At 41.4% G+C, this 143,860-nt stretch overlaps 3 protein-coding genes across 21 annotated transcripts; 1 reads left to right on the forward strand and 2 right to left on the reverse strand.

Moving 5' to 3' along the window:
- Positions 1–13,233: 13,233 nt before the first annotated feature.
- On the reverse strand, positions 13,234–21,406 carry ZBTB2 (zinc finger and BTB domain containing 2). Its single transcript, XM_082306132.1, has 3 exons — positions 21,195–21,406; positions 16,990–17,173; positions 13,234–14,965 (listed from the first exon to the last, which is right to left on the reverse strand). The coding sequence occupies exons 2-3, from the start codon at positions 17,160–17,162 to the stop codon at positions 13,603–13,605; spliced, it is 1,536 nt and encodes a 511-aa protein (XP_082162258.1). The 5' UTR covers positions 17,163–17,173; positions 21,195–21,406; the 3' UTR covers positions 13,234–13,602.
- Positions 21,407–25,710: 4,304 nt separating this feature from the next.
- On the reverse strand, positions 25,711–52,224 carry RMND1 (required for meiotic nuclear division 1 homolog). 9 transcript variants are annotated; one of them, XM_082307014.1, is made up of 13 exons: positions 52,102–52,166; positions 49,649–49,826; positions 48,690–49,207; positions 44,004–44,112; positions 40,971–41,046; positions 40,570–40,609; positions 36,970–37,070; positions 36,165–36,271; positions 33,997–34,061; positions 33,136–33,212; positions 31,879–31,999; positions 30,980–31,096; positions 25,711–30,726 (listed from the first exon to the last, which is right to left on the reverse strand). In XM_082307014.1, the coding sequence occupies exons 3-13, from the start codon at positions 49,191–49,193 to the stop codon at positions 30,694–30,696; spliced, it is 1,350 nt and encodes a 449-aa protein (XP_082163140.1). In that variant the 5' UTR covers positions 49,194–49,207; positions 49,649–49,826; positions 52,102–52,166; the 3' UTR covers positions 25,711–30,693. The 9 variants fall into 9 exon arrangements, 8 of the variants coding, with proteins under 8 accessions (XP_082163140.1, XP_082163141.1, XP_082163139.1 ...); XM_082307015.1 differs by lacking the exon at positions 52,102–52,166 and adding an exon at positions 50,638–51,193; XM_082307013.1 differs by lacking the exon at positions 52,102–52,166 and adding an exon at positions 50,619–51,193.
- Positions 52,225–52,279: 55 nt separating this feature from the next.
- On the forward strand, positions 52,280–113,048 carry LOC309588056 (damage-control phosphatase ARMT1-like). Of its 11 annotated transcripts, none has more exons than XM_082306820.1 (17): positions 52,280–52,359; positions 53,309–53,414; positions 53,961–54,202; positions 55,679–55,844; positions 56,831–57,553; positions 71,882–71,955; positions 74,135–74,162; positions 77,520–77,651; positions 80,913–81,169; positions 85,572–85,716; positions 88,093–88,278; positions 95,403–95,750; positions 102,314–102,514; positions 104,289–104,462; positions 105,679–105,921; positions 106,804–107,040; positions 112,840–113,048. In XM_082306820.1, the coding sequence occupies exons 1-17, from the start codon at positions 52,310–52,312 to the stop codon at positions 113,038–113,040; spliced, it is 3,513 nt and encodes a 1,170-aa protein (XP_082162946.1). In that variant the 5' UTR covers positions 52,280–52,309; the 3' UTR covers positions 113,041–113,048. The 11 variants fall into 11 exon arrangements, with proteins under 11 accessions (XP_082162946.1, XP_082162949.1, XP_082162953.1 ...); XM_082306823.1 differs by having other exon boundaries at positions 95,403–95,720; XM_082306827.1 differs by having other exon boundaries at positions 56,831–57,049.
- Positions 113,049–143,860: the final 30,812 nt, after the last annotated feature.

Consider the following 143,860-nt stretch of genomic DNA (forward strand, 5'->3'; position numbering starts at 1 on the left):
CTGCCTCCAGTGTCTCTTCTGCAGGAGCTGGATGCTGACACCCAGAGAAAGGCTTCTCTTTCTCCACAGAGGCAAAAATTTCAAGGATAATGATGCATCCTGCAGTTTAGGAAACTGTCTGGCCCTGTTTCTCACCCTTCAGGACATCTATTCCCATATATATTCCTATCTATCTATCATACCTCAAAGTGCTTACAGTGGGAAAGACAGATACTCATCCAAGGCCCTCCCACAGGCCTTCCCATAGCGCAGAGCGTCCTCGCCAAGATGCTGAGGACAAGGGCAGGTTGGTGGCAGTGAAAGTGTCATCTCCTGCCTTCTGAATGGTTGAGTGACACCAAGGCACCAGCCTGGTCCCGGTCAGCACTGCATGGCACGCGTGACTATGAGGGAATTTTTTTCTCATCAGTGAAGATGCGAAAACATCCTCCCTTGTGTACCTGCCGCTGCAAGCCTCGGGGCTTTGTGCTTTTGAGTGCTCTGCAGCCCCTCGTGCAAAGGGCTCTGCTCTCTCTGCTGCAAGGCAGGACTGCAAGAGTCCTTTCTGCCCCCTTTGGCTTTCCAGCGCAGCCCCTCGGGAGGGGAAGGCTGCTACGGCAGCGCTGCGCGGGGTGCGCAGCGCCCGCCCCTGGGAAGGGCTGCGGGGCAGCGGGCCGGGACGGCGGGGTGGTTGCGCTGGTGTGACTGCACCACCTAGTGCTGTCTGCTGCAAACTCGCCGCTGCTCTTGCAGCCTTCCAGGCGGTGTGAGGTAACGAGCGTGTGAATTGTTGAAGCAACAATTTAGAGAATTGACAATCTAGACGAGGCAAGGATTGGGCCCCTGTTTGATTTTTTACCTAATGAGCTCATGAAATAATCACGGAATATCTCAAGTTGGAAGGGACCCATAAGGATCCAAAAAGGCTTGATTCACAGCGTACGTTCCCCTGTGAATTTGAGACACCCAATCAAACTGTGATGTTTTATTGGTGTCAGAAGTTGGATCTCTCCCTGACATGCGTTGCAGGCACAAACTGCTTCATCATGCCAGCTGCAATGTGTGAGTCTAGAGAGTAGATGCGTGTGTGTCATGATGATGAATGAAAAACTAAATAGTGAGTGGCAACAAAACCCACCTGTAATAACTACTAGATGCCAGCCTTATTGCCTGCCACGGCAGCCCGTGTGCAGACTGCCTTGCTGGAAATCCCTGGTTCAGCTGATTTGGGAGAAGCAGCTCCCGTAGTCCCAGCTGCCAGACAAACCCCCTCCCGCAGAGCCAAATCACGGGGCAGTTATGCATGAGCAGGGACAATCTTGGACAAGTCTCCTCCCCCTACAAGTCTCCTATATGGCCTCGAAAGAAGCCTAATGGCAAGTGGCGACTAACAGCGGATTATGAAGGCTTAACTCTCGCTGCCAAACCGCTCACTGTGGCTGTTGCCAGTATAGCTGATATAGTCAATCCTCTTAATGATGGGTGGCAACTATCGATGATGAGGTTTGCTTTCACCTGGGAGGGACTCCAGTATACATTTACTCGCCTATCGCAAGGCTTAAACCATAGTCCCACTATACGTGTAGCTCAGGCTACGTTGGCTAAAGAGCTGGAAATGTTAAAATTTCCACAAGAGGTCACTGTGGGGCAGCGCATCGGTGATATCTTCAGAGCTGGCCACTTCGCAGAACCTGTAAACAGGCTATGGGCGCTTGCTACAACACACCCACAGTCAACTGGGGTAGAGATACCGGAACAACAGCAACAAGGGCCCAGTCAGGAATTCATCTTTTGGGGCTTCAGATGGATAAGTGGGAGAAAAACAGCCCCCGATGAGGTGCTACAAGAAATCCAATGGCTACCCCTGCTCCAGAATAAGAAAGGCGTCATGTGCCGTGCTACGGACTTCAGGATGTCAGAGGGCACATATTCCAGGTTTTAGTACGATAGCCTAACCACTCCATAACTTACTGCAGAAAAATGCAATCTGGGAATGGACCCCACAACATAACGAGGCCCCCAGAGCTGTTAAAGAAAACCATAAATTTGTATCAGTCGCTGGGACTCATCCACCCTACGTGGCCCCTCTCACTACACGCCCAGGTGGGAGAGAAGGGATATTGGTGGGGACTAGAGCAACAGGGGCTGCCCGGATCCACGCAACACCCCATCACTTTGGGCTCCAAATCACAGCAGAATTTTGTGTAAGAATGCAGTCATATGTAACTATAAGACTACTGTTAAACACTTACAAAAAGAAAACCTATTTTTGAATAGGAAACCAGAGGTTATGTCTTTGCAGGAAGAGCGTGAAACTGGGCAGTGGGGTCATCATGAAGGTGAATACATTTCCCCTCTAGTAAAGCTTTTTGAAAATCCAAAAGAGCATGAGTGTTTCTTTCCATGGCAAGTATGGAGTGCCTCACTCCCAAAGCTTTTTGCATTTCAGTGAAATCTGAATCAGAAAAGATGACAGGTAGAGTCTCTCCCTAGACTATTTACTGCAGTTGCCTAACTGAGACCTTCATTATCTCCATCTCTGAGAACTGCTTGGGAAAATAAGATGGTCTTGAGGAAGTAAGTTGTCATTAATAAAGCTTTTTTAATTGTCGTCTTTCTGTCAGACGCGCTAAGCATTCATGTGCCATTTGGAGAGATGCCAGTCTTAGAGAACAACTGGCAAGGCTGTGGCAGAGCCAGAAGCTTTATCCATGAGGATTAATTCAGGGATGCTAACAGTTGCTCTTTTGAAGGCTCCACCTTTTTGTCATGGTCATTAAAAACCAATGCCTTTAATGCTCAGTATAGCCACACGTGTGCTCCATGCAAAGGTTTGCACAGCTGCCCCAAGATCCCGGCAGATATCTCAACCCACTCCCCTCACGGGGGGCAGCAAGGACTCCCCCGCCTCCTTCTCCTCTTTCCTGTGAGGAGACAGGGACAGAAACAGGGCCGTCTCCTGCACATGCTCTCAGGTGGAAGGGAAAACTGAAGCTGAAATTAGGGAAGGAAAGAGAGAGAAAGAAGGGGAGAAAAACACATTCAGTGCTGCAACGTTTGAAATACTCGTTTGGTGTCATTCCAGCTGAGCTGGCAGCGTCCTGTGCCTGCACTCTCCACCAGTTGTTACGCAGACTTTTTGCAGCCTCCCCCTTCCTTCGGCAGCTCCTTTGCAGCCCCACTCCAGTGAGAGGTTCCCCACTCTGTTTCTCTCCCTATCCTAACCCTAATCCTAAACCTAAACCCTCATTGCGAGTTGAGCCTTGTCTGAAACCCCCAGCCCTGGCGCAAGGTGAAAAACTCTTTGGGAGGGCAGACTGTGGCCCCTCAGTCACATTTAGATGACTTCTTCCAGGTCGTGGCTTTTCTGCAACAAAACTGCAGCCTAAGAGAGCGCTGGGGTTGTGGCCTTCTTGACAGGTCCAGGGTGGCTGGCGGCAGTGTAAGCCTTCGCCACGAACACCCCTGTCAGCTGGAGCGGCAGTGTCCTTCCCAGACGTACCTGTCTCTTCAGCGGGAGTTTGACTTGCTCAGGTTATACCCTGGAGCTTCTCTTGGGTTGCTGAGCAGCCGGAGCAACTCGCCTGTGTAATCTTAATACATTTCTTACCGCAGGATGATACCAAGAAATGCACCCTCTTGGTCCTATCAGACATTGAAGAAGGATTTTGCCACTCACCTGGTAGGTTTTAAAGACAAACTGAGGAACTGTCCTCTTCTATAGTGCTTGCAAGCTGGCGCGTCTGCAAAACCGCCTGCTTCAGTCAGAGCAATCCAACCCTATCCAGGAGACAGCTTAAAGCCTGGAGTGTTACTTTTTTGCAAATGACCCTTACGGTCAGTGGCAGAGACATCAGTGCTTAGTGCCAGTGGTGTTGTATCCCTATTTCTTGGTCCACAGAGCCATGTTTAATCGCGTTCCTGGACAGCAACAGGAAATAAATGTGCTCATCTCTCATGTAAGAGTCACCGCTGAGGTGTGGCGCCGCACGTGAGTACCGCTACCAGCAGCTACGTGCCAGAGCAAATAAATCCTCTTGGCAGCAGCAGCTGCACTTGTTTCCTCTCAGGATGCAAAACCTCTGCTCCGGTAAGCCCTCTGGAGAAGACCATCAGCAGGGCGTGCCCAGATGCAGAGTAAGCCATCACCTCACCCTCCCTTGCAGGAGTATCAGAAGAGGGAAATGTTTTCTAGGACATTGCAACAGTAGGTGACTTTCTCATGGGTCTACCAAGGACTTGTGCTGAGACACAAATACAGGTCTTGAGAACTTCTAATTTCTGTAGGACAACTTTTTGGAGCAGAAAGCAACTCCTTTAGGAGCAAGAGGATCCATCTCACAGTTTCTGAAGGGGAAAAAAGCATCAATACACCCATCATCTCCAAACTCCTAGTATGCTCTTCTCTTTAAGACACAGATACAAATCCGAGGCTAAGAGATTTCTGACCCTTGAGCTAATGAGAACTGAAGGTGGTGCTCCCATTCTTTGGGGCAAGTATACTGCATTTGCTAGCACCTTTTCTTGCCCAGCTGGCAGGGGCAAGGGGAAAGCACCAGCCCCAAGAGGAGCACTGTCAGCGGAGCACTGCCACCCCTATGTTGGCGGAGCAGAAGCCACGTGTTCTCAGTTTCATCTGTGAAAGACATTCAAAGGCAGAAGCCCCTGCTTCCACTCTCGCTCTAAGATGGGGGGATGGTCTGGCTGCACAGCGAAAACCCTTGTCATTGCAAGCTGCCCAAGCGACCCATCTGCCTTGCAAAGCGTTCGCAGAAACCTCTGCCGTGTCAAAATCCTCTATAAACGTAAAATACCTCAGTGTTACTTCTGTGCCTTGTATGTTCCCACTGTCGCGAGGGGAAACAGTTAATAGAGTAAAAAAAAAAAAAAAAAAACAAACCAGAAGAAAAAACCAAACCCCACCCCGAAACAGGAAAGGTGGTGTCCCTGTTAGAGGCAGGGTTGCAGTTTAGGTGGCTGCTTCCTAACTGCTTCATTGTCTTTCCTTTAGTTTTATTTATTTGTATTTTATTTATATTTATTATGATATTTATTATGATATTTATTTCTATTATATTTATTAGTTTTCAGTTATTTTCCCTGTTTAGTTTGAGCTGCTGTTCCGCCCCACGCCAGCTGTCCGCTCTGGGTGGCACGGCTCTGCGCCCAGCGGAAAGCCGATTCCAGGTTTCGGCCGATGCCTTCGGCTGATTTTTGCTTTTGTTGCCCTTGCCGCAGACGGAGCTCAGGGAAGGGGGGTGACATGGCGGCCCTTTGCTCTGAGACACACCTGCACCCACGGGGACTCCCCGGAGCCGCTCGACGGGGGCCTCAGAACGCTCCGGCCTGGGGGATCTATTGCCCCAGTCAGCCCAGTTTTAAGTAAAATTGTGGCGTTCCTAAACCGCCCGGAAGGACTCAGTTTCTGCTGCCCGCGCCGGCAGCCGGTGCCGGGCGGGGCAAGCCCACGGAGCCCCTCGGAGCCCCCGCACCGGCGGGACGCGCGCGGGCGCTCGCGCCAGCTGCAGGGGGAAACCGGCCGGGGCGGGGCGCGGGTAACGGCCGCCGCCACCGCCCTCCCGCCCCGCGCACGCGCGGCGCTCCCCCCTCCCCCCTCCCCCCGGCGCTGGCGGCCGTTACCGGTCCCCCGCGGAGCCGCCCGGCTGCTGCGGGCCGGGCCCCCCCCCCGCCCCCCGGCTGCCGCAGCGGCCCCGCGCCCTGCCCGCCCGCTGTACCGAGGGCCGCCGGACGCCGCCGAGCCGTGAGTGCCAGCCTCCCGCCGCTGCCCCGGCTGCCCTGCGGCGGTCCCTCCGGGGGAGCGGGGTCCCCGCCGCCCCGGGTTGGCTTGCCCGTACGTGGGGTGAGCCTGCCCGCTCCCGCCTCTCGGAGCTGAAATTCAGCGGTCCCCGCAACTACCGATGCTTGCGGTCGCGGGGAGGAGGAACGCGGTCCTTGCACAAACCTCCCGGTGACCGGAGAGCGGTGCGCAGCCACACGGGCGCCCTTCAGGTCATACCTGTGGTATCGGGGTTTTTAAAACGCAGATTGTACCGCAGCATTATTGAAAAATAAGAAGTAGGGCAGGAAAACTTTGAACTTGAACTCGTCGAGCAAGGGTGAAGTTTCTCCAAAGGTTCTTCTTTGGTTCTTGTGTGCAAATCAGGACTTGTCCTGGGTCTCTTTACTTTATCGATGTCATCAAATCATGGAATGGTTTGGGCTGGGAGGGACCTTATAGATCATCTGGTTCCAACCCCTGTGCCGTGGGCAGGGACACCTTCCACCAGACCAGGTTGCTCAAAGCCCCATCCAGCCTGGCCTTGAATATTGCCAAAGATGTCTCATGTATGCCTCAGAATGAGATTTTTTAAACAAATTCTGCATAGGAATGCAGTCGTATCAAAGAATAAGATTACTATTGAACAATTATGACTCAGTATTCTGCGTACGTGTCCGGGTGTGGAGGCCTGTGTGCCAGCAACTGGAGTGGTGGTGGTCTGGTGAGGGGACATCACCTTCCTTTCCTCATCGCTGCATGCAAATTGCATGCTTTGAGTGACTATTTGCCTTCATGTCCCCCAAGTACTGCTGTTGGGGCGGAAGGACCTGACCCAGTTGTGTGTGTAGCCCTCCCTGTTTTCCAGGCTTTTCCCTTTTGTAGGGCAGTCAGGCAAGACGCGCTCCTGCTGGGATGGGAAGCTCACACTGGCGGTTTAACGCCAGCACAGAGGCTGTGACCGGTGTCAATGTTCAGGGCTGCCCAAAAGGATGTGCTTGTCCTCATCCAGGGTTGCACTTGCAGGGCTGACTGTGCCGCCACAAAATCGACTCAGTTTGGAGTCAACTCTTTTTGAGGGGAAATGGTCTTGGTCAGACCTGAATGGCAGATGCAATGGTATAATATATATGCGTATATATATCCAAAATACGAAATAAAATTTAATAATATTTAAAATTACATATTTTCTCATCAGTGAAGATGCAAAAAGGTCCTCCCTTGTGTACCTGCCGCTGCAAGCCTCGGGGCTTCGTGCTTTTGAGTGCTCTGCAGCCCCTCGTGCAAAGGGCTCTGCTCTCTCTGCTGCAAGGCAGGACTGCAAGAGTCCTTTCTGCCCCCTTTGGCTTTCCAGCGCAGCCCCTCGGGAGGGGAAGGCTGCTACGGCAGCGCTGCGCGGGGTGCGCAGCGCCCGCCCCTGGGAAGGGCTGCGGGGCAGCGGGCCGGGACGGCGGGGTGGTTGCGCTGGTGTGACTGCACCACCTAGTGCTGTCTGCTGCAAACTCACCGCTGCTCTTGCAGCCAAAAGGAGGCTCAAGTGGTTTCTCCCAAAGCGGCATGGATCGCACCCCCAATGCGCGCAGAACCGTGCTTCCTGTTTCGTAACACCCCAAAAGCTGGAGAAATGGATGTGGCAAAGGCAGCGGCTTTAAAGAAGCTGCTGTCTTCCCTGGTAGGTGAGCTTCCATCCAGCCTGGAGAGCCATTAAAGAGGAAGAAGCATGGCACAGCGCTAACTTGCATCAGTGATGTATGTGCCCAAAACGCACATGTGAAATCCTAAGCTGCTTCAGTGGGCTCTGATGGGAAAATGCAGATTCAGTGCTGGATTGCTGGCTGTATTCAGTGCCAGTCTGAATCAAGTCAGGAAACGATAAGGCGGCAGCAGCAATGAGGCCCAGACCCACAGCGGCTGCGCCCTCGGCTCCTGCTCGGGTGCTGCCCTAAGGCACAGCTCCTGCAAAGGTCTGATGTGTGCGGGGAGCAGCACCAGTCGGCTGCAGAAAGAGCCGCGTGTACGGTGGATGCCGAGGCCAGAAAGAGATAAGGTCTGCTGTCTCTCTCTGCAGCCTTGCAAAAGTGACTGGTAGGTTCTGATAAGCCTGAAAGTCTTCAGACCTGACTGCAACAAGCCCCAGGAACGGTGTAGACCAAACTTCCAAGGTGGAAGGTAGGAATACACCAATTTATCTCAAAAAGCCTTCGGCAGTGGATCCCCCAGCAGCTGGGCTGCTGAGGCTCTCCTGCTTCCTGGGGTGACAGAGGGGACACCTGCAGCGTGACGCAGGAGGAAGGATGAACACCCTCATCCTCAGCCAGGCAACTCTTTTGCTCCTAAGCATGTGAGTTAGTGACTTTGTGAGTTAATGAGCTTGTAAATTGTTGAAGCAACAATTTAGAGAATTGACAATCTAGACTAGTTTGTTGAAAAGAGTTTGAGCCCTTGTTTGATTTTTACCTAATGAGCTCATGAAATAAAGCTTGATTCACAGAATACATTGCCCTGTGAGAGACCCAATCAAACGCAATCAAACTGTGACAATCCACCAGATAATAATTCAGTGCTGGAACTGGACCTACACAATACAGTAGTAACAAAATGGAAAATGCTTTAACCATGTAGTTGAGAGATTAAGGAACAGGACTGAAGGAAACGGATTTATCAGGAAGCTCCCTTAGAAAGCGTAGGGGCTGCTTCAAATCCGGGCCTGACAGAGTCAGCAGACTGGAGACAGGCTGTGGGTCTGCGCTGAGGCACGCTGGAGTGGCGGGCTGCCTCCTCCACACTCTGCACAGCAGTACTGTAAGTGCACATTTGTGTTAACTTGCATTTTGTGGCTCTGCTTCTCTCTTCTCTGAGTGGACTTCCTAAGGTTCCAGGGAAGTTATATTTTTGGCTAAGGCAACAGACACGGACTGAGTATGAGGGTCCTTCTGCTGGCAGCTCCTTTGGCACAAGGGCTGAAAGAGCGGCCCTGCGAGGAGTGGCAACGGTTACTGACAGCTGCGCAGAGACCGTGCTGAGCTCTGCATCTGGGCACGCGTGATCTCTTCGAAAGCATGGGTGCACAGGCAGCACGGCAGCATGGCTGTACTGCGGAGGAAGTGTGTTTCATGGTTTTGGCTAAATCTCATTAAAATATGCCCTTTTTAATGGCAGGCTTGATAGAAGCCCACATTTAAGGACAGTGAGTTTCTCTTAACTTCTAGAGATGATCATGGATTATCTAGCAAATATACATTAATGAGGTGTGCTGCAAAAGACTTCTTGCTTCTTTCTGCATTTTGTTCTGGTTTTGGTGAGTGGGATTTCATTATCCAGTGACAACAGGCATTTTTACAAACAAAAACAAGTGAAAAAAACAAGAGCTGTAGAAATGGAAACATATGGCCTCGGGTAGGACAACAGCTGGGCTTTTTAAAAGGCCAGCCTTTATCACCACTGGTAGTGTATCACCTATATTTCATTACGAAGGTATGGTGCTGTAACTAACAGTGTAATATTTACAGTGTTGAAGTAGGAGTGTTAAATGGAATTTGTTCTCTTTAAGTAGCCTAAATACTCCTAATCATTCATAGCTATGACGTATCTTGCCAAATGGAAACATTTGTTGACTTTTAGGAAGCAATAAACAACAGTCAATGACAGAACTCCAAAATGAACTCTCCCTTAGTTGTGTTTACTTTTTAAGATTAAAAGGTGTGGAAATACAATCAAGGAAAAATACTTTAAGTTGGTTAAGAATGAATCAATTTGGTCTTCAGTTGCTTGGGTTGAAGATAATTAAAGAACTATATTACTCTCCAGAAAGGCAAAGTACCTAAAAAAGGTAATCCTGCTGTTAGGCAGATTGGGAAAAACCCTTGCAAGGGATTGTGATGCCACCGGGCACCACAGAACCTGCTCTTGTCTAACCAGGTTTCCTTTAATTAATGCAAAAAGTGCTTGTAATGTCAAAGAAGTTATTTAAAGCAAACAGAAAGAAATCTACTTTTTTTCTTTTCTTGCAACTGACTACCTTTTGTGACTGAAGCTATTATTTTATGGGGTTTGGAGCCAAAGAGCCAGAAAGCAGATTTTCCAAACATCAAGATGGCAACTTAAGGCCCTGCAGTGTAAACAGGTGCACAGTTTAAACTATTCAATGTTTGTAACACTAGTATCTTCTAATAAATTCTCCCCCAGTAGAAGCAGAACGATTATCAGACCAGTGACCAAGAAGATCCTTGATACAAAGTTGACAAAAAATATTGCTTGTAGAGGACTGCAATCTTCACTTTCAGAAGTGATAATTATCTGTTCTTTCTATTGAGCAGATAGATTTGTAGGTGTTTGGTACTTGTGAAGTCAAGGCAGAGGTGTCTTGTCAAGTGACATGCCCGAGAAATTAACTTTGAAGTTACTCCTTCGGAAATATACTGGGGCTGAAGGTCCAGCCCACAGCCTTGAATGATGGCAGACTTGCACTGGTGTTTCAGTAGTTCCTGCAAAGCTGCTTTCTTTCATTTGGTAGAAAATTCACAACTTCAGCAGGTGAGCAGACTGAATGAGTCCTGAGCAACTCGGTCACAAACGTGAGCCAAAAGTTTAAAGATAAAGTCTGAAGTTATCTCTCTCTAACTGTAATAATAATTCAGATGGGATTTAACAAAGAAGCTTGAACAAAACTGTAGTTGTGCTGTAATTACCCAAATTCTTGATGCAGCTGTTAATAACCAGAATATACTGTTTCTAATTCGTTGTAGAGGAACAAAACTGCAGTGAGAGGCAATGACTTAAACATCACTATGGAGCATCAGACAATACAGGGTATTTAAAATAAACCATTATGATAGCTGGACACATATAAAAATAATCTCTTTATTGTGATTTTTTTTTCTCTTTACCTGACAGTGTTATATATTTAAACAGGTGAAAGTATCTCTGCTGAGCCTGCAATGTCACGTTTCTCGCAGCAGCAGTGCTGTCATAACCAGCGTCTTCCCCGGCTGCTTGTTCCCTGCCCTACACCACCCGTTCCTTCTGGGCCGTACCTCGGCTTGTGAGGCCACACTGCCCGCCAGATGAGGGACCTGTCCGAGTGGGAGTCACCGCTTCCCACCCTCTTCACCCTGGATGTTGCCAGCAGGAACACTGGCTTCAGGAAGCTGCCTCCTCCCTGCTCATTTCTGCCCTTGCACAATCCATGAGTTGTCTGAAACCCTCTGCAGAGCTACAATAGGGAACAGATTTAACAGAAAAATAGCATTTCTTAAGACTGGTTGTTTTTCAGTGGAGTCAGTTCACTTGAGCCCATTCAACGTGTAACTGAGCAAGCACCACGTTCTCCAAACAATGGAGAAGGACAGGTGAGAGCAGGAATAAGGTAAGGGCCTGGCGCTGCCGAACGTCTCACAAAAAAATGGTGTGGCCACGCGTACCCTTCTGACACAACCAGCCACCTGGGGAGTTGAACTGTTGTACTCTGCACTGGAGCAGAGCTGGAGCTCTGAGAAAAAAAGAGCATCTGACTAAGCAGTAACTAATAGCTGAGGTGGCAGCACCTTTAGCAGCTGTAGTCATTTTGGAAATGAACTTGTGACTGTCCCCTAAACCACAGCTGCCTCAAAAGCCGACTTTACCCTGAATTAGGAAAGATTTCTTCTTTTTTTTTTTTTTTTTTCCCCTGCTCTGAGAGCATTTCAGACTAAGTGAGATGAAATAAAAAACACATTTAAAGAAATTACACTGGTAAATGAAGATCCTAAAAAAGTTTTCAAATGGGCCACACTAAAATAATTCTGTAAGATGTTACTTTTTTTACCTCAAAACACTTTTATACTTTGAAGTAAAATCAGTTGATTTTAGATCTATTATTCTAATACAAGAGAGATAATAAACTCAACACCACTTACAGTAAGCTTTACAATAATTGTTATAATAAACTGGAAAAAACGAATACATAGCAACCTTTTGTGCTAAATCCACTGTTTTAAGCTTTAGTAAGCTATTTGTTCATCTGTATGATGGAGGTTTTAGTCTGATACACAGAACACATTGCTTGGCTTTTAAACTGATTCAGTAAGAGCTCTTTCAGGAGGATCGAAACCCATCAACCTTTCACCTTCAACTCAATAAATCATATCCCATTTAATTCAGTTTTTATTCAATGAAATGATGTATAAAAACTTACAAATCTGAGAACTTAACTATACACAAAAAGATGATATTCAGTTTAAACGTATACACAGAGAAGAGCTGTGGTTTGTGACTTGCCCTCTCCCACCCCTCCCCCCAAAACACACACTGTCTCCATTTGCGACGGGGCACTTGTTCTGTCCGCTTACGCCTTCCATTGCCCCAGTAATTGCTCAGTGGGCTTCATTGCTGCTGTCAGTTTAGGTTTTTAGGCTACCAGCAAAAAATCTGGGCATCTATATAAAATAATAAGAATCAGCAACTTGATTTTTAACACAAAGATGCAATGCTACCATCAGCAGTAACTAAAACTACAGAATTCACCCTTTCAGTTTTTGCAGACTTTGTCTTGGCTTTGAAAATAACGGGACTCTCACAGAGCAGAATTTGCCAGCCAGCACTACGGATTCACTTTAGAACAACCATGATCCCCTGTTGCTAGAACGTCTCTGCACCACTTTTTCTTCCTCTTAACTCATGCCATTAGACCAAATGAAATCATGGACATTCCAGCCTCAGTAAGGCAATACAGCTTTTTTTCTCTCCTTTCATCCAGAATGACTCAAACCTATAGCTAACAACAGATGCACGTGCTGCACTAATGGTGGTACCGTGCTCACCAGGATGTCACTTCTCTAGTTTCCTTTGTAGCTTGGGTGACAACACTTACCTATTAGCTTCTCTTCAACAGGCCAATAAAAATGCACACAGCTCGGGAGGTTTTAAATTTGATTAAAAAATAACCTGTGCAATGACTAGTTTTGTCAAACAACTAAAAGACTTTCTGGGCTGAATCTGAGAGTAGACGGCCAGTTACTTAAAAAGGATGTGTGCATTCATTTACCTGTACCAAATATACACACAAACACTTTCTATATATATATATATATAAAAATCTTTATACATATACAGTATTTTTTATATATATATATAAAGATTGCCATCACATTATTATTACAGCTACTTAAGTCAAAATTTGACTAAGTAACTACTTAGCTTGACTCCATTATGTTATCTGAAACAGATACCCAAAGGCATACTTGAAGGAAAACATAAGGCTAAAAGAAAACCAATAGCCTCAGCTCTTTTTACCTCAATGAACAGAGATTTCTGCATTCATTGAGAAAAGTTCTGAGGGTTTTAAGTTATAAACTTAATCAACTTGCATGTGGACTTCTAAAAAGCATGGTGTTTCATTTGCCAGATCTTCTCAAAATGCCTTTCACCAGGGAAACTTTTTTTTATATATATATATATATATATATATATATATTTTCTTTGCTTACCAAACTGATACTCTGTTTCTCATTACGCTCATCATTGTATCTAAATACACTCTTAAGCAATCTAAATTTTGTTTAAAATCTATTAAATTTGGATTAACTAATACTATCAACATAGTTAGCCGGTTTATTTTTTCACACGTTCCTTTGTATTAAAATCAATTATGTTGTGGTTTGATGCAAGAGCTTTTTGTTTGTTTTGGTGGGAGAGGCAAAGTCCAATTCCCTAACGTGCCAGTACAGTTCTGGTTGCTGAAGACAAAGGGTGGGAAGGAGGCTGGTGGAAAAGATGGCAGGGGTAAGTGAGGTAAGAGGTGGGGGGAGGAAAAAATTGATTTAATAAAAAATGAGTAAAGAAACTTTAAAAAATTGATATAGGTTTCACATTCAGTCTAACAACACTGCTTCCTGCTCCTTTTTGATGGAGGCTAACACTGCATTATCAGTCTCTGTGGCTTCTGTGTCCCCACCACCTAGCAGGATGGAGCGATCTTCTTCTAGTGTAAAGACAGAGTTTTGATTTTGGCACGAATGTTTGACTACTTCATTGGGAGTTGAAAACGTTTTGTCACACAAGTTACATTTGTAGGGCTTGTTGGTCTGTACTAGCATGTTGTCCATTTGACTGCCTTCCTCAAAAGTACAGAGTTCCAGAGTCTGTTTGTCCACCATCGTGTACGTGTCCATGCTCTGGTTTAGGCACACGTGTCTGGCAGCCTGGTTAGCCCTACAGAAGCTTTTGTCACAAGTGCTGCACTTGAAGGGCTTGCCAGTGTGTATGTACATGTGCTCCCTCCAGTGGCTTTTCTGAATAAATTTGCGACCACAGATGGAACATTCATATTTCCGTCTTTTTACTTCCCTCTCTTGATCTGCCTGCTCCAAGTTGTCTATGTCTGCAATATCGGAGGGGGGCGGTGTCTCTGACTGCTGCTGCCCGTCAATTATTGGGGAGTCTGAGATCTGCTGCAGCTCGCTGTCGCTAATCATCCCCGCTTCAGGCACTTCCACGGCATCTTTATCAGCTGTGTTGTTACAGAGAGACAAAGAAAGATTACTTTCTCCCTGCTGGCTAGACGTGAAGGGAACTCCTGTGTGGATCTGCAGGTGCTCACGCAAACTACTTCGCAAATTGAACCGGCGACCGCAGAGGTGGCAGGCATAGTATTTTGGGAAGCTTCCGTTCCTTTTCATAATGCTTGGCTTGACATGTGCTATTGTGAGTGAGGCAGGCTGTTCATCTGAAGAAGATGCTTCCATGTTGGCCTCTTCTCCTGCAGGTGAATTATTACCAGCGGCAGATACCAATTCTGGAGATAAAGAAGATGGCAATGGGTCAGAAGTGGACATATTCGTCCGGGCCACTTGTGGCAGAGTTGTAGCTAACTGCGAGAGCTGCGAGCCTTCAGAAACCTGCTCTTGGTTCATCCGTGATGTCTGTGGCCTTGGTTCTCGCCCGAGTTTGTCAGCTGCTGATGGAACCTTAGGGGGATGTCTTATCTGGTGATCTGCAATCTGGATGCCATATAATGAAGATGCTAATGGAAAAACTTGATCCGGGTGAGAAAAAGTTCCCTGACTGGCAAGGCTGGCCTCTTGAATTAGTGGATATGCATGCAGAAACTTTATTCCCTGTTCTAGTCGAACTGGGTCAATGAGTTGCGGTGCCATCTTCCCCGTGTACATCAAATGCAAGAGATAGCTGAAGATATCTGGCTGTATGTCAGTCGCTTTCAAACGGACACATTCACTGAAAGGTGAAACAAAATGATGAATAAGAGATAAGGAAAATCTTTTTTACCAGATCTAGGTTATTCAAGCATTGATAAAAATCAGAGGCATCTACTTAAATTCAAAAGACAGAATCTGCAATAAATATGAACGCTTTAACGTAAAAGAGCTAATCTCATTGGCCCCTTGAAAGATGACATTTTTTTCCTCAGGAAAGTAACTGGCTTGAAAGACGAAGCTGTCCCATGGCAATCTGCACCTTTCTAAATTGCTGTTATGTAATAGATTTGTGGTCACATATTCATATATTTTGTAAACTGCAAAGATATTTTTCCCTTTTTTTTGGTTGGATTCAAACACGTCTGTAGCTAAATTAAAACTTGCCAGCACTGGACTCTAAATTCACAACCCATTCAACTCTTCTCAGTACTTAGCCCTGAAAACACCTAAAATTCAGCTGGCACTTGCCTGTTTGGCTTCTGTGGCTTACTAGTGTTTACAGGTACAGTTCTGCAAAGGTGTGCTATCAGCCTTGTCTCAACTGCATTACGATCCAGAAACCATGCAGGACAGGGTGCGATCTGATGCAACAGCTGTAGCCTGGGCACATCTAACCCGTGGAGGCCAGGCTCCTTACAAAGCAGAACAGGAGCTTCTTTCCTTGAATAGGGAGGAAGAAAGAGTAGCGCCAGCGGTACGCCTGGGCGGCCTAACAGTCCCTCGGTTGGAGCGCTCCGCAAAGAGAGACGCTTTGGCTGTGACGCCCTCTTCAGCCTAACAGGACTGAAAAGAACGCCATCCTCCAGCTGAGAGCATGCCCTGGGCATCACCCTTTAGGGTACTCTGGACTGAAACACCCACCATGCCTCCGGCTGAAGCTGCATCTCTGTGCAGAAAGAGAGGCAAGGTTCACAGAAGAAGAAAGAAAATCAGGAACATCTTGTTAGCCAGTTAGCTAACTAGCTAGTTAGCTAGGCCAGTTAGCTAACAGGAGAGGATCTGGGATTTTAATCGTTTTTCGAAGTTATTTGTAGCTCTTGTATTAAAACAAACATTAAATAAAAGACAGAAATCTAGAAACGGACGTGACTGCGTGCTGTGGTCTGAATGCTCTAACCACAGTAGGTTACCAAGCTGAGGAGGAAATGATAGCCAATTCTTCCATTTCTTGAGGTGCACCCTTCTTGAGCTTTCTCTCCGACTGCTTTTGAATTCTCATGTATTACCCAAAAGTAAACTTTGCAATGCTGTCTTCCAGAGATGACTGTGTGCTCTTGATGGAGCATCAAGACCGATACATCTGCCCGCAGTCCTGTCTCAGAAGTGCAAATGCATTTCTGTCCTTGATGTTGACTTTTGGCTAAGAATTCTTAGCCAAAGAGTTAAGAGTTTCACTCTCCTAACATAAACTTTTTGAGATAGTTCAAATAATTGGAAAAAAGAAAAGACCAAAAAAATCTTTAAACCAGTCTTACACTTTTATTATCTTTTCAATGCCCTCCATGTAAGGCTGCCCGCCAAAAAAAAAAAAGAAAAAAAAAAAAAGAAGAAACACAAACTCCCTTATTTTCTACCACTATGTAGTATTTTATTATTTAACTGACTTTGGTAAACTGTAAAAAAACCGAAACATGTTAACCTCTTCTATAAGTCCATTTCTCAAAATATCCTGGCAAATACTTGTTGGGTTGTATGTAATGTTATGAAAATGTCAAGAATAGCGCCAAGACACAGTAGAGGATAGCGAGTGGGGGAAGGAACGTGCAAGAGTGAAGACGGGATCCTTTAAATATTCAATTCTAGGAATTCTATGCTTTTTTTAAGGATAAAGAACTTGTGCTAAATTGTAACAGTGTTAATGAATCACAGTTCAGCTTTAACGTGTTTTAAACTGAGATTCTAGTTTGCACGTAAGACTGGATCCCATATTCCTTATGTCACAGCAAGAAGCAAAAAGAACATTTTCAGGTTTCAAAATGTTGCTAGACCTCCTTAGCTTAGCTAACTGAACAACGTTGAAACAGTGAACCTTTTTATAGTTACCTGGTTTGATGAACAAACAACATCTTGAAATAGTTGGAGAAAGAAGCAAGGACCGATTTGTGTGCCTTGAAGTAGACATCACCAATGGCAACTGTGCAGTCACACAGGAAACCGAACTCTCTCTGAGCATTTAGTTGCTGCAGCAGAATAAGTCCATGGTTGGCCAAATCCATTTTTTTACACTCTGAAAAGCAAACAACTTCCATGTAAAACTTAACAGTAGGTGTACAGATGCAACAGTAGATGTCTCTTAACAGATATTTTCCTCTAATACCCATATATCATGCTTTAGTAACACCTCTTAATCCCAAGTGCCTGTATAAATGATATCTTACATGTAGGCAAGGATCTCCCTTTCATAAAGGGCAATGTGACTCACAAAGGCGCAAGTGATTTGCTGAGGCTTAAAGAGCAAAGCAGAGCCAGGACTAAAGACTTCTGAAAAGGCATGGGGGGACGACGACTTGGATACAGAAACATAAATAGCTAAAGGAGAGGAAGAAATATTAATAAGTAGTAAACCCATCTATTTGTAATGGGAAGAATGAAGTATTTTGGCTACCACTTGTCTGTTCAAACAGGAAAAATAGATCTCCCTTCTGGTATCAGTCACCTTCACCTAAGTGGGTGGGAGAGGGAAGAGCAGAACCCAATAAAAGACAAGTTAGATAACTGTTACGTAAAAGATATAGAGAGATACTGAAAATTCAGGTTAAAAGTATGCATCCATCCAGCCGAATCCAAACGCAACGTTAAATAATTAAGCATTTCTGATGGTTATGCCCTCTCCCGGGAAATACCAGATACATACCCGAGTCTTCCCAGGCTGAAACAACGAATTCATTCTAGGTATGGGCAAGCCCTCTGGACTATCAGAACAGGAGAGGCCAATCTTTTCACTCAACAACTATCTGTTTATTTACCAAGATAAGCTACAACAGCATTTGCTAAGGAGCCCGCATGACAGAGTGCCTGACGCTCGCCTAGCAAATCAAGAAACCTGAGGGGCGAGAGGTGCGGTTCTGACGACTAACGGTGAAACGTGGCACTAACCTGAGCCCCCCTAAACCAGGGCTTCCACAGCCTCCCACCCTCCCTGCGCTTCTCTGTACCAGCTGCTGGAGGCTGCCCTCAAAGAACTGCCTAAGAGCTACAAGCTTTTTCTCAAGGATTTGGGGGCAGCCTTGGAAGCAAGAATCGGTAACTTTGGGGAAAAAAAGCAGCCAGGGAAACACATCAGGGCAGTTGCACATGGTTGGATGGATGAATGTACAGCTAGTAAGATCAACAAGTGGATATAAACTTAACCACAACAAATAGAGCTTCGGGCAGAAGAAGTGAAAGTATGAAGTAACATAGGTCTGTACGTAGCCACGCAAAACAGCAAGAGAAGTCAACAAAATACCTGGGCACGTTATGCCCAGAACAGTGCAGATGCTCTATGAACAGAAAAGAAAGAGAAGGTGAAACCAGAAGTGGACCAAAAGTGGTAGATTTATAAGAAGTCTTGGGTTTTTTCCCTCCAAATTTAATAGGAAGTTATCGAAATTTTAGGTACAGTACAAACAGCTTGTTTCTTCTATACATTTAAGAATGTGACATTTTGGGAAAGAGAATAAATGTGTATTCCACATATGCCAATATGTTTAGTCATTGGAGAAACAAGTATTTCTACTTGCTGGAGAGTGAAGAATGCCCTTGTATTTAAATCAATAACCAGGCTGACCAAATGCATTCCTTTGCATTCACATGCGATCAGAACCCGTTTGAGTCGGGGGTGTAAGGGCAAAGAAAGAAATACAATTTAAGATACAGTTGATTACTTTCTTACAGTTAATAAGAGAAAAAAAACAGGTTCCAACTCTCTTCAGGTCCATCCTCTCCTCCCTAAATTACTGTTTGGACAATTATGTTTGTACAAAACAACATGCTAAAATCCTCTCCCTCTCTCCAAAAGAGGGGATACTTGCTGTCAGCAGTAACAAAAACCACGGTCGTCGTGATTTAATCCTGCAAAATGCTCCATGCAGGTAGACTTTGTGATGTTACGGAAAACACACTTTTTTTTTTGTAGCTTTAATTTAGATTATTCTATGCGCTACATTCTTTAATTCATCGGTGTTGAGTCTGGTTTGTACTTGGACAGCAAAGCTTCTCAGGCAGAGCAAACCATCGATGTGAGGGAACTCCAAGCCAGAAAGGCATTCTTTCTAGTTATTATCATCCTAAGTTTGTTTAGCTTATAGTTAAGCTTATCCAAACAGCAGTCACTGTGGCAGTTGAGGCTGTTGCCCTTCACTAGAGACCTGAATTAATCTTTTCACAAAATGACACAGTGTTCATCCACGTGCGCAACACTTAAGTTTTTGGGCGTATTTAAAAGATATTTAAATGCTTTGAACTGGAAGCACTGGAAGAATGACACTGCAAGGAAATTACACGGCAGGGGAAAAGAGTAAGGATTTTGTCTCCTTTTTATCTATAGAAGGGTACGTTATAGGTATGCATATGCTCCAGAGTTTCACCCTTAGCTAAATAAAATGATGAACACCAGCAAGGCGGTATTTTAGCATTGACCGGTTCCACAACTGCGCAAAAGACTTCTCGTGCCCCGAAACCCTGCAGGGACAGCCCGTCGCTGGCACGGCTGACAGGCCGGCCTGCCTCAGCTTTATCGCAACTTTCCAAGTCACCTCCTTTGCTCAACGGTGGGTGAAAAACCACGCGAGGTGGACTCCTTTCGGAAAAGGTACGTTTATTCCGGAGACCACGAAGGGAAAAGCAGAGGGCACAAGCCAAGGGGGAGGGCAGGGCACCAGGCAAGAGGAGAAGAACGCTGGGAGGGACGCGGAAGGGGAAGAGCGCGGAGACCGGCAGCGCTCGGGCCGCGCAGGCGGCCGTGTTGACAGGAAACAGCTGCCGGCCCGGCTCAAGCGGAGCCCGCCGCTGCCCTCACACCCCTCAGCGGGCACCGACCCCCCCCACCGCGCCCCAGCCCGCCCAGCGGCGCAGGGCCCCGGCCGGGCCCCGGCCGCTCACACAGGCGCCCCGCCGCCTGCCAGTTCCCGCGCCCGCGGAGCGACGGCGGCCGCGCTGCCCGCGCCCCAAGCCCCGACCGGCGGCGGGCGGCTGCCGGGGGCCCGCGCTGCGCCCGGGCCGGCCCCGCCCGCCACAACGGGCCCGCGCGCGCGCGCGCCGGCAGCGGGAGGGAGGGAGGGAAGGGGCGCGCGCCACCCGGGCCGCTCCCGCCGCCTGCCGGCGCCGTAGCGCGCGGCGGAGGGGGCGTGGCCCGCTGCCCGCCCTCTCCCCGGAGCCACGCTCGGGCTCTGTGGCACAGGTGACGGCGCCCTCCCATTGGCCGCCGGGGCGGAAGGCCGGGAGGCCGCGCGCCGCTCTCACTGGCTGCGCCCCGCCCCTCCTCCCCTCTCTCCGCCCGCCTCCCCCCGCCCACCCCCCCCCCCGCGCACGCCACGCGCGCACGGACGGACGGCGACGGCGCGAGACGCAGCGCGAGCGGAGCCGCCAGGGCGCGCGAGACGGGAACCGCCGCCGCCGCCGGGGCCGCCCAGGCTGCCGGGGAGAGACAGGCGGGGCCGCCCCTCGCTCCGCGCGGCGCCCTCCTCCCCCGCCCTTCCCTGCGCCGGATGCCGCCGCCGGAGGGGGGGCCGCCCCGCTGCGGGCGGCCGGGCGGGCCCCAACCGGCCGGGCCGGGCCGAGCCCGGCGCCGGGCGACGCCGGCCCCCCACCCCTGCCTCCCTCCCCCCTTCCCTCCCTCTCCCCCTCTCTCCCTCCCCCTGCCCCCTCCCTCCCCCGGCGCGGCGCGGCCCACCCCCCCGGCCCGGCCCGGCCCTCCCCTCCCCTCGGCGCGGGCCCATCCCCCCCCGGGCTGTGTCCCGGATGGAGCCGCCCGGCCCGGCCCGGCCCGGCGGGGGTTTGTCAGGAGGCCAGGCAGCCCCAGCGGCGCCAGGCGCGGCCCGCCTCCTCCTCCGCGCCCCCCTCGGCCCGCCGCGGCGCGGCCGGACCCCGCGGCCGGGCGCCCCCCGCACACAATGAGGAGGTAGGGCCGAGCAGGCCCCGCCGCGCCCCCGCGCCCGCCCGCCCGCCGCCGCCGCCTCAGCCCGGGCCGCGGCCGGTGCGGCGGGGCCGGGCGCACGTGCGGGCGGCGCCGGGATCCCCCCGCGGGGCGCGGCGCGGCCGGTGCTCACCTGGGGGGCGCGGGCCGCCGAGGCGCCTGGTGCCGCGCGGGCCGCCGCCGTCTCCGCGCCCAGCAGCAGCAGCAGCAACAACGGAGTCAGCGCGGCGGCGGCGGCGGCGGCGGCTTTTCCTGTCCGGTTACGTTAGGGTCACATGACCGAGAGCGGAGCACAGAGGCTGCAGCGAGGAGCCCCCGCCGGGGGGGAGGGGAGGCGGCGAGCGCTGTGGCGGCAGCAGCAGCAGCAGGAGCCACCCAGCCCCCGCCCGCCCCTCCCTCCCCCGCCCGCCGCGCGCAGCGCGGGCCGCACCGGCGGGACCGGCCCCGCCGCCGCCGCCGCCGCCCTCCTCCTCCCGGGCGCCCCCCGGCAGAAAGCGCTCGCCGCCGGCGGAGCGGGGCGCGGGGCCCGCGGCGGGCGCGCTGCCCCTTTAAAACTCCCGGGGGTGGGGGCCGGCGCCGGGGCAGCCCCCCCACCCCAGCCCGCGCCGCTCGCCGCCGGGCGGGGGCGGCCCCGCCGCTGCCGCCAGCGCCCCTCCGCCGCGCGGGCTGCGGGATAACGGGCCGGGCCGGGACGCTGCCCGCTCCCCGGCGGGGCCGGCTCGGGGCCGCGGCAGCGTGCGGGGACGGGACGGGGCAGGGCGGCGCTGCGCTGCGCTCGCCGCCGCCGCCTTCCCGGCGCCCTGCCGGCCTCGCCGCGGCGGCAGAGGCTGACCGCCGCCGGTGCCGCCGGGGGCGCCCGGCCTCGACGCCGGGGAGCCGCGGGTGGCTCCCGCCGGGCGGCGCTTGGCGGCCGGGCGAGGCAGAAGTGGCGGGCGCAGGTGCATCCCTCCGCTTCCCGCCGAGCCAGCGGGGCTGCGGGAGCGGGGCGGCGGGGTGCCCCGCGTCCCCCGGGGCACGGCCTGCGGGAGCCGTCTCCTGCTCCGCGTCCCGCTGGCTGCTCTCCGGGTGTCGTTTACAGAGGGGTCTGCGTCCGGCGCTCCGGCCGGGGGGGCTGCGGGCCCGGGGCGCCGGGCGCGCCTCGGCGGAGCTGTCAGGCGGGAGGCTACCGGCTCACGTGGGGAAAAGAGCGACTCCCAGTACGCACGTGGGAGGCTTGGTCTGCTGCTTGGCTGTTCGGGTGGACACGTTAGTTGAACCGGGTGTTTTTAACTCGGCTTTTTAAGGGGGGGACAGAGCAGTCTTCCCTAAAAATCAAATCTGCAGCTTTGCGCAACGGCAGGTTCGGTCGCGGTGGAGCGCCGACGGCAGGCGGCTGTAGCCAGGCCTCGTTTTATCCAAATCTAAGGCATGCTATGGCATTCGTGGGTGCTCATACAGCCGCAGAAATAAATGCACCAACGAACGCTGCGATACATGAAAAAATTTTTGGTCTTGCAGAAGTTATTAACTCGGAGTTGTTAGCGTGGAGCAGGGAGGCCGCCTTCGTCCCTGAAGCAATGGAAGGGTGAGCCCTGCGTTGGGCTGGAGCGTGATTTCTCCGCGTCGGAGAATCGGTCTGGGCACGGCCCGGAGCTGCACCTTGTTGTACGGTGACATCCGCTGACTGGAGCAGTGGTGCGGGCAAAACCGTTTTCGGAGAGAAACTTTGTTGTTGTTGAAAACCTTGTAGGAAGATATTTGAGCAGCAGTAGTTAAAGGGGGTTCCTTTGCACCCCCTGCCCCGGCGACCTGAGCCCGCTATCGTTAAGCATGCTTTCTGTTGTTCCTTAGGAACAGCATATACTATAATGTCAACGATTTGAATTAGGCCCAGGTTATTATTACCTTTTTTAAGGTGCTTATCTAAGCGAGCTTGTAGGGGGCTAGCTGTAGCTGGGATGATGTTTCCACACCCATTAAATGAGATGTGCTATGGAAAAAAGACCCAAACACTTTTACTTTAGTGTCTTGACAGCAAGTGTGCTGAGAGAGGGAGGAGGAGTCTTGTATCTTGTCTGGTTTGTAGATCAACAGATGATTGCAGTCATCCCAGGCTATTGTTATTTTTACAGGATCTAAACTGATTAAGGACTAGACCAGTTTTATGTGAGGCTGACTCTGCTGGCTCCCACTGAAGTGAATGGAAGTCTTGACAGACACAGCTTGAGTCCGTTTGCATTGTATAGCTCATGAATATTCATTTATTTATCCAAGTTAAGCTGGATAAGTTGAAAACTAACTGGTTAAGTCTTAAAAAAAAAAACAGCCTCAAAACCCAACAACTTATTTCTAATTTTAGTGGAGCTGAAAGCTGATAGTCTGTATGCTGCTGTTGCAGTATTTTGAATAAAGCAACTGAACAGAACTGCATCTTTAGGACGCACCTCCAGTACCTGTGATGTGCTGAGCTACAAGGGATGCGTTTTTAACAGCTGAGTTCTGCTCTGTGAGCGCATGGCAAAAGTTTATAGACTGTATTTAACCAGTCTACTTGGCAAATTTTTTCCCTGTACATTTCACTTGCGTTTCAGCTCTGCAAACTAAATACAAAGTAGAGACAGTAGATGGACATTTGAACTTAAGTTGCTTAGTAGTGGATGATTTGTCTCATTCTCATGGAAGATGGTGAAAGTGATATAATTTTTAATTAAATTGAGTGGGCTACTTAGGAAAACCAGTGTGTTTCTGGCAGATAGCTGGCAGGCTTTGTGGCCTATTTTTTCTCTTCTTTGTTGCACTTGAGTATTTATGTGTCGGCATTCATGTGGGATTCTCCTCTGTGCTCTCTCTGAAACTGGAGAAAAAATCACTTAGTTACGGGGTTTTTATTAATAGTTGATAATTTGGCTTTAAAGCACCTTTGTTTGGACCACAATACTTTAATTCAGCAGTAATGCAATTCTTAATTTAAAAGTGTCCCGTCTGATTCAAGGTCCATCGAAATCTGTAGAAAGATTTCAGTGTTGAGTTTAATGCTGCCGAACTTCACACCTTCGATGCTTACACCTGAGACATGTCATCTGTGTCGCAGGGAGCAATAAGCAGTTCATCTGTTGCATTTTGGACACTTGACTTAAGATGTGAATCTAAAATTTTACTTCCATCTCATCTTTGGAGTTTTTTGTTTGTTTGTTTGTTTGTTTAAACATAGTTACAATCCATGCAGCTGAAACTGTAATTATCCTTGTCTCATTAAGTGGTATTACTGTGCTTTTAGGTTTATATGCTGATTTCTATCCTCCCCCCCCCCAGTTTCTTGAGGTACTTGTTTAGGACTCCTTTCCTAGTTTTATGACTTTTTGAAAGGACTGTTCAGACTGATTCAGATACTGCTACACACCTGAGAGCATTCTTAGTTGTGTTCCTGTTGATGATAGGATCAGTCCCTAGGTTTTTGGTTTTGCTTTGGTCTGCGTGTACCCAGATTAAAGGCAGAATTTTGTCTGGTAAGATCATATTTTGCATTGTAAATGAGCATACTGCTGATGATTTAAGTGTTAAAAGGATGATGAAGGTGTCTGCTAATCTGAGTAAAAATTCACTTGAGCAGTGGGAGGAACTTGATCCAGACCCAAGTCCTGTAAGTGTGTCTTTTTGGTAGAGTTCAGTTGGAATCTGGAACGGAATAGTAGATTTTATCGTTATAGTCAAAACCTTAACAGCTCTAGCGATGTTAATCAGGCTCAAACTGCTAAGATTTTCAGTGAGTTTTCAAACTTGTCAGCATTCTTGAGAAGTCAGAGAGCAGAGTCCCCGTTCCGAAGAGCTCTTTGCTCGCGGCTCTCTGTGGCCCTGCTGACCGCTCCCGCAGGACCCTTGCTGGCTCTGCCGAAGCTGTGGGGAGCTGGGAGCGTGTGTCCTAGGCAATGGGCGGGAACCCTTCCCTGAAGGTGTGGGGCTCTGCTTCCACACTGGTACTACTGTAGTGAAAAGTGAGTTTATATCAATGCTGTAAATCCATTTTATTAGCATAGCTGCCATTTCTAACACTTCCACTTGTGATTTATGTTGGTGAGAAGGCTCGGTGGGAAGTGCTACAGCTGCAGTAGCTTCTCGCTAGATGAGTAAATATTGTGCCTCTGATAGTCTCCAACCTTTTCATCCAGGGATATCCTCCCTGCCTGTTAGCATTTTTTACACACTCGATCCAAATCTCGCTCGTCTTTCACACAGCACTGGAAGCACAAAGCACATAAAAGTGATCCCCAGGAAAATCCCTGACGTACAGGTACAGCAGCGGTTGTGGAACAGCTCTGCTTTTTCTCGCCTTGGCTTCCTTGCCATGGGGAGGCTGTTGGGGTACATTCGTGATAGGTGAGTGCTCAGCCCCCGCACAGATCTGAGCTTTCACATTTTGGTTGTAAGCAGGACTGGCTGTCCTAGAGGTGAAGGAGAACTGTAGTGTGTAAGCCACTTTTTGTGTATGCTGCATAAGGTGAAAAAATGAAGAATTAGATCTTTGGCATTCTGTAGGCTAAGCTGTTTTTCTGGTATCAATATGTTAATTAGGAATTGTTTCTACACATAGTGAACAAATCTTTATCAATAGCTAGTGAGTAGCTGCAATTTAGACCGGGGGGGGGGGGTGGGGTGGGGTATAATAATAAAATCCTCTTGCTAGTACAACATATGTCATCTAAGGAAATGGTTAACCGCATGTATAGAATTTTCCTTGTTAGGAGTCTCATCTCCATCAGGGGTTGTTGGTGTAACCGAACTGACACAGCTTCTGCAGTGTAGGTTAGCCCTCTGCTTTCTGGCTTTGCCTTAGTCCCAGATTAGCCTGTTACATGGGCCCTGCCCACTTTTAACTGGAAAAGTTCAAACGTGACTATGCATTCTTGGCCGGAGTGACATTTTTAGTGGAGCATGACTATACAGTTACAGTAATATATGTACTTGCATGTTTTGTTTTCCTTAGAAAAAAGGATTCAAACTGCAACTGTAGTGAGTGCATTTCTAAAGCCCGTGCAGCTGAGGTATTCTGTAGAGAAAGATGCTCCAAGTGAAATAGCGTTGACACTACGTTCACATTACTGTGTAATATCATCTAAACGGTGCCTTTAAGCTCATGAGATACTTGAATAAATAGAGAATTCGTCAGCATTGACTCAAGCGTAGTTAGGAAAGTGTTAAAAAGTATTTGGGGGGCAATAGTAATTGGTGGTTACCATCATTTAGTGGTCATATCGCACCAGTGTGGAAAATGTATTTCTTGAATGGCTGGAGCTTGATGATGGATAAAAACGGGCAAATGACTGAGCACTAACAGAGAGAAACAGTGATACCAGCCGTAGCTGCAATGCCTTCAACAGCTCAAAATAGTGAAGGAAAAAAAATGCTTGTCCTTGTTTTAAGTTGGTTTAAAGAGTCAGAAATGGGGAGGGTTGTCTTGCTACATATGTGAGGAGAGGGGACTTTTTGTTCTGCTGCCCCAGTGTGACTTGGTCTGTCCAGCTCTTACTCTGCCAAAAACTTTGGAGGACCCCAAACTGTTGGAATTGCTTAGTTTTCTGAGATTCAGCCACCTGGGTTTTACGTGTAGTACAGAGGTGATGTCAAGAAGTATGTCACGGGCAGGCGCCTGGGGGATCGGGAGAAACAGGCTGCCTTATACAGTGTGTAGCTACGGCAAAATCGTTTTCTAAGGTTAACAAAGACCTTTGCTTTCCTGCTGATTGTAAAGAATTAGAGTCTCTTAAAAATCCTTTTCTCAGCTGGGGCGATACACATTTCAAGACACTTTTCCCCCCTCCTAGATACTTAAGACAGATAGTTAAGCTTGCTTCTCCCCCCTCCCCCAAGATGACAAGTGTTTTGGGCAGTGCTTTTGGTTTTTAAACCCCGTGCGTATCACTTACGGTATCCGAGTACCTCAGATTCTGCGTTTCTTTTTGGTAGTTGTCACACCAGTATCATAAACCGGCCTGTAGACAAGGATAATGAGACTCTTGGCAGATGTTAAATGCCACCCAGTGAAGGAAGGTAGTACATCACAGACCAGTAGTTTCCAGCCTGTAGACCTCCCTTGGACAGTATTTTGATGTGAAAGTGACCGAGAAAAGTAAGCTGGCAAACTCAGTACACCAGTGCCTTTTGCAATTTCTAAATTGGTCTACACGTGAAGGGTCCATAAATTGGAAAAGGTTCACCACAACCATTATCACGACCAAGGGCATTCCTCTGTGTTGCGTCGCCCTGTCTGGCACATTCCTTTTCACGGCAACTTTGTTACTTAGCTATCAGTAAATAAACTCGTTTAGGTGGGCACAAAGTATCAGCCTTTTTCCCCTTTTAGGAAACTTTGAGCTGAAGTTTGTTCAGTTTCTAGGACGAAGGTAGGATGGGGAAGGAGAGACTCTTTCTTACATGTTTTAGCATTCTTGTATTTTTGTATCAGGCAGGCGCTTGAAGTTGGCGAGAATGTCATCCTTCTCATAGAAGCTGGTATCTGCTGGCTGGACTGAATATACCTTATTTTTGCGGAGAGAAATATACGAGATTTTTGCAGGGAGGCGTCATGTGTATGCAGTTGCTCATCCAGGCCGCAGGGCTGATGTGCTGAACAACACAGTTGAGGACAGGGACAGACTCTGCAGCCAGTAGAGCTGTTACCCCACAAAAATGGGACTGGGAGTCAGGAGTCCTGACTCAGCGTTCTTTGCTGTTTTACAAATAGCTAGTCTTATGACAGCTTTCTAGCAGATCTGCCCAAGAAAATAATCTACAAGTTGTCCTTTACCTCATCTGATGGAAAAAAAGCAAAGATGGAAGCAGTCTGCACAGTTGGGATCCTTGTAAAGGATGGTCTAAGGTTCCATATGAACAGAATTTTGCCATTCGGTCTTAATTTTGTTAAAAAGGTTTTAGAATTTTAGAGTTCTGGATACGCCAGGATTCTGCTCTGGTTTTCTTTGTATATGCTGTATTTATTGCTATTGCATCTTTATTTTTTCCTCCAGGTGACCCTACTGGTTAGAATAGACCCATTTTGGTGAAGACTCGAACTGTGCAAACTGCGTCGTGAAGATGGTTCTTTTCAGTCACGCTATGAAGGTGCGTGGCGGAGGAGGCCGGCAAAAGGCGGGCGTGTTCTCACAGCAAAGGCAGTTTTGTGTTGCTTCTGGAACTGGCGTCTCATCTTGCCCCTGCCATAAAGCTTCCTCCGGGTCAGGCCACGCACACACTTGCACAGGGTCCCCGTGAGGTCTCCAGGTTCAAGCAGAAACAAAGATTGCAGGCGGGGAGAGCTTCCCAAGTGCTCTCTGGTCACAGGAGGGCTCTGCTCCCTGCGTATAATCGTGCTGTGAAAGCTCAAGTTGGGATCTTGATGCACTCAACTTCCCAGCGAGGTCTCGGTTCTCTGTGTGTAATATAGTGAGAATATTCTCACTTGGTAAGAGGTTGTATGGTTAGTTGTTAGAACAAAACCCCCCAGCTGCCACTGGGTACATTGTGAAAAATACATGGATACAAAGTGTTAATGTACAGTTAAGGCTTAACTGAAGCTGCCCAAGTGTCAACAGCCGCTCAACACAGTAAATGGGGTTGGCGGGAAGAGAGTTTGATTTTATGGCTATGATTTTATGTGCCGATATAAACTGGTTTAAGGTTTCAAAAGTAACCGTGCTTCTCTTGTTTTGAGGTGTTTGACTTGGTAACTTTTAAATACAGTCCCAAGACAGAACACTTGAGATAATCAAGCCTAGACACTTTATGCTTTTGAAGAGCATCTAGGAGTCCTCAAATGACTATTAAAACCACTTTTCCCGATAGATGCAGTTGGCCTGCAAATTTACATTTTAGCAATTTAGCTGAAATACCGAAACATTAAATGGGAACTTATGTTCTTGAGCACAAGTATTACACTCAAATGGGGGGAAAAAAAAGGCTATTTGTCTGAAGGGGTGAAAAACGTTTGCTAGAAAAATTACAATTAAAATGTTAACCTAATTCTCTGTATTGGAATTAAGTGGTGCTTGGTAAGTTTTTCTACTGCATAAAGGATGTAATGTACTATTTCTGTAATGACACTGTGTAAGTCAGGGGACCGGTGCTGAGGAGCTGCTCCGCCGTGCGTACCGCAAGACTTTGTCACCAAGCTGTTCTGCTGAGCCGTTCACCTCTGTGAGCGCGGCTGACGGTTCAGACCTCCTCAGCCGTTCAGAGCAGTGGTAGCTGAGCTGCTCCAGAACCAAGACCTCCAGGTATGACCTGTTCTGAGGAGAAAGCCTATTCTTAAGAGGAGCTGCTGCTTCTCAAGAGGCTCCCGTGGCACTGGTAACATGATTTATGGGAAAAGGATGGGTTTGTAGTCAGATGTTTCTCCTAGCTCTGCCTGACTCTATTCTCTTCCCCATTTATGCGTTCGATGCATTCAACAGAGGTCTAATATCACACTGGGAAATACTGTTTTCAGGTGAAGAGTGAACAGTAAGCTACTGCAAACGTAATCGCACTTCTAGCCTGACTTTAGTCATTATGGCTTGTTAATGATGCTTCAGGAGGTTCTAACAAAATTTTTAGATTACAATACACTGGAATAACCTGATTTTGAAAAAGGTGATAAAACAGCAGTTGTGTAGTAGTTCCTGAAAACACATTTAGAAAGAGAAGTTGCTGGGGGAAAAAGTCCTTGTCTAAGAGTACATGATAACATTCTGGAGTTAGCCATCTGCAGTCCTGTAGACTAGGAATAGATTAAAAATTATCCTCTAATGTAAAAGTTTTGGTTTCTTTAAGACACCTTACCCTATGCTAATTCACTCCTTGCAACTTGTACTGGTAAGAATCAGGTAATAGGATAAGGTGGACAGTCTAGTAATAGAGAAACCTTGTGAACCTTCCTTTAGTTTCTCATTCTGCTACAGCTTCCTGTGACCTCAGATAAAGTTCAGCTAGTTCCCCTTTCATATAAATACCTTCTAAATAAATGTATTCCCATACAAGTATGTAAATACCTTTTTGTGATGGGGTAGAACATAACATTAAGAATACCTGCCAGGTATATTAAAATCATGCCAGGTAACTTAAGGAGAACAACGAGTAGTGCTGTTTCCAAGCTTGGGACAGTGTCACAGCTATCCAAGAAGGAGCTGGGGAAAATCAGGGAAAATGTCATCATCAGTCAAAAATGCACAAAGTAGCTAAGTCCTCAGCATCTTTCTAACTGTCAAGGGGACAAGGCCGTAGAGTCCTTCACCAAATTAATACAGTCAGCACAGAAGGGGTCCATCCTTCTGTCCTTGCTTATTAAGGAGGCAAAGCTAAATCTCTCCCTGCATCAGTCCTGCATGCATCCACACCTACTCACCAGAAAAGTTCCCCTACAAATGTGTCGTTAGTATCTCGGCTTTATACTAGCTTATCCATAGATTAAGACTTCTCTAACATCACTAGTACAGCAGTTGGGAATAATGTTCACAGACTGAATTATTACTTTTTTTTTTTTTTTTATTTGAGTAGAAGATGCACATGTTTATCAAGAGACAGAATTCCACTATTTTCCAGAAGCGTATGATAGACATGAATTTTCTGGGCTGTATGGTCTTTATGGTTTTGTCAGTTTTCTTCTTCCTGAGTTTATTCTGTTGTCAGAACACTACCCTTGCAAGTTCAAACAGAACCTGTGGAATAGCAAACACATTGATATGAATTTTTATTTGATTTAATAATGCTTAAAAGAGCTTACACTGTAAATGAGATAATCTGAAAAATAACTATAGCCGCAATTCAAAAGTTACTTGCAGAGAACTGAAAACTAATCCCCTTGTACAGTACATTACATTAATAAAATAATCTTGATTCTCAAATTATGAAGTCCAGAAATTGCACTTGTTATTACATTTTCAGTCTGACAGTGGAAAAAAACCCACCAACCTCTATGGTGATGAGTATTACTATCATCCACTCCAGGCGTAGAGCGTGCTTTTCATTCAGGTGATTTCGCATTAGGTCTGTCAGCTCCATGCAGTGCTGAAGCTTTTCATTCATCACCTGCAAGAGATTCCAAATGTATGGCAAATAAGGATTCCGTAAGTGGAATGAGATCACTAAATAAAGGAACACAATCCACAGAAGGGCTCACTGAACAGAACTAGCAAGGTGTTAACACTTCTGTGAAAGAACAGAACAGACAGTCCTGTAAGGCAACATGCACAAGCAACGGACGTTTCAATATAAATGAGTCTGTTATTTCAATAGGTTCACAAAAATAATAGAAATTTAGATATGCATCTGCCGGTATTAAACTGCTTCTGGGTGGTATCTACTCATGAAAACAGGCACAAGCAAAAGAAGATGCAGCTTACTGGAATGCCTTGAAAGTAACTAAGTATCTGAGGTTGCTGTACCACCAGAAGAGGTAGTTTACGTGCTGCTTTTTCTGGTTCAGCAGTAAGCATTATGTTGCCCTTCAATGAACTGACCTGAATGATCATGTCAGTAAGAAGACTGCTTCACATCTCAGTTTTTTAACTTGTTTTCTTGCACACATTTCAGAACAAGAATTAAATCTCCTCTTCTTGTAACTATTTAAAGCCTAATTTAGTGACTCAGGAAATATGCAATCCGTTCCTGTGAGGCAGGGTTGTTAACCTAAACTGGGTAAAAGATGTGAGTGGGTTACGAACACATGGAAAAGGGGACAGTGCATAGGATCCTATTCCTTATTCAGTTTCTACAATTAAAACAGACATTCATGGAGCAGTCTGTAACCCTGCTGAGCCAAGGACGGCTGATGGGGGTGTGGAAAATTCTCGTAACAGTAAGACACCTACCTTAACTCTGCGATTAATGTTGAGAAACTGACAAGTCTTGTCGTAAAGCTCTTCCAGTTTTTCTCTGTCCCAGTAGAAGTCAGGTGTTATTAGCAGGTCTGAACTCAGATTTATGCGGTGTCTAAAAAGAACAGGTACTACAGTAGTTCAAACTTCCTTTTGATGAATATAGGAGCAAATATTTACATAGCAGTTAAACAGGAAAAATTTCCTATAATTTTAAGTAAAACATGAAAAGAATCTCCTTTCATAATAAAAATACAATTGTAGTGATTGTTTAAAATTGGTCACATCTGAAACTTTTCTGAAAATGCTGTAGTGAGTAACAGTTTTGAGCATAAATGACTTTTGCCTTATGTCAACATTGCCTCTTCAACTTGTCACCTTCCTTAACTTCTGGTATCTGCAGAGAAGTCCTTGACTATGCTAGTAGCTTGCTGAAGCACATGAATTAAAGTTACGGGGAGCTCCTTAACAGCTCGTTTGTACCTCAGAACTTGTGTGCCTGGCTGTGTGAGAACAGCGCACCTTTCAGAACCAGGCTATTGTCTCAACATTATAAAGGCTAAAAGTTAAAAGCTCCCACCCTCAGCCTACTGCTTACGTAAATCTTTGGACACTTGGAACATCATTGTTCATTACTGAGTAAGTCCTTCAAGTCAGGATATAAAATCCAATGTTTAAGATAGGAACTGCTTTTTTAATCTACCTCTTTCTTCACTGATTTTTGAGTTTTTTTGTGAAAGAGTGTGTAACACACTATATTCCCGATGGCCAAATTTCACTTCAGAGGGAAAAAAAACCCATTAAATTCTTAGAATGTAGCAGTAGTTTCCGAGTAAGTAAAGGGAAGGACAGAACTCACAGAAAAGTTTTACTAACTCTAGGCCACAGTTAACAGTTCTGCCTACCCCTGTGCGTCCTCCTGGTGTCCTTTGCGTACTCTAGTATCTACTAGAATTACTGGTTATGAGACGTGTTGCTGGACCCAGGGAGGGAAAAGGGTGTGGAATTTGGCCATTTACAATATGCTGCGTAACACCTGTCTACAGCTGAGAGGCCAGGGGTGAGATGGTGAGCCAGTGGGTCCTCTGACTAACGTAACAGCACACGCAGCCTCCAGCCAAAAGGTTGAAGGAATGCCCCCCTACCCCACCCCACTGTGTTTAGTGTGTATTCTGGTCTTTGTATCAGGCATAACTTAATTTTTAAGTTCTGTGTAATACAAATGTCTTGGGTGTAACCAAAAAAATTTACCTTAATGCGAAGAGTTCTCCAATTTTCTGCATTACATCTGCATGAGACAGTTTCACCTTCCTTCGTGACTTCAGTATCTGCAAAGTAACAAGTTTTTCACTGCTTGATCAAGTAGCATGTACTACATGTTAAGAAGTCTGGAGTTCTACAGCCTGAAGTATATGTATACGAGTTAAAATCTGAACGCGTATCATACTTGTTAACATTTGAATTTTGTTTGCTTAGTGCCTTGCTTATCTAGCTTTGTAAGAGTATCACCATGCAACTGTTCATCCAGGTTTTTCAATAAATCACTGAGTGTGTCATCAGTATCAATACAAAATCCTGGAGAGTTTTCTATGAATGATTTCCTGAACACGAGATCATTTGTTTTCTTCTTCCTACTATTGTTATTTTTAAGTCATGACAGTGTTCTTTTACCTTGCCACTACTTAGCCTTTTTATAGACTTTTTCCTTACAACAAATAATGTATTACCATTTATTTCCTTCATTAAAAAAAATTGATTTCTCTTTTGAACCCTATGAATCTCATTTTTATATGCAACATCATATGGACTTTGTACTTTAATTAAGCCTCATGAAAAACTGTGGTTTAAGTAATTCACTCAAACTCTTCATTATATTCAAGTTAAAGCACATTACTTTCAGCCCAAGCTGCCACACACTGTGTTTGGCCAGATTTTTAAATGCTGCTTGTCCTGTTAGGCACACACATTCAGCAGTGGCAGGTGTCAGCTGACGGCTTTACCATCAAACGTGCTAAGCCTTCAATTGCTTTTTCCATATCCTCAGCTGTATCTGGACCGGTCTTTTACAAAGCACAGGAGAAAAGGAGGGGAGAGGTACAAACAAGACCTCACCTCAGGAATGGACTGGATAGATTCCACAAAGTTATCCAATAATGATTCCCAAATAGCCAGCTTTACTGCAACACAGAGGTGACAAAGCAGAACACTGTGAGAGGTGTATATATGTTTTCCAGTAATCATAACTTTAAATCTGCCAACATGCTGCCTCAAGAGAGGTTGACACATACAAACACTATCTGTAGCAAGTTACCGTGAATGTTCTACAACCAATGTTCTTACATCTACAGATGAATCTGGGCTGGGCACTGACACAGCTCTGCATGCAGAACCACCTTCAGCGCAGCTCTCTTCTCCAAACGATCAGTTCAGATCCTGGAGAGTTTTTGCTTCAGCTCAAAAGTTGTGTGTTTAAGTGCTCTACCCAATGTACAAAGCCTTTGCAAACTACATTCCAAGGAGGCTGGAGATAATGAGCCATGCTGGAGTCAGGCTGACTTCATGCGGTGCCACTCAAGAGTCTCCACTGCATTTCCAGTGTCCTGCAGAACTCTCATTCTCCATTTGTCCAGTATTTGATGCAGCATGCTCAAACTGTGGAGAGTTAGCTTGTATAGACACACCACCTGTACTTGTTCAAGCTAAATTCAAACTTAAGCAATCTCCCATTTTGTTTTTAAGTGAATATACTGTTCACTGAAGATAGAACTTCTCTTCTAGGGAAGCTGTTCAGCAGAGGCAACGGCAAAGAGCTATGGCAACAAAATTCTACTACGCCTCAGCTTGAGCCTGGAAAGGTGTTTCTACGGGAAGAGGATGTAACTCAGGCCTTTGTTGTTTAGTCCGCAGATTCCCAGACAAGAATGAAGTACTAACAGATCAAAAATTAATCCTATTCACTCAGAAAAATTAACCAGGGAAGATTTAATTACCAAAATGAACTCTTTGGTGGTAGTAATTGATAGTATCATCTAGTCAGGACACATAGTAAATCCAACACTGAGCATTCTTCACACTCATCTTTTGAATACAGCGGCCTAACCCCAGTCAGTGACTTAAACGACATTTCATTTAGCCCCTGAAAAAAAGACAGTAGGCATTTCAGCTATCACCGATTATTTGACAGAGGATGGTTTCTGCTGTGTCATAAATTTGACTTGGACTAGACTTGCATCCTTTATTTTTATTGAACATTATTGAACTGTTTCCCTTTATGATGTGCATGTCTCACACAAGTATAAATCGGTACCAATTATCTCCTGGGAATAAATCCCTTTCTCCATTATACGTGGCACCGCTCTTCCATGCAGTGGCTTTATGAATAGGAAAACTATAGAGAACTAAATGCTTTTTTTCCTCAATAGCTTTTCCTTCGACAGTCAAGACCCATTTAGTCATGCCGTACTCCTTGATCAAATGGTGTATCACTTCAAAACCACGTGTTCTGTTTCTCGATGTCCCTTCTGTTTAAAGGTGAGCTTCCCCAAATACTACAGGAATCCTGTAATTTACCCTAAAAGCCGTAGGGCTTGACAGACCAGATTTCCTTTAAAGGTCTTTTCGAGGACAGCCTTACTGCTGCTCGCTTCTGCTCCCACTTCCTACCTCATTTGAGGCCTGAAGCAGCAGAGATGTGTATTTCCTCGAGCAGCAGCACCGCTGCTGAGCCTATACTTCTTCCCAGTGCCTCCTGCTGCCTCCTGACAGAAGTCCCACCTATGGCACACAGCCACAGCTAATAAGCCTGGAAAACAGTATCTGTGATTCTGGTCCACACCTTTGGTACTGGTACACCTCCCCAGCTGGGAATCACTTCTTTAGCTGGCATCTAGCTTTTTCTATTAGAGGAAATGATGTCAGGATGAATTACCTAAGATTACTGACAGGTTTCTAATACTGGACTCTACACTCATTGCTATCCTAGAATAGTTCCCAAGGGTGGGGAATAGGATGCTCAGCAGAATGTGTATCTTTTGCAAAGCATGTTTCTTAATGTGCTTTGTTCATCTTTAAGACGATTTACATTGGATAATTCCAGTTTACAGAAAACAAGGTAAAAGCTTTTAAAACGAATCCTCCCACTGAAGCACAATCAATCTTTACACAGTTTGCCTAAACCAGACACCAAGTCTTCTCCAGCCTGTCACTGTACAAGTCCCACTTATAATGACATTTCACAAAATCTGTAGTATAGGCTGATATTACAAAGAATATTAACTCACCAGAAAGACAAAGGGCATTTGAAAAGGCAAATTTCTGCAGAACAACTTCATCACTATCCAGCTCAGAATTTAACAAGATTTGTCCTTTATGAAGCTTTGACTGACCTCTGTTAAAACAGGAGTGAAGCACCTTCAGTGACTAAGCCACTAGGAAAGGCACATTTAAAGACCAATCAACAATGCAAGAAAGGTTGGTTGGTTATTTAAATAAAGCATGCTGTATCTATATGGATATCATCCCCATCCTTGCATTTTACTCATGTTCAACCTGACAATAACCAAAACAAACCACTGAAAATTAATTCCTCAGTCTAAGACTAATATGACGACCAAATTTTCTAGGTTTAAATGAAACTGCAGCAAGCTCTGATGGTAACTACAGCACTACTATATACACACAGATAATCCAGAGCAAGCACAATGCTGGCCTCTCTCCTGCATTATCTTTCTGTTTTCCTTTTCTTCTGTCACTTTTATCAACATCACTCCCTCCCTGCTATGATGTTACTTTCCCTGAAACCTCTATTGCATAGGGGCCAGCAGCAAAGAAAAGGCGGCATGAGCGTCGTTCAATTTATCATGTCAATCTCACTATGAAACTTTGCATAACCAAGTCACAAAGGCCATTACTTGCAAGTGTAGCAGTTCAGCAAAATTTGTCAATTTAGATTTATTGTTTTCTCCTTTCCTTATTTTACTCATTTGAAAAAGAGTAAGGAAAAGTATATTTTTACTAGCTGCTTTTGCTTGAATTTGTTTTAGATGTCTATCAGCTTTTCTATCAAGAGTGCCTGAAGATACTTACTCTCCTATTCTATAGTTCATCTCTTCATTCTCCCAATGGACTAGTGCAACTTCATATGGCTGAATTTCATGCTGTTCTAGCACTCGCATGATATTCTTCATCTAAGAAAAAGACAATCGCACACATAGGAACAGTTACCATGCAGTATACTATCACTCTACAAAGATCTAGCATATAATAGGTTGCTGAATGCAACCTTCATGCTGAAGTTACTTAAATAACAACGAATAGGTGTGCTAAGTAATGAAGCGATTATTAACCCAGTTTACTTCTCAAGCTGTCGGCAGCTGTACGGAAGAAACTGTGGCTATGAACAACAGCAAGGAATCTGTGAAGACTGAAATGTCATTGAATGTCTGCATATATAAAACAGGGTAAGGATTAACCACAGCAGCAGTGAAGACAATGTGGACATATTCAGTATTATAACAATGACCTGTACAAGATTTGGGCAGATGTTCGGGTGTGGGAAAGAATCTTTAGAATAAGTACCTCAGGTGGCTGTTTCTGCCAAAATTACTAGTTGGATGCTAAAATCAATAGTTTTGTTTCAGCTGCCAGCGGTTGGGTTATATTACAGAAATCCTTTACCACTACAGTAATCCGTAAAAATGGTTTCAGCTGCCCCCATTCAACGCTGTAAACAGTTAAATGTGCAATTTTACTTGCAGAAGTAATCTCATTGTCATTTTATTCTCAAGCACACTAAAAACTGATGCGGGAAGAGACAGTCCTTTTCTCTCACAAAACTTTCTCCTCTGACATCTGACTTGGGGTCCCTCATCCTTGTTCCTTTCTATGTGCTACAAGGCTCCTTCGTAAAAATTGTTCTGCAATTAGAACAAATTCTGAACTAAAAAAAGCACTCAGCTACAGGTTTTTAAAAGGCATTTAGCTATACAACAGCCAATTAAAAAAGCCAAAACACCACAATACACTTTTGATGCCTAAATTCTTTAGAGGTGAATCTTCTACTAAGTCATACTTAAAACATTCTCTTCAAAATAATAGATAATAGTTAATCTTTTACTGCAAAACTGTATGCTAGTAAATTGTTCATGAAGCATATTCTCCAGGTTAAGTACTCTAAAAAAATCTGTTGGATCATCTGCAAGAGGGATTTTCTCTGCAGTGCTAGCTTTCTTCATTGCTTTCAAGAATTTTGGTGATACCATCTATGATACATGGTAACATTTTTCACAAAAAAAAACCCAACCCTACAGCTGCAACTGCTTGTTTCATAATCCTGAATTTACTATTAGCATGACTAGTACCTGCCATATATTCTAAGAACTGTGGTAAAAAAGGGTATGAAAAATTATTTTCATTTTTTAAGCAAGGAAGTGCCTGCTGTTAGGCCAGTCAGCTTGGCCAACCAGCTACGCTGTGTCCAGGGACAGTTCAGCAATGCAAATCCCGCTAAAACAATGCCAGTTAATAGCCAATCTGTAATGTAGCATGCCAGACTTCAAGAGTGTGTTCACCTGGATGCAGGTGCTGTAGCTGGCTTTGTGAAATCATTACTAATACAGTAATAATTATGCTATTAATTGACTAACAGTCCCTTCCAGAATGACAACCAGCTCAGGCTTCCCAGGGCCAGTTCAGAGCAAGATTTAACAAAGCTTTACAGACTGTAACCGGTTCTGTGGAATTCGTATGTCTTCTAATATGCATACTTCCAAAGTTCCTCCATTGCTCCGGATAATGAGAAATTGTATTTCAGTGGCAGCTTTCTTCTATCTATTCAGAGTAATACAAAGGCTTCCACTGACTAATGTGAGTTTCTTCTAGGACCAGCCTAATTTTATAGAAGGGACTACCTGTGACACAGTACATTTAAGGAGAAGAGATGTTCTGGATTCACTAAATGCAAACTCTTGCCATTACAGGCAATCACATTGCACAATTTCCTTTTAAAAAAAACAGATGAAACTCCACCTTGAAGCTAGTTTTGCTTTTTGCCCCTGCTATTTTTGGTGGGGAAGCTGTTGCACAATCTCCCTACTCAGATATTTGAAAATGGTATTTTACATTTTAAATTTCTATTCATAATCAGTCTGTAGTTATCACTTCTTCCGTTAAGTGTCCATTAGTTTAAATTAAGTTTTTCTTCGCCTAATAGTTATTCTGAAGTACTTTTAAAAAGCAATTCGTCTATTCACAGTGATTCTCTACTTTCTGTTTTACTGAATTACTTTCAGTTTCTGTTCTACAGGCCAGTTTAGGGGTTTTTTTTGTTTGTTTCAGTTCATTAAGATGCATACATAAAAATACCTCCTCTATTTGAGCAAGTTTTTTGGAAGCTAAAACTTTGACTAGGATTTCAATAAGCACAGAGAGACAGTTTTCCTCTTCTTTTATAAATAAAGCTAGTGAGGGACCAACTGAAGTTACTAGTACTGACGAGAAAAACGTGGTATCAAATGTTCAAAGGTACTTAAGCATGTACAACAAAGCAAGATTTTTCAGAGTACTCCAGTAGGTAGAGGTACCCAACTCATAAAAATGAGCAGGAGTTAGTCAGCTAGTCTTCGGTAATACCTGTGCATCAGTGGCGTAGTTACAGCCGTAACATCCTGAGGGTGCTACAGGCAAGGTTTGAAGGGAGAACTAGTATCTTTTTGTAGGCCAGCTGATATACTGAACCCCCCCCAAAACAGACAGGAGATCAGGAACATTTCAGGTCTGAAACAGAAAAAGTGAACTCGAATCCAGAAATTGTTCATGTCTGGAACCAACGGCTCTGTATTTTCATCTACCTTAATGAAAATCCTCCTGTGAACTTCTGTGCATCTTAGTATCATCTATTTAATACGCCATTTAATGCCACATACTCTGCCTACAGATAAGATCAATACTTTTTCTCTTTGTATCTAGAATCCAGTTTTATTTAGCCACAGTAATAAAAATCAATATATTAAATTTAAAATAACTATAAATACATTCATAAAAATAGATATGCCACAGGCATACCCCTCTTGGTCAGCAAAGAGCACCAAATAATCATAAGGGGTATGTCATTTCAATATCAACATATTTTAACAATTACACCAAACAATAAAAATCTTCCTTCAGGAAAATTGCTAACTGGTAGAAACACAAAACAGTATTAAAAAGTCGCTTATGAATTTTGCCTCTTCCAAAGTTATCCAAAAGTAAGTTTTGAATAGTTCTGACTTAAATGACTCTAGAATGATCCTTTTTTTCTAACACATCTTCTGTTACATTAGTGCCTTTCAAACAACCATTCACAGGTTGATTTTTCTGATCTACTTCTTCATGATGTAAAGCTGCAAGAATTTTCTTTTTGTCAACCTCACTAGACTTTTGTTTCAGATTTTTGGCCTTAAGTAGAAAATGTTATCTACTTTGTATGTTACACATACACTTGCTCGTTTTGTGCAGAAAGTCAAGTTTCAAAGGTGATACATCAGCAACCCACACACTTGAGGGCAACAGCAGGCAAGCACCCGCACTCATTAGGAGAAGAATCACTCCTTTTCCTTCATGGAGAGATCCATGCTCCCGAACAAAGCCCAAGCATGCTGACAGAACATCCACTTATGACGTGTTAACAAACAGTTTTGCTTTACTTACACTTTTCTCTTCCACATTCCAAAACACAACAGCCCCTTCCCTGTGAATTCAAGGAAAAACTGAGGTATAATTATACTGCTTTAAATGTATTTCAATGCAATACTCAAATTGTACAATGGCAATTTTTGTCATTGTGAATCAAGAAACTTAATACTATCTTCACAAAAACTACATAATAGTTGCTTTTTAACCATACTTTATTGAAAAAACATGAGAAGATAAGTTATTTTTTAACTATATAAATAATTCTGATTTCTTTTTTTTTTTTTAATCATTCTGATTGGACAGTTATTCCTTGAGTTTCATGAGGTAATATGATGCAATGATCTAGCAAGTTGCACTACTTCTTTCACACCATTGCCATTAATAACATAATGTTTTGGGCACGATTTATAACTTACCTGAAAAAAAAAATCATGCCAGGATCATCATCTTTTGCAGCTTTCTCAGTACCAATCACCAAAACATTTGCAGCATCTAGTTTGAAATAAACAAAAGAATTGAAGAATTATTCAAACTTCTAAACATGACAGCTATAAGCATATAATTCCAGTTTAACAGTTACATGCTAACGCATCTGTCAGTCCCATATTTTATTTTTCTGATGGAAATGCTTGCCAGGAAACACCTACAATATCAAACTATGCTGCTTCTCTGAATTGTCACACTCTAGACAGACTCAGCCGCTAGGCTGAACTTCACTGGAATCTCTACTTAATGAAATGTAACAGTTTTGAAGAACAAAAGACTTAAGGGAAAACTGACGCAGGGCATAGTAAATAACCAGGAACAGAATACAGAAGCAGATACACAACGTGAGTTAACTACGGAAGTTTGCCCACAGTTGCAGAGAAATTACCATTCAAATCTGCTTGCCCAGAAGATTGTTCTCTTTTCTATACAGCAAGGGACTAATCTGCACTCAAATTTTGCTGACTTTGCTTTGATAGTCAGAAACTTGAAAGAGCACACTCCCAAGACAAGAGAGCACACTCCCAAGACAAGAGAGGGTACATCTGCATTCTCCTTTGGATTAGAAGCGTGCTTTTGAAACAAATCTTCCAGCCACCCTCATTTACCACACTTCTGATGCGCGCTGCAGAACAGTGTCAGAGTACACAAACTGGATTTTTTTTTTGCATTAAATTAAACTGAAAGAGGAGCTCCAAAAATGCACCTGTGATATTCCAACCGCCAATGAGCATTTGTTACAAAGGACCAGACTTGAGCTAGCATAAGTAGAATGCCCCAAACCTTATAAAATGTGGATGCTGGGTTCTCAAAACAGGGTTTTGGATTTTTTTCCCTACAGGTCTGCTCCACTGTACTACTCGCTAATGTAGACAAAGTTTTAGAAGTCCTGATGTGGTTTTGACAAAAAAAGGTTGCTTTCCGGCATGGCTCATCTTGTTGCAGAACTAGTGGAAGCTAGACCAGTAAAACCCCCTACCTCTGTTAAAAAGTGTGACTCCGCAAAGAGGAATTTGCAGGGCCTAACACCTAAGCCTTAAAAAGTTCAACCCCTTTGCAGAAAGATCACAAGTCAAGCAACAAGGCACCAAATTCAGCCTGCATACGAATACCACTCTCTGCTTTACTGCTCAAGCCATAGAGGCCAGGTAGACTAAGACCACAGAGAGAGATGACTATGTGTCGGTTATACTTTTGCTAATACCTGAATTGAGACCACAGAGTTGGTCTGTATGAACTCCTTAAAGACTTTTCTTTCACTTGCTATTCCAGTTCAGAAACACATGATTTGATGAATCACTAGAGCAAGTCTTGGGTGTGAAGTTTGAGTTCACCATGGAAGAAACATTCGTCTGCATTTTCTCATTTGCCTTTTCAAATATCACCCTTATCTTTATTTAGCCACTCCAGCCAAAACATACACAATTGAAGAGAATTTGGTCCATTACAAGTGGAAGTACAGGATCTGCCTCTAAAATGTTTTTCAAGAGGTCAAAAACAAGAATAATGCTTAGGAAGAACACTACAAAGCAACAAATCCACACACTAATTGCTCATTTAGATTTCTATGTGCTAATATTTTTTGATTTTCCAAGACAGAATGTTTGAGTTGGTAACCAGCCACTGCTTACATGCACAAGCCAACCACCACAACACATCAGATCTGCTGGCACAATCCAACATCCTTTCACCATTACTTTCTCCAAACTTTTGATAAACAGAGTATCTATTGTGAGGAGTCAAAAACACACCATGAAGAAATGAAAGAACTGGCAAACCCCACACTCCCAGGGCAAAATACCAGCAACATTCACAGTCAGGCTGGTTATTGTACAAAGTTGCTATCCCGAAGCTGTGAAACCAGCATTGGTTTTAATACAAAGAAACTACATAGGAACATGAAGCCTACACTCTACAGCACCTTGTCTTTCCACGTTCATCTTTCTGAGCAAGACGATCATGAGTAAATCTTGTGTTTAAAAGAAACCCACTAGAGTATTATTGCACTGGGATTATTAAGTGTTTGAGAGGCAGCCAGATATTTGATAACCTCTACTGAAATGCCCATAAACACTATCTGTCATTCTTTTAGCTTCATGTAAGCTGTTCATTCAAAGAAAAAAAAAAAAAGCATTCCACTGCCAACGTATGAAAATCACAGCTGTTCTACGGCATAAGGTTCCTTCAGCTATAAAAAGCTCCACTTGTTTTTCTCTTGTAGTATACTTCAGCTATTTCCAAGCCATACTTTCCCAAGTTTTCAAAGATACTTTGTATGGAAACCAGAACCAATTATTTTGCTGAAGCCTAAATAAGTGAAGCATTCAACAATTGCTAGGATATATTTGGCCCAATAATAATAATAAAAAAGTATCAACTGCATTCTCTTTACTAAAACTAAGCATTTATGGGTATATCTTTTTCATTTCACTGAGTCAGCAAGATTCTCTCTTGAATGCCTTCCTCTCCAACCCTCAGTGATTTACATTAATAGAAGTGTGGGTATGGGAAGAAGATGCAACACTTTAAATTACAAAATTGTTTTGACAGCTGAAGGACTATGGTATCACATTACTGAAAGATGAATTAAAATAAAGAAAACTTTCAGCATTTTTTTTTTTTCAGTTAGTGAATTTCTATAGAAATTCTTTGTATCAGAAAATTTCCAAATTTATTTTTCCTGCATACATCTAATTTTTCAGTACTTTTAGCGTAATTTTAATTTTGGGAAAAATTATCATAGGGTAACAGCAAGGGCTGGTTATATTGCTATTCTGAAAGGTTTAGTTGTGGTTTTTTTTAAGCAAATGGAATTTTTAAGTAAAGCAATACTTTTATAGGCAGTATGATATATTCCAGGGTATTACCAGAACAAGAATACACGAGTTATAAAAGTTATATACCTCACCCATATTTCATTTCCCAAGGTATAACATTACTTTTAATATGTTTCAAAAATCTACCTCTAGGCAAACTTGTTATTTCAACATATCCATGTGAAGTCAGGTCATGACACAGATTACCAAGATGATATTCATCTGCTGTTGCAAAGGCTGTGCACTGCATCAGATTCTGTGCCAAAGGAATAAAGATTTGAGTTAGGGAAAGGCCGAAGCAAGATGTTCATAAGACAACTGTTTGCCTCAAATTGATCATGAGAGTGACATTTTTCATTTATTCACTCTTTTCTATGATATCATTGCCATGCTGTCCACTTGGTGTGCAAATACTCACGAGATTACTTGCTCCCTGTTGAGTAGGAAAGCAAATCACAGACTGACATCAAACCAGGCGACATGAGTAAGTCGCACCAAAAAACTTTGCGGTAGAGCCACAAAGTGAACCCTTCTTCCCTGAATGCCAATCAAATGCTTTAACAGTAGAGCTACATTTGCTACTGCTCACCCATCCTACAGCTTAAGACATACTCAGCTGACCACCGAAATCAGAAGCAAGACACCCCCAATATCAACTTTAAGATCTCTACTTTAAAGATAAATGGAATTCAACTGTCACAGCCTGCTTATCAAACAGAAGCTCCAACCACAAACATCATGTTCTTCCAAGCACAAAGCTCACTGCCCAGGTAACCCCCAGGGTATGAGCCATTGCAGCACCCCAGCACAGAAAGTCACAGATCTTCAGGCCCAGCTGTTGGTGCTGCAGATCTACAGCATCCCCCCTGAGCTGAATCTTGCACTAACAACATGGTCTCAACTGACACCACAGTCGAACAGTATACAACAGCCAGAGTTTGTCTCAATATTCCACAATCGTAAATAACTAAAATGCCATATTGAAACGAATGGCTGGAAAAATGATACAGACTTGCAATGAGACTGACTCATGCATGGCAAAGAAATCAAAGTCATCTGTGTAAAGATTTTCTTGATTAATCAAACAAGTCACAATAAACCAATTTACAAATTCTACCACTCAAGTGGATTTCTTTGTTCTGATACCACGAATGTCCCATGATAATGTTTTTCAGTACAATGTAGTGGAAGATATCCAGAAAGCAATGTGTCTTATTGTGGATCAGTCATTTCCCAGCTTTTTGTAACTAATACAAATGCAGATGTAACTAACAACAAATGAACAAAAGAACTGTACTCATCTGCAAGCATTTATACCCACAATACACTTCAACTTAAAATCCAAATTATATTCTTGCAGCACTCATACACTGTCAAACAGCAAGGCTTAAAACGGTGTTCTACTCCTTGGGCGTCCTGTTACCAGTCATCAGAATCACGGCCACACGTTTAAATCTTCTTTTCTTTTTTAATGTTAATTCTGTTATCATTTCCAAAACTTTGCTTACACATCATCTTAATTCAGTGATCACTAACAGAAAACAAACTTTAAAAGTAATTACAATATTCAGTAAGCAAGTTTGCAGGCATATTTCCATGACTGTGCTACGAGGCTGACTTAACAGTGGAACAGAATTGTGTTTTCAGTTTCCTTGCTGCAGTATCTTTGAAAGTTGCATTATCACAGTTTCATCTGTATAAATCCATTCTCAATCTCTAAACTGCCAAAGCACATATATATTTCAGATTCTTCCAGAAAGCTTTGGTTATTAGAAGTACACATGCTCTGCCATGAAACTCTTGTGTTAAGAGCTAAGGGAGTAAATTTATCTTCTAGCTAATATATAATCTGTAAATCTCTATCCTGCTTTATGCTTCCCATAGGTTATTACTTGTGCTATTGTTCATTTCAAGGCAGATGTACTACAGGACAGACCTTCTGTCTTACTGCTGCAATTTTAGTTTCAACATAAAGACTTTACATTTAGTTAGAACCAGAAGTTTGCTGCTGAGACTACATGCCTGAAATAGCATTTTGGATGTGCACTAGTTTGATCTTTTACAATGCACTGTTCCTCTTAAATTTTTACTAAAATCTTGTCTGATGGGGAACATTTGGATTGGGTGTAATTTGAGATTAAGACACCTAAAATATATGTGTCCACAGGCACTCTTAATGTCTAAGCTCCTGTGATAGCTGGTAGAGACATAGCCAAAAAGCCTATACTCTAATGAGTGATTCAGCTAATCCTAAAATAGCTGTGTTAACTGGCCAGTCAGCCTTAATCCCATGCTTTCTGCTATGTCACTTTCACCTGCAAACTTCAAAACAACAGAATACAAGACCTGTACGGGAGCTAGAAAGACACTCCAGCTATTCACCAGCCTCCCCCTTTCTGCCTACAGCTGGGGCTTCATTGAGATTCTATCCAGGGCACCACAACAGCTATCCGAGTAGCCACCTCAAGTACCTCAACAACTCATTTTCTGTATCATCACACCCCCAACAACTGCACAGACTCATGGAACCATTAATTCTCCTTCACCCATCCCTTCCACTTCAAACATAAAAAAATTTTAAAGAAAGAAAACCTGTAGGATGAACTTAAATCCTCACATCACCATTAGGAATCAGTCTCTATCTTAAGCACAGTAAATACTGCATCTTCACTTGATTTTCAAGCTTTTTCTAGACTACATGGCTATAGTATTAAAAATTATCTCAGAGGCTTTTCATGCCATCAGACCTTAGAGATTAACTAAATTGAGTAATGGTACTACTCACTGGTGGACTGACTAAACCAGTTAACTGCTTTCAAGCAACTCCTCCATCTATCCTGAAAAACTGGTCTTCCGACCAGACCATTTATCATTGCTGGTGCTCAGCACTCTGCCGGTAAATAACAGAAGACCAGCGCTGGGGAGGGGTGGGGAAGACCTCATTCGCAGACTGTTCTGCAAAAGAAAGGTGTCAGCTGTCAGGCCCTCCCAGACAGAAAACACCAGAGATCCTCCCGGTTCACCTAGCTGAGACCCTTAAGAGCGGGCCCAGAGCCAGTGTCCCAAGGGGCAGACCAGGTAGGAGAAGACGCAGCAGCCTGCCCCAGGTAACTGCCCTGGCAATGGGACCTGCATCACTGGAGGGCTCTTGGTTGCCTCCACACAGGCACAGGAAGGCAAGATCAGCCTTTTCATGACACCAGGATTTAGAGAAAACCAACAGCACGCTGAAAAAAACCTCAAGGATTCTCCATTTGCTCTACAACTTGCAGGAATCAGCCACATCTTGAAGTTATTTCTCTATACTACACATCTATAAGAAAATACACAAACAGGTTAAAAAAAAAATGCTTATTCCAAATACGGTCAGCCGGCAGTCAAGGTGACAGCCTGTCTGTACCACTGTAGATGGGGCTATATATTTGACAAAACCACATGGGGCTTATTCAAAAATAGCGAATGTTTTTGTTAGGTCTGAGTTTATGTGATTTCCGGCACAGCATTTTGCCATGTGGAAGCTTCCTCAGAAAGTATATTATTATTTCAGTCTATCAGGCAGGATTTTCTCCATTTCTTCACAATGGAAGACAGTAAAAAAAGCAATGCATATTACTTGCATACATATATATGAAAATGTCAAAACAAAAACTGTTTGCATTCTATGCTGCCATTTAAAAGCCTCAAGAATCTAAGAAAATCGTCACTTCAATTCACCCAACAACAAAAAGAAGCAACCTCTGAATGTAATGTCATAGCATGAGTAACAAGTTTGAAACATTACAGGGTGTTTCAGGACTAATATTCAATTTCTTTTTTCAAAGCAACAGGAAAATACAAGTGGGAACCAAATTGTCTGTAATGGAGTCTTCATGTTACATTAAAGCATACTTCTACTTATCATACAAAATATTAAACAGAAGCTTAGCTGATGAGAATGCAAGCATTAAAACTTGACATATTTTGCAATGTGGAAGCTATTTCTAAAAGCACAATACTTGTTTCAGTCTCATCTATAATACTATTTTATTAAGAATACCCTGGAACTCAGCTGTTGCTGTAGCTTGAGGAGAACAGTAACAGTTCTGACACCAGGATTTTCCTTGGAGATATTATATTCAAGTATGCTTAAGGTCTGCCCTGGCTAGTATCGGGGCTTGCAAACAACTATCTCAAGGAGAAACAGCCACAAGTGTGCACTGTTCCACTTAATCGTATCTCATTTTATCCAAAACAGTTTGTTGCTGCAGTTACTCTGTAGCCCTAAAAGTCTGGAGATTAAGGTGCTATTTCTACACATGGAATAATCTTCCTCAAGTAACACAGGCTACATCTGCACCTCCGTTTCCCATCTGAAACTTAATCTGAATATAAACTTTATACTATCTACTTTCCTCTTGATTTCCGTTTGAGTGGAGGCTTAAAACTGGGTAGAACTGGACAAGCAAGGATACCTAGGTAAAGTTAAACTATTCTGAAAGCTAGACTTTGTTTCTCAATATTAAATGTGATTTGAGAGCACTGGTTAAAATTATTTTTAATGGATTTCGTCTTTCCACTTTAATAACCACTTATCTTCCCTCCACTTTTGTTTACATATTGCTAGTAAATCTCTATTTCATCTTCAAAATGCCAGGCACACTCGCTTCTATCAAGCTTATTTCTGTTCGCAGAGTTCCAACTTCTTTGCAGCTACACGAGGGTAAATAATGAAACCCCCCTCACCAAATAAACATGTTAATTTCATTAAAATGTTAATCTAACCCCAAATCTGAATCTAAATTAAATTGATGAAGTTCCCTTAATGTTACACAGACCATAAATTTTATACTTTACCTCCATGTCTGACAGTAGTGGCTGGTTAGTTCTCGATGGCTGCTTAGTCCTTGGTGCCTTCGGTGGCCTCTTAACCGGCTGGTTACTGTGTTTCGGAATAATTTTACCAGCTGATACAACCGAGTAAAATCTTGATGGTATGTTCCTAAGGTTTTTAATATGCTCTGTATAGAGCTTGTAGTTTTCCGTCATTGCCACACCAAAACGTTTCCAGGATGGAAAAAAAACCTCTCCACTCTGATGATAAACATTTTTTCCCAAAGCCGATACATTTCCTTGGAGCAATTGCCAATTCTTGACTTGCATGCATGGACTTCTCAAACAAGGGGAAGCAGTTTTCAGAGCATACAAATTCCAAGACTTTGCTGTTCTGTGAGCTGTTCTGTCAACTTCATTATCCAGCTTTAATAGTGGATGTCCAGTTTTATTAAAGCTTTGGCATTGGCATATTGTTGTTAAAGCGTGGAAAGATCTAGTCTGAAGGTGCAGAAGTTTCAGTCTCATTGTTTCCCTGAGAACTGTATTTAAAACAAACAAACAAAATCATCCATCAACACTTTGGAAAGAAATAATATTATTTTCCCCATAACTAAAAGGTGACCCATACTCCTTTTGCATGTGTTAGTACTCCTAAGCACATAAACATTGGTGGGATTAAACAGCTTTTTCTCAATGCTATGGAAATACTCTAATTAAGATCAAAACACATTATTGAGCTGTGTGCTTGCAATGCATGGTGAAAAAGTAGGACTGGTTGCTATGTCAATAGGCAAGCAGGCGTCTTTTCCTTCTGTGGCTTATTCTGTGTAGCAGTCTGCACTCTCAGTAACCCCAATGACGAAATTACCCATGAGCAAGCACAGGTCTTAAAGAGGACATCAGACTCTGTGAATCATTATTTTATACATAATAAAAACAACAATTATATTACTCTGTGCTTGTATGGGAATGTCACCTACGGAGTACACACGCTGATCGGCATCAGCTCAAACTGCTGTATCGTGAACAGCCAAGCACGGATCCAGCTCCATTCGTCTGTCTTGACTAGAACTAGAGCCGAGTCAATCAGGTTACAGTCTTGATCCTGCTAGTACATACCAGTGCAACAGGGACTGCAAGGCCTGCTTGCGGATCTACCTGCGCTGACAGAAACACAACAGTGTCCTTATTCTCTCATTCCAGACTAAGAGCAAGCTTATTATATTTACGCTCCGTTGTATGAGCTAATCTAATAAACTTTAAAAGTATTCATGGACAGTAGACTGAATACCTCGGTGGGTGTGTTTCACTTGCTGAAAAATCGTGGTGTCAAGTCACTGCCCCCATCTGCTTTTATTAACCAAGAACATTTCCCTCATGACACAAAACCCATCTTCAGCAAGTTATTAACCAAAAAAAAAAGTCATTAAGTTGTATAGTTTGAAAAAACTGCCAATTTCAGAATATTTTTCAAAACCTGTGTAAAGGAGGATCTTCAACACCACCCATACATTTAGCGTAATAGTTCAAATAACCATTTTCTTGTGAGAACAAATCATTGCGTGCTGACTGGAACAAGCCCTCCATCCTGACAAGGATACCTAGATGCTAATGCAATACACACACAACTTGAAAAAAAAACCAAAAACAAACCCAAACCCTGACATAACTTAATGGGAGTCCACTAATTCTGGTGAAAGAGGTATACAATTCTACAAATAAAAAAAAAAAAAAAAAAAAAAAAAAAGACAGAAAACACTTTTAGGCTACCACAGAATAAGTTATTGATATTGGGCATGATTTTATATGCTCTTCACTTGTACCTTTTTGCTCAATTTGTAAGCCTGGTATTTGCATAGTTATTAGAATAAACTAATCATTATTTTCATTTTAAACTTATGTATTTAAAAAGCAACCTAGAAGGCTCTGCCCAGGACAAGGCACATTTACCTTTTTAAAGGCCTGTTACCTCTGGATAATCAAGAGAGCTGAAAAACTCAGCAGCTGCAATGCAAAGTGGTCGAGAGCCAGGGCAAGGGGAGAAGTCTCTGTAGCGCAGGGTAACCAGTGGGAAGAGACCCACAAATGCCAGGTAAATCTGCACCTCCCCCGCCAACAAGACCTTGTGGCGAACCACGGGGATCCCAGGGGTGCTTTTTTCAACCGTACAGGCTTACAGCGAGCTACAAGGAAGCAGCGATCATATAAACAGGCTCAGTTCCACCCAGGGGCCTTAACGCCGGATGCGTGGCAGCAGAGCCGCCTCGCCAGGGAGCGCAGAGCGGCGCAACCCAAGGAACACGCGGGACAGAGCCACCGCAGCGAGACAGCAGCCGCCAGCGCCCAACAGCAGGAACAAGTCGGCGCTTTGTTTTCCAACGTCTCGTTAATACAAGACACGGTTTAGTCGCGCCCGTCGCCTTTCCCGCCGGGAGTCCAAGCTTACTGCGGCAGAGCCAAGACGCGAGAACAAAGCGGGCCCGCTCTGACATGCCATGCCATGCCATGCCGGCCTGGCCCCCGCCCGGCGGCAGCAGCGCCCCCACCCCCGGGGCGCCCCCGCCGGTATGGGCGGGGGGAGGGGGCGGGCGGCCCCGCTGCCATTGGCTGCCCGCCGGGGCGGGCGGGACGCAGGCCGCCAGTGAGCCAATCGGAAGGAGCACGCGCCCCGCCTCCGCAGGAAGAGCGAGGCCGGCACCGCCCCCGCACGAGGCGGCGGCCCAGGCGCTCGGGCCCCCGCCCCGCGCGGCTGACGGGCGCCCCTGGCGGCCGCGGGGAGGCGCCGGCGCCAGGCCCGGCGTCACCGCGCGGGGGCCCGGCCCCCCCGTTCCGTACCGCTCGGCTTCCGCCGCCGCTGCGCCACCGCCGGGGAGCGCTCGGCGGAGCGGCCGGCAGCCTGCGGCGCCGCCGTATCTGAGTACGAGGGGGGGCAGGGGAGCGACCCGGCAGCCTCCCTGCCCCGGCTCCGGCAGGGCCAGTCCGGGTGCGGGGGAAGGGACGGGGCAGGAAATCACACGCACCCCCCCGCGGGCAGGGCTCTTTCTCGCCCCTGACGCTGCCCCCCTCGCTCGGCCTGCGGCCCTGCCCGCGGGGGACGCGGGGCCCTCCCACTCGCGGCAGGATCAGAGGCAGCGGGAAGGGCGGGCGAGGCCGCCCCGGCTCGCCCACGGCCTCCCGCGGGCGCCGCGGCAGGCCCAGCCCGCCGGCGCCCGTGCCGTCGCCGCCGCCGCCCCCCCGCCGCCGCCGCTCCGGGGGGCGCCGGCGGGGGCCACACAGCCCCCTCCCCCCACAAAAGCTCTCCTCGCAGCTCCGGCCGGCGGCGGGCAGCCGCCAAGGGCAGCCCCGCCGCCGCCGCCCCGCCCCGCGGCGCCCGCCCGCCGCCGCCGCCGCCGCGGGAGGAGCGAGGCGGTTCCCGCCGCGCGCCAGCACTGACCTGGGGGAGGGGGCGAGCCGCTCTCCGCCGCGCGAGCCGCGGCCCCGCCCACCGCCCGCCGAGCTCCGCCAGGGCGCGCGGGCCGCCAGGCCCCGCCCGCCCGCCCGTCGCCGTGCCGCGCGGCGGGCGCGGCTGAGTCACCAATAACGTCCGGCTGCCTCGCCCCACTTCCGGGGGGCGGCCCGCCGGCTCGCGGGGGCGGAGCAAGATGGCGGCGGTAGCGGCGCTACCGGTCTCCCTCTCGGGCAGGTTTAAGGGGTCCGTCACGGCCTGGCGCGCTCGTTACCGGCAGCGAGGTGGGGGGCAGGAGGGAGCTGAGGGAGCGGCTGGCGCCCCCCGGCCGGGGAGCGGCTGCTTTCGGGCGCCGGGCCCCTCGGCCCGGGCCTCTGGCCTAGCGGTGGGCGCGGGGCGGAGCCGGGGCCGGCTCTCGGCCTACTGGTGCGGGCGGGGGCCGCGCCAGCGTCGCGCCGTGGGCGGGCCCGCTCGGCCCGGGGCCGCGTCGCCGGGAGGCGGCGCTGTGGGCGCTCTGCTGCCGGCTCCGCGCCGCCGCTGGGCCGGGCGCCCTTTTGGGCCGGCGATGCCTCGCCTCGCCCCCGCTTACCGCTGCGGTTGTTCCTGCCCGTTACTGACCGGACTACGTCTTGGGAAGGCGCACGTTGCGTGTCTGTCTTTCCTAGGTTTCTTTGGGTTCAGTAGTGGGGAACTGTTCAGTTCTGGTTCCCCAAGACAGGGGCTCCGACTCACGGGGTAGAAATCTTCAAATAAAAATCATCCTTCAAGCTGGGTTCAAGCTCTCTGTAGAGCTGGTCACATTTTTCTCCTTGTCCTGCTCATCTATAAACAGTTTTTGGGGAAAATATAGATCAAGTAAATAATGGAGAGCAAGTTGTGTGGATTTTCTTGTTGATACAAGACAAACTTTAAACATATCTCTGTGCTTTTAATTTTAAATTTCCTTGACTTTACATCTGGGTAACTGAGAAATTAGAGAATGCATTTTAGCCTAGAATTACCTGTGATTTTCGCTCATTTGGCAGGGCCAGTCGCTTAGCGTTCTCTTCCCTGAAAAGACCACCATTTATCTTTTTCTTCAAAAGTAGACCTAAGAACCTGACCAATTTGAGATTTTTTTTGTTTGGTTGGGTTTTATTGGAAGATATTTCATTGTTTCCTCTCAATAATAAAATTTTGATCCTCTCCTTTTTAGATCCTTTGCATATTTTACAGTTAAAGATAGACTGCCCCAGATCCTCACAAGAGTTATTGATACTCTGCATCGACATAAAAATGAATTTTTTGAAGAACATGGTGAGGTAAGAGTAAGGTCTCTTTTTTTCCCCCCTAACCCTTCAGACCCCTTCTCTGCCTTGTTTTTACTGGTTTCTTACTACAGTCATTACTGGTCTGTCTTAATCTTCTTGTCTGTTGGTTTTGGGTTTTTTTTTTATAATCTCTTTCTTCTACCTATTTTTCATTAATTTTGTAACTCACCTTTCTGTCTAGCCTTTTTCTGATCTATCTGTTCTGCAACTGCTTCACTTTCTCAGGTTTTTGTGTTGATGCAGTGTTTAATAGGCTGTAGTATCTTCTGAACATGGCAACGTTTCAATACTCTGTTCCCCTCTGATAAGCAAAAAGTCCAGTCTGAAAAGAAGTCCCATACACAATTAATTCTGGGATGTTAGGTGTAAGATGAGCCTTGTTCACCAAAACGTGTTCGGTTGAATCAAGCTCTGATTTGTCAGGGACTCATATTTGGCAGTTAAAACTTATCACTTATATCTTTCATGAAGAACTGATCTGTGTCTGTACAGGAATAATTGTTCAGAATAGGAACTTTTGTTCTCCACCTATTTCAGAAGGGTGTTGAAGCAGAGAAGAGAGCTATATCTTTCCTCTCCAAACTGCGGAATGAACTGCAGACAGACAAACCGGTGACCCCGTTAGAAGATGAGCTGCCTGATGCTGCCCTGTGGAACCAATACCTAGACTACCAACGAAATTTATCAAATGGCAATGGAGAACCGAGTTGGTTTCAGTCCCCTTGGTTATATGTAGAGTGTTATTTGTATCGAAGAATTCATGCAGCATTAGCACAGAAGTAAGTATTTACTAGCTTGGTATATTTCTCTGCAAAACATTATTCTTTCCCATTTTTATTTTAGGAGAAAGGAAGACAGCTGAGGAGTAAGATAGAGGAAAATCTTAAGCTTTTACCATGTTCCTTTTCCCCCATCTCACACCTCAGATTTAAAATGAATACTTTTTCTTCTTCTGTGCAGCAGAATTTGAAGCTTATTAGTTTTTTTTATGCTTCAGTTTCTGTGACATGGTTTACATGAAAACTCTTAAGCTTGACTGTATAGCTTGACCTTCTTGCAGACTAATGTGCACTGAGACAAGAAAGTTATTTAGCGTTTCTAAAAGGTTTGTTAGTCTAGAATTATCTCTGAAGACATATGTTAGCCTAAAACACAGAATGCGAGAGCCACTAATTTGTTGGGCCTTTTTGTTTTGCTGCTTGAAATCTGAAGTTACCATTTGAGGACTGTTTCTTGTAGCAGTAGACCCAGCTTAAGCAGCCCCTGCGGTTCATTCTACACCATCTTCTTAGTTACAGCAGTGTTTGCAGACTATGTATTGCATCGAACTTTGGGAGCTGATCCTGGTTAAAAATAACTTGGCAGGAAAACCTTGTTGTGCTGGTGCTGTGGAGAGATGCCAGTACAATGTAATGGGGTAGGAATGAGCAGTTTAAGTTCCCGCTGCTGCCAAAAAGAATTGAAAGCTTCGTGCATACTGGGTTTGCCCTTAGTAATAGAGACGCAAACACAGTAATGGGACTCTGTTTCTACTGGTATATTGCGCAACTTGAACTCTTGTAGCAAAAACTTCAGATGTGAGATGGATCTGCTGGATTGCACTTAAGAAACGGAGCAGATACTTTTCATTAGTAAGCTCTAAGTTTCTTGATCTCCATTATTTAGCTGCTCTTAAGCATATGCTTGGATGGAAGTTCAATCATTTGTCAAAAGGTGTACGTGGAAATATGTCTCTTAATAGATCAGTCTATATTTCTTATCTATTAGAAGAACTGAATTGTTTTGTCATCTTTGTCATGTTAATTTTCTGAAGTCCTAGTTAAAAACTTTCATCAGTATGGGAAGTACACTTCAGCACACATGAACACGCTTAAAATGGGGCCAGCAATTCACTACATTAGTTCACTTGTATGTTACAGTTTTAATTCTCTGTGTCTGAAGACTGGAGTTCAAAATTGTCACTGTATGTGCAGTTCCCAGAATTGTGACTGAACTTTCAGAATATATTTCAGAATATATTGCTAGAAATATAAAGGTGTCTTGTATACTGTCTGTTTCAGCGAGATACGATATCAGGCTGTTATTGAGATGTGTGAAAATCTACTATGACAAATTAGAAGTGGAAAATCTAACTAGGGCCCGTAGTACGGCCTAAAAAAGCTGAGCTTCAGGCTTGCATTTCCAGGTGTGTTTCATGTGCTGTCATGGAAAATGTGGCAAGTATGTTAATATATTTGTTCTCCTTCTATTTTTAGCCCACCTATTGACAACTTTGACGTATTTAAGGAAGGAAAAGCTCAAAATTTCTTTGAATCCCAGGAGGCTGTTATTGCCTTATGCACTTACTTTCAGGAACTTCTTAAAAACATCAAGGATCTAGAAGAAAAGCAACTTCAGGAGGAACTTTTTAAGCTACTGCAGGTAAACTAGTAGTGCTTAACATAAGAATTTAAAATATCTCTCCTATGTAATAAACAGAAACTTGAGGTTATAAAGAATCTGAACTCCATATGGAAACTAAAATATAGCTCTTCTGTTTGTAAAAATGCGATGAAATCCTGACAGCCATACTGTACTGCTGCTACTCTGGAAATATTTAAATTTTGGTTGCTAGTATTAAATGTGACATCTTCATTATACTGCTGGTCTTCACTGTGTATTTGAAAATCCAGCTTATTCTCCCTCAAAACCGGTATCTCTAAAATGTTTTAAGTCACGTTCCAGATGGCCTTTTTGTTATTTAACTGTAAAATTTTCAACCAGCTCATTTTATTGACACTCTAAAAATTTTTAGACTTCTTTGGAAAAAAAGTTAGAGGTCAGTCTGGGCCAGAAGTGGTTTAAAAGCTTTATAACTGCACTATTCTTGGAAAGTAATGCCTTCAGGTAGAATAGGAAATATCATAGGATTACAAATAAGTCCATTAGTTGGCAACAGTGCACACCAAGTATTTGATGAATCTTTATAAAGGCCTCATTAGCGTGTACTTAAAATACAAGTTCTTGCTTGGCTGCATGTAATAAAACAATAGACCTGCTTTTATTACTCCTTTTTCTGTGTTCCCAGTGATATTTTCTGGAATTGCAGTACAGAGAATATTTATGTTTTAAGCTTTGCAATCAGTGTATTTACATTGATGTAAATCTTCCATCTTTGTCACTTCTGATGCATGTTTCTAATGCCAGCATAAATACAGAGCATTGTTTGGTTTCTTCCACCAAATCTTGTCTGTATTAAGATTTCTGTACAAGAAGTTGAATTTTATTAAAGCTTGGTGGAAAATGTGGAGTCAGAGCCTTCCTGTCCCTAAAATAAAAACAAACAAACAAAATCTTTAGTGTATGTGAAGTTTAGAATGTAACTACAGTGAGACTTAGCAAATGTTTTTGTTTTTTCCTCCTTCTAGGTGTCATTGTGGGGCAATAAGTGTGACCTTTCTTTTTCAGCTGGTGAAGACAGCTCTCAGAAATCTAGTCCTTTACAGTCCCTGGAAAACATGATACCTTACATCTTAGTGAATGATATGGAAAACCTTTGGTCACTACTTGTAAACAGCAAAAAAAGAAATACAGAAAAAAGTAATGTTAGAGTTGACATAATCCTGGATAATGCCGGATTTGAACTCGTAAGTGATCTTGTGTTGGCTGACTTCCTGTTATCATCAAAGCTAGCTGATGAAGTCCATTTTCATGGAAAAAGTATTCCGTGGTATGTGTCAGATACCACAAAGCATGATTTTAACTGGACTATTAAGCAACTGCAGTCAGCTAATCATATGTGGATGTCTAGATGTGGGATAAACTGGGAGGGCAATTTGAAAAAGGGCGTTTGGGTTTACCGTGATCACATGTTTTGGACTTTGCCACATGATTTTTCTAGTATGGCTGAAGTTGCTCCTGACCTGTATGCTGATCTACAGAAGTCAAACTTGCTTCTTTTCAAAGGTGATCTAAACTATAGAAAGTTAACAGGAGATAGAAAATGGGAATATACTGTTCCGTTTCATCAAGCCTTGAACAAATTTCATCCTGCGCCCCTCTGTAGTTTGAGAACACTGAAATCTGACACTCAGGTTGGCCTAAAACCTGGACAAGGTGAACAAATTCAGGCCTCTGAACCTGAATGGATGGTAAGTGGAAAATACGGGGTAGTTCAGTTTGATGCTGCGCTCTAGTTAAATGGTTCCTAATATTCTGAAAGAGAGATTCAGTCTGAGTTTTAACTGCTTTCTCTGTTCCATGCTTGGCTTCAGCAAAGATTCTTTTTTGTTTGCACCTTTTCCTCCCAAGTGATTTGTTGGTTTTGTTCCATAACAGACTTTAATGTTGTGCAAAAGTTTACAAACTGACTTTGTATACATAAATCAGTCTGCATTTCAATATATTTTGTTTTCCTGATGTCCAATGTCAACAGATGTTCAAGGTGGACATTTAGTTGTCCGTAATATTTTTTTCTTCATCAGTGGGTGTGAGAGTTTATGGCTAACAAGTGAAAAATCTGCTTCAGAAACCATTTCCTCAATCCCACATTAGCGTGTACTTACTTATTTCAGGATAATTTGTGCTCCACATGCCATGCATGCATTGCATGAGAGTTAATATTTTAGAGAATGCACAAATTAATTCCAGATAGATTCTTTGCAACCCATTGCAGGATCATATTTTAAAACTGTTGAAAATTGAGTTGACTTCTGCCAAGACTTCATTACATAAATTGTTTTTTACTTGCTTCTTGTGTCCGTGGACAAATAATTTTTGATGTTTTGAGTATAGTTCGCTGTACATTAAGAGAAGAGTTCTTGGGTGATACCTTGTAAATATGAATTTAGAATTTGAAAATTAAATTTTAATTTTAAAATACAGGTGGATTTTGCTACCCAGTTTGCCTGTAGGAGGGGAGTTGTCCCATCTAATAGGAAGATTAGTGGGAGAAAGGACAATCTCATTTTAAGAATATGGAAGATATTATTTATCTAAGAACCTCTACCAAAAGAAAGCACACAAAAAAAACCCCCAAAACAAACCAACCAACCAACCTAACCAGTTACATTAATTGGATTTTAGGTTTAATACAGATTTGAATTAAAGGTGGCCTGTCAGCAGTGTTTGCGGTTCAAGCACTGCTGCCTCTTTCCATGGTGATAATTCTCTTTATTTATCAAATGTATTTGTTTTTTTAAGAAGGATGCTGTAATTTTCATGGAGGAAATACAGCCCCAGTTGCACTGAGAAGTATATGCTAGAGAAGCATATGCCATCCAGGTTGCTGCTAACTGGAGTTGTTAGATGTCCATTTCTTCTCTTCTACCCCGGTCTCAAATGACTCAGAATTTTTTTTTGAAAATTTAGGGATATTTTAGTGTTTTTTTTCAGAGTGAAGTGAAAGTGGAAATGCATTAGCCATTTATAAAGGAAAAATGAAAAATAGATTCTGTCAAGTCTTAAAGTACTCCTGTGGTTTGAAATAGGGCCTTTGATAGAGGACTGATGTAATGCCAGTGATAACCACAGGTTCGTTAGAACATGGTGGCAGAATTACCCATAGAGTCTGACTGGGTTACGGTCTTGTCCAGAGCTGCTGAAATGAGGTGAACTCGTCCCTGGTAGCCAAGGTGGCTACGTTACAGAGAACAAGAGTAGACAGTAGAGAACCTTCCTTTTCCATTTTACTATGTCTTACACTGTGAAAAGGAGGGCACAGAAGTGACCTTATTTGAGTACGCTCTGGAAGTGGTGCTATGGCAAGGGAATTGGAATGACTGTGTGGTAGAAAGTGGATTTAGACAGACTTTTGCACTTACGGTTAACCTCAGACAAGGGTAAGCTTTGGCAGGCCTGAAGAAATGGGAGGGGGAAGATGGGGCAGTATTTTGTACCTATTTCAGGCTTTGAAAATGAAACTGGATTCCCCTTCTGGTCAGTGAAATCACTGGCAAAGCATGTCTTCTGAAGTGGAGAGAATCAGCTGCTGCTTATTGTGTTCATACAATAAAGATCTACACAGTGGATAAATATTCTCCAACTGCTGATGACTTTGATTATTTGTGTTTATCTTCTTCGTACATCTGAAAGTGTATTAATATTTTAAAGTTGCAAGGTCAAGTATTCAAAAACTAAGGTGCTAGGAATTTCAGGAGGCAACGTGATATTGTAGGTAGGGTTCTACTTTTGAGACCTGAGTTTAGTGTTCTCATCTCCTTTGTATCTCTGGCTTAGTACTTCTAAAGGATGAATTCATGCTCATCCTTAGGCACCTGATTAAACTGCATAAATTAGAAATCCAGTCAAGAGAGCTGAAGGTCAGGCTGCTGAAGGTCTCTGACTGGAGAGAGCTCTGGGGGACTTCAGCTGTGGTGCTTTGATCAAATACAGAAACGACATGATGAATCTGGGCACTGGAGCCTCCGTTTCTCATCTGTGAAAATGCCGTTAACTTGTTTCAGATGCACTTTGAAGCAACAACTTTGGGTCAAGAACAGAGGGATGGAAGTTGTGGAATATGTGCAATGAAAACTTCCCGCCTTGTTCAGAGAGACAAAATGATCAGGGGAAGCAATCTGCTTTGCCTGTGGACAGATTGTTTGTAAGGTGCTGACTTAATTTGCTGGAGAGGTTTAGAAGTGCGTAATGGACAAGAAGAGAAAGGATTCTTTCACTGTTGAGGCCATCCTTGAGGAATAGATTTGCCTCTTACACAATCCTTACACATGCTGAGAAACTTGGTTTCGTTTTTCACTTGTTGTTAATCTGTCTCTCTGTGCCCAGGTTGCTTTCAAGCTGTTACTTCTGGGAACTCACAGTGCAGATCAGTGAAAATTAACATTCTGAAGTGATGATAAATAGAATCCTACAAAATGCCAAATCACTTAGGAGATGCGGCAGTATTTGCTTAGTATTACTGAATCATCTCATTGGAGATTGTTGCATTAATGTTTGTGAGGAAGTACAGTGGTGATTTCATGAGTACCATAAGACATGTAATTCTTAGATTAGCATTTGAATGCTAATGTAAGAAGTGATGTCATGCTGGGGAAAAAAAAAAAGAAGAAATAAATTAAATTAGTTCTATTCTCCAGTTTATTAAGTGAGCACTTTTCATCTTTTGACCCTCACAAAAAGAAGTTTATATGGTAATATACAGTGTGACTACATAGTTATGTGAGGAATGTACAGCCGTAACTTCCAAATGCTTAATTGCTTGACTTCTATAGCTGTAATTGCAAAGTGCTATCTATAGACAGAACTGAATACGCAGCATACTTTTCTGTTTGTTGGCTATATTTTTGTAAAATTTGGATTGATTCTATGAAAAAAAAAATGGTGCTGTAATGCTGGTGTTATATTCTCCCACGCCACAATGAAGGCGTGAAGACAGACATTCCGATGAGGCGCTGTGCTCTGCTGTTGGGTTACCTACAGTTTAGTGGAAAGTAGGAAATGTTTTTGTAGATACTCACTGTTAATTACTTGTGTAATGTAGCATAATGAAATGGCAGCATGTGCCCACGGCATTTAGGTGGAATTTACTGTTACACAACACAAAGCATATGTTATAACAATAGCATATGCTATAGTATAGCATAATTTTTTTTTTCTTGAGTATTCAAGAAAGTTGCTTCTGTACATCTGTGTTACAACTGATTGTCCAAAATGTTTGTACAGCATAACTCAGGAGCTACTCATTTGTATACCCAAATTCTTGAGATTTTCATTTCATGTGCCATTTGTATATTTATAGCAAAAACAAGGGCATTTTCAGTAATTCTGAGGACCACAACAGACCAATGTCTTTTGACTTCTATTTTTTTATTCTACCTTTTGAGCAACTGTAGTTGTAAATCAGGTTTTGATAGCAATGATTTCCATTTGTGATGAAACAGGAGGAAAAATAATGTCACAGGCACAGTGAAAGCCAGTACACACATCTGTCTGAATACTTGATAATTCATTAGATAAGATATATACAATAATTCCGTGTGTATATAAGGCTTCTTAAAATAAATTGATGTGGAAAGTAAGTTGATTGTATGACTGGAAATTGTTGCAAGAATATTGAAATAAATGATATAATTTTGTGCAAAAGTCAAACATCATTATAATATTTCAGTGGCTGGGAAAGCCAATTTAAAATAACTCAGATCTTAGTTCCTGAAGTTTTTGTCTCTGAAACAGATTTTATACAAAAACTCGTAAAGAATATTTATCCAATGAGGTTTTGAAAGATATAGAGCCAAGAGATGGGTATCATAAAATGTTCCTCTTCATCAAGACAGGGCAGTATTAGGGAAGTTTCTACCTTGTTACTCTACCAATATTCTTGTCCAAATTTCAAAACCTTAAAAAGCATTGAGAATGTCTGAAAATGTATCTGGTAATTACTTATTACGGTTGATGCAGCTGATGGTGTCATTATCACGATCACTTCCCAAACTGATGGGTGCTCCATGCGTTGTCAGCAAAAATGGGAGTATTTTAGTGTTACACTTGCTGTAACTAAAATATTTCCAAATAACTTTGTTTTACATGCCTTACTGATGTCCCATAAACCCTAACTATTGTTGTTGAAATAGTTCCTTTAAAGTTCATAGTGTATTTGCGTTCATGGTTGAACTACTTAACCACTTGTTCCATGTGAAGCATATTTATCTCCTGTACTCTGTCAGACAGCATAGGAAACATGTTCACTCTATTGCACAAAAATTATCACATGAAATGTTTTTAATCTAAAAAAACCTAAATCATGTCTAAAATACAAATTCCAAAATGGAATTTTGTACAGAACTGTTAGTTTTTGTCATTAAACAGTTTGTTTGCTTACAAGCCTTCTGTTTGCCCAAAATTACAGAACAAAAGTTTGGGATGATTTTTATTTAAAGCAAAAGTATAAGTTCAAAGTCACCTAAGATTTACCTAAGGATTTTAAAATAAAGCTGTGAAAATGTGCTGGTTAAAATGGTCCTTTTCTTTCTTTCCAATATAGCAGTGGCAGAAAGCATGTGGGAAAAAAATTCCTATACCATGGACTGTTTATGTTCTTGTTTGACTGTGTGGGGTTTTTTTTCCTAAAACAGGTTTTCAGAACTTCTGTGGATTTTTATTCTAGCTGATACAGATGTATTTCTATTTCTGTCAGCTCTGGAAATAAAAAGGCCACTTAAATAAATTTATATAGATAAATTAATCCACATTCTGTCTCAGCGTTACAGTTGTGAATTCTGCAGATGTATTGTGAGAAGGGTTTTTATTTACACTTCTTTTTGAGGTTTGGCTCATTTGGCTTTGTTTCCACTGGGAAAGAAATATAAAATGTCATACTGTGATCATAGACAATGAATAAACATATTCAGGACTTGTATGCTGCTTTTGCTTTAGCACTTTTCAGTAAGCTAAATAATCATAGTCATTCAAACTTCCTGTGAAGAAAAATGTTCATGCTTGTAGGAATTTCTTTTACCTTTCCTGGGATTCCACTTACTTCTTCCAAGTCTTTAATGAAATAAAAGATGAGCAGACTAAGGTAAGATATATCAAAGTATATATTATGGGCTTTTTTGTTTGCTTTCTCAATGTTAACTAATTGATTACTCTCATACTATCATGGTAAGGCTGATGCTTTCTGAGTGACTGTAATTGATAAAGGGCCTGATGACACAGTTCGTTGTATCTTTCAGTGTGCAGTTCACACTGAGTTTTGCCTGCAATTGTGGTATTTCATTCAGGGATTAATTTTAAAGGAGGATTTGGTTGTTACCAAATGTGGAGATACAGTGCCTGACACCTAGGCAAATGGATGATGGAGTAGAGGCAGACGGCATCCTATTCCGTGTATGGAAATGGCTGTACAGAAGCCCTGCGTATTCAGGGCAGTGCTGCTTAGCGCCGACGCGAGGCGCAGGGACATCTCCAGACTCTCGCCCCTAAAGTTCAGGCACCTGCAGAAGAAGGCGTTCTGCCCCCTTACCTGTTAGCGTACGGAATACTGTGCGGGAGGTAATCTCATAGAAATAGCTGAGCAAGGCTCAATCTTTAAAATGCTTGTGTATATTAAAATAATGCAGCAGAGAAGGACCTGCAAACTGGTAAATCCATGCTCTCCTTCAGTGGTGTTGTGTATAGAAAGGTTGTTCAGGAAGCTGAGAACTGGCTTTTAGCAGCCGTTCGTGGCCTGGAATAGGTCTCAGCTCTGTCTCCCGCTTCCCAAGAAAATGCCTTAGCTGTCATAGATCAGGAAATGTACTGGGTTCTGGTCCTAGATGGCTTATATACATACATAACTGTTATTTTGGTCTAGGATCTGTGTTTGTAAAATACAAAACAGTTCTGGAAAAAGGGTTAGGGTCCAGGAGTGCTCCCTCAAGCTGGCTGAAGGATCCCTTCACCTGCTTTTCCTTCCAGCCAGCGACTCTTGTGTTATCTCCCTAACGGCCCTATTTCGGCCCAGGGAGTATGTGTACCCGTGGCCTATGGTTAGGGAATTAGGAGACAGATAAAGTTCAAATTCCTCCAGGCAGAGATGGGCCTACAGCTTGCTGCGAGGGCTGTAGTATCTATGTGAACAAAAAGTATCCCCGTTTCTCTGTAATTGGCTGTATTCTTGATTTCAAGCAATCCTGAATTGGAGCTACACTTGAACACCTTTGGGACGCGTTGGACATGCAGCTTTGACTGCATCAGTGGCATTAGGCTTGGCCCTTAGAAGTTTTGCTGCTACTTTTCTGGATCTTGATGGAGCATTAGCAGGAGCCAGTTGCACAGTGCAAATCAGGGAGTTTCCTGATTGCATTTCCATAGGTGGAAACCTCAGTTCTACATACAGAGAATTTCCAAAATAACTGCATGAATTGGGTTTAGACTTTCAAAGACTTTATATCTGGTTTAAGTTCCCCAAACTGAAAATGACCTAATATGTCAGCAGCAGCTTTCAAAGAAGAAACTCTCAGATTTTCAAAGAAAATAATTGCTTAGAAATTGTCCTGACCTTTTTTTTTTTTTTTTTACCATACTTGTGTTTCAATAGCTGCAAGTATCATTTAATGGCATTTTTTGCCTTTGCTTTCATTTAATGTTGTGCACTTACTGCTGATGTCCTGAGCTGGAAAGCAGCTGTGCAAAGTATTTTATTCTGTGTCCTCTCTCTCCTGTGTCTCCATAGATAGATACAGAGATAGAGATAGCTTAGCCTGTGCATAAAATATTTTTAACCAAATATTTGCTTACATGGACATTATCGTAGTACTCCTCTTGTTTCTCTTTCACTAAAACATAGCTTGTAGTTTGGATATAATGCTTGAATTTACAGGTAAAAAAGTTCGACCGTAATTTCCAAAACTTCAGAATATATTCTTTGGGAAGTGTAAGCACAGTGTTTGTTACACCATGAAGCTTTGCATTCTCATTATTGCCGTTTGCCTTGTGTTTCAGAATTAACACTTTGGTTTCAGTCCATGGTTATTCTGCCCTTACAAGATAAGAAGGCATCTAGTAATGCTATTGTAAAAATGTTTGGTTACTGTTTGGTCATCCAGAGATATTTAATATCTGCTCATGGGCAGGCTAAACTGTTTTATTGCCATGTAGGACATCTTCAGGAGAACCTCTCCAGAAGTGATTTCTTTTTCCCTGATGGTTCTGGAAAATGAGTTGCTCAAACATCAAATATGGGGGGAGGGGATCGTGCTTAAACAGATTCTGTGTTAAAACCCCACTTCTTTCCCAAGTCTGATTAGTTCCCCCGTATACATATGGCATTTTCACCACCCCGCTTTGTCCCAGTGGGGGAGTCCAGGGTTGTAAAACCAGCTGGCTTATTTCCTTCAGAAGATTTACTGACCCCACAGGATGTCCCCATCAGTTTAGCTGAGCTGTGCAAATTCACATGGGATGAGGACAGCGTTGAACTCAGTGTTTCGGGGCGGGGGGAAGGACTCCCATTTTGGTTAGGCAGAGGAACAGTTAAGACTTAATCAGACTAGTTAATCCTTCTTAAGTTCGTCCACTATCAGATTTGCAATAGGAACTGTTATCAGACCCAGCTTACACACACACACATCTTAATCATATTAGTTAATGATATTGTCTCTCCAGTTTCCCATATGAACCTATATTTTCCTGATAATATAATTGCATTAATACCTTTTCCACCTTGAAGTCTGTAGGTGTGTTATGAAATTACCTCCAGGGAGGCAGCATCTCCCTTTTTTAACTGAAGTTCTATTTTCAAGCATATGTTTAGGATCTCTACATCAAATCGTCTGTCACTGGTCATGAGCCAGACTTCTGTGTCAGCTGACAAAAAAGGAATGGCAATAAGTCCCGTCTTGATTTCTTCATTATTTTTTGAAGTAGGTAAGCTGAGGATAAGGCACTCCTCAAGAAAACTTCTTCTACTACAGGATGTGATTTGAGGGGGCGGAGGAGGAGCACAGCTTGGTGTTGGGACATACCGTGCTTTTGGAGTTGGTACCTTTTGGAAGGCAAGCAAATGAGAACCTTGGCAAGTCATGCCCCTGACTTTCATGCCAAGTATTTGTAAAGATGTGGCTGTTTTAGTTATTGTAGCTAAATTTGTAGATAATGAAGTCCTGTGGACTAAATTTCCCCTTGAATCTCTGTTGGAGAAGTACATTTCATCTTCTTTAATGTTGCTAGTGCACAATTCTTTTCTACCTCAGCTATAGCTGCTTTTAGGTAACGACTGTCTGAAATGTGTATATGCATTCAGGAAGTCATCTGGAATTCATGTGCGTGATAAAACACAAATACTTCACCTTCTCAATATGGTGTTGATGTCGATGGCTTGAGGTTAATAACAAAGCTTTTTTTTTTTATAGCGTTAGTAAAAAAAAGAAATTTTGTTTTCAAAACTAATATTAAATATTTTGATTCAGTCTTTTAATTGTTACAATGTATTTAAATTACAAGATCTGTGAACAGTAGAATTAAGGAAGCAAAACTTTCTTTTCCCCTTAGATTCTGTCCCATGGGTACCTGAAGACCTGGTAGTTTGCCTCACTTCCTGATGGGGCATTTGGGGGAAAAAAAAAAACCAAACACCAAAACCCCCAAACAAACACCCCCCCCCCCAACCCAACAAACAAACAAACTTCAGTGCAGATTGTAATAATACACAGAAGTGTACTGCAGGCTTTCCATACAATTGGGGCATCACGGTGTTCATTCTGTGCTTGGCTGTCTGTGTTTCACAATATTTGCAGGAAATTGAGCATCATTCTGTCTTAACCTCTGTCAGATTTGCTTGAGATTTGTCAAGGTCTTGGAAAAAAAAAAATTGTTAAAGTATATGTCTGCATGCTTAAATACTATGATTGCCCTTGGTTTTTTTTGAAATCAGTTTAAAAATAGAATGCCAAAAGATGCAATTATTGTAGTGCTTTTGATTTTTTTTTTAATTAATGAAAATATTTGAAAGCAATTCAAATAATAAAAATAAGATCTCACCTTTCATTAAGGAGTTAATCATTCCATTCTTAAGAATGGGTTTGGCTCTAAGGACTTGGCGAATTCTTTCTTGAAGAAATAGCGTTTTAGGGACGTCTTTCCTAGATCAGGTCTGTTTATTAAAATGTCCATGTATCTGTATGTATCACTCTTGCAGTGTTCCTGCAGGCCCCAGTAAGCTGCTTTCCCTCATCTCCTTTTTTTTCTTCTTTTTTTTTTAAGTGGGGCTCTTATTTTCTGTTACTTATTTCAGTTTTCTTTTTATTAAGTTCTCAAAAGTCTGCAAACTGATTTGCTAGCAAAATACAGATACTGATACAGAAATGTCATTTTAGCCTGTGGCATACTAAGCACTTTGAAAGGCAATCTAAGCTAATTTGTGTCACTTGCTAGGGAATCTCCGGTTCAAGTGTCCAGAAACATGGAACCTTTGGGGTACTGGGAACAATTGCTCTCCATCCATCCATATCCACAAGATACAAAGGACGTCTCTTTCATTGAGTGAGGGGCGGGCCATCCACACAGTCACCTGACTTTTAGCTTTGAAATTATTCTGATACGTCCATTCTCATTTACTTACAGAAAATTCAATTAGGAGCAGATATTTAGAAACCTGCAGAACTATCACAATTGTTAGATTTTTTTTGAGTGTACTGCCTACTGGAATTGGGGTTTCATATCCCAGAACAGTTTTAGCGTCTTTCCTCAACACAGCTCTTTCATGGAAGGGAAAGATTGTAGTCATTTTTTTATTATTACTTTCTATTTTAAAAATTAGAGTGACTTTATTAGGTACACACATTCAAGAGATTCTGCATCATTCTTTGCTCAGAAAGGCTGAGAACATCCTGTCCATGTATTTTCTGTAACACAACATGAAGAATCTTATTCATGAAAATTACTCTTTGGAATTATTTTTAGCTAAAAATCCTGAAGTAACCCTTCCTAAGTCTTTCTTTCCTGCCCCTGTTAAGGAAAAACAAACACGGAGTCTTTTTAAGAACTCTACCTGTAGTATTTAGCAAACAAGCCTAAAGCATTTTAAAGTGTGAACATCCTGTAATAAGATACTTTTTTCTTAGTCAAATGGCTTGAAGAGTGGGTATTGCACCCCCTCAAACTGCCCCATTCTTTTTCAGTGTTATATGACATTTCTACTTTTCTTCATCCTTTTTTTCTTGCCTCTTTTGTTGTTACTCTCGCTACAGTTCATCAGATCCAGCGTCTTTTTAAAAGCCAAATAACTCTATAGATCTACAGTAAGGTATAGCTGTGTAAGCATTCTCTCCCCATCACCGAGGGTGTAGAAGTGGCTGAAGTGCAGCTCTTGAACCAGCCGTGGCACTGCAGGACTAGCGATGGGGAAGTGAGCTCAAGTACGTGCTTAAAGTTAGGACCAAGTTTCACGATCTTTTAATCCTGCACCTGCATGCTGCTCCAGTAGTGGGACAGATTAGGCTGTGGTCAGATGCTGGACAAATCCAGGATTATATTTTTGTCTAAATTTGCAGAGGACATTAAAACCTGTGCTAGATTTATGCTGGTTTTATGTAAGGCTGCCAGTACAAATTTAACCTGTCAAAAATACTTAATAGATTTGAATTGCAGAATGAGTTTACGCTGGATCAGCATTTTGCACCATGTGGCAGTAGCAGTTTTGATGCACCACATTTGAAATTATAGTAACTTTTGGTTGGGGTCCTCAGCCAGCAGCATAATATTTTAGGTACCTCATGTAATAGAACAGTCACAGACGTAGAAAACTAAAAAAAAAAGGTCAGGAACATTATCCTCAAAAATATTAAGGCTTTGTGTTAACTGAGATTTATACCATTTTGGGATAAACTTTGGCTTGGGAACTGAATGCAATTTAAGTGGAACTAGGGATTGCCTGGGTGTTTCTCTCTGAGCCATATGGAGACAGCCTGGGCGCATAGTTCTCCCTCTGGCCGCTTTCTCGCCTGGCTCCTTTTGAGAGTTTGGCGCTGCAAACCTCAGGTCCCTGCTCCCAGGCAGCAGCCGCTGGGTTCAGGGGGGGTCTCCCTCCAGAGAGATGCCTGCAGCACGTGCTGCTGGCAGCTACCTGCTCTGCACCCCCATCCGCTCCGTCAGCACTGGGTAATTTTGATTCAGAAATGCCCTCCTGCCGTCACTCCTCTACTACAGCAACAGTAAGAGCGTCACCTCACGCACCGACGGCAGGAGTGTCTTCCCCCAGACGCTCCCCGAGGTGGAGGCCGGTGGCTCCCGCCGCTCCCGCCGCCTGGGCTGCACGGCCTCAGCCCCGCGCGGGTCTCCCTTTCCCCGATCTGTTCCCCACATTAAACGATTTTTCTCTTTTCCTTTATGAGTTTAGTGGCAGATTCCAGCGGAGGTATGGCATTGCCTGGCTCTGCGCTTTAAGCGATGTAGCATTTTAAATAGGGTGATGATCCACACTGGCACCTCTCTGCTTGGGCAGGGGTCTTCTCTGTCCTTGGCAGCAGCAGCGAAATGGCATCAGGCACACAGAGAGGAGGAATAAAAAAAAAAAAATACTATCCCTAGCTTTTCCATTTTCTTCTCTGGCAAACATGAATAAGTCAGTGTTCCTAGGAAAGGTGAGATACTTTTTGACTTGTGAGCGAGTACAGAAATGGTGCAAGATCTCTGTCCCCAGAGGCACCGGGGCAGGCCTTGATTCAGCAGCTCACGGGGTCTTCAGAGCACACTGATACACCTGAAGGTTTAATTTGCTTTTACTGCTAGCTACAGCTCCTCTCTTCCCAGGTTTATCTACTTTATTTGGGAGGGAGGCGAGGAGGAGGAGGAGTGTTGGCAGGCCCCGCGGCCGGCTGCTTGCCCGGGCTGCCGGCGGTGCTCGTTTCACGGGCTCGGGGAGGGCAGAAGGAAACCCCGCCTGAGGACGAGCACGCTGCTCTTCGAATTTCGCCTGCCCTGCTTGCCTCTGTCTTGACTTTTTTGAGGAAAATGTTGAGGTAATTTTCTCAGGTTGATAAAGTTTTGTTGTGCGATGTCTACTTGAGGTGGAAAAAAACGTTTCTGAGAGCGTCCCTTTGTACCGACTGTTCACCGCCAGGCGCCGAGCACTGCCCCCTCTTCCCTAAACCAGGGCGCCCACGGCGACCCCCACGCTGGAAGCCCCGCCGCCCGCCCGCCCGCCCGGGCAGAAGAGGGCGCCGGCCGCACCGCCCGCTTCGCGTTGCCGGGGGAACAGCGGCACTGCGGCGGCCGCCATGAGCGGCAGCGGCCGGCCCCGCGCGGCCTCCGCCGCCCCTCGGCTGGCTGACAGGGGCGGCAGCGCGGCGGAGGTACCCCTGCGGGGGCGGCGGTGCTTTCTGCGGGCGGGAGGCTGCGGCCCGCCCCGGCACCGCGTCCCCGGGGAGAGCGGGGGGCGGGGGAAGACAGCCCGGGCGCGGAGGAGCGAGGCAGCCTCGGCGACCGGGCCTGGCGGGCTGCCGTCGGCGGGCCGGGCCGGGCCGGGCCGCTGCAAGGCGCCCGCGGGCTCCCGTGAGAGCCCCCGAGGCTGGCGTGCCCCGCCGTCCGGCCCAGGGCAAAGCTAGGCGGTAGCAGAGGGACGGGGAGGAACTCGGGAAGAGTAGAGAGCTTTGGTTGGTTTGGGTTTTTTTTTTTGCAGTTCCCCTGTTAGAGAATAAAGCCCCGATTTTGGAAAAATCCCCCCGCCACCCCCGGTCTCCGATAGCTTTCTGCCGGCTGTTCCGGTGGAGGGCGACTGACGTTGGGGCTGACTGTAAACCGCGCCCCTGCAAGTTATCTTTTCAATTTTAAATTTAATTTCGCCTTTTTAAAAAAACCACTTCTGCAGCTGCAGAGCTGTACGCGGCGGTAGATGTGCGCTTCAGCTGTAGCTCAGTGAACGTCAGCTGATGGTTACAGCTTATCTTTACAAATTCAAGGACGAAAGTTTTTTCTTATTAAGTGTTGCAGAAGGGAGTATCTTTCATGGAGTAGGAATTTATAGTTATCTAAGAATTTCTTTGCATTTCTTCTTCCTTTGAAACTGGTTCCCTGGCTTTGATGTGAATTTAAAGGAGACGCTTGAGGATATTTTTTAGAAGGATCAAACTCTTTTGTACTAACGATATGCTAGAAAACTTGTAACGGTTTTGTATTCCAAAGGATAAACAATTTATTACTGTGTGAACAGTTCAGTATTTCCTTTATAGTTGAACATTAATTTGGTAATTATGCTATATTGTTCTAAGATAAAAAAATCGAGAATTTTGGTAGTTTGTCATGGCAAAATCAACTGCCTTTATATTAAATACGACTGTTTTGACCCGATTACGAAGTTTTTGTTAGCACTGCTTAGTTACAGAGTTGACGGTAACCTGCTCCACATCCTATCGACCTGAAGTCAAAGTTTGTGCACGTTACTTTCGTGACTCAGCAGCACATTAGGAGCTATGTATTGCTAAAATGTGGGTTACAAAAGGCAAATCAGACTATAGCACTAATCAGTCTTAATAGTGTATATACCAACACACTTAAATATGTCTAATATATTTGCCTTTCATTGACTGTAGTAAAGTATAGTAGGCATTATAGGAAAATTGCAAGAGTGTTGGCATTGCATGATGGTCTGTTTTTTAAATCTCTCATTTAAGCTATTCTCTTACAAGAGTTATTTAACTTTATTCAGCACTGATAAAGTAAAACCAGTAGAACAACAAGTGGTTTGCAAAAATCCCTGCATAAGCACTTAATTTTGTCACATTTTTCTCCTAAATTTTGTCTTAGCAATTATGCTTTTTATTATTTTGAGCCTAAACACAGCAGCTCCTTCTTGTACTTATTTTGGAAAAGCTGTGAGACAAAGTGTCAGGGGAGATCCAAGTTCCTCAATTGAGCCATACAGGCAAAGGATGAAGTAAAACAAAAAACATGTTAAGTAATATTTATGGTAAGTGATGTGTCTCTGTAGTTGCTTTGAGATGACTGCTGTCTTTCATCATATTAAAAGCATTTATTCTATTTAGATGCAAAGTCACGTCATCCTAACAGAGAGGAAAATGAAAGATGAAAACACTTTAACTGCTGCTTGTAATAGAGGGTAAGACTAAAATTTTGATTGTCATGAAACTTTCATTTGGGCCCATTAATCAAGCTTGAAATTGGCATCTTCAGTAGATGAGCAACACCAGAGAGTGATTTTTATCTTTCAGTAATACCTTTCAATGATTACTGCAAAGGGAGGAGGGTAGAGCTAAGCAGTACCCTTCTGAAAGGAATTCAGAAAATCTCTTTGGTAATTTATTTGAGCTGTTGGGAACACTTTACTTAGTCTTATGTGTTTCTGGAACAGTGTACTAATGCATAAAAACTCCACAGGCATATGACAACAAGAAAAAAACAACTTTTCAGAATTGCACACACAAAAACTGCAAGCAGTGAGTTGGGCCTGGTTACAGGCAGAAATCAGAGAGGAGAAAGAGGGCTTCACTGAGTGGAAGTGATCAAAAGTAATTGGATATTTATGGCATTTTTATAATGTGAAAGAGAAACTGGTGGAACCGAAACGGTTTCATAATGTTACTTGCAAATTTTGAAATTGATGTTAATAAAGCATTATCAATACAAACATTTTGAGAACTCTGATAGGCAAATTGGGCAAAGTATTATCTAGAAAGAAGTCAACTTTACCCAAAATATACATACAAGGTGGTTAATTTGTGAACAGTTGGGGTTTTGGTGGTGTCATCCCCCCTCCCCCCAATCACTCCAATTCATGTTAGTCTGTTTTCATATGAGTTAACAGAATCTGACTTATTGTGTAACAGTGGCTTACCCTTCTCACGCTCATTGGTGTGTGTGTGGCTGCTCTGGCTATTCTGAAGCAATATGCAGGCTGGCTGGCTGCTGCTACCGAGCAAAATCTGCAATAGCCAAGTGCTACCTGCCTTCCCTCCATTTGGCTCGGAAATGAATCTCTAAAAACTGTCCAGCGCCTGACTGTCATGTAACTTGTAGTTATTTATATAAAGATTTGCTTTTCATCCTGCAGATCTTATGAAAAAATGGTATTCTAAAACTTGTCTTTCTTTATCTTTGTCTTTATCTTTATAATAGATCATTTTGCAAAATAAAATAAAAATTGAATATTCCCTGAATGCTGAAGTAGAATTTTCTTTTCTTTTTATATCAATTTATACAAGACAGTTTTGAAAATGGCCTTTTTGGAACATGTTTTGATTGTTTAATCAGAAAATTAAGCTAGTTAGCTTCTGGATGGCAACAAACTTAATATTAAGGTTCTAGTTGTAGTTAGAATAGTTACAATCAAAGCATAATGTTTAAGATCCCTTTTTCAGCAGCTCAGCCCATACAAAATGAGTTCTTCTTCATCCCTGTTGTCTTGAAGGGCACCTTAGCCTCCCACAGATCCAAGAGCAGGTTTAGGGACTAACATTTCCTTGTGATTTCTTAGGGAGATAAATTCTGTGTCGAAATTTTTCAGCTGCTTGTTCTTCCCAGTGCTTCATGTTGGATGTCATCTTCATTCTGGTTGCAGTAAATAATAATAATAATAATAAATTGTACTGCTGCATTGTATTTTCAGATATTAGAACAATTTTTATGCACATATACATCCATGAATATGAATTTGTCTTAGGAAGAAATATTACAGATTCAGGATATCTCGGTTTGTTTATTTTCAGAATATGAACTGTTATCACACTGAGATTTATAGAAATTATTGAATAGACCACTGAGTCCAACCAGTGTACTAAGTTCTGTATAAATATATAGGTAAAAAGGACCCACTAGTTACCTTAACATCTGAGGAGAAAAAAAGATGTAGTTCACTTAAGAGATAATGTGCTTATTGCTTAGATTTTTTTTTTTTTATTTATTAGTGTAGAAGAGGTGCAGGATAAAAGGAGAGATGAAATAAAAACTTGGAGCACGTGAAAAGCAGTGGCAAAAGGAAGCGATAACTGCACAAAGCCTGACTGTGCAGCTGAACCAGTGAACGTAACCCAGAGAAGTCAAAGTTAAGATGTCTGTTTTAGTTAGATGTGGGTTTGAATATTGTGGAGGCCATCAAAGCTCGTAGGCTACTGGGGAAGCTCTTCTCTAGTGTTCTGCTTTTATGCCCTACTTTGCTGATGGTAACCTGTGACATAGTTTAGTAAAGCAGTTCTGTGAAAAATTAATGTCACGTGTCATCATATTGCAAATCTATTTAATTTTCAACCTCTCTTTCCCCCTCTCCCCCATTTGTTCTGTAGAAGCAAAGGAAGAACGGAGTCGACAAAGGTTCGTGAGTCGTTATTTTTGGTATGCCAACCCCAATGTGCTTAGGCACGTTGGAAAGAGGAAGAAGAAATCCCTGCCCTGATTACTGTCCATCTGCTGTGGGAAAGAGGCAATGCATTGGCAATCACTTGGGGTAGTGGTCAGTGCTTAAATGCTTACAGAGGGCTTTCTGTTTCAATAGAGATCTTTTTATATATATATATTTTGGGAAAGGGGGGGCAGTGGTAGCAGCATTTGCCAGGGTTGAAATAAGAAATGTAGCAGGAAATAAAAGAAAAGCTGGCAAAAGCAGAATGGGAGTGAGTGACTTGAACAGTTGGCTGATTTCAAAGTATTTGGTGAGGTATAAAACTACAGAACGTTGTTGAAGTTCTGTTGTTTCCGAATCGCATGAAGTTTGCCAACCACAGGCCGGATTCCAGGGAGGTGAAAGTAGTTATTTGGTAAAAAATGAAAGCAAAAAACCCCGCGGTAACAATGATGACCTTATGTTGTTGATCTTCTAAAGAACGCCTATTGCTAATAAAGCCAAAGGTCCAAGTAGATATTACTCTTAAATATTATATACATAGGTTTAGCTTCTGTTTAGCATTTGAAGTGAAATGAAAACTTCATTTTCTTGCAGGTAGGTGGAAAGGGATCAAAAAAGTTAAGAATGTGAATGGGAGAAACACCCAAAATCTAGATTACTGAGAGCTGATTGAGTGATAATATATTAAGGCTTCTCCTGTCTACTGCCTCTTATTCTTTTAACACTTTATTAATTCTATTTTCTTAACAGTAATCAGTATAAACTACATAGTACTCATGAAACATTACAAATCTGAATTTTTCCAGAGATACAAAAGTACCACATCTGCATTACAAATTTTACCCCTATAGTAGAGTCATGCCAAATTAATTGAATTATTATAGGTATGATTAATGATCAGACTTGTGAATGGCTGCTGGCAAAACATAGAAAAGTATTTACTTAAAGCGTGCACATTCCCTGCCAAAAGTATGATAATCATACCAACTTTCCTAGCGTGGTGTCAACATGTATGAGTAGCTTCGTATTTACTAAGGCACTGGAGGATGCAGACATCCGCTTCTGTAAATCTAACTAAGACTGTAGATGAGTGAAATAGTGATTCCCATTGACTTTTGCACCTGCCTTCATTTAAACCTCTTTTAAATCCTTCTGGATGTGTATCTGCATCTTTAAACTGCTCACCATTTTAAAATCTAGATTTGTATGAGAAATGTAGGTTTCAGAAGTTCCATCTGTAAAGGGTTTTCTTATGTTGATTATTGCTGCTGAACAGGGGACTTCCTTCTTCAGCTATGCTCTGAAATTTTGTTATTTCATCAGCTTTGAGATGTATTCCTTCTTTCTGTAGAGTCATAATTGGCTGTGTTTGTTTAGGGAAGAAAAAGAAAACATACATCAATACAGTAATATAAATATAATAACATACACAGTGTTACTGATTGCAAGCTCTGGCCATGGTTTTGGAGCCCTGGTGTATTCCAGAATGAAAAAAACCTCCTCTCTACATCAAAGAATTTCATGTGGTTGTACAATGTGAAACAAGTGGAGTAAAGCAAAAAAGAAGACAAAGTAGCGAAGAGATGGCACATGCCTTCCCTCACTCCCTCGGAATGGTGATAAAGTGTTGAGAAAATTAGCAGCCCTTTTATCTCAGAGATTGTGTGCTATGTTGTACGTGGCCGTGAGCTGTACTACATGTATCGGTCTGTCCTGATGAGAGTGGCAACTCCTTTGTGAAAGAGCACAGCTGAGTGTCTTTGAGGGAGATGAATGTGATTAAACTTGATGGATCTAATCCAGTGTGTACTAGTGCGCTGAAGAAAGATTAAAGAAGAGAGTTGACAATATTAGAGAAACTAATCCGAGGTAATTTATCTTCTGCTACAGTCCAAACTAGTAGTTTTGCCTTATTCCCCAGGGATTTCTGTGTGCGTTTCTTGGTAGAGGCTTATTTTACTAGATGTTTGCCTATTTAGAAAGCTGATAATTTTTTTCTATTTAGAATGGGTAGGAGCTGAACTTGTAATTTATCTCAGCCTGGAAATAATGCTGATGTAGAAGAGCAGGAAGTAAACACATCTTGTCTCTGTCTCCATTGGAATACCTTGTTTCAACAGCAGTCATTAACTGGGGGAGATATGCATTTTGTGATATATGCCTAAATGCACTAGGATTGCAGTTTTGTTTGTCCTGTGTGGGAGCTGATGGAATAAAAGTCTCGTGTTCTGTCCTCTGTCATGTGTGCTCCCAGCATCACCTAAACACAACCTTGTTCTGAAGACGTTAAATTTCATCATTTTGTAGTCACTGTTGATTGAAAAAAATCTTCTGTCTAATGAAACTCTTATCAAGACCTCAGGTCTGAATTTTCATACTGAAAGAGTTAAGTAACAAAGGCCAAGAAATCCAACGCATTTCTGCTCTACTGTCGAAGAGCAGAGCCACACGAGAATGAGAAAGCTTACTATAAAAGAGTCTAAAAGGCACAGCCAGAAGTGTTATAGAAGTGGTGTGAGGGAGGCTGTGCTATAAGGACAGAGCCAGTGCTTGCCATCTGTCAGAAGGGCTTGAAGGAGGGTGAAAGGAAGTCAGTGTGGTGATTGCTGGGGACAAGAAAGCATCATTCAGAAAGCCGAAGTTATGTCCAAGTGACAGAGTTCAAAAGGACCTTTCGCCTTGGCAGGCTAGAAGTAAAAGCACAAATGGGCAAGTCAAAAAGTGACTTTGAGGAGCAAGTAGGAGTGTCTGAGTAGACATGGACTCTTCAACCTGGTAGAGAGACTGCGGAGGTTAGATATAATAGAAATCTGCAGAATCATGAGTGGCACAGAGAGGATTGATAGCCGTTGGTTTTTTTCACCGTTTCTTCCAACATAAAAATGAGAGGGCGTGCAATGTAACTGAAGTCTAAAACCCAAAGTAGTTCTTTGCATAAAAGACACCATTTGGGTTAAAGTTTACGTGGGCTGAAGGAGTGACTGGGTAAGTTTGTTGAAGAGGGACCTTTTGAATGTTGCTAAATACATTGAAACTGCAGGAAACAAACTGAGCCGAAAATAGTGGGAGGCCATGGGATTGTTGAGGGGGAATACATTACATGCTGATATACTTTAGAACTGATGTCAATGGCTGAACTTGCAGATGAAATTGGTGACTGGTAGAAAAGTGACTGTTTATCCTATTTTCCAGTAAGGGTCAGTTACTCTGGGAATAACATATTTGGAACAGATGCCCTTGAGCAGCTTAATCAAACAAAAAAGCACTGAAGCAAAAATGTTCAAAAAATGTGGTCTAATGGTTTTGTTTTCATGCTCTCTTCCCAGGAATCTCATGATCACGTTCTTTTGGATATTCCTGTCACTAGAGAGCAGATGAATCACTATCGAGCTGCAGCTGAAACTGCTCAAAGTGAACTTGCAGCACTTTCAGTGAAGTACGATTGTGCCCAGTCAGAGGTACATTTAAAAATACTTCCAAATGCTTCTCCAAACCTGAGGATTCTCTACAGTCACTTTCTGCAGAGAATAGAAAGTTTGCAGAAAGTCCAAAGCAGAACTTTTTTTTTCTCGTAACATAGAATTTCCATGCAATTTTTACTCTGCTTGCTTCTGTATTCAAGAACTGAGCTTATATTTGAAAGATTTGAAGCAGTCTAGCTTTTTATCATCATCATCTAAATGCAATCGTTTGTAATTAAAACTGAAAGTTATTATTTCTAAATTATGGTTGTATAAAAGTTCTGATAGATGTCCGCCTGTTGCTGGTGACTTAAGATCTAACTGCCCATCCTCACCTATTCCTCCACTTTATTCAAGTTACAGCTCCCCAAATTTGCATTGCTTTCATCACCAATGAAGTTGTGATTGAGCTACTGAGGTTGATTGTAACTAGAGAGGCTGAAGAACACACATGCATCCTTTTCTGCTGTCCCTGTTCTGGGAATGGTGGTTCCTAGGAGAGAGGATAATTTTTAGAGTTTCACACTTAATTTTTTTTTAATATATGACTGAATAAGATTGATTTGATCCAATTCAGCAATGCGGGCAGTGGTCAGTTTTAGAATGGAGTCAAATTTTCCTTTAGGAGACATGAAGTGCTTGCATTTATTTACATACATAGATTTAGGTGTATGCATTCATAAATATCCACAGATAAATAAAGTTCGACAGAAACTTGTGAACATTTATCCATCAAGTACTTTAAATATCTGTACATTTTAGAAGTGTGTATTTCTATTGCACATTGTAAAGTACTTTGCAATATACTTGCATAGCACATGAACATTAAAAAAGGCTCTATCAATGAAATAAAATTTCTTTAATTGTAGATAGCTGAATATGGGGAACAGCAAGGACATGTAATATTGTATGACAATGAATTATTAATACACTATCCAGCCAGAACTACAGGGGTGAGTGTCCATTGTCCAAGCTTGACTTTGACCAGTTGATCCTGAAATTACTGCAGAGGTGTCCCCTACATGTAATGGCTATCCAGGATCAGTACTTTAAATTTCAATTCTAAAAAGCCATAGAGAATCTCATGTTATCATAGGAAGAATTTATTACTGGAACTGCTGGCTTTATTGCCAGCATGACTGACTGATTTATATATTCTTTCAGCACTATGCTTGCAAAAATGAAAGAATAGTCAAGAAAGCAGCTGTTCCTGTTCTTGTTAATAAAGACCTTCATGACCCAGCTGAGGTCAGAGCCCTGTTCTGCTGAGTGCTCTGTAAAACTCGTGATATGGGATTATTCTTGCTTTTTCTGCTGTTGGAACTGACCACAAGGACAATGGACAGAGGAAAAAATATCACATTTTGCAGATGGGGAGTTGAACCACAGAGAAATTTTAAAGTTGTGAACGCTTTAAGCTACCATGGCTTGGTCCAGCTGCCAAGCAAAGCAATCCTATTGTTCCTTCAGCTGCTCATTTCCTTCCCCACACTGCCCCATCCCTTGTGTTGGCACAGATGTACGCGTAGTTTTATGGTGCACTGTGTTGTTGGGAAACTCATGCAATTGAAAAATAAAGCCGCCTCTTCTGGGTTGTCTTTTAGCCGGATCAGTTTCCCAATCTTATTTCACCTCGTAGCCATGTAAGTGCTTCTGCTAGCACAAAGAAGAGGGTGGAGTATGGAAATGAAGCCCGTGAGCCTGGGAAAAGGCAGAGCTGCTTTTCTCAAAATCAGTGCTGCTTTATGTCGGCTCCAAAGTGTCTGATAAACCAGTGTTTGCAGGTGAAGCATAAGCCCATCAGAGACTATGCTGCTGCAGCAAGAGTGATCCTCCTACCTCAGTGTTGGCCTTTTCTCTGTGGCCAGCTCCCCTTCCTCCTCCTCCTCTGCAGAAAGTAAATTATTTTCTGTCAGCAGCATTAGTTAAGTTGTTTGTGGAGGAGTTGGACAAATACCAGAGCTGCTGCAAGGGAGAGGACTGGAGTGCACGGCTGGGAGCAGGAGAAGCAGGACCTCTCTTTTCCAGGGGCAGTTGCCGTTCAATTGGCTCACTGGCCTCCTGGAATTTCTCTGAGTGTCTTGGGTTTGGTCACACTGGAAGCCTCTGGCGGAGCCATGAATTTCCCGACATCCTGAATTGCAGCTTAATGTCTTAAATATTTATTGCCTTAAAATATTTGCCACAAGTTAAAAGCCCTAGCACACATCATAAAGAGCAGCTAATGTGGCTTAATTATTTGCCTGTTAATTTTATGTAGTAGGAGGTAAATGTTTCAGATTGTATCTTGCTGCTTATGATTGGAATTGTCATGCCTTAATACTTCTTGTGACAAAAAAAAATCCGCTTTAAATTACTTGTTCCTTTTAACAAAATAAAACACACTGAAATTTTATATGCCTGGCGTGTCTGCCTCAAGCTCAGTCTTTTAGAGAACGTTGTAGCAGAAATAGTTCAATGGAAAATGGTATTTTTAAGGAAAAGAGAAGGGAAAGTAAAGAAAAACAACTGAACTCCACGGACTGTTGGGAAGCTCTAGCATCATCTCTGGAACAGGTCCTTGACTTTTGGTGATGGTGTCCCTCCTCTCACCCTTCCTTAAAAGGCTCTCTTGTGGTTTCTGTGTAAATCCAGCTAGATTTGATTGGATTATCAGACCATAAAATAACTTATTTGAGTAAGCTGAGAAGTGGTTGCCTACACCACGACTCTCCAAAAATTTCTTTGCCTCTGAGTACGCTGCAAATCATCAGAAGGCTCCACTCTCATACAACAGGATACTTTGCTGTTACAACTCCCCACAGCTATAGATTATCTGGAATTGTGCACCAGAATTGGCAGCAGGGAGGAGGCAGGCAAAAAAAATGGAATAGTGGTGTAAATGGCAGTATTGTAATGCAGATGCATAAGGGAGCTGATTTAAGGCTGTGCAGCAGAACTTAAGGTGGACTTTTCCTAAATTCTGAATTTGTAAATAAATTTATCTTCCTGTAAGAGATTATCTTGAAAAGTTGTATAGTATTACACAGCAGCAGCTTTTGGTTTTACAAACCCCTTTCTTCCATTACTTTTTCCTAGTTATATGAAAATAAAGTTGTGTCCCTCCACTCAGTCTTGTAGTGACAGAAGACTCTGAGTCTTTTGTTCCAATATGTGTTTCTTGTCACATTACTAAACTTGTAATGCAGTCGCATATTTCAGCCCAGGCAAAATTATTCTTCTTTTTTTTTTATGAGTTCTTTCATTTTCTGTCTACAGCTTCTTGAACTCAGGTCCAGAATGGTCACTAAAGAAGCCTCTTTTCAAGAGCTGAAGGCTGAAGCTGAAAGCTGCAAGGAAAACAATGCTAGACAGATGTCTCGCCTCCTGTCTTTGCAAACCCGAATTAAGGAGATGGAGGAAGAGGCATGTGTGCTTGCCACTTCTAAAAACCAGGCTGAGCTGACAGCTCAGGCGGCATTCAAGGAAAACTGGGAGCTGAAGGAGGAGCTTCATGAGCAAAATGCCAAACTTAAGTAAGATTCATGTGACACGAGAAACTATTTATGTTTGGGGTGACAGAATGGTGCAGTTGTCAAGGCAGAAAAATACGTTGGTAGACAGACTTTATTGCAGATCTGAATTCTGTCACAATACCTGGCACAACTGTTGTACTTGAAGGTGTGGAAGGTATTGAAATTCGATTTTTGGTTTGAGTTGTTAGCCCATAAATGGGGTTTTGAGGATGTTGTCCTTCGGAGGAGAAATGATGATATGAGTGTAACCTCATAGTTTACAAAAATGAGCACAGAGGGCTGTTTGAACGCAGTAGAAACAATACATATGGTTTCTTCATTCAGGTATTTCCATGTATGGCACTGAGGCAAACTTTGTGCCTTTCATAGCACACTTGATGGGCAGTACCTGCAACTATGGTCCAGTGCCCTGGTCTCCTTATCACGTGGCATCTTTTGCAGACATTTACCTGTCACTTGACATGCTGCGTGGGCCGTGCAGTGGTCAGTGACTGTGCTGCTGCACCACTCTGATCTCTTTTACCCTCTTCTGCGTCACAGCTGGAACCAAAGCAGTGTCAAGTGAATTTCTTCCTTAGTGTAAAGCTGTCCGTTAGGAGCAGTGTAATAAAGAAAATATGATATAATTCCTAGTTAATAGCATCCTGAAGGGAGCATGTTAATGTTTGGTTAATCTTTGTTCAGCTTTCACTAACATTAGCTTTGTCTGACTTTTCTTCTATTTTCTTCTGGATATTGCTGTGTGTTTGTGTGTTTTTTTTTTTTTTTTTTTTTTTTTTTAACATGCATACTGATTACATAAAACTTGTAATAAAAGATAGTATCCTTAACTGTACTGTTCTCAGCACAGTGTGTCAGAGTACTGATCTGTCAGTTCTGCATAACTGCTAATATTTCAGGTCTGTGGGATGGAAACTGATAGCAATGTTGACCACAAATAAAATTGATTGGTGTGAAAATATTCTGAGCTCTAAAATTCCAAAATCAGTGTCAGTCATAATATATTCATAGACACCTTATAGACTTTTATAATGGATATTTTTCCACTATTACAAGGCTAATATCCATGTCTCTCTTACTATTGTCTAGTCAAGAGCAAGGTTCACCAGATGTCTGTATTTCCTAAATCAGTATTTTGCACAGCTCTTCCAGGCTTTGTGCATTAGAAGTGGATAATTAAGTTATTTTAAACTCTAGAGAAATCCATTGCAGTGCACTTGTCTATTACCAGCTGATTTGCCAAAAGCCCTGCCTGGAGAGTGCTGATGTTGATCGCCAAAGATTTTAGATATGAACCCAATATAAGTGCGGAGATAGTTAAGCCAAGAAGTGTATTATGCATCCTAGCAACATAGAAAACATCACAGTCTCTGAGATAATGGTTGTTAAGATTCTTTAAAATACTACTTCTGGGGGGAAAAAAAAAGAAGAAAAAAGGAAGAAAAACCTCCTATCTTGTCCGCCTGACTCACTGGGAGAAACTGTGACAACAGACAGTACTGTGTATCATACTAGCCTATAGTTACAGTGATATGATCAATTTTATGTGGCATAAATCTGTACTGTCACTCCCAGTGCAGTCCTGGCTGCTCTGTTTTGCCCATGACACTTGTGTCAGCACTTCCATTTGTGTTGCTGCATGGTGATCGTGACCAGGGAACTGCTCCAAGAGAGAAGTGAGCAAAATACACTTAATTAATGAGTTTAATTTCCACCTCTACCAATCCCGGGTCAGTTTCGTTGTGCTCCTGGAGTGTACCACTGGAGTGCTGGGAAAAGGAAAGGGACAAATGGAGGGTGAGTCTGCTTGTTTGGAAGGAACAAACATGTTGGGTTGGTCATGAATCTACAGTGTATGCTTTCAAAGCTTTTTCCCATCCTCAGCTGATGGTTACATGTGCCAAAATACTAGTCAGTGTATTGAATTAATGAACTTCAGTTGCTTAGTCTGGCCACCTTAGTAGCACGTGGCACATGACCAGTCCTAATTAGGTATTCAAGAAAGATTTTCACTGAAAACCACTAATAAAAGGGAAGAGCAAGCCAGTAGGCATAAAATGCACATTTGCATTCTATACCTAGGGAAACAGTAAAAAATGTTTAATGAATTCTGTGATTGGTTTCCAAGATGTACACCTCTCTTATTGAAAATGGTGCTTTTCTATTCAACAGGTCCATGGCCAAGGTATTTTTAGAACCTGAACTGTTAAAAGCTTCCCCCCCCCCCCCCGCCCCCCCCTTCTCTTTGTTCATTAGTTCTGGAGAGCTAGCAAAACTGTGAAAGAGCTGCGTTCTACTTTTTTGTACCTGATTGCCTATTTTCCAGGCGCTCACACCTTTATGGCCCTACTGGAGGTAATTAGGTTATTCGTAGAGTTGTCAAGTACGTGCTTTGTACTTCAGATTGTTTATTTTTAGAAGCAGGCATGGTTCTGCGTGTGATGTGCTTTGATTTTTCAGAGCCATGGAACAGTTTGTGGGGTTGGCCGTCAATCTCATACAATATTCTAACATATAGGCGTGCATGTATGACATGTCTGGAGTCTTATACCTTTTCACTTCTGACATAGCCCTCCTCAGGACAGCAGTTTAGCAGCCATCTCACAGCTTAGTTTTCCTAGGGCTATAGAGGAGAGGAAGGTGTCCGGAGGTGAGAAAGCTGCAAGGCACTTGTTTCCTGAGGGCCAGTGCCTGCTGCAGAAGGCAGAGCTCTTTTGGCTTACGGTGTGTGCTGTGCAGTAGTGCAAGGAACTGTCCTCGTCCTGTCCAGAGCAGTAATTACTGTTTTACATTCCTCTCCGTTATTCTTCCACTCTCTTCCACTTTGCAGCAGTGACAACAACTGTGCTGATCTCCCTCCTAAGCCAATATCTTAAATTTTTTCATAGACCATATCTTTTGCTTAGTGATTTATAACTATTTAACGTACTGTGTTCGCACTTACTGTGTGTTTCCTGTAAGAGTCTCACGCTGCTTTTTGATTATGGAGTGATGCTCTATTGCCTGTTTGATTGCCATCCTAGAGAGAAAGAAGTCAGAAATGGAAAAGAATGAGTCCAGAAATGGCTAGCATGCCTACCTTGAAAAGTGAGAATAGTGCTATGCTCTGATAAGCAAATCAGTTTCAATAAAATATTTGTTCTAGACAGCTGTTTGGTGATATCTTGTTTTATTCTAGTGTTCAAATCTTTGTGAAGAACTTGCTTTAGGAAGTATCTCGTTTCTCAACTGGCAGCTCAATAGTTTTGTCTCTTGCACTGTATTTTTGCCACTAAGTACCTCTCTCATGGGTGTTATCTGAGAGGTATTGGAGTTGATATTTGCATGACACTAATGGTCATTTTGAGCTTTGTTTGGTTGGCTGGTTTTGTTAATCTGTTTCTTTGTAGTTTTTCAGGAGCGATGCTCAGTGTTGCAGCGTCGTGAGCCAGATTTAGATCTATATGTTTGCTACCTATGCAGACTGTGGCAATGCTTATTTGCTGGTCTTGTCTTTGACCCTGGCAATGGGAGGGATGTAACCACATTTATGCCAATGAGTTAAACTGACCAATCTGTTATTTGGTTATTTGTTCTTACAGAATATTTGCAAACCAATACTTGCTGTTAAGGCTGATAACGTTTCATGTGGGATATGTATCCGCATGATAGGCACCTATTGAGAGTGATGAAATTGATGACAAAAAGGTGCCTTTTCTTCGTACTTTTGCAGTAGTCCCTTGATATTTTCTTTTTTAATGGATTCTTTTAGCCTGCATCTGGTCTGCACTTTTTTTCCTCTCTTTGCCTCCATGTCCTGTGTTCGTGGGTAGTGTTATGCTGCAGAAGACTTTATGTACAGCAAAGTAGCATCTCCCACCTGCATGTGCTTCTGCTGGTAAACTTCCTTTTGCAGGTACTCTGGGTGTCCTACACTTCCATTGCTCTGGAGGGGCTTCTCTTTCCCTGGAATTTGTTGATCAGCACCATCAGCTTCATTAGAGAGAGAGGGGATGTGAAGTACTTTTAGCATATTTTTACTATAATTTGATCACTCTCTTCCCACTTACTTTTTCTAAGCTTTTGCTTGCAGCCTCCATTTCTAGTATCTTGAGGGCACTGTTTATTGATGTTACCTGGTTCTTGTGTTTTATTGAAATCTTGTGCTGAGAATGAGGTTGGGATCGTAGAGGATTCTTTAAAGTCCTAATCAAAAGCAAAGATGAAGAAATGTTTACACATAAGGCAACAACAAAAGTTGTGTCTATTAAATAACAGATATAGAGAATTATACGTAACTTTAAAAATTCATTTTGTGGTATGCAGAAGCTAGCAATAATCTTTGGCTAATGTCTTTTGCCTAGAATTCTGTTTCAGAGAACATTCATCCTGATAGGTGTATTTTTTTTTCCTGTCTGTTTAGTAAATATTTGAATGAGTGTGAAGAAAGCATGACTCAAGCTTCTAAAATCAGCAGTAAGTATGAAGAGCTCCTTACACAGCTTTCTGGATTCTTGGACACAGACATCAGAGAAAAAGAGAAACCACAGGAACATCTAATGTTGAAGGTGATTATGTGTAAGCAAGAGTTTCTGTATAGAGATTTAATAGAAGAATATTTGGTTGTCAAAGAAATAAAGCAAGTGATGAAGACAGGAATCTTTGTGTTAAATAATGATTGGCAGACAGTGCTCTCATTTAAGATAGATTTATTTTCATCTTGGGTTGATTTTCAAAGGTGCTGAACACTAATAGACCTCAGTGAACTCAGTCTGGTCTTATCTGCATAAATATTTTACCAACCTGTAGTTCCTAAGTACAACCCTGATTAGATACTTGGTTGAAAGCTTTCCTGAAAACATTAACACTGGGAGTCACTAGGTGACATGTAAACTGTACACTAGATCTTAACACTTACCTTGAGCCGACATACCATTAAGTCGAAACATCTGCAATGACATACCCTAAAACAACCTTAACTATGACCTGTAACAAAATGCTGTAAATCAGTGTGATGTTTCTGAAACCTAATCATAAAACTTTATTATTTCTCTTCAGAATATTTCTGAAGTTCCAAAATCTAAGCTTCCATTTAGGAAAGGAAAACTGTTCGTAGACTCTTTTAACCTTTATTGTTGCTGCTGAAGGGCAGTTTATAGAATCATAGAATCATAAAGGTTGGAAAAGACCTCTGAGATCATCGAGTCCAACTGTTAACCTAACTGCCTGGTCCACCTCTAAACCATGTCCCTAAGCACCACATCCACATGTTTTTTGAATACTTCCAGGGACTGTGATTGCACTACTTCCCTGGGCAGTCTGTTCCAATGCCTAACCACTCTCTCCGTGAAGAAATTTTTCCTAATATCCAATCTAAATCTCCCCTGGCACAACTTGAGGCCATTTCCTCTTGTCCTATGGCTTGCTACTTGGGAGAAGAGACCGACCCCCACCTCGCTACAACCTCCTTTCAGGTAGTTGTAGAGAGCGATAAGGTCTCCCCTCAGCCTCCTCTTCTCCAGGCTAAACAACCCCAGCTCCCTCAGCCGCTCCTCGTAAGACTTGTGCTCTAGAGCTTTCACCAGCTTTGTTGCCCTACTTTGGACACGCTCCAGCACCTCGATGTCCTTCTTGTAGTGAGGGGCCCAAAACTGAACACAGTACTCGAGGTGCGGCCTCACCAGTGCCGAGTACAGGGGCACTATCACCTCCCTGGTCCTGCTGGCCACACTATTCGTGATACAAAATTTATCCTAATTTTATTTATCCTAATTTTATGCATTTTTCTCATGTTCTGTCTAGCTATTTTGGGAAATTTTGTTTCATTATATTCATGTTGTTATGAGTTCTGGCTATAAGGAATACTTAATAAATTAAGATTATCTAGGTATGTATCACAGTGATTTCTTACAGTCCTTGCCCTCATAATACTGCAAGCACATCAAAATTGTAATAAATACTCTAACAAAACTTGGCTAGTTGTCATTACAGGCCAAGATATTTGTATTAATCTGTAACTCTTACATGCTTTAAGTTAAGGAAATAACTGGAGTTTAAAAAAAGTATATGTTGTTGTCTCGTTTTAACAATGGACTAATAAATCTAGTTGGGAAATCTAATTTGTGCTGAAAACTGTGTGCATTAGGAAAACTTAGCAACTCATTTTTCTGTTTAGTGTCATGGCATGTCTATTTAGCTTCTTTTCCACACTGTGGTTTTAATGAAGACAGAATTGATCTGCCTTAACCTTAATAAATGTCTTGCCAGTAGGAATCAAGGTACATTTTTTTTACCTTTTGCACTCTCTGAAGTGCCCACACTCATCTATTCCACTTCTTGGAAATAGCGTAACATACCAAAACAGCCCTAGAATCCTCCTGGAAATGACTCCTTTTTCCAAGGCGTCAGCTGCTCAGAACAGCAACCCCCCAGGTATTTGGCCCTACCCTTGAATATGCTTATGAAATAGCTGTTACTAACTCAAATCTCCCCATGCCTAAAAAGTTTCAAGTGTGAAATGCAGCTTTCAGTTTCCTGTTCCAAATGAGACAGATAAATCTCAACAAGCCAAACTAAAATGGTCTGCTTTTTGCATGGAGTTAGTTATGTGATCTGTTTTCATTTTCTGACCTGCTTCATATCAAGTGCAGATATGCAGCGACAGTAGCTCTCCACCTGTTTAACAGATCATGGAGATTGTGTGGGAGTAAATCTGAACCACATTACACTAAAGTGTGGGTTTCTGATGGGAATATGATTCTCATTTTAATTGTCTTTCTACTCTTTTCAGAAAGGTACAGTAGAGTGCAATTATAAATCTGACCTAGGGGTCAACAGAAACACCATGTCTTTATTGGGATGATTAGGAGCAGGTGTACTGGGATGAATATATGTCATTGTTAAGTGCTTTAAAAAAGTTACTAATATTTGAATTATTTCTCTAGGTCTCTGAAATATGTAAAGAAAATCTGTCACTAAAAGACCAGGTTGCTGCTCTTCAAGAAGCTATCAATGTCCATGAGATGGAGTCCAAAGCTAGTAGAGAAACTATAATGAGGCTTGTTTCAGAAGTGACCAAGGAGCAGAAAAAGGCAGCAGGATACTATCAAGATGTGGAAAAACTTAGTAAGGTACCTAATTGCATGATGTATATGTTTGTCTAGTTTTCAAATGTTTTCTTGAAATTTCAAATTAATTTTCAGTAGGAGTTGTATGAGAAAAAATGCTTCTGAAAGACTTCCAGTGATGAGGTTCTTTCCTAAACAGGACATTTTTCTAAGGTTCTTCTCAACTTTTTGATAGCTTGAGAATATATGGACATTAAACAATAATATTGTGTAAAATAGGTCTGATTTAGATTTGATGTCTTCTGATGATGATTGCAAATTTATATTTTTGCATCCCTCGTATTGTTGTAGCCTTTACTGTGCTTGCACAAACAGGTAAATAAACATGTTTTTAAAAGCAGTGTAAACAGATAGAGTTAATGAGTATATCTGAGGCACAAGCATGGAATAATGAAAAAATACTCTTTTAAATAATATTTATGTGATATTGCAAGTTTTCTGAGGGTTCTTCTACTCAGTTTCTTTTAAAAGTCTAATGAGAAATTGAAAGGAATTGATAGGGACACTATTTTGTTCTTTCTCTTAAGGAACTGGAAGTAAAGTGTCTTGGCTTCCAGACACCCTAGATTATCTTGTTTCGCTGTGTTATAAACTTGTATTTCATAACTATAAATATTCAGGTGACTCATACCCAAAAAGTCGTAGGCGGTAGGATGCCTCTTGCAGGAAAGCACTGTTTTTCTGTGGGGAACCCGTAGAGAAAATCTGTGCAGCAGGGATGATGCTGACATGAGAAATGTAAGTGAAGCTGTAAGTCAAGTATTCACCAAATTCACCCAGGTATGATTTGGAAAGGAAAAAGATATGATTTAAGGATTTATTTGCTCCAGGAGAAGTCAGTATTAAGAGTTTTTGTACATTGCAAAGGATGGACAAACAAAGTGAGCTTCTGTAGCAGTTTTCCTTATTACTTTGTACTTTGAGAGACAACTGTGGAAACAGAGCAGTTTACTAAAACCATAATGAAAATTTCCCGCAGGTACTGGAGCAGTGTGGTTAAAGCTGATGGCCAGAACTTAAGAAAAAAAGAAACTTAGACTGCCAAATATGTAGCTGACCTGTGTGTGACTGAGTTTGTAGAAATTTTTAACATAAAGGCAACCTTGTGCAAGTAAATTTTCAAATGTAGTATGACATTCCGCCCCCCCCCCCCCCGTATTATTTTTTTTCCTGAATAGACCACCACCACCATACATTTTAAAGGATAAAGTGTTCTGATTTGGTTGTAGGCAAAATACTTAGGAGATGAGAAATAGCTGGTGGTGTGCTCTGGAGAAGAAAGAATTTGTTGAAGGGAAGATAAATGTTAAGTACCACAAGGGTCATAAATTTTACTTACTGCTGAAAATACTTCTTACCAAGCTGTGTAAAATTTTCTAAGACTCAAATGGGTCTGAGAGATAACCTGAACCAAAAACTTCAACAGATCCTGTTTGAGAACATTTTGTTCTCATACTTCACATCAAACACAGGGGTATGTGTAAGGGCAGAGTGTAGGTTGCTCACTAGGTAAGCCACAATCAGGAGATGTTTTAAACCAAGATGAGGGCTTCATTTGTGACTTGTTTTGCAAGTTTGCTCTGACTGCCAAAACATTTCCAAACTTGAACTAGCTGTATGAAAAAATATTTTCCTATTGTTATTGTGCATATGCCAAATACATGGTTTATTTAACCCATTTTACAGAAAGGTCTTGCTAAATTATTAGCATTGCCTTTCGAATGAAGTGTGTGCCATGAGAGCTTATTGAGAGGCTGCAGATTTCTCCAGTGCTGTTTCAGTTTAGCTACTTAAATTTGCAGATAACTGTGTAAATCTGTTGAGAAGGTTTTGTGTTCAGAAAGGCGTATTAAGAAATTCGGTATTGAAAAAAAAAAGTAAAAAACCAAAAATGCTTTCAATCCACATATTTAAAGGAGGGTGTATGGCATCCCCTGTTCCCCTGATGGGTGTCTTATTAAGTTACAGGAAGGGCATCGGTGGTATAAAGTTGGTTTGACTTTGTTACTTTGCTGCGCAGTTTAAATAAGCACATGAACAGAGTTGCACATGTTGTGACCTGTTTCCCCGTGAAGGCGAAAAGCAGAAATCTATACTGTTTCTGTGCCAGAAGACGTGCACACACATGGCAGAGTGTTCCTGAACTGTTTTCTAAGCTTTAATTAATGGAGTTGCCTGTGCAGAGTTTACCCAGCCCAGACCGAGTACAAGTGACTCTTGGCTGCGTTTGCCTGAAGCTCCCAGGGCCAAACATATTGGCCATCTTCTGTATTACAGATTGAGATGGTGGCCCATTTCCCTCAGTTTTCTCTCAAAATTCTTCCTAATTGTATAGAGGCCATCAGACTGTTCTGTCAGCCTTCTCCAGCAAGCCTCAGCCATGGCACTGTTCCCTGCCACCTCTGAATCATTGCCAGTTTTTCTTGCTAGGTAGTTCTTCACTCCTGCTCCGTGGGATTTCTCTGAACTCCCTCTCTTGACCAGGTACCTTTCTTTATGTCCCAGGAGGAGGCAGTTACCTAATGATCAGTTAAACAGATTGTACGTTCTGAAATTCTCGATGAAGAAAATGAAAGCCAGGCTGGTTACTTTCAAACAATATTTTATTAGGCTCTAAGGTTAGTACATGAGAGCAATTCAGAATGTTCTTTAGTATATTTGATACTTCAGTATTTGTTGCAGTTAGCTGGTTTTCAGTTGAGCAGCATTAGCAAGTGAATGATGATTTTATCTCTTCCCCTCTTAGCCTCACTGCATCACAATATCCAACAGCAAACAACAGAAACTAATATAATCTCGAAACTAATATAAGTAACAATAGCAAGCCATCAACCTGTTTTTGTTGTGATGTATTGCTTTTCTTTTAGAATTCTGAACTTCTCACATTTCTGACCAAATATTGCAAGAGCTTGCTTCTGGAATTCTGTAAATATTGTGCATACCTTTATTCTGGCAGTGCTGGATATCAAATTTGCATTTGATGGAAAACAACTTTTAAATGCTGCCCAGATTTCTAGACTGGGAATCAGAATACCTGTTCTTTCTTTCTGTATGCCCAGACAGTGATTATTGATTATGGTAATCATAATTACAGAATTATGACATTCTTTGAGAATGTCTGTAGGTCTTTATAAAATGTCTTATTTATTCTAACCGAGTTTCTTTCTAGTATTTAATAAATTCCTATACGGCATTTGTTTAAGGTATAGAAGAAGATGCATATATTCTTCTTCCAGATGAATTTGCCTTTCGTACAGCATTGCCATTGGTGAACCACAAGAACTAGTAAACTGGCTTGTTCTGTTTCACATCTTTGCTGGAGATTCAACCTGGAACTATTTGTGTTTCCCTCTGAAGTGTTAATTGAAACGTCTGTTTTGCAAAGATGTGCACCATGCAATGTCTTTAAAGAACATATTTGAAATATAATCAAGCAATTTTAATTAATACAAATATATCTGCATGTACTAGTGATGCAAAATTAACCATGAAAATGCTCTTCAGTATTCAATACTGACTTATATTAAATTGTGTTATTAATTAATAAAATTTATCTAAGTAGCATCTAGTCAGTATAAATTTATCCAAATCGATTGTATGAAAACATAGTTAATTAAAATATAAACTTATTCTTTAAGGAAATTGAGTAAACTTGAGAAACATGCCTACATTTTGAATACACCCAAACACTTTGATTGTAGGAGACACAGCCAAATGATTTTAGGTTTTTCTTCTCCCAATAGATAAATGAAGTAATGAGTTTCTCAGTTAGAACCTGGATTTTTTTTTTGTTTATAAGATCTAATTAAGAAAATACATATTAGGGACAGGTTTCAGCAGGCATCGCAAATATTTCCAGGTTGAATCATCAGAGAAGACAGGAGATAAGAGCAAGATAGTTTAGAGTCCTTGTGGTATAGCAGTGGTAACTGGAGATGCGGCTGGTGCAAGAATTCATCTGGAAGATACCTGCATTCTCTTTCATACCTTATTATTTCTGTTAATGTAATGTGGTTTTTTTTTTTTTTTTTTAATATGTATGTGTAATTGACTTAGTATGTTGAAACCCTGATGCTGATTGAGGTGCTAGTATTAATAATGATGATATAAGTTCAAATATCCTTCTCCGGTCTAAAAACCTTCTCAAATTATTTAGTGTAAATACTCTGCTCTTCAAAACAGATGAAAGCCCAAAAGCCCAAAGTTTCCTCTGGAAAGGTAACAAGGGCATTGGTTAACACATGGCTGCTCCAAGAAAACGGAGGAGATGGACTTGTGGTTGTGGCAGGGGTTGTAGAGCCATAGATGCTGGTGAAGGATGGCAATTATGTAGAAATTTGCTACGTCAGGCCAAATGACTGTTGCCTAAGCTGTGAGAGGGGCCAGTAGCTTATGTGTGGGACATTAGCCATAAATGTTGAGGAGCCAAAGAGAAAACATGAGCTGTTGCAGTTCCATCCTTTTAGTCTTTTGGGGTGGAAATTGTTTTATCCACCTGCAGTGATCACTTAGGCTCTTAGGGGTTTGCTTCTAGGTGGGATACCACCTTTACATGTCGCAGTCCCTAAACTTCTGGATACTGTTCAATGTTCAGGCTGACCTTACTGAAGCTAGCCAGTGTAAATGCGCTCCATTCAAGAGAGGTTTCAAGGAGGGTCGTTCAGAATCTTAATGTTTTGAGTTTTACAACTTTTCATTCTGTAAATTGCTATTTTTTTTTTTTTAATGTTTAGGCATCAACAGGCTTGCAGTTCCTTATTTTATACCTGGATCTTTTGATTCAACTGTGTTTGTTTGCAGATGTTCACAATTTGAAACAAGATTGTAATTAGGTATGCTCCCTGGTACTGGCAAACTACTTTTGCACTGCCTTTCTGAAAGGAAAAATACACACTGCTGAAAACTGTAATTGAAAGAAACCACTCTTTATTCTTTGCTGTAATTACCATAATGTAATTCTGAGCACAGGTGGGAATTTTCTATTAATAGGACATGCTTAGAGTAAAAAAGAGAAAATGGCAAGGAATCATGCCAACATTTGTTTCCAAGAGAGTTCTACAATTACTTTAGAAAGGGGTAGTAACAAATAATTTCCTAAATGACAGGGTTTGTTTTGGTTTGTTTTCATTTATGTGTTTGCATGTTTGCCTTTTTGAAGCTATTTAAAAATTTTAGTATTTTTAGTATCATATGTTTATATTTTATTTCCAAGGGTCCCTCCCAAACTCCCTTTTTGTCCATCCTCCCTGCTGATCTACATAAATACTCCCCAATGTACTACTTGATTGGCATATATTCCCTTAATACAAATGACTCACTATGCTACGCAGCAAGCACACGTAGACCCTGAGAGACCCCCGAGTGGTCACCATATTCACAGCTGCTCCAGGAACAATTCTTTAACTCCAATGTACACAATCTTAGTTCATATCAGTTCACTTACTGAGCCTCTACTGAACAAGTGAAACTTTCAGAGAAATTCAATCACTCTCTATAAATATGCTATTCTCTGGCATAATTTTGTGTCTTGTGTGAAGTAATATCCTTTCCCATTTGTTCCTGTCAATTAGATAATACCCCGAGGAATGAAGACTCGGTCTTTGCTATACTTTTCGTTAGTTTCACTGCAAATTTTATTCTTGTATATGAATGTGTAAGCACTCTTAATATTGGTATTGTGGGGAAAGGAAAGAGGTTCACAAGATGACTGAATGAGAGATATGATTTTTTCTTTATATTTAGATGGGTTATTTTTCTTTTATTTTTCTGTCATCATTTGCTTTTGCATCATGGGTCAGGATACACAGTTCTGTCTGTCTGCTCTGCCCTGTTGGGTCAATATTTTATATACAACTGATATAGATATATATGTACTGGCTATTTTTTATTCTTACCAAACTGAGTCTTGATTCATCAGAAAGTAAAGGACAAATAACTTTTAAAAGCTCTGGGCTTAGAAGGAAGGGATCATAGGTGTCAGGGGCTGAATGAGAACCATGGCAAAATGCCAAAGATCTGAGGATGTCCCTGAGCAGTAAATCATAAGAGCTGTTCACCAGGTAGCCTTATCTTACAGTACCCTGTCTCCCTACTGAAGACAACATTGTCTTTGAGTGTATAACATCTGAAATGCAAGGGACTGACTACTTAAAATAAAATAAAAAAAAAAGGTTACAAGGGTACAAGATAGAACTGCCATCCCATTAGTCCTTCCCCAGTCACGCTTCTGCACACCGACAGCCCAGCTGAGCAGCAGATGGGGCAGTTGTAGGCTCTGTGGAAGGGACACAAAGCTCTTCACTGACTTTCTTCTATTCCTCAAGCAAATTTGACCTTATGGTAATAGGGATTTTCTTTTCCTCAGAAGACGACATAGCTCAAAATAATTCCCTTTTTGAAATTTTTTCTGAGTGTTTCACAATCTAAAGGTTTTCTTCTTTGAGGTGAAATTGGTATTTGAGCATTTGCACCTTCTTTTATGCTGTCTTAATGTCATCATCTTTGTTTGGCCCCTCACTCCCCATTTCTGTGTATAAATAATCTAAGGAATTTTTGTCACATTCAGGTAAGCTGATCTGAGAGATCACCTCTAATTTTGCTCTTAACACTATATTCAAAGAGTTTGTGTGTATTCTTTTGGTCAGCCCTGAATTGGTCAGGCAGTTGGACAAGATTATCATTGTAGATTCCTTCCAACTGAAATATTCTACTCTAGTCTAGTCTAGTCTAGTCTATGCTTTCCCCTCTGAGGTTTAGTATTTTGGCTTTATTTGTGTTACATCTTGTTCACCATTTGTTTTCTAAGTCATATTATCTGAATGAAAAAATAAGATAGCAATAGTTTTACAATAAAAAATTGTTTTTTGTTTACCTGCAAATTTTATTCATGTATTACTTCTAGCAGGCCACTGCAAGAGGTTCGTCTATAGTGTGATTACAGCAGGCTTTGGGCTTTCATCAATTTCAGTTCTCCTATGAAGCCCTGATGTTGAGCCCATGTGAGCAGTATGGGTCCTAATTTCTCTATATCTGCAGTGTCTGCTTCTGAGTTATTCCCTGCTTTGTGTGTGCAGGGGAGGGGTTATAACAAATTTTAAAAGCCTAGTTTAATCTTTCGTATATTTTAGGATCTTGACAGCGCTATAATAGGGAGACAGAGTTTGGAGATGGAGATCAGAAACCTCCAAGATAAAATGACTGCTAACCAGAAAGCTTTGGATGCCTCAAAGTGGGAACTGCACAATCTGAAGAAATCTTCCAGTGAGCTGGATGGAAGCTTGAAGAGCAGCAGAGAAGAGGCCAGGACTGCTCAGAGCTCTTTAGTGGCTTTTAAAGAACAAATTGCTACCCTGCTCAGTGGTGGATCTTCAGTAGTTAAACCTTCCGAGAAGGCTATTTTGGAGAGGATCCAAGAAATAAATTGCAAAGAAGAGAGTAAAGAAATAGTAAGTCAGCAACAACTGCACTCACCCAATGTGTGTATTTATTCTCTTTGGATCCTTTTTCATTTTATTCATCTGTTAGAATGTTGTTTCCTTCTGCTTAGGTTTTGAAATTACAGAAACTTTCAATTTTGTTGTCTATTGATTTGAGATAATAGGTGAAAAGCATCTATGTTTTATTAAGTAGGAAGAGGTCAGAAATGAAATTAATAATAGGTGCTGTTAACAAGAAAAGACATGGAATGGTCTTTCAGTTAAGACATTGAAATTTGGTTTCAGTGCCACTTAGCGGACATCGAAAGTGGCTGTGTGGTCCCTATGATTTAGTGGAACATGTGAACAAGTATGGATTTGCTGCTACAGCAGTGACCCCAAGGACTGACCTGTTTCTCAAAGCAGACATAATTGATGAGTTGCCTCAGGCAACTTCTTTCCCTCCAATCCTCAAAACCTGCACCTAAAAAGAAAAAAGTATTTTTACACTTACAGTTAAACATTGTTGAAACTGTAACTGTTGACCATCCAGGAGAAAGGCAATAGGAAGGCAGCTGGGTATTCTAATGCTCTGGCTCAAGGGGTTTTGGCTGGTCGTGTTTGCAAAGGTGTGTTTGCATGTACAGGTAGAAAAGGGACAGCTCAGGAGGAAGGCGAGCCAGAATACAGTCTGACCAATGTCAGTATCCCAACACTGTACTGATGTTTCTCACTTGCTTACATGGGCATATATTAATTTTGTCAGCAAGGACTATTATTTAATTAAAAGTTACACACTAAATCAAAGGCTGTTTTCACTGAGGCACTGAAAAACAACTTTTGTGTCCTTGCCAGATTTTAAGATTCTAGCGTCTCCTGCTGATGTGATAGTTTTTTATGTTAGCAAATGGTTTTGTATTCTGTCCAAGACTGGCAATAGCTCCTGAAAATATCCCTGTGCATTTTGATGAAATATTTTGTTAAAAAATACAAAACAGCTCCCCTATACCTTAGTTTGAGAGTCAGTACGCTGAATTTCAATGAAAATAAGCTTTGTGAAAATTATTAACATTTGAAAGTGATCCACTGAGGTGGAAGTGTGGCAGCAACTTTTTAACAGAGCAGCTCTTTACAGTTTTGCTATATGTCATGGAATGTTGTTTCCATAAGCAAAATGCTTTCAAATTGAAATCTAATGAGAATTTTATGTGCATGTGTGTGTGGTGTTCTGGCATACAGACCACTCTCTTGAGATGTTGATTATTTTGAGAACTGCTGAGAAAGGGAAATTTAAGTTGCCTGGTAGCTATTGAGTTAAAACGTTTTGCTCCTGGGAATGCTTTCAGGTGACCTGCTGCTTTTGTAAGATTCAGTTGTGGCTAAGTCCATTTGCGTACTACATTGAGCAGCTGTTAAGTCTCTTGATTGATATACTGCAGTACATGCATAATGCGTGCTACTTATTTCAGTTCTTGTTGCTCCTGATTTTATTCCTTAATATTAGCTTTACATGTTGGGTTGCCCACTTGGTCATCCTGCAGTCTGGTAGTACTGGGCAGGATTCAAACTCAGTCTTTATTTTGTTGCAGATACAAACTTTTCCAGCTGCTTGAAAGGAATATGGCTGGTTCTCCAAGTAACAGCATTGCTTGGAGAAGTCATGTTCTGTTACAGGGAACTACTGTAAAATACACAACAATCAACTATTCTTTTTCTAAACAGCTGTGATTATTTTAGAGGTAAAGAAACTGATGTTCAGCAAAACACGTAGTTTTCCATAACAGCGTTTAATTTGTTTGGGTGCTATGCTCCAACCTCTCTCTCTCCCCCCCTGTCTCTATCTCTCTCTCTCTCCCCCAGAAAGACCTGTTGACTTTTGCAATGGAAAATAACTCCCTTTTTTTTTTTCTTGGGTCTGAGGATGGAGACAGATTTGTTTTTCAGTATTATTGCTATCAAAATTAAATATATGTGCTAAAAGGAAGCCTTTGTTACTAAGACAGAGCAGGTATCAACTCCAATCTGCTGCTGCCTAAATCTGTGCTTTGGAACTAAGATGCTGGTCTTACAGTTGCCAGCTTTTGTTTGTTTATTTTTATATAGTAGAGGAGCTATGTCAGGTATGTCTAGCGTGACATTCTGCCTCTGCTAGCAAATATAGCAATTGCCTGCTATACTTCTAGGAATACTCCCCCAAAATGTTAGTCCTTTCTAAAAACAAAATTGTGGCTTAGTTTCCTGAACTATAAATATTAGCTTTAAATTTAATATTTAATTTGGTCATTGATAAAGTTTTGTGGATCATTGTAATCGCTAAGTATGTTAAGTGATGAAGCTTTAATATTTTACTGCTATGACTCATCTTGAAAAATTTATTTGCGTTTCCCCAAAGTGAACTATGTTACTAAAGCAGTGCCGACATGTATTGTCAGAAGAGTTTTTACATTAAGATTAGGGGCTTTGAAATAACTAAGCTAAAGTGCCAACATTATGCACCTACAAATCTGTTTCTAATAGAACATAGACTTTGTCATCAAAAAGTTGTTTTACAGTGAACTGCTTTTCTTTCTGCAAATGAGAATTAAAAAAACCCATTTTCTAAGTTTCCATTTGTAAGCAACATACGTGTTGGTATGTATGTGTCTATCAGGTTCCTATTGCATCTCTGAGTGAATTTCTTTCCAGGATTTGGATATAACATCAGCGTTAGGATATATATGCTTTACTATCAGTCAATCAAGAAAAAGATTGTCTTCAGATAGGATTTCTTGTAGCCCTTTCAGTAAACTGAAGTAAAAGACCCACAAAAGTGAGTCATTAAACTTGACAGGGTAAATCAGCCTGTACTGTTGCTGGTGCCCAAGCTAGCTTGTTTCAAAACAGCTCCTTTGTGGCTGCAGTCCAGCAGCAGTGCCAGGACAGCTAGGTATGAATGCAGCAGCCGAGTGCCTTGCTGCTGGAAATTGAAAATGTGCTAAAGAATGCGCTAATGTATAAAGGAGGAGGATTACAATTCGTCTTTTGTTTCCCTGAGTAAAGATTGTTTCATTTCTGTCAGGACATTGCTGCAAGCAATTTGCCTTTGCAAGCTAAATTAGGAAAACACAATGCAAGAATCTGGGAGAAAGAGGACCCTCCCTGCTTGAGTGTTTTGATGCCTTCTCTAAACAGCTTTTGGTTTTTCATTTTTAAATCATCACGGCAGCTCCTCTGGGAGTTTTGTGTATAGGATTGTATACACTAAATGAACTGGCAAAATGTTCATCTTTACATCCAAGCCCGGTCAGCTATGTCTGGCTTACCTCCTGTCAGACAGAGCTGTGAAAAGTTTAAATTTTAAAAGACCTGTGAGAAAATTATTCTCTGCAACTGCTATAGTCAGGTTTTCTGTGAAATCTGAAATGCTCTTGAAGATTATGTCTCCTAATTATGATCATTTTGGTATCTGAAGGGCATCTGAGTTAGTCATAGTCTATAGACTAGCCCTTAGCATTAACATTAGCAAAAATTGTAATTTAATTTGAAGAAAATCAGCATATACTTTGACAGTGTCCAGTGACAGGTATTCTATTGCAGGATTAAGAAACTGCTTTGAATCAGTGTCCTAATGATCTTTTCAGCAGTTATAGTAAGATGTGTATCATCTGAATATGTTTGGACAGCTCTTGGGTGTTTTTATCATTTATTATTTGTAACATACGGGAGAGGTTCACGGGCACCTGCAGTCCAAGGCAAGCAAATATTCTCAGTTCACACAGAGCTCAGCCCTGGTATGAGGTCTCTGGGTTCAGGTCCTTTCTGTTTGACAAGTTTTGTTGCAGATCTGTTGCAGCAAATTAAATTTGTATGGCCAAAACTGTTTCTCTTGACTACCTGCCCATCTGACCTGAGATAGGAACAGCTGATCTGATTGTAGATTGTCTTAATTTTATCATTTTTTGTCATTGCATATTGATATACAGAATCTTAAATGCCAAAATTGATTACACTCTACTACTGCTCCGATTAAAATCTCCTGTTGTTCTCATTTCTTAATGATTTTTATGGCAATGTCATAAGTGCATATTTAGTTTTAGGGATTCATTCACTTTACCCTTCCAAACAAAAGAATTGAGTGGAAAATAATTTGGGAAATTAAATTAAACATTGATAAAAGCAGAGTAATATACATACTGACTTAGGGCTGACCAAGAAAACCCCAACCAACTAGAATGTGAGAAATTACTAGGAAAAAAGTTGAGAAGAAACTGAAAATCATAACTATGCCACTGTATAAATCCATGGCTGCTGCATTCTGAGTAGCACACACAGTTATGATAATTTCATTCAAAAAAGGGCGTTCAAAAAGTACCGGTAAGGGCCATGAGAGTGTCTAGAGGCTTCCATGCAAGGAAAGACTCAGCAGACAAGAACTTTCCAGCTTGGGTTGGTGAGTGCAATGCAGTAAAAGAAAATACAAGTTGTAAGTACCATGATAAGAGATGTGGTAGCTCTAATGCTTTTCAGCTGGTAGGGATCTTAAAAAAAATTGTACTAGGTGCACGTGTGTGTGTGTGTATATGGGTACATATAAAACAGTGGGTGTTTAACCAGAACAGTATAGCTTATCGATTGAAGATAATACTAAGAATATGAGAATATTTAGTTGTTATGTAGGAAAAGAGGAAAAAAAATAGCCGCTAAGATGTGAAGGACCTCGTCACATCATCCTACACGCTACTTTCTTTTGCACTCACCCTAAATCCACCATGTGCCTGTCTCTATGACTTTTGGACTGTTGAGGGAAATGCCCTACCGACTGCATAGCTGTAGCCAACTTTCTGTTCTGGTGTACTGTGGGGCTGGGCCTGGTGCTTGCACATGCCCTCTTCTTAGCACAAGGAAAAATAAAAGCATAGCACAAGAGAAAAATAAAGTCAGGAATATTTTACTGAGGGTTATTTAGTTGCAGCAGGGATGAACCCTGCTGTCCCCAAGGTAGGAGCTGTCCTGGAAACGAGTATTTGCAACTTCTTGTAACACAAGAAATAAAATGTCTTTCTTTGAAATTATCTGGTAGCCACATTAAAACAAAAAGCAGGAAGTGTTTTATTGCAGGCTGGCTGATCAAGCTGCACAAGTCATTGGCATAGGAAATTGTGGAGGTCAGAACCAAAAATGCAGCCTTTGTAAGTCACTGGATACAGGCATGGGTGGGTAATAAGGGTGCAACTCTATTATAGGAAATCCCTAAGTTGTTGATTGTCCCTAAGCCAAGGATGAAGATTACTCCAGGATGCTCTGGAAGATAAACTGACAGCTTGGTGGTTTTATCGTCTCACCTTCTGTGGTATGATCCCTCACCTTCTTAGGTTTATGGACCTTTGAAGCTTGTAAAAGCCCCATGTGGCGGGGCTGCGCCCAGAGCCGCTCTGCAGCCTGATAAAGGGGCTCTGGGTTCTCCAGCAGCAGCCTGTCTCTGTGGGCGCAAGTTACTGAAAGCTTTTCTTTTTCCCTGCTGAGTGATACGTGATGCAGAAAAGCATAAAATGTGTCTGTGGGTTCTTGCAGTTTTATTATTCTTTAGTGTTTTCTACCACTGTATGAGCAGCAGTAATTTCTCAGCGTTTTTTAGGCGGGTTGGGTACAAATTATTGTTTATATTTAATTGCAGTCTAAGTTGGAAACAGTTCTGTGCCATTAAAATTAACGGGAGTTTTGTGTGCTTATTGTTCATTTTATTAACAGGAGGCAAACAGATGCTTAAAATGAAGAGATTGCTTGGAGATGAGTGTCTGAACACTGAGTTACAAATGCAACACAATTAATTACATAACCGAATAATTATATGACAGTAAGAAGAGGAGACAGGGAAAGAGGGAAGCAAGCAACTTTTTGGATAGAACTGTTTTTCAGTATTTGGCAGTAGTGTAATCAGATGCTTTCAAGCATTTAATTTATAAGTAGTTTACAACTTAAAATCCATAACATTATATGTAGGTGTTGCAAAGTTAACAGTGTAGAGCTACAAGTGTTTTCAGAATTGTTAGTCTAGTTTCTTGTTATGAGATTTTACCCTTTTAGCCTTGGGCTTTGTCTAGATTACAGCTTTTTTTTTTTTTTTTAAGCAAAATCTTTTAGTTAAACACTCTTTAACAGTTAACAGTTGGGAAGCACTCCTCTGAGACTTAGCTATCCATATCTACGTTCTCACCTACATGCTGCGTGTATTTTCTAAATCACTCTTCTGTTTTTTCCACTTGATAGACTAGTGATTTTATTGGCGTATTTTAAAGAATGTTAGTTGACTGCCAGGTATTGCTGGTTTGCTAACATCTTTGGAAAGTTTGTGTCTAAATTAGTTTGTATTAATTTTTTATAGATGGTAGCCCCTTTTCGTCAGTTGACTCATCTTAAATACAGTTTCTGCTGTTCACTTTTGGGTGTCTCACATGTCACCACTTCTGCCATTTTCTCCTGGTGGTTACAGCAGATTTTTCTCTTTCTGTCTTTTTAAATGTATGCATTTTAAAGATAGATATTTTACTCTCTTTTTAATAATTTAAGAATGCATCTTTCATATCTTTCTAACATTTCCACACCTGCCTAACCCCATATGTTTTGTTGGTTTGCTTGCTCCCTAGATGGTATCCCAGCTTGAAACCCAAATAGCTAAATTGACTGAAGCTTTGGAAAATCAGACTAGATTGTACCAAGAAGCTCTGGAGAGGAGCAGGAAAGCTGAAAAGTGTTCTGAAAGTTTCCGGGATCAACTGAAACACTTGGAAGAGGAATTACTATCGGTGGATCTGATGCAAGATGGTTTGAAGCTTGAGAAACAAAAAGTAGTTGCATGCCTTATTTTCTTTTGCATAAAAGTCACTAAAGACAGAGATACAGCTAACTGTATTGCATTGATCAGCTGGAGTATTACTCACATTGCTGCAATTAATGTGAATTAGCAAAGTCAGGCATCATGTAGGGAGTAGTAATATCGTTTCTTTGACCAACAATTTTAGTTGGAAAAAGTAGCTAAGCTTTTGAGTTCAAAGTCCATTTAATGTGAAAAAAAAACCACAAAAAAAACAGATTAAAAGAAGTCTCTGTAAATACATCAGAAGTCCTTCAAGGGTTCTCTGATCTCAAAGCTTTCTCTGATCTCTCTGTCTTTCTCTAATATATCATCTGGTCTGCAGTCTCTCAAGATCTTGTAGTCTTTGATTATTTTATATCCTTATACCGTCAAGGCTACCAGGATTTTTTGAATGAACACACTGTTAGCCTATAACACATCTGCATACTAGGAGTTTGAAAAACGACATAGTTCCTGGAAAGCTAAACCAGCTATCCAATACGGCTAAGAAAGACAAAGTTGTAGCATGTTACCAGGCTTTGAATTTGCAAAGAATCAACAATTGGTTGCTGTCTGTTTTGCATTAGTCTATGATACAATAGCTTTTATGAATGAAGCATCCACCACATTGGGAGCAAACCAGAAAATGGAGCTGTTCCTTCCCCTCTGCTTCCTCTGTGAAGAACGTGTGGCCCTAGTTTCTTAATTTCTCTCTAGACTTTGCTGCAATAGAGATTTTTGTTGTGATTTTTTTCTGTTAACAAACAACTTCAGTGCTTTCTTCTTCTGCTGCTGTTTTTAACTTTTTGACCCAGAAGCATGACAAAACAAAGAGATTCTTGCTATGTTTTTTTTGTCTTGGGTTCAAGCAACAGTTATGAAACTGGTTTGTTGGGTTTTTTTCTTTGTTGTTTCTTTGCAAAGATTATGACCTGCAACAGAAGTAGGAGAAAACAAAGGCAAACATAGTTCCTAGTGAGAAGGAGAGCTTTGGGTTAGGCAAGAGACACTAATTGAGACCAGGGAGCTAATGCAATTTTTAAAGAGCTAGCAGGGCAGGACAAAAGAAGGAAAAACCAGATTAAATAACATTCGATATCTGTATGTGTTCACATTAGTAAACCAGATGGAGATGCAATTAAAATAATCTTGAAAGCAATTTGTAAACTAATAACTGTTATCTCTAAAACTTGCTGTTCTAAAGAAGGGCAAAAGCCTGACCATATTAACATTTCCGCGTCTCCTCAGACTACACTGGATCTCACCCATGGCATCCCTGGTACCAGTTTTATCTGTTTTAGAGCTCACAGCAGTGGGCAATCACATCACTTGCAATTAGTTGGGATGTAGCTCCTCCTTTCTAACTTTTCCCTGCCAATGCGTGGTCATGTAAAGCAGCAGAGCCACAGACAGGAACTGGAGTCAGAAGCCTACATACCTACCTAGTATACACATACCTACCTAGTGCTTTTCTTACTGCAGAGGAGCAAAAAACAATCTGATTTTGCTAAGAAGGTAAATACAGTAGGTCCAGAGATTTATGAACAAAATAAATGTTGACTGAAAAAGGACAAATGGAGAATTTGCAATTGTGTCAGGAGCGTGTATTATAAACATACCCTTTCAGTACGTTATTTCTTGTGGATAGTGGACTTGGCTATGTATAGTTTGTTGCTGGTGTAGGGGGAATTGTTTTTAAATTGTAATTCAGGACTTTTAATGAAGTTTTATTATTCTTTTACCCACTTTTCCACATCTTATCTTAGTATCTGAAATTTCTGGAGCAACTTAATGAGAAGATGAAGCTGGATAGCCTAGCAGCAGAGGTTGGATTTGATATGAATGTGGATGCGATTCTAGCCCGGGTAGAGCAGTTAGTGAAACTGGAAGGTGATGCAGTGATTGAAAACAAGACTATGGCATATAGCCTAAGAAGGAAGGTAGGCAAAAAAGACATACCGTTACTGTTTGTTTCAAAGATAAACATTGTTATGGCTATATTTCTATAGTGGCTTGCTAGAGGCAGCAGATTGGAGCTTCATATATATACAAGGAATTTCAAAGATGTCCATTACATAAAAAGATGATCGTAAATGTTTGCAAACTGTGCAAACAGACTGCATATTAAAACAACTAAAACCACCAGTCAGTTGAATACATGCTTTTCACAACTTCTTAAATAAGTGTATAAAGTTATGAATGTTTATAAGTGTATATACGTCTACTTTTTAATACACATTTGTAATATACTTTGGTAAACAACTACTGTCAATATTTAAATCTGAAAAGATCTGCTGGGAAGGGGGGCATCTTACACAAACTTCTCTAGAAACTAGTAGGATGTTGGCTGTACTTCACCAAGAATTTCAACATTTCCAACAAGAACTGTGCTCCTTTAGGAGCAAATCTGTTCAAATTTGATCAGACACCCCTCTGTCATCCTGTTATGACAGAGTGAAATCTTCTGGTTTTAGGCTTATCAGAATGGTTTAGAGCTTAGAATTAGGTCTGTTTAAGGATTAAAACAACACTCTATTTTTTCTGGAAGCAACTGCCTCTCTAGCAGGGAGTATAGTATGTTTGTTAATACTCCTCAGATGTTCCAGAGTAAAGCCTGGGAGCTCAGCTCAGGTAAACTGAAAACAGGTAGCTCCCTGAGCATCAAAATTACAAAACTAAGCTGCTGGACCTTGTATTGGAACAGCGCATGAAAGTTTTCTTATTGCTGTACGTTGATTCTCCTTGCACACTAGCCTTAATTAACTGATTAAAGATGGAAATATCTTAAACTACCACCACTGCCTCCTTAATGAATCTGTCTTACCTCTTGCATTTGACTAGTGTCTTGTACTTCAGACAATCTCAGATGTTATGAATGATGCACAAGTATTTATGTTCAAATAGGGTGCAGTCTATATGTAAATTCATTCTAAAAGGTAGTGCACAAATTCAGGGATGGAGAAGTGCAGTGAATTGGTAATATAAGAGGTATCAAGTTATTGTACATATGTTTACACTGCTTTACAGAGTTTTCAAGAGAGGAATAGGAGTTCAGGTTAAATATGCAACATGGGGATTAAATCTGCAAAACAATCTGTGTAGTACCATTGTCTTTCACATATATTTTTTCAAATATCCTTGTGTTTGGAAAACTAGTTGAAGACTCAGAAGGAAAAACTTGAAAGCAAAGAGCTGCACGTGAACCTTCTGCGGCAGAAAATAACCCAGCTGGAAGAAGAGAAGCAAGTAAGGACCGCCTTAGCTGCGGAGAGGGATGAGGCCAATCTCACTGTCAGAAAGTTACATAAGATGATAGAGAGGTTACAGAAGCAGCTTGATCTGGCAAGGGAAATGAATACTGATCTCAAAGCCAAGCTGTCTGAAACCAATGAACTTAAGGTGAGTTAAAAGGTTACATTTGTGCTTTTATCCATTTTTCTGTTCTAGTTGGATACAGCTGGAGTTCATTTACAATAAATGTGTACGTGGAGAACTGCTCAAATCCATCTAGGTGGGGCAAGCAAATATAATATTACAGTGTTTTGGGTATTTTTCAACTTGTCTTGATATACTAAATAGCATCTGTAAAGCACAATGTAAATTTTCAGGCTAGTGTAAGAAAAATCCAATAAATGCATCCCTTTCTTTCCTGTCGATGTGGATGTAATCGTATATTTTCCCATACATTGTTCACAGACCATCTATTCTCATAGGTATGGGGGGAAAAAAAGGGGGTTTTCCGCATAAACCAGGCAAGATGCTAAATTTTCATTGTTCCTGTGTTTTATTACATTGCAGCAGTAATAAATTACCCGCTTTAAGTCAGGTGAAAACAAGTAGTTTGCAGTCACTGATAGCTTGCCACCGCTGGAAGAAAGGAAGATTGTGAGTTTTTGTCTTGTGGCTGATGGAGTGAAATAGATAAGTAGGTGCATGTTCCAACTGAAGGATTTTTACCAGCAAAACATTTGGCAACTCTTCTTCATACTATTTTTCCAGGGACTAGCAGAAAGCGAAATCTCACTGTGGGTTTTTGTCTGTCTGGTTACCTCTTTTCACAAAACCTGCAGAGAATTAACTGTCTTTGAAACAAAAATCTTTTTGTTAATTGAGTTGAAATTGGCCAGCCTCCTTTAATAACTTTTCAGTTCATCGGTACATGTGGTTTCATCAAGAACCCATAAGAAACCACATTAAAGTGCTTACTCATGATTACCCCTGATTATTATTTGTTTGTGTTAGATGAAAAAGTGTGACAAATTTAACATTATGTTATTGCAGATCAAAACTTTGGAGCAGAACAGAACAATAGAAGAACTCAATAAGTCTCAAGGCAAACTGGAAAGAATGAAAGAAAAGGCTGAGAAACAACTTACCTCTGTCAAATCAGAACTACTTTTAAAGGAGCGTAAAGCTACTGAAGATAAAGAACAAAACAAAAATATGTTAGAAGCAGTTAACAGTGAGATGAAGGTGCTTAAAACAACCCTTGAAGAATTAGCAAAAAGAGAGAGACAGGTAGGTGTATAGGTATTTGACAAGTGCTGGCTGTCACTTAGAATGTAGAATGTGGTATAGGTGGACCAGCTATCCAACTGTGCTGAAAACTTTTGTAAACATTATTAAACAAGGAAATTTTAGCTCACACTTGTGAGCCAGAGTGGCAGTTGTGATTCTGAGAGGCAAAGCTATTCTTCAAGCTATATATGCAACAGAATGAATAATAAATACAGGCATTTTCTTAGTTCACTGTAAAATATTATATCATCTTTTGGAAAAGTATAAAAATGCTTTAAAATCCTAGTATATTTCTAAGGTATGTTTTTTCCATGTATCTTAGATATAAAACTTATGTGCATGTTACCATGTATAGGCTATAAATTCAAAGAATGTTGGAAAAGATCAGAAAATTAAAAGAACACACAAACCAAATCATACTTAATATTGAATGCAACTATTTTGGATTGATTTGTGACATATAACTTTGTTAAAATTTAGGTAAGAAAATTTTTGTGGTAACTCACTTTGGGGCGCGTATAAGGAGTTTGTGGGAAACACATTAGTAAATGTATTCCATTCTAATTTCAAAAAATTGTGAAGTATGTACGTAATTGCCCTGCATATTGTGTTTTGTAGCAACATTATAGATGGCATAATCGTTGAAAGCCAATGGGATACTTCCTTAAAGTAAAAAATGTGTAATTTTAAATTCCTTATTCCAACTGCTTAGAAATTTCTTAGTTTTTCCAGCTAAAAATGTTATGGTATGTGTTGGCCTTAGCAATGAGTCTGGATGAAATTTAAGAATGCTGCTTCAAAAAATGAGTCTAGAAAAGTATTGTTTTGCTCACATGGAGAAAAACCCAACAACCTGGGGATCTTTCTTCCTGGAAAGCTTTAGCACAGTTTTCTTTTATAACGAAGGTTAGAAATTTGGCAGGAAAATTTAATTTCTTCATTTGTCTCATGAGGAAACTAAGCATCCTGCACACAGAAGAAGGTATGAGTGATATTCAGGAAATTATTCTATGGAGTCATACATTGAGTACTTGCCAAAAACACACAAACGTTGAGTTTTTACTGACTGAACCCAAGGCATTTCAAGCCACTTGAATACTGTTGCAGTGTTCTTTGGCCAAATTTGAAGAACATGGGAAAAGTGAGGTATATGGGCTACAAAGTGCAGAATGGTCGACCACAGCATAGCACTAGTTCTCAGGCTTTCTGGGTTAGTGAAAGAAAAATGTCAACTTACAATTCACCAGCATCCACAATCATCTGCATCACAAGAACATTTCAAATACCTGCAGGTGGAACTATACTGCTAAACTGGGAGCACAGCTGTTTGCAAAACCAATGCCTAGTACTTGTGCGGTACTGGTTAGCAGTAATGGCATTTTAAGAATTGCCAATAATATTCATAGCATACTGTCCTGTATCTTAACAGTTTACTGAGCTAAAATCTGTCCTTAAATTAAAGCTACTATTGCTAAATCAGAGAATTTGTTCCGAACTCTCTCACTAAATAATATGTGAGGTTTTTTCCTGACTTCTCCTGAACTGTTACCCCAGGAGAATTCCTTCTTTATCCCCAACCCTGTGTAGTTCTTCACCTGCTTTGGACTCACTCGTTCTTCCTTCTTGGGGAAGCTAAACAAGACCAGACTTCTCTCACTCTCTGTAAAAGGTAGCAAATGCAGATGTTAAATACTTCTCTGAGCAGGTGTGTTTATATTTAATCTGAATATAAGCACAGCCATGTCATCTGTGTGTGTATACATGTTAAGAAAACTACTAGAAACTGAAATTGCCGTTACCTGATGGAGTTTTTGATGTGGCCAGGTTAACCACTTGTACATGCATTTGCATGTTTTTTTCAGGTATATTCTGCTTTCCATGGATATCACTATGTGTAATGTTAAATAACATTGTAATATTGCATGGCTATTTTCCATGCTGTCAAAATTAAAGGTATGCAGAATTGAACTACTGCCAACTGGTTAAGACATTGATTTGTCTTGTGAACATAAAGAAAAGCAGAACATACCCAAGTGAAGTCAGAAATTAAGATCAGATTGAAATAATTTAAAATTAACTCATAATTGAGATTTAACACAGTGTTTCTGGTTGTTCTTTGTTCTTCAGACTAGAGTAATTCCTACTAAGTTAAAGAGAAAAAATTAGCTTTGACATTTCCATGGTTTGTTCCTTCTTGTTTTTTTTTTTTTTTTAAAGAGAATGCACAGAATCAAAGCATCCAAATTGTTAGAAGTGAATCCTTGTAAGAAGGGTGTAATAACACTGCCAATCTGCTTTAGGATTAACAGCCAGCTCTGGTGACTGTAGTGAATAACAGCAAAGTGTGCATATTCTTGGGTAGACATATAAAACCATTAAAAAAGAGGGTGTTCAAAGCATTATTAAATCATACGGCAGAGTACAAACCAGAGCGGTGAAGCTATATGTGAAGAGTCAAAAAAGTAGAGATTACTAGAATGGATATATAGTGGGGAATTAGTTGGATATATTGAAATTTTACAAGAACAAGTTTACAGATATTTGTACTGGATTTCCTCTGTCTGTGGGATGAACAGAAAAAGTTTCTGACTTCATAGATCATTATTGCATATTTCTGCATATAAATAAATATCAGCATAGCGAACATTCGTTCTAATAAGACTAGATAAAGGGTGTGCATAATGACTGATGACAAAAGGATGTTCACAGGGACTGAGAACCTCAGTATGTGACCACTGCAGTCAACTACAGATTAAAATCTGAATATATTTTATTTCTGTATCTATGTAACGCAAGTCCTTATTTGCAGTAGTACTTCGAGTAAGAGTATAAATGTCAATGTTTTGGTTGAGTTTTTGATGGTTTTGTTATAAGGATTTTTTCCAGTCTTAACTTCCCTGTTTTTTTTCCTTTCTATTGGAATAAGACCTGTTATACTTTCCTGTAGGTACAAGGTGAAACCAAAATGTAGTGTCTGTTTTTTACTTCTGCTCCTCCCCCCCCCCCCCCAATATCTTGGGTTAAAGCTCTAAATTGCATTCATTTCCTCTCTTTTACTTCAGGTAATTTTACTCACTGGATGGAAGGTGCAAAGAAAATTTATCTTGAGTGTTTACTGCTGTAGCAAACCTTTAGTTTTGAGTCTTTAGTGATGTTTGTCTTTTATTATTTCTCTCCTTTGCTTCAAATTGTGACTATCTTAGAAATATTAACTGCTATTGAAGAAAACCTTAAATAGAGTTAGGTGGTACTTCCATTAGCTTGTAGTATTTCAGCAGAACTGTTGTGTTCTTAATACCTCTGTTGCATTGTTTTTAAAGCTGAAATACATTTCTGATCTAATTTTTTTTCTAGGTCTTTCATGTTTTAGTGTAAGATTTTAAAAAGTTGTTCATGAAGCGCTGTATCCGCTTAAGAGTGTAAACACGCATCTTATCTACATGAGACGTGCAATAGTGTTCTAAAGATTGTCCAGCGTGCACCATCTGTTGCTTTTGTTTGGAGTTTTTAAAATTCAGATTGATGTCTCCTGGTGGGGCATTTTTGCATCCAAGAGTGATGGTTCTCTTTGTCAATTTACGTGTAGAATTTCTCTTTGTAGTCAAGCCGCCTTCTGCATTTTCACTGAACTACAGCTTTGTCTGCACTGTATTTTATATGGCACAATATAATAGTCAGAAAAGTTGTTTTTTGTCTAAGCGGTATTCCATTAAAGTGGAAAAAAATCCTCAATTTAAAATGCACATAAATTAATGGCTTAAAGGATTTCTTTAAGGGCTCTGTGTGCTTTCCAGTTTAGGTTATTTGCTGATGGAAGTTGAATTCTTAACATATTTATTGTCCATTCAGTACATCTATGATCAGAAATAAAGAGTGAGATGATTGTGTATTTGTTTTAATTTGTATTTATTCCCTCTGGCAAAATTCTGCCAGATCAATAACCTGTGTCAGTGCAGCAAATTTAATTTGATCGCATTTGATACATGGTTGTAGTGCAATTTGGGTTACTCACAGTTGCCATAATTAAGTTGAACACCTTGCGATAGCAAAGATATGAGAGCAAGAAATCTGGTGCAAAGCGCAGATCCTAATGTGCTCCCAGGGGATCACTCGGGTTTGCTGTATAGATGTCTTGTGGGGGTTTAATTCATCCAAAGACTGGATCTTTGCAAAGGGCTGCCTTGATATTTTAACACAAAGTGTGTACGGAAACAAATTCCAGCTCTGCTGCCTGCTCATTCTGTCTGTGATCCAGATGTTTTAAAAAAATCTTTAGCTTCTGCTAAATTGTACTTGCCTAGCACACTGCCAAAGCCCCACATTGGTGACCTCCCAACTTGGCGTTGAAGAGAATGTATGAGAACTTGGGGGTTTTTGGTGTTACAGTGTTTCATCCAAGACATTGCACTGCTTTGGTAAGACAGATAGCTGGGACTGAATTCTCAAATCCTTCTGCCCTATACTGTCTTGGTTTCCACATTTGTTTTTCTGAACTGATGGCAGCTCCTTAGGGTTTGTACTGGGATGAAACAAACTGTCTTTGACAAAGTCTTGGAACTGATACCTTGTTTTCAGGGTTTTTGCAGCTTGCCTCACAGATGTTATAACTGCTTTAGAGTTCTGCACAGTATTCTTGGGGATGGACACGTATTTCAGGAGTGCTTTTATCTCCGTTTCAGGAGTGCGTTTATCTCCTCCTTACCATTAGCCATCAGCGTGATTGGTGGAGTGAGGGTGCTGCCACACCAGAACGCGAGTCTGGCTTCTTGACGGTTTTGATGTTTCTGTGACATTTTGAGTCTCTGTCATGCTCGGGCATGGGGAACCTCAACATTCAAATAGATAGCAAGACAACCATATTTCCTCAAATAGGAACATTTTCCTCTTTTAATTGTGTGTTGATGATAAGGGGTATTAAGGCATTGGTCATTTGGGCTGTGTAATGCATTGTCCATTGAAGAGGCATTGAAGTTTGACTTGTAATGATCCATACTGTGAGTTGAGGAGAGTAAATCAGCATTCATGTTCATCTGATCTTAAGTTTTTAAACTGGTTGCTGGCAGGGTCACTAGTGATGACAATTACTTGTGGATGTCTGTCCATTTGGAACTGCAGAGAGAAAGCTGGTTTCTTTAATTACTTTGCCAAATACCCTTCCTGTGATATATTTTCAGCAGCTATGCCCAGAAAAAAAATGAGCATTTCCCAGGCTGCATCTTGAATTTTGGCTGCGTCCTGATTCCAAGTCAAAGTCAGACCGAAGGATGTCCCAAACCTCCACCTTTCTTCCAACTTCCTCCTTTTGCTGTGGTTTCCACAAGAAAGTGCAGGCTGGGGGGGAGCGGTGGCAGGCAGTGGTCAGGAGCTTGAGGTCAGGACCACCACCTTAGCCTGTGCTGTGGGATGCGCCCGCCAGAGTTGCCAGTTGTTTGTATAGTTTGCAGTCATCTAGGTCAAGTACGTCCCCTCTTCCTGTCCTTTCCTCAGTTTTTGCTGTTGAGTCAGCCAGGAAGGTATGCCTGTGAAGGATACGAAAGAACACTTGAAACTGTGTTTTGTGTTCAAGATACTTAGCACCTCAGCTGTTTACTTGTTTTGTTGTTTGAGGTACGCCCCAAAAGGCTGTGTCCATCCTTTTCAGCTCTCTGTTGTATTGAGCAACAGCAGAAATTCCTATATTTGGCACTGCTAATACAAATGATTGTGTTTGTATGTATGCATATATGTATATGTTTTTCCAGGCATCTGCTTTGCTTGGTATTTAATTTATTCGTAATTCCTTTCTGTTTGCTCTTGCAGCTGGCAGACTTCCGAGAGGTGGTCTCACGAATGCTGGGCCTCAACATTGCCAGCCTGGCTCTTCCTGACTATGAAATCATTACACGTCTTGAAAGGTTGATTCACTCCCATCAGCACCACTACTTCCCCTGTGTCTGCCTCAAAGATGTGGCAACGGCACCAGAGGAACACTCACAAAGAAACATACAGCTTCTTCACTGAAACACACGTTTTATAAGGAGACAGAACAAAGTAAAATTTTCTCTTGTGCTTCCCTACCTGCTAGACTTGCATAGAAAGCAGATACTTATTTCTGTTCCCCACTCTACAGATACCGACTTGGGCTGATTTTTAGTTTCAGCAGGAAGACTGAACTGAATGGATAGAGTAAAGTCAGCAGCCTAGAGACAGCAAACAGAAAATCCGTGGGCAGCATAATACTTCACTTATGAAAATGATAGGCAATACGTGAACAATGTATAGCCCTCCAGTTTCATTGCAAAGGCATTGAAGGCATTGGCCACCCGAGATCAGTTCACAGTTTTGGGAAGAACTTGGCAATGAATGTCAACTTCAGTGACATTCCCTGTGCTTTACCTCTGGGTGACAGGGATGAAATAAAGTGGGGGTTGTCCTGCTGCTGTTCCTCTTGCAAAATGGGACCCCTCTCTGCATTTTTACGCATAAAGACTCTTTAGCTTCAAGAGGCTTTTCCTGGCCTGTATCAAGAATAGTGTGGCCAGCAGGACCAGGGCAGTGATAGTGCCCCTGTACTCGGCACTGGTGAGGCTGCACCTCGAGTACTGTGTTCAGTTTTGGGCCCCTCACTACAAGAAGGACATCGAGGTGCTGGAGCGTGTCCAGAGGAGGGCAATGAGGCTGGTGAAGGGTCTAGAGCACAAGTCTTATGAGGAGCAGCTGAGGGAGCTGGGGTTGTTTAGCCTGGAGAAGGGGAGGCTGAGGGGCGACCTTATTGCTCTCTACAACTACCTGAAAGGAGGTTGTAGCAAGGTGGGGGTTGGTCTCTTCTCCCTAGTAACGAGTGATAGAACAAGAAGAAACGGCCTCAAGCTGCGCCAGGGGAGGTTTAGGTTAGATATTAGGAAAAACTTCTTCACCGAGAGGGTGGTCAAGCACTGGAACAGGCTGCCCAGGGAAGTGGTTGAGTCTCCATCCCTGGAGGTATTTAAAGAATGGATAGATGTGGTGCTTGAAGACATGGTCTGGATGGACTTGGCAGTGCTAGGTTAATAGTTGGACTTGATGATCTTAAGGGTCTTTTCCAACCTTGATGATTCTATGATTGTATGATTCTATGACGTTAGACAGAGGACTACCACAATTTTGGAACAAGAGATTTTTTTCTTCTATTGTTTTCCGTAGTCTGCTCTTGTGCCAAAACAAAAAGTTACGCTTTTTCAGCCGAGGCTCTTTCACAGGGTCCAGTCATGTGCCTGGTGTTAGGTATATTTGGTAAAATTGCATGTTGCCCTTGGTCATGATGCCTTGAAAGTTTGTCTTCTATCTGCTGTATTCTTTGGGCAATTAATCCATAGGCCAAATAAGTGGCAGTTCTTCTGGGTTCATAAAAAGTTATTTTAAAATGCTTATCCACTACAGAAAATAGTTGAATTACTAAAGTATTTATTTTCAGCAAAGCAATGATGAGGTGTCCAGAAAGCTGCTTGTCTATCACCCTTTCTGAGTGTTGTTAAAATTAATGACTTTTTAAAAGAAATTTGAACAATAAATCTGTTTTAATAGCACACTCAAACATGATTCTCTGTTTTTAGTTTTCTCTTCCCATTATATATTGTATATGGATATGTAGAACAGTAAAGAAGACTTACCTGTTTATGTCTGGCCATTGTGGACTTTCTACAGTACCTCAGCAAATGACAACCCACTCACTAAAACTGAGCACACTATTTTAAGAAAAATGAGACTTTTTCAAGTAATTGTGGTAATTTTGGTATCTGGCTAGGGACTCAAAGCCTTGTAGGTTGCTTTTATTTCACTTGCCTCTGAAAAATCATTTCTCAGTGACTTGTTAGTAAAAAACCAAAAAGCACCCAAGCTTTTCCAAAATGAGTCATTGGAGGAGATATGGTAAATCTTATGCTCCTGTGGCTACCTGGATTAGAATCAGTTGCCTTTCTTGTTTTATAGTGTAACATTGTTTTTCAGGGAAAGTTTAATAAATGGAATAAAGGAAAAAGTTAATACTAAATTATATAGACTTAAACTTAGGAAAGCGCCACAATTTCAAAGTAAGATAAAAGATTGAAACGTAAATATTTTTAGGCATGATATGTTGGTTGGGAATTTAGAGGGTGGAAAAGGATGTAGTAATGTTCTAATTTTTCATGAGAAAATCGTTTCAGCTTGTGTTTTGCTGATTCTATAGGCACTTCTCTTCTGCTTGAGTTATTACTAAACAACAAAACCTGTTTTCTTCATCCACATTAATAAATACATTAAATAAAAGCATATTTTACCATATTTTTGCAAGTTAAATAAACTGCATTATGAGATTAGGTCCACTCAGCCCAGATAATACATTCATAACTTTAAGAAATAGTCTCTGAGAGTGCCAGTCATAAAGTAAGTATGCATATTTTTTTTTTTTTTACACAGTGGATCTGTATTTTTTGAAATATTAATGCTAATGTTCATCAAGGAATATGACCTCATAGCTGATTATTAATATTCCCTGTATTTGCTTTACTTTTGGAAGAGTACTGACATCTTTATTCATTTAGCCAAAGCAAATACCAAAAAAAAAAGTAGAGAAGTAATTAGACATGAACAAAGTTCAGGTGATTTTTTTGACCCATGTAATTTATTTAACCCCTGAACAAAGTTTAAACTGCCTTGCAGTCTTTTTTTAAGGTTTGTTTCATACGGCATTGAACTTAGTCGTCCTTTTGGAAAAAAAAAATAAAACAGGCTTATGAATGTTTTCAACATTTGTTTCAAATGTTTTCTTCTTTTTTAAACCAAGACGTATTCAACAGAAGACAGATCTGATAGAAAGCTGAAAGTGTGTATTAAGGCGGTGTCAGCAGACACCCCTCTTTCAGTAGATTATTTTTACTAGGTTTCTTTGTATTAATAAAAGGTATGGGATTAAGAGTTTGCTATCTGTTCGTAATTACTCTTTTATTGTGGTAAAGGATTCTTGATTTATCAACAGAATACATATTAAAAAAAAGTAGTATGTGTGAAATCACAGAATGGTAGTTACAGGGCTAGATTTTTTTCTCCAAATAATAGCTGAACCAACTCCAATGAAGACAACAACATTATTTCAGATTGGCAGCATTAAAAAAAGGCAGAACTCAACAAATTTAAAAATTGCAATTGTAGATATTGAAATGAAATAATTTACATGCCATAAACATTGTACTATAATAAAATCACAATGCAAATAGAAAAATCAGTATTATAACATTATAAATGTATTAAAATACATGCAACTGAATTTTTGTCTCTACAGCATGTTGTTGATAATAGATTCTTTGAAACACGGGAATTAATGCAGTAGAACCATGATTCCTCAAAGAAATTAAGTGCAAAAGCATTTAAATGCTTTGCTGAATTCGAATTAGGAAGCATAAAGACAGATCCCATTAAATTACTCTTCGACTTACTTTGCTCTAGAGTTTATTATTACTATATAAAGCAGTTTGCTTGCTTTTCCACATTTCCTTTCTGTGGGTGATGTGCGCATCATCCGCGTTTTCCTAGGGCTGTTCAGTTACTGGATTATTTGGCACATTATGATGATGCAGAGGAGGGGAAATATAGATGACCCAAGTCATAATACATTTTGAATAAAAAAAAGCAGATGCGGAATCAGGCACACTTCTAGAGAAAAAGACTACTGGATCATGTATTCCCCCAAACTTTTTCATATGAAATAAAAGTATTTTTTAAGACTACAGATGCTGACCATTTCTCTTGACCATCAAAGAGAAAAAGGGGGAGGAATGGAACAAAATTAAGTGAAATTCTCTATAATTTAGAGAAAAGGGATCTCTGATATCACTGAAGCACAGAAAACAAAATTAGTTAACTATGTGGAAAATAGAGAAAATGATAGTTTGCCAGAATAGAAATTGGAAAGAATGTTCAAACATAATCCTTTTCAAATGGAAGATTTCAGATTGCTTTGTTCTTCTGTCAAAACAAGTAAGAATCCTCTATGGCAATGCTTTTTTTTCTGGAAGAAAAGGAGGATGAGTTTATTAGACTGTCCTCGTAATTACTTGGGAATAACTGAGTCAGAAATAAAAGATCTACAAAACAAGACAATTTGCTTGAACAAAATAAATGACTTCTGACAGTTTTAGTGTCAGCTAATCAGCCACGAGACAAAGAAGAACACTTTTTTTCAGAAGGCAATAAATAACACAGTTGAGGTATGTTTTCTTATTTTTTTCCCTGTGATTACTTACACTTTTGGTAAGTAGGAGAAACGAGAGAAAGAAGATTGCAGTGTGAGCAAATGGGGTACAAACTGTGAACTTCCAAGTAGTCCCAGGTAGAGAAACCAGCTGTCAGATGGCTTTTGGTAATGCTGGGGATGGGACTAGAGGGCAAGTGGTCTAACCAAGCTGGGAGCCGAATAGGATTAGGCCCCTGGACTTGTATATGTACACAGGTGTTTTTATAAAATGATGATTTGGGCTTTTTTTGGGGGGAACGGAATGTTGGTGTGTTGGGTGGGGAAGATGTGTGCTTGGTTATAAACCAAATATTCAATTTACTATTAAAATTATTTTTAAATAGGCCACTGAACGCAATTTAATCTGAAAAAAGGACCTCAATCTACAAAATATTCCTGTTACCGCACATTAATAGTGACAAATGCTCTTTAGGGCGCTGATTAAGAGGCCTGAATTAATTCTAAAAGAATAAGCTTAGTTGCCCCTTCCAAAATCAGGACATCACCTGCTCGGGGGCAATTGTTGCTGCCAGGCAGCGTAGCCAACGTCTGTCCATGCCGTGCAAGCAGCCCTGTGGGCAGCAGAGCCCGCGGCGAAGGGCTGCCTGGGTCCGGGCGGCCTGCCTGGCTGTGCTCGCGCTGGTGCGTGCCGTCCGTCTCCCCATCGGCTGCCAAGTCCCCTCCTCAGCCGTGACCCTGGCCAGCTGGGATGCTGTACTGCTCCTCAGGCTGGGAGCTCCGATTACAAAACAAATATGTGGTGGTAGCTGTGGGATGCTGGGAGACCTTCCCCAGTGCTGCTATGAAGGCAGCAACACGCCAGCAGAGCTGACTCAGCCCTTTCCCCTCCTGGTCGTGTTTTCGTACTGTGAGGAAGAGCACGACCGCAGCGGCTCGGCGGGACGTGGCAGGGTGTTAAGGAGAGCCTTGCAGATGGGGCTGTGAATCTGGGCAGATCGAAGAGCCACCTCTGGTCCTGACAGGGAGCATCTGCAGTCTGTAACCTGCACTTTGACTGACGGCCAGACGCCTCTTCGGCTCAAGCTGGCATAGCGAAGAAGTAAGAAGCACTAAGACAAACATGTCAAAGCATGTTTTCCTTCTTCTGTATATCCTTCATACTTCAGTAACAGTGTAAAAATATGCAGTATAAATTATAAAGTAGCAGTATAAATTGATATGGGCAGCCACTCTGGCTGGCTTCTTGCCCTCAGGGGTGCTCAGAGACTCGCAATTAACCAAACAGGCATCCCAAAGGACAAGCAGAAATACAATACTGGCAGACACCTCTCAGACCTTTCTTTGAAGTAATTTGTTGTTTTTGCTTAGCCTCCACATGCTCTGTTAAATTTGCTGTCATTAACAATGTCTTTCTCTCCTTGCTCTTTGACAGATCACTCACCTGCAGCGAAATCTCTGTGGCCAGCCCTGTTCTTCATCCGGTGAGGTTTCAAGTCTGTCCCCCGCAGGGAGCCCCGCTGTCAGCTGGGTTGTGTTGGGCTGCTGGAGAAACCTGTCCACGCTCGTGCTCTGCTGCCACTTTCTGTCCCTCAGCCCTGGCAGCATCCTCCTGCACGATGCACCCACCTCCAGCCAGGGCGTGATCAGGCCTTTCCAGCGTTGCGTGGAGTTCAGCAGACGAGTTCACTTTCTTGTGTAAGACTGCAGAGCCTTTTAGACTGCTGCAGACACTTGAAGATGTTTCATACCCCTTTTAGGTGGTTTTCTGTAGCTGCTGGGGTGGGGACAGTAAGTCTCCTCTTGTGTGGGGAGGAGAAAGAGGTTTTGGTCAACCTAAAGGGATCCTATGAAATAGCAAGCCTATGTCAGGCATATGACCAGAAGGGGACAAATATGTACTGCTGGTTCGTGGTAGGGAAGGCGGAGCTGCAAGAAGAAGAAGAAGGAATAATATGAGGGTAAAATGACGGCAGCAGACAAACCAGACAGGTGCAAATGCAGATGTTTGTGAAGCAGAGTGCAATATTTTTTATAGCAGAAGTACTATGGCCATCACTGTAGATGAAGGAATCCTGCAGGTTATGGCGTAAAAGTCCCTCAGAGCTTTCCTTGGACATCAGTCCAAGCCAGGCTGTGCAGAAAAGCACTAGACTAGTGCTGAGATTATCACAATAATATCAATGTCTAATCATTTTTATATTGTTTGGTATTAGAGACATTTAGAATAATACTTCTATGGTGTCACTTCAGCGTGTGACACCACGAGCCAAGTCTGGCTGTCTTTGAGAAGATGGATTGAGAACCATTGAACAGAGGATAGACAACAGTGCTGGGGAGTGTCCAGCAAGAATGGAGTAGTAGTGTGTCTCATATAACATTTAGGGATCCAAATTTGAGCATGTGTTGATGACATTTAGCTGCCTGAGGGTTTGTAGAAGGAGGTGGGACAGAGAGTATTTGAGATGCATCTCACAAAGTCAGGGAGCTAAAACGGATTGATTCAAGTGGCTAAAAATATGCTGAAGATCACTTCCCTTTTTTACTGTTAACCACTATTCATCTCAACAGTTCAAGATAGCAGGCCATAGGGAACATAGGAATCAAAAAAGAATAAATATTTGAAAAAGCAATCAGTAAACAGAGATGGATTTAGACTAATGACCTAAACAGAAAATAATGTCATGGGTTCAGAGTTGCTCAGACTAATTCTCTGGTGATAAATCTTAACTGCAAGGCTTTATAAACTTCTCCTGACTTGTGGATGAGCTTCAGGATAGAAACAAGAGGAGCTAGTTGCCCTTGGGAATCTGCCTGTGATGTAGAGGAAAAGAGGGAAGCTGGAGCAGCAGGAAGGGCTGATGAAGTGCCTGAGGACTGCTGCGCAGCTGGTTTTCAAATCAAGGTAGGTAAGCTTTCTATCAGCTTCACAAAGCTCTATGAATGCCTGCGCCAGCAAGTGACAGAGATCCAAAATCCCCCCCGTTAGGATAACAATTTTTTACAACAGCTTTTTTATTCTTAAGCAGTGTGCTTTCAAATACTTCTAATATAGTTCTTTATAGTGGCTTCCTGGCCTGAAAGTCAAAGAGGAGGCTGTATTTCTCCAAAAACGTTCCCTCTGTGGTTTTCCTAAGAAATTCTTGACTAGTTTGGGAGTTCAGTTTATATATGTGTTGGTAGCACTAGTATCATTGCCTGTCATGCAATGTGATGCTTTGCTTTTATTTACAGTAGGAGCGAAGTCTTCCATGCCAGCTGACACGAGCTATTCATTTGACAATTCAAGCCAAAATGGTTCAGTCCTTCCTAAGAACAAGACTAATGGAAAAAACATAATTTGCCCCTATCCATAAATAAAAATCTGGCAATTTGGAGCAATTCAGGCCAGAATAAAAAATTACCTTCTTTATAATGAGTGTTCCTGGCTGCTCTGGGCCAGAGCAAAGGTTGACACATCTCTCTGCTCCCAGTGCTCTTTTCACTAGAAACAAGTGGGAGTGGAAGGAGTGGTCTGGCTTAAAGCCACAAGGGAAAAGAGACAGAGTCAGGAAGGAGCGAGTTATGGCAGGTTTCACAGGGAAGGGAAGAGAAAGGAAGTTTCATGGGAGAGATACAGGAAAGGTGGGCTGCGAGGAAAAAAAAAAGGGAGAGGCGTGAGTAGCTGGGTAGGGATGTTGGGATGAGCGTTCGGGAGAGCTGAAGCTTGGGAAGTGAGCACCAGGTAGCAGCGGGGATAGGAGCAGTTCGGAGCTTCCTAGTTATGCACCAGGATAAAGGACAGGGGGGAAGGCAAAGGAGGGAGACTGAGGCTCAGACTTTTGGGTGCAGTAAGGGGAAAACCCAGGAATGGGATGAGAAAATCAGAACTCGCGTCCAAATGAAGGAGGAAGAGTAGGAGGAAGCAAAGTGACATAGGATGGAAAAAAGCATACAAAACAGTGTTTTGTTGTGCAGGGACTCTCTTGCTTTTTGTGCCTCACTGTGGTCACGACAAGTGCCTTGTAGCAGTGGTGCATGCTGCCGGAGTACTGTTTGGCCAGTGCTGTTTGCTTCCTTGCCCACCTCTCACAGGGACTGTCTTGGGTCAGATCTGTTTCCATGAACAGCACTACTCCCAGCATTTCACTGGGCACACAGCCTCTGTGAAGTTCTTCCACTGTGTTTAGGCACATGCATTCTGCGTGTCAGAAGGGCTTTAATATCTGGGTTTTGGAGGTGCAGAGAACTCTGCGGTGTCTCGGTGAGTTCACCTACCTTCGGCTGGATGAAACACTTCACCCTAGGATCTCTGTTCAGTACGTTATTAAACCCAGAAGGTCGGAGGAAGTGCAGGTTTGGACAGCAGTTGAGAATCCTGTGTCTCCTCCATACTATAGAGAAATTTGTTTTATAGTTTCTAGATGAAACAGGATCTGAACAGCCTTTTCTGTGTGTATCCAATGAAAGATAATTTTAATTATACCATCACAAAGACTCTACTCAACAAAACAAACTAGTAAATTTAATAAATTAGTGCTTCTTACAGGAACAAAAAATTACTGGTGATTACCACGTGTCCTTAACAGCATCGATGGAGTCGTTCACACAACATAAAATTACTGTTTGCACTACTGTTTTGAAAAGGAAAATTTAATGAATGTCAAGTATTTTATTGTTCCATTTTACAAATCCCAGTGCTCTAGTAATTAGATATTTCCCCTTTGCCATCCCAAATCCTACAAGTTTGCCAGCTATTTAGTTACAAACATGTTTTATGACTTAGCACTTGTATAAATCAGATTCTGCAAAACTCTGTGAATATCAGAATTATTTTACATTTTAGAATGTGTAAGAATATGGGGTTTTTACGTACTTTAGGCCTTTATCTCTGTTGTAGTTAAACCCCCAAAATATATTTGCAAGCTATTTTTGTGCCAGAGAAAAATATATTTTTTTTATAATAGGATAACGTTCCTTTCTGCTCTGTGGTCCAAGGCTCCTGTTCTGGAAAGTTTAAGCACTGAGGTTTTTATTCTCTGTTTAAAAGGAAGGTAATTATGGTTGCCCGCCCACCCACCTTTAGAAGGTTCTTTGAAATTTTTGTAGATGGAAGCACTAGAATATTATGATTTTATATTTGGTTACATATAAGACTCCCTATAATTTGTTGAATTTTTTCTTTAGAAAAATTTGGAAATATCGTTCTATTTTATTTGCTTCTAGTTTTGCTTTTAACTTACAATAAACTGTAATGACATTTATTTCTAAGGTGGATTGTAATTTTCACATCCCCAAAATTGCAGTCTTTTAATGTTAAAAGAATCGTTGCCTAAGTTGTTCTGAAAAGTCTCTTATAGATGACCACATACTTTCAGTGGTGAATTGGGCTACCTTGGAGAATAAATTTCTGAACACAGTACACTTCAAATAAATATTTCACAAATGAGACTATGCTTGTTTAGAGTTGTAGTCAGAAGTTAACACTTCCTTTGGTTTTACCACTCCACTGTTTTGCAGCTAGGCACACGTTAGTGATCTTGTTATTCAATGTTAAACAGAAAAAGCTTTCTCATTATAACATTCCTATTTTTTATAAAAATAAGAGTGAAAAATTGCAGCAGTGGCGCAACTGCCCAAGCCTCTGCCATCTCCTCTTGTGCTTTGGGAAGCTGGAATTGTGTTCCTGGAGAAGAATAAAGATTTACAAGGGACTTGGGTGTGACACTTGCCAATATTTTCCTTTTAACCACCTTGTTTGCTTTTTGAGAGCCTACTGGGAGAGCAACTCTCTAACTAATGAACGCCACGGTAATGTACTCCTTTAATCGGTGCCTATCCTGTAGACCTTAAGTGCAGGTTTAACACCATTGCCCATACGTAAATTAAATTAACATTGTAAAGAAAAGTGTCAGAATACAAAAATACTATGATGTGATGAACAGAAAATACACACTGTGCTGTCCACCAAATAGTAGTCATATTGATGATAATAACAAAATGATAATGCTGACTTATTTCTAATAAACACATTTCTTTTTGCAAATCTTTTAACAATAACTTACTAATAGCTACAAATATAATTAGAATATATTCCACTGCAGTAAAAGAAGTCGTTAATAATTACTTGTGATTTATTAATTATTAATAATAAGACTATGCTCTGACATAGTACTTTCTATGGCAGGATCTCCAAGTGCCTGACAAAGGACTGCTGGCCCATTGTTTCTGTCTTTACAGACAGAGAAACTCCAACAAAGTGAAGTAACTTGCTGAAAAATGCAGCAAAGGGCAAGGTGGATGGATCACCGCATCCTCTGATTCTGTTCTGGTGCCGAGCCACACATCTGTGTGGCATCTGGACCTGATCCTTCACTGCTTTTCCTGCGCTCCTTTTTCAGCTGCGTTTCCTGACATGAAATGATTACAGATCACAGATCTTCCTGCAGTACAAGAAACCTCCAACTTAACAATTGCTAAGGGAACTACATGTTTGCTTCACTGAAACAAAATGCATTTCTCAATGAAACATATGAAAAGCAGTTCAGGTCAGGTGCAGTCTGAATGCCATCACTTAAACTCCAGTCGGTTTGGTAGACCATGTAGAAAGGGATTGGAATTATGCAGGAATAGGATTTAGCAATTTTAATGTTGCTTTCACTCTCCCTTGTCGCAAATATTTGTAAATAATTCTAAATAGACAGTGTTTATTGACATCTGTAGGCCCAGAGGAATTAGAAATATAAACAGGAGATATGATAAAATCCAGTTTATTAAAAAAAATGGTATTTATGCTCCTAAGAGAAGAAAACTGAATCAGGACTCACAGTTTAGTGAAAAGAGGTATTTTGTCACATGCAAGAAATTGGAGACCAAATGATAGAGAAATATAATTTCTAAAAAAGAAAATATGTATTGATGACTTCCATACCATGTAAAAAGTAACTCAGTAAGCATTGGTAAGTGTAAAGAGTCTGCAATACATTTGAAATGAGTACAAGCTTATACAAAGAGTTCTAAGATGAATGTCAGAAAAAAAATTTACAGGGATTCTTAAAGCAGAAAATAGTCTTCAGAAAATTTTGGAAAGCTTTGTATTTACACGCAGAAGTGCCCTTGGAGGTAGTGGAAGCAAGTTTACATTTCACAGTGGAGTTTACAAGCCACGTCCAGCAAAGAAGGGGTTAATTAAGGCAGCAATTAATGACCAGATGATAATGGGCCAAGCAACCATGTGTAAAAGAACCAGAACAGGAGAGTGAGGGAATAAAAGCTAAATGTATTTGGGGAGATGAAAGGCAAGGGGACCTGATCTTCGGAGAGAAGGGGAAGAGGCTCTGGGATGTGAGGAGGGCAGCGGTGGGTCGGGCAGCGCAGCTGAGCCTTGCCTGGGCAGCCAGGTCGGCCTTGCTCCCGCAGCGGGCCCTGGCCACTCCGGCGGCCAGCGCTGCTGCGCTGCTGGCAGCCAAGATAAAACGCCCCCGTGTGCGACGGCCTTTTAGCTGGAGCAACCTGCTTATAACCTATATGAGGGGACTTGGAATTTATAATTAAGAATAGTCAAAATATCAAAATCCCAGATCTTCTGATTACCTCCGAATATATTTGGTTTTGTCTCTCCTGGAAGCTTACCATAATTTTGCAGCTGGGCATGTCAGTTTTCACAGTTCCACATGAAAAACAACATAATTTTAATACATGAGCTCTGAAAAAAATGCAAAAGGCCCAACATGTTCAATTTAAAGAAGGGGTTACATCTTTCACCCCAAAATATGTCTATTAAAAAAAGAAGAGTTGTAAAAGCCTGGAAGCATCAGCAAGCAGGAGGTAAGTGAAGACTGGTTCCTGTAATAAGCGCTGAGGGATGGGTGAGAACAGTTTGCCTGAGGGATCAGGACGCTGGTGGCATAGAGGTGTGCAGTGAGGGAATGGGACCAGATTGCAAAGTGATAAAGTGATGCTGGTGCAGAAGACCCACCTGAATTACTGAAGTCTCTGCATGGATATAATGTATATTCCGTATATACATCCAATCACATGATGGTCATTGTTTTCTAATACGTAATGATTCCCCATCAGGAGACTGTGGTGTGTACTCATCAAGTAGGACAAGGTGATGTTTGCCATATCCAACTCAGTTACTGTCAATTCACATGTAAAATCAATTATATGGTGTTCTGTTATTCTTGGAATCCAGATAAAAAGCCTGCTTGAAGCAAATGATATTTTTCAGTAATTTGTGGTGCCTTAAAATGCTTTCATCCTCCCCCTGAGGGCAATTTGTTTAGAAATAGTCATTAGGCTGGGAAAATCTGTCACATGAACTTGTGGTAGTGCCTGTGATCAACATGTGACAGGACTATCAGTGGGACAGATGTGTACACTCCTGGAGAGAATCTGATCATTCCTGTCACAAGAAAGGGACTGGAGTAGATGGATTTCATTTTTTTTTCCATCCAGAAGTAAATAATAGTGCATTAGAGATCTGTCTAAGGTTCGTAATATTTTTGACAATATAACTAGCTATAGCAGTGTTTTGCCATATTGTTTCCATCCTCACATTTGCAGTTAGAAGCTATAGTTCAGTATTTTATTTACAGTTATTTTTAAAGTCTTACCCATAACAGAGTAACACTTCAGCTTTCTAAAGAGCCACAAAACAAGCTGACAAATTAAAAATGAAGGAAATTATGTTCTAGCAATAAGTTAAAGACTTTGACTATCATGGAATTTCTTATTTAACTGCTTCTAAGTGTTCTTTCCTCTGCTCAGAAATCTAGGTAGTCCAAAATAAGTGAAATAGAAAATCCCTTAAATTTTCAAATGCAGTTTCTTTAACATATTGCATTATATGTGTATTTGTATGTTTTAGTGTGTTACTAAGTATTAGCAGGAAACTAAAATGGGTACCTACTGCAGATGCCATATTTTACTGGCTGGACCAGTGTGAAGAGCTATTGAGAAACAGGAATGTGTGCTAATAATGTAAGAAATAATGTAGAAAGATGAATGCCAGTGCATAATACAATTTAGGAGTTGGCTGTGTAGGAAAAAGCCCGACAACTCTTTTGCCTGATATGTTTTCAGAGATGATGCACACATTTGTGGGAATTTTCAACTCTAAACCAGCTAACAGGTACAAAGTCAGCACGATGCTATTATCTGGGAAGCAGGCAGTGGCTGTCAGTGACACAACACAGATTCAGAACAACTGAGGGGAAAATATTGACTGTATAAGTAAAGAACAGCGAAAAGAATTGGGAGACAAAATGCTACCGGTGCTGTTGCTGTCACGCAGTGAGACTTGGAGGCTGTTGCCTCACAGCCTTGTGTCGGTACTCCCAAGGATGCTCAGTTGGTGCTTCAAAAGGTTGCTGACCTAATTCAATCAGTTGGTCACTATCACAGAACTACAGGATCAACATATTTCACATGATATATCAACTAGCTGCTTTTTACACTGCCTTTTGGTCTAGATCATCTATCAGATGGCAAGAAGCGAGTCCAGCATCGTTAGCCAGCAGTGGCTGCCCACTTAGTGTATGTACCTCTGGAAAAAGCAACATCCTGAACAGCTGAAGGCATTCAGTCCCAAGGGTATCAGAATTTGCCCTGTTAAGGCCGGGTAAGTTTAATCTGACAAAAACATTAAACTATGTTATGTATCAATGTGGGCATCGACAAGAGTTCAGTTGTGGAGTCTTGTTCTTTGTGCTAAGAAAATGTGGGCATTGATAAGAATAGCCTGGTTATTAGTGGAGTAGAAATTTTCTTTGAGTAGCCTGCATTTTTTAGTCCCTGTTGGAAATAGCCCATAGAACTGGGTTCTATTTTTAAGCCTTGGTATAAATTTTCTGAACGCAATTATTGATTTAAATTTAATTTAATTTTATTGCTAGTAATTTAGCTAAATACCAAGATAAAGAAACTTGATTCTAGCAACAACAACAAAAGGGTATTGAACTGAAATTGGGCCTGATATACTGTTAACCAATTAACATTTTTATTCTGGGGCCAAGAAATACACATTTGCCTTTAACAGCATGACCGACCAAATTGCTGTCAGCCAGCCAATCTGATAAAGGTCAACTATTGAAAACCCAGTCTGTCAGTACACAAACTAAGTGACCTGGGCAGTCATAAGTTCATTTGTTGTTTTGAAAGGAAAATACACTATTTTCATAGATGCATCTCTTGTGCATCAATTACAAAAACTTCAATGAAATTTTATGGTGGAAATATTAATATCAAGTTTCCTAGTGATGCTTCTTGTTTGCCGGGGGTTTTTGTGTATCTTGACAACACAAACTTGGTTTAAATAAAATGATATATTTTAACCCCTTTAAATTGTTGTTTACTTTCACTTTAGTCAAACAACTCTTCCCAACAGTTAAACTGGCTGAGTAAAACTGACAGGGGTGGTAATATGAAGCAATATGGAGACTATTCCTAAGGTAGGTAATTATTTTACGTAGAGGTTTACATTTCAGATTGTCGAATAAAACTTTAACTGCTTCTTGTTTACCTAAATTTAAAAAGATTTTAAACTGTTTTAACTGCCTATAGAGAGTTGGCCTAGAAAACCTAACTGTGGGACCTGCCGCAGCAGAGCTGATGGACGCTCCCTCATGGCTGGTGCTTACCGAAGGAAAGGGCCGGTGCTGGGCGCCAGAGGGGGGGGACAGTTGTGGAGTAACTTTCCTATGCAAGGAAGTTTGCACAAGAATAACTTATCAGCACAAAGAAATTCCCTCATGTTCTTGGTTAGGAGTTGATCTATTTATCACTGTTTTGCTTATATCCCTTTCAAGAAAAGCACTTTAAAAATGTCATCCTCTAAATGCGACTGCCTGCAATACCATCAGCTGGACACATGTTTAACTCCAGAGTTAGCCTGAACAGTTGCATCACCGTGCTGATCTAAATCTCTCCATGCTGTGTCTGCCCTGAGGGAGTATTTTGTGTCTGTTGCGTCATTCCTCATACCAGGGAAAAAAATAGTATTTCAAGATGTGCGTAGCTCTTGTTTTTGTAGAAGTTTCAGGAACCCGTAGCTCCCAGTAAAACTATCACACAAACTAGATGTTCTGTCATAATAGGTAAATTACGTATTTATTCTTTTAACATCCATTTTTCTTTTATAAAGTACCAGAAATATACATTCTTTGTTTGAAAGAGTGAAGCTGCTCCCCTTGCTAAGCTGTGGGTGTCTTTAGCCATGTCTTTTGTCCTCTCACTTTCCACAGTTCTCTGCAGTCACCTCTTTTATAAGGAGAATGGTTTTTACATCCATGCTCTCCCTTTCAAATAAAGGTGAAAACCACTGTCATGATTTTACAAAGATCTTGAAGGACTGAAGCTTTACTCTGTCTTTAAGATAGGATATAATCATCTTTTAATAGAGATGGGAATTTCATGTGTGGCTTCACAGAATAAATTACATAAATGCAGTATGAAAGCACTGCACAAAAATCCTTAGTAATAACGCTGAATGTATCTGCTTACTTGATTCCTGTAAATAAATCTGATTAGTGAAAATGCCTGCTAATACTTCCATTGCTCAAATGGTGCCAGTTTCAGCAGCTTGGAAATACAAGTTTATTGTTGTTTGTTAAATCCTGATTTTATGCTTGTTTTATCTTCTACTTCTGTTCCCTTATTAAGCTGGAGACCATCAGAAGTATTTCTGGTTCATGTGCTTGAGAGCAGGATCTTCACTAATGTCAGCATTACTGTAGAGAAGATGTTGATACCTGTAGGCTGCCAAACAAGCAAGATGGATAGTATTTTTCCTCAGTTTATGTAGTGACACTGTGCTATGAATGCATACATGAGTATATACACACATACTAGCAGTGCTTGTATACATATGCGTGGCACTGAGAGAATAGTGTGTGTGAAACTACAGTTTTATCTAAGGAGATGTCAGCTTCCCTAAAGTGGTTTGACAGGAGTCAAGCTGACAGTATTTTGGGGCCTGAAGCCTACAGTTTTAGCCATCGCATCAATCTCTTTCAGCATCCCTGGAGGACACAGAGGACGTTTGTCTGGCAGCTTGCTCTACCCCAGTTTTCCACTGTCCAATAGACCTTTGTGGCTTTGTGCCTTCTTTCTTCCTTTCTTTCCCATCTTTGTCCTTAGCGTCACCAAAGGGATGTGGGGACAGAAGCTGAATGTTGGCACCCTGATTCCTGTCCCACGAGGACTTGCTCCACGTGGCCGTGAAGGAAGGGCTTGGTCACCCTGGTCCATTTAGAAGTTGGTTCCTTGGACTAACATATCTTTCCAATTGCAATTGTATCATCTCCCTCGCGAATCCCAGAGGTTCAGGAACATGTGGCCTCCCCAAAAATTCCTGAAATGAGAAAGAAAAAACAGCAACGGTGCAGAAGGTCCTAATGACACACTTTTTTAGTCTGATCTTTTGTGCATATACTCTGAACAATTTTAAAATGTGTTTTCCATAGCTGACCTATACTTCAATATAGTTAGATATGCTAGTCTTCAGAGTACAGTTGTTGAAGAGCAGAAAGAACTACAGAAACAATCTAAAAAAAGGTTATAAAGAAGAAACATAAAAAATATACTGCCATACCATGTTTGTCTGTGTCCTGTCTACTTGGTGAATTATATATGTGAAACTGTAGAGCAGGGAGATTGATTTTCAGATGCCTGCATGGTATAGTCACATTTGAAATAAGTCAGCTCTGAATACACTTACCAATGATACAAAAACCCGATGAGTTTCGGAAAGATTAAAGAGTTTGACAAATACGGCTGTCAGCTGGGACTTGGGGCAGGGGATGAAAATTTTTGAAAATATTTGAGAAATGTAGTTTGAGGACTTTCCTACACTTTCAGGAAAATGAAGGTCACTCACAGTGAGGATGTGAAATCAATATATAATTGAAAGCATAGAATCATAGAACTGATTAGGTTGGAAAAGACCTTTAAGATCATCAAGTCCAACTGTTAACCTAACACTGCCAAATCCACCACTAAACCATGTCCCTCAGCACCACATCTACACCTCTTTTAAATACCTCCAGGGATGGGGACTCAACCACTTCCCTGGGCAGCCTGTTCCAATGCCTGACTACCCTTTCAGTGAAGAAATTCTTCCTAACATCCAATCTAAATCTCGCCTGGCACAACTTGAGGCCATTTCCTCTTGTCCTATCACTTGTGACTTGGGAGAAGAGACCGACTCCCACCTCGCTACAACCTCCTTTCAGGTAGTTGTAGGGAGCGATAAGGTCTCCCCTCAGCCTCCTCTTCTCCAAACTAAACAACCCCAGCTCCCTCAGCTGCTCCTCATAAGACTTGTGCTGTAAAGCCTTCATCAGCTTCGTTGCTCTTCTTTGAACACACTCTAGCACCTCAACGTCCTTCTTGTAGTGAGGGGCCCAAAACTGAACACAGTATTCGAGGTGCGGCCTCACCAGTGCTGAGTACAGGGGGAAATGTAGCAATTCTTTATGATTTGAGTTGGTTTGAATTGTGTGAATACAATTTCTGAGCCAGAAATATCTAAGAGAAGAATAACTGCTCAGACAACAGAACCAGAAGAAATGGGATGATACTAAAATTGGAAAATATGTTTTGTATATTGAAACAGTTCATGACAATAAGGAGTCTGACAAGTCCTGACAATACTTCTCCAAGAAATGGATGGTTTTTAAGGCGACTTTAGAAGTGATTACACAGTAGAGAGGAATCTGAGGTGGAGAAAATTTCTGAGGAAAAGAAGGCAATAGCTTTAAAACCAGTTTGATGTTATGAAACTGCAGAAGTTGGATAAAAGATATGAAATACTTGAAAGTATCTGATCAAAAAAAATCAGTTTAAAAAAATTGGCCTGTGCTTTCTTGCTTTTTTTTCATTGTGTCTATATATAAACAATATAAATATTTTTCTGTGTCCTTTTGTGTATCATCTAATGCAAAGGCCTCAACTTGTGCACATCGAAGTGGTTTCTGTTAATTTCCATAGGGTTATGCTGGGTGACACCAGCCAAATAGGAGGCCATAATTAATAGTTCTCTTTAAAGAACTCTTTTCTCATCTTTGTTCTGCATCACCTGACGTGAACTTATTTTATGTCTCAATTCTGCCTATTATAAAAATAAATGTAGATGATGCTTTCTTAACCCAAGTAAGTTGAGGCTGTGACAGTGAGAAATTTTTTAGGGATCTTCAGATGCTAGGGAACCAGAATCCACACTGGTACGTGGGCCTTAGCCCACCCAGTAGCTTCAGGTATCTGGTTTTTGAAACTTTTGGATGATAAAAGTGTGCTCTTTGTGGAAAGACTTGGCAGAGGAAGAAATTAAACTACAGATTTGCAACAATAATCTTGGAGTGGTGAGCCTAGTCTAAATAGTTTTTGGAAAGAGTTAAAAAGAGGAGGAAGATATACTTTAGTTTTTCTTCCTTACTCCTTTCTGAACTTACCTTGCATCGAGCAGATATCAGATAATGTTATTATGAGATGAAATAGCTATTTCTTGCTCTTTATCCTTTCCACAGATCTAAATGTAATGATTTTTCTTTTTTAATAAGGAAAGGAGGAACCACAGTAAGGAATTAAAAATGTGACTTTAAAAACTTTGTAAAAGGGACATTTACTAGGTCATTTGGGCCAACAGTAATGTCTTAATAACAGAAAAGTTTATCAACATATTAGTGCAATAGAAATGTTTCTATTAATTTTGTAAAAAAATAGTAATTGCAGAGCTATTTTTGTCCCACATTAAAGCATTTCCCTTCCACAGTAGTTTTTCCTTGAAACAGTGAAAGGTTTAATGCATCCATTTTTATGAATTGATTTGATGGTTGTCATCTGTAACAGCTACATCTGTTGCTCAAAAGGAGCAAAATGAAACTAGCAGACAGCAGAGAAGGCAAAAGCAAATTAGATTTTAAAAGTCTACATCAATTCTGGTCTCATTTGCACTTTGCAAGACAGGTATCGAAATCTGTTTCTTAACAAGTGTCTTTTAAGATCAGACTGTGCTCCTTTAAATTGCTTAAATAAGATTTGTGCCACTTTTCTGCTTCACAGACCTCCTCTTTCTTAGAAGCAAACTTAAATTGCTTCAGGAAACAGGAGGCAGAAATGGAAACACCATGTGAGAGCGGGGAAGGGCCCCACTGGTGGAGGAGAGCTCATCTCTTCCAGGCTCACTTTGTAGAAACGCCATGTTTCTTAGTGTTGGGATGGCAAGGGGCGACAATAAAAGATATATTTTCCAGGGGTATAGTAATTGTCTTAAACTGTTTCAGTCCACCTCTGCCAGCCACTGTATGTTCACTTCCAGTATATGGTTAGCTCTCAGTAATATTTTTGTTTAACTCAAATAACTAAAAAAACCTCCTTGTAGGAAACTGTTTCTACACATGAAGATTTATAGTGCTGGGAGTAAAACTCATCGTCTGGATTTTATTAAGATTTTCCTCGCAAGTAATTAATGCTGAAAGCATGTTTGATCAAGCATCTCCAATAGCAGCAATGGTGAGTGAGTTAAAAGCAGCTAGCATTATAGAAATAGGTCTACATGGTCTCTTAAAGTTTCTGCTAGTTTTTCCAGCCCTCAGCAAATGGTGGTGCTAGTACCTTATTTTTCATTCACTGTGTTTCCTCATTTCATGGTCATATCAGCCTCTTGGTGACTGCCAATGAGCGGATCTCATCATAGCTGAAAATTCAGGAACATGTGCAAAGAAGCCACCCAAATGGGCAAGAAATTTGAATATTGTCTCTCCTGGCTTTTTGCTTTAAAATGAGAAGACTGCAGGTATGAATCTGTCAAAGTAGGTATTTTTTTTTGTTTGTTTGTTTCTGTTTTGATTTATATCTGTTGTGCCTTAATTGCATGTCTATATTTATATGTACAGTAAGTTGATGTACGTTTTTCTGTGCTGCACCTGTTGTACATTTGTGTTCTAGACTATGAGAGCAGGACTCTCTCTCAGCCTGCTTTTGGGAGAATTGGCTTCTGGAGCAATAATCAGTAAGATGTAGGGTGCCCTTTTCCCAAAGCAGCAATGACAGCTTACCTACTGTACTCCAAGGAAAATACATTGTGTACAGCTCCCTGTGAAGTTCCATGTTGCAGAAATGCAGAAATACCCATTGGCATCAAAATAGTCTTTTACATTGTGCACTGGGTTGGGGAAGTACCTATGAGATAACCTTACCCTTAGTAATACATAATAACTATTGTCTAGATTCAAAGTGTGTTTATTGAGTATATCAGAAAATATCTATCATCTACAGGTTTAGGTTTGGAGAAATTTCCAGAAATTACTGGTGACTTAGAACATTTAATGTAGCAGCAAGTGTACGACTGTTAATTTTGCCCATTGAAAATCACAAGCTGGAAAAGCCGTTACGAGTTGTTTTGAGAGGTTCGTGTTTTATCATCGGCTTGAAATTGTGCTTCTGGCTGTTAGTCACTGGGCTGCCAAAATTCAAGTGGCTTGAAGTGCAGGAGCTACTGGATCTGCAGGGCAATAACGGGAAGGAGGTTATTTTACGGCTGATCTCCCTGCATATGTAGTGTGTTTCCCTATGATAAAGTGGTTATATCAGCCCCACCTATTATTAAAGTTGCCTGCCACTTCCCATTACAGACTTTGTTTTCAGATGCTTATAATGTAGTCAAACTATAACTGTCTGAGTTGAAATCTGACTTCCCCTTATGCTGGGGTGCATGACTGACACAGGACTTTTGGGAAAATTCTAGCTGAAATGCTTCATGTAGAAATGAATCAAAATTAGTCGTGTGTCCCCCCCCCCCCCTTTTTTTTTTTTTAATAAGACTAGAGAAATAGTTTTGCATGGTGAAGATAATCTCTTCTTTGTGGAACTCTAAATGTAGCTGTGAGATCTTTGATCTGCAGGTCATCACTTCATGATCTCATTAGTGGGAGGAGAGTCAGTGTAGGCTTTGTATTAATGTAGAAAATGTGGACCCTAAAGGATTTTTTCATGTATACTGTGTGGGCTGCCAAAGGTAATTTCAAGTCCTGCTTGGCCCTCATTAAAGGAAACTTTCTTGCCTGAGTGCATCTGTGCTTTCTGAGTGGAGACTTGACACTTGGAAGAAATGTGGCCATTGGCTAAAGGACAGCTTTTATCTCTGTGAAATCAGCCCAAATCTGGCAAAGCTGTAAGCTGCTTAAAGAATGCATAATTAAAAAATGCTCATGCTTGCTGGATGTTTTCAGCCTTACTCCCTAAAGTTTGCCTCTGCCTGCCCGGGCTGGGTCTGTGCAGGCCTGAGCAGACGTCTCCTGTAACTGAAGTTCCTGGAGTGTTGCTGGCAATGCTGGCTCTGCAAATCGCTATGAAGGCCAGGGACTCTTTCTCTTCGTTGCCTATGTTTTACCAAATTGTAATATAAAATTACAAAATTGAAAAGAATAAAGGAGGAGAACCTGACCTTGGCCCAGGGACCAAGGCAAGAGACTAGGACAAGGGATCTGGTTGTAGAAGACCATGAGCTACAGGGACTGGAGGCTTATGGATCAGTGGAAACTGGGTGTTGGGGTTACTCTGCTGGGTAAAAAACCCCCAGGATTTAGCAGTCAGGATCAGCTGGACAAAGAGATTAGGGTAAGGAATGAGGAAGGGAGTTAAGGCGTAGATACTTTACAAGTCTTGAACAGAAGAAATGGGACTGGTAGGCCATCTGGCCTAAGTAGGTGTTTCCTGTGGGAGGGACTGGAAAGGTGAAAACAATCTTCTGCTCTAGTGTCTATGAGAAGATCAACTCCAATCAGAAGGCTAAGCAGGAAAGACTAAAACTGTCTAAGGCAAAATGGAAAGAGTTATGTGTGAGGAAGTACCAGCCTAAGAAAGCCTGTAAGAGAAGATGGTTTTGTGGTGGATCCGTAGTTCTTAGTTCTTCACATGAATTGAGAGAGTCAGAGAGCAGCACATAATTGAAGTTTTGCGAAAGGAAGGACATTAGTTTGTTTTTCAGACCAAAAAAACTGTACACAACATCTATTTAAAATGCATTAGCAATTCTGCAGTGTCAGAAACTCAGAATCAGTAGGTTCCAGAGACAAAAAATCCCCTGCAGCCTTAATTTTGGGCTTGTTTATTTACATCTTGAAAATATTTCTCTTTGCCTAACACATGCACAAAATAGGGGGATTGAATTGTCTGTGAAAGTTCATGTTACAGTTCTTTTAATGTTATTGTAAAGCCAACAGCAAAGGATTTTAATTGATATATCACACCGGCTGGTACTTTCACTAGAGAATTACCAAATAGGACACCTATATTTAAAACAGGTGGAGGGGAGAAGGTGATAAAAAGCCTCTTGTTCTGACCTAAATAGTATGTCAGATTTTAGAACAAATTATGAAAGAAATATTTTTTAAAACTGAGCTATTCAGTTGGAACCAAGAGGAAAATGAAATTGATGTTAAGATGTACGCAGCAAAGTGGCAATGCAAACGTACAAATGGAAACAATAAAGAAAACTGGTTTTAGCTTTGATGTTCCTTTACTTTGAATGCCTGACTTTGCTTTTAATTCTTGTCCTGGAGGAAATTAGTTGGTTTTCTCCACAAGACAGTCCAGCAATGTTATAGTATGCATGCAGAGTGGATGACAGTGGATCAGCACCCAAGAGTGAAACTGGCAGTCACTAAACTCTCCCTGTAGACACTACCTAAAGGTGTGTAAAAGCCGCGTGTAGTTACCATGTGAATTTGAATTGCTACCATGATGTCTGATGAGTACATTTTAACCACAAGATCAGTATTTAATTAAAGCACATTAAAATATGGTGCTTGCTTTTTTCTCACAATATTGGCAGGTGTGCATATAGTTTTATCTTACTTCTTGAATCTGCTTGGAAAAATGAAACATTTTGTCTATCTAATTTTTTGCAAGTGTTTCCTGAGATCTTCCTTCTTATTGTTTCTTACTAGGTGGTTTGTGTTTGTTTCTGTTAGAAGATTTTGCCTGCTTAATGAGCAGAAAATGAGCTCCCTGGTAAAATAAACCCCTCACATATTATGACATTCTTTACCTGACGCTGGTAGCTTACACCCAAAGGAGAAGGTTCATGATTTCAAATTAAAGCACCTAACTTGGGTGCCTGTTATGAATGGTATCTGGTTGTCTGCTCAATGGAAAGGGTTCAGTTTGTAGTTTAGGACCCACCTTTTTTCACTAATTATATAGGAAGCTAAAATGAGACATGCATATCAAGAATAAAGTTACATTGTCAAGTTAAAGTTTACCAGTGTGATATCTTTAGGTAGTCATCTGTTAGTGTCTAGTGAGACAGTCTTGTTCACACTTATCACTGCAGAGCTGTCATGAGAAGGCCTTAATGATGAGCCTTGTTTTCATTAGGTGCAGCAGCCAGTGCTCATATAGTTCTGTTTGCAAAATCAGAGCAAAGTCTGCCACAAGCAAATGGAAGGTGTGTGATTTTATAATTTATGAAGACCTGGAATGGTGATAATTTTGGAGAATATGCTGAAGCTTGAGTTCCCATTAGGTCATGGTAATTGTAATGGTAAGTAGAGAGAAACAACAACACAAAAATATGTTTTAATTGGAACAAAGTTGCGATTATGCCTGTTCCTAAGAGCAAACGCTGTTTGCACTGTGCTGAGAGCCCCTTGATGCACTTAGCAATTTGGAGATTTTGAATTCAGAATAAGAGCTTCAATTATGTTATTTCCCCGCTTTGTATGCCTTAAACAGACAGAATCACCAAAAAGTGAATAGGCAAGATTTAGTTTTTTCAAACCAAGTAAAATACAAATAAAACCATATGACTATGAACAATAGCTCTTGTGTCCTATTCCTGCTATTTGCAGGTCCATATATTGGTCCTTTGGCTAGCTACCAGAACTCATAAAATGCTTTTAGGCAGCTGTGTCCCATTAAAGCCACATGTTACATCAATAAGAAACCATAGAAGTGCAGAGCTGACAGGGGTTTTAGAAGATCACTTACTTATCTCCATAGACTGGGCAAGGATCAAGCATGCCACCCGGGAAGATATTAAAAGCCCTCAGGGGAGGAGATTCCAGATCTCTTTAGACAGACTATTTTGGCATTTCCCTCCTCTGACTGTTAGACAGCTCTTTGTACTATCCAGTGTAAGTTATTTTGCAAATTTTCTTTCTCATGGCAGACATTGTAAGCTATTGATTACTGTCCTTTTATAGCGCTCTGTTACTTATTGTACGATCATTGTCATATCTGTTCCCAGCCTCCACTTCTTCAGAGAAAAGAAATCCAATTAGTACAGTCTTTTTTATCTTTCATCACCTTTTCTGTTTAAATCCTTTAATACTGTTACAGTCCTCTGGATTCTGATTTGTTTACATTTTTCTTGAAGTTAGTGAAAATTCATTCTTCATCTGAGGATCCATCAGTGACAAATATAGAAAATTAATGGCTTCTATGGATACATGGGCTGCTTTGACTGCCTAGCCAAATGTGTCTTGTGTTTGTGCATTTGATTTGATTATATTCTATAATTTAGTACTTCATAGTTTAGTTTTCCTTAATGTAAAATGAATATAGAACACAGAAATGAATATCTGCCCCTTGGCTATGGTCTAAACAAAAGGAAATGTAGAACAAGCAGGTCTGACTATTAAAAGAATCATCTTTTGTTAACAGTATTTTTGTTAAAAAACAGAATTATGCACCTGCAGGGAGGAACTTTGCTAGCCGTGTCTCTTAAGAGTCACAAATTTCTCAGTTTTGTTCATGCTCTGAGATAAAATGGGGAACAATTAAGTAGGTTAAGACTCATCGCCCTGAAAACAGGTGAATTAGGGGGTATTTGATAGAAATCTGCAAAGCTGTGAGTGGCATTGACTATTTATAATTTCTTTCAGGACACCAAAGCTAACAGAAGCCAAGTTCTAAACAAACAGAAGATTTTTTATTTTTATGTAGCAGTTGATAGACTTTGGAAGTTCATGTCAAAGCATGTTATGGATAATTCACGTGTGTGCTAGTTTACATATATTCAAGGGCAAGTGGATAAGTATGTGGAAAAGATTATGTACCTGGTTAGTAAGTGGATAAACCAAGGTCAGTAAATGGATAAACCAGATCCATTTCAGGAAATATCCTGAGATGAGAATAGCTGAAGTGTAATAATGAACACAGAAGTATCATAAGTACTTGTTCCCTGAGCATCTGCTTCTGATCAGCGCTGGAGATGAGACACTAGAAGAAATGGACCCTCTGTCTGAACCAATGGACCAATTTCAATGCTGTCATGCTACCAGAAACCAAGGCAGTTTCCTAACAGAATTATCTTTTCACCAGATGTTTGAAAGCAATGGGTTTTTTTTGGTGGTTTTTTTTTTTTTTTTTTTTCCACCTGAGAGGAGAAATACTATCTCCCTTCCAATCTCTTTCAGGAGATATTCCAGGGTGAAAGTGTTTGGGCAAACTATGAGTGGCATAGAATGAAATCAAGTATAGTAAATACCATTATGATTTAGTGGAACAGGAAAGAAAATGGTCCCTCCTTCAGAAACAGGATTACTATTACGGTTTAAGAGGTAACAAGAAGTATACACTAAAAATTAAGAGAAACTGAAGAGAATAAACCCCCAAACATATCAGTTTATTCTGTGCAAGCTTTATTCAAACAAAGGACAACATTTCAGAGTTAGGTGTAACTGTGATATACATATCATACATGTAGGTCCTGATCAGTTCTCCCAAATTTTCTCTGCAAAATACAAATACAATGACAAAGGAAGGCAAGGGAAAGAAGGGAAGGCAAGGGAAAGAAGGGAAGGCAAGGGAAAGAAGATTCTGCTTGAATCAGAAAACTTAGAAAGATTCAAAACTGAAAAGAAAAATTAAATTAATGTTTTCCTCTTCACTAGTTAAGATCCTTTATGATCTGACAAATGGCTATATCTTTGTGTATAAACCATTTGTTGAAACGTGAAACAATACTAAGATAAACTCTCTAAATGAAGGCTGGGAATTGAAACTAGCTTCTAAAAAAAACCTCACCAAAAAACCCCTTTTACCTAGCAAATCATGTCTGGATGGTGCACCAATGGAAGACATCAAATTTGCAGTGAGGTCAATGGCATGAAGCATTACCAAAAAGAGACATCTGTGTTTCAGACCTTGGAAAACAGATAGCACTTTAAAGCATTTATCTGTGCTTGTTAAGCTTGTTCATGGGTATGGAGGAGTTGCATACAAAGATTCTTTAAAAAAATCCAGAGAAAGTAATTTTTGTGTCAGTGAAAACTCAGAGAGGGCAGTAAATCATTCAAAGGAGCAGCTTTTTTTTTCTGTCTGGCATAAAGACCTAACAGATTGGGCCTGCCATACAGCACAAGGTAGAATATTCGGACATAATTTGTGGAAAAGAGTATATTTTTAAATTCAGGACAGAAGGTAGAGCTCAGAATGGCTATTCCTCAGCAATCAGATAAGAGGAAGATTGTTCATCGTTATATGGAGGTTGTGGGAGCCTTCAAATTTAGAACTTGAAGTCCTAGAAATAGCAAAGCTGCTATACAGAGCTTGAGCGCATGTTATATTTTAATCTTGCCCACAACAGAATTCAAACTATTTAAATTCATAATAAAAAGTTGTTCCTAGGCCACTGTTTGGTTAAGGAGTAACGCAGTACTGTTTTGAACAAAACAAAAAGTTAAGAGATGAAAAGATATTTCAGATGGTTTCAAGTATCTTCAGGCATATTTTCTATAGGTTTGATTGTTTTTAAGTGTCTGACCTGCTCAAGAGTTGGAAATCCCAGGACATTAGCTGATGACTGCTTTGGAAGACTTCTTCAGAGTCAGGAATATTTCATTAATTCATGAGGATTATTCCTACCTTTTCCTTTTAATTTCACCCCACCCTTTATATTTATGCTTCTTTTTATGATGTTAAATATATTTTCTTCTTCCTCGGTACCTTTTAAATTTCTGAAGACCGCTGAAGTGGTCTTAAACATCACTTAGCCAAAACAGATTATGTGACTTTTAATATCTTTCCTTATAGGTCACCCATGCCAGCACCTTTTTTTTTTTTCCCTTCCACTGGGGATTTTTCCTTGTCAACATCTTTATGGCAAAAAGGGCTCCCCCAAATTCATATAATGTCTCGATGTCCCAAAGCCCTCAAGAGAATACTGTCCCATTGCAGATGTCTGCAATATAATGCAGCATTTCTCCAGTTTATTGCTACGTGTTTCAAAAGATCAAATCCTTCCCCCTACAAGCTCACAGTTCATCAGAGGAGCAATGCTTGAGCTGAACAGAAGGCAGATCAGACCATGTAGTGAATGCATCTCTTTACTATCTGCCTCTTGATTTAGCAATTCTTGGGTTAGCTGATTTCTTATAGGTGTCACAGGAGCATGGACTTTCAGTGGACATTATTCAGCTTGTCCAAGAGGTACTCTCAACAGGGTATTCCTGTTATGCCTCAGTGGCCAGTTCCTCCCTCCTCCCATCCCTCCGTGTGCCAGGGCACCCTGTGCAGGGTGCAGCCGGTGCTGTCAGGCACATGCTGTCCCCTCCAGAGGCAGTACAGGATGCTGTCCTGGTTTTTCTTTTTTTTTTTCCCTTTTTCTTTTTTCTTTTCCTCCCCTGTTCTTTTCTACTGGGAACATTGACAGAGTTTGTGGTCAGCAGGTGGTAACCATGGACAAGCTGGGCTGAATCATCTTTAAACCAAAGGCGAATGGAAGGTGACTGGCAAATTCAAGATATTTTTGCCAGCAAGAGGCTAGTATGTCAAGAGGTTAGTGCATGGCTCACAGGCCCAAGGAGGAACACCGCTATGCAGTGAGAAAACTGCAGCGTGCAATTGAGTTATGTCCATTCACACAGGGTTTAAAGAAAAATGTTTCTTTTATAAGGTTGGGAAGGCATTAATGCAATAATTAAACAAGTATGCTGTCTTCTCCATCTTGTGGATGTTAAGTAAGACATATCTTAAAACTTACCCTACTATAGATTGTATTCTCTGTTCTTTGCAAATGTTAAATGGTTATAAGAATGTAACTATAGATAACTTCACTGAATTTGGCAATGTTGCTATCCAGGTCAGCTGGAATAAATTTTTAAGTTATGATTTTTGTAATATGTCAAATGCCTTTCTTACTGTCTCATGGTAATTCACTCCTTTCACTACTTTTATAATTGTTTTTTTGGAAAGAGTAATGGATTTCTGGCAAGATTTTTCTTTTATAATTTAATACTGTTTGATTCACACAAACCTATTGCTAGCCAGTAAATATTTTTTTAGCATTTGTTGTTTAACAATAAGGATAAATTTACAGGAAGATTACCAGAAACACTCTCTTGCCTTTTTTCTTTTTTTGGAAAGGAGTACTTTACTTCTTTTTATCCTTTCTTCCAGTATCTCCCTAGATATTTATAATTTTTTGAAAAGATTGGCAGCTCTTCTCTACAAGATAATTCTCAGAATTTGCTGTGGAGTTCATTGTCTGCACTCATGTACAGATGTTATAAAATTTCCACTTACCTCCTACTTTCCTGCAGGCCTTTCTTTCTAATTGGACAACCAGAGAACCAAAGAGTCCGTAGTCTTGGGAGAAAAGTGGTCCTGCGCTCTTGGGGAAGCTGAGATCCAGTGTGAGTTTTAGGATCGGTGCAGCCGATTACTGCAGTCTCAGCTGCTTGGCTGGATGTTGGGTAGAGGGTCGTTATCCCTGAGGTTGTAGCTAGAAGGTCAGAAGCATATGTATGTAGTGTATTCATACTGTTCAGATGGGGTGACTTGAAGAGCAAGCTGGCTATGATAGTGGACTCTTTAATACCAGGTGCTTAAGTATGGCTGGTGACAGAAGTTATGCAGAGTGGCTTGAACCTTTTCAGAGTGATTATTTTATGGGATAAAGCCCCATCTTCAACCACAGTTGACCTACACTCCTACGTACTTTGCAATGGTTTTCAATGAGCCTAAAGTACAAACATCTGTGAAGTGATCCAAAACTGTGTATAATGACCAATCTTTAAATACTCTGCAAATGTTGTCCTTTGAGATTTTACTTCTCCATCTCTGATGAATAGATGTGATCAGGTCACTGCGATGTGCACAGATCACTGTGGAAATTTTCTGAGAAGTGCCGAGAAGTGCCAAGTGCCTTTTGGAAAGGCTCTGCTGCTACATTAGCAAGGCAAAGATTGCTTTGGCTGGCTCAAACAGTGCCCTAGGGTACAATTTATCAAGTGTTTATCTCTAATAGTTGTTGTTTAACGTTATCCTCAATGACTAATGGATTTGAAAATTCTTTGTTGTTACCAGTTTTGCAAGCACATCATTCTGCTTTTTCTCCTAAGCTGTTCTTTTCTTCCTAATTATCAGTTTTATCATCTCCAGTTACATTTGGAAAGCAAACAAAAAAAATGTCCTTAAATCTGGCAATAAGCCATAGGTTTTCCCCTGAAGTCTTCAACTCTTTTAGCACTTCTCTGCACTTTCCTCTCCATGCAATTAATTCTTTCCTCTTTGTCACTATTTCCTAGTGCTCCTGGGAGAAGTGGAAGGAAGGGGAGGAGCACAGAACAAGCACTGATTTTTTTTTTTTTTTTCTATTTCAGCTCTTTCTCCTTTCCGTTTAATCTAAAATCCTGGCAGATTTCTCACAGATGTTCAACCATTAGCTTAAAGTAAACAGAATTCTTTTCATCCTCTTCATTCTTCTTCCTTTTCCTCTTCCTGGTCCCTGTGTCACCCTTACTTCTTTTTTTGATCACAGTGAAGAAAACTCTCATCCTTCATGTTGCTCAGGCCTGGGTGTCAGCTTTGGTTTGGACATTCCTGCTGATGTGCAGTCTAACTCTGAATCACTAATTAAAATTAAATACTTTAACTAGAATTAAATTAAAATTAATAAAAAATAAAGTACATTTAAATTAATCTCTAATCTTATCCAGGCTCTTATACTAGACAGTACTGCACACTTACTAGATTATCAAGCAGATGATGTTTTGTGCTTTCTCCCCACTGCGGGCATCCCTCCCATGCAGGAGGAGTTCCTTGTTCCCAGTGAAATCCAGACAAGCACTCTGCTACAGTGCTTTGGGATCTGCCTTGAAATGCCCTCTCCTCTGGGACGTTAACCCAAATGCAACAGCAAGCAAGCGCTGCCTCTCTGCCTCTGTGGTCCAGGAATGAGAAGACAAAGATTCTAGTGGGCATCATGGGTGCAAGGGGTCTGGGCTGTCTGCCTTGCCAAGGGGTCAGGTTCATAGAATCATAAAATCATTTAGGTTGGAAAAGACCTTTAAGATAATCAAGTCCAACCGTTAACCTAGCACTACCAAGTCCACCACTAAACCATGTCCTTAAGCACCATGTCTACCCATCTTTTAAATACCTCCAGGGATGGAGACTCAACCACTTCCCTGGGCAGCCTGTTCCAATGCCTGACTACCCTTTTGGTGAAGCAATTTTTCCTAATATCCAATCTAAGCCTCCCCTGGTGCAGCTTGAGGCCATTTCCTCTTGTCCTATCACTTGTGACTTGGGAGAAGAGACCGACCTCCACCTCGCTACAACCTCCTTTCAGGCAGTTGTAGGGAGCGATAAGGTCTCCCCTCAGCCTCCTCTTCTCCAAACTAAACAAGCCCAGCTCCCTCAGCC

This window comes from Platalea leucorodia (assembly GCF_965183815.1).
Source record: "Platalea leucorodia genome assembly, chromosome: 3".
NCBI classification, from domain to species: Eukaryota; Metazoa; Chordata; class Aves; order Pelecaniformes; family Threskiornithidae; genus Platalea; species Platalea leucorodia.

What these genes read in the sequence shown, in the direction of transcription:
- ZBTB2 (XM_082306132.1), bottom strand. Translation starts at nt 17,162, where the DNA reads ATGGATTTGGCCAACCATGGACTTATTCTGCTGCAGCAACTAAATGCT. An exon ending in TTGTTTGTTCATCAAACCAG is followed by an intron (nt 14,966 to 16,989) that starts GTAACTATAAAA and finishes TTCACCTTTCAG; the next exon opens with TGAATGTGTCCGTTTGAAAG.
- RMND1 (XM_082307018.1), bottom strand. Translation starts at nt 49,193, where the DNA reads ATGAGACTGAAACTTCTGCACCTTCAGACTAGATCTTTCCACGCTTTA. An exon ending in GGAGAACTCTTCGCATTAAG is followed by an intron (nt 32,000 to 33,135) that starts GTAAATTTTTTT and finishes TGTTCTTTTTAG; the next exon opens with ACACCGCATAAATCTGAGTT. An exon ending in ACATTAATCGCAGAGTTAAG is followed by an intron (nt 31,097 to 31,878) that starts GTAGGTGTCTTA and finishes AATCTCTTGCAG; the next exon opens with GTGATGAATGAAAAGCTTCA.
- LOC309588056 (XM_082306820.1), top strand. Translation starts at nt 52,310, where the DNA reads ATGGCGGCGGTAGCGGCGCTACCGGTCTCCCTCTCGGGCAGGTTTAAG. An exon ending in ACGATTGTGCCCAGTCAGAG is followed by an intron (nt 77,652 to 80,912) that starts GTACATTTAAAA and finishes TTCTGTCTACAG; the next exon opens with CTTCTTGAACTCAGGTCCAG. An exon ending in CATATAGCCTAAGAAGGAAG is followed by an intron (nt 104,463 to 105,678) that starts GTAGGCAAAAAA and finishes TTGGAAAACTAG; the next exon opens with TTGAAGACTCAGAAGGAAAA.